This window comes from Tachypleus tridentatus, chromosome 5 (assembly GCF_004210375.1).
Source record: "Tachypleus tridentatus isolate NWPU-2018 chromosome 5, ASM421037v1, whole genome shotgun sequence".
Taxonomy (NCBI): domain Eukaryota; kingdom Metazoa; phylum Arthropoda; class Merostomata; order Xiphosura; family Limulidae; genus Tachypleus; species Tachypleus tridentatus.
This window is the reverse complement of record NC_134829.1, coordinates 30,387,465-30,531,643: the sequence shown is the minus strand read 5'-3', so window position 1 is coordinate 30,531,643 and position 144,179 is coordinate 30,387,465. Positions and strand designations below refer to the sequence as shown.

The 144,179-nt window shown below is 32.4% G+C and overlaps 2 protein-coding genes and 1 long non-coding RNA gene across 8 annotated transcripts; all 3 read left to right on the top strand.

Moving 5' to 3' along the window:
• The first annotated feature begins 6,783 nt into the window (after nt 1-6,783).
• Nucleotides 6,784-20,387, top strand: LOC143250835 (uncharacterized). Of its 2 annotated transcripts, none has more exons than XR_013028375.1 (3): nt 6,784-6,859; nt 9,735-9,883; nt 19,604-20,387. It is a non-coding gene; the product is annotated as an uncharacterized LOC143250835 (long non-coding RNA). The 2 variants fall into 2 exon arrangements; XR_013028376.1 differs by having other exon boundaries at nt 6,794-6,859; nt 9,738-9,883.
• Nucleotides 20,388-50,921: 30,534 nt separating this feature from the next.
• Nucleotides 50,922-67,166, top strand: LOC143250834 (uncharacterized). The gene is made up of 8 exons (XM_076501909.1): nt 50,922-50,988; nt 52,553-52,619; nt 54,025-54,319; nt 55,879-56,149; nt 56,758-56,846; nt 59,843-60,072; nt 63,330-64,526; nt 65,242-67,166. Exons 3-8 carry the CDS (start codon nt 54,072-54,074, stop codon nt 65,295-65,297), a joined length of 2,091 nt encoding a protein of 696 aa, XP_076358024.1. The 5' UTR covers nt 50,922-50,988; nt 52,553-52,619; nt 54,025-54,071; the 3' UTR covers nt 65,298-67,166.
• Nucleotides 67,167-75,558: 8,392 nt separating this feature from the next.
• On the top strand, nt 75,559-143,923 carry LOC143250833 (NEDD4-like E3 ubiquitin-protein ligase WWP2). Of its 5 annotated transcripts, XM_076501907.1 has the most exons (23): nt 75,594-75,748; nt 83,544-83,659; nt 86,075-86,162; nt 86,801-86,872; nt 99,594-99,735; nt 102,164-102,288; nt 104,636-104,779; nt 106,679-106,987; nt 109,992-110,475; nt 110,867-110,962; nt 111,944-112,109; nt 116,128-116,182; nt 119,114-119,198; nt 121,875-122,000; nt 122,547-122,622; nt 124,761-124,832; nt 127,231-127,319; nt 130,798-130,957; nt 131,271-131,404; nt 132,608-132,748; nt 135,503-135,623; nt 137,222-137,423; nt 139,213-143,923. In XM_076501907.1, the coding sequence occupies exons 4-23, from the start codon at nt 86,818-86,820 to the stop codon at nt 139,383-139,385; spliced, it is 2,955 nt and encodes a 984-aa protein (XP_076358022.1). In that variant the 5' UTR covers nt 75,594-75,748; nt 83,544-83,659; nt 86,075-86,162; nt 86,801-86,817; the 3' UTR covers nt 139,386-143,923. The 5 variants fall into 5 exon arrangements, with proteins under 5 accessions (XP_076358019.1, XP_076358020.1, XP_076358022.1 ...); XM_076501904.1 differs by lacking the exon at nt 86,075-86,162 and having other exon boundaries at nt 75,559-75,748; XM_076501905.1 differs by lacking the exon at nt 86,075-86,162 and having other exon boundaries at nt 75,580-75,601.
• Nucleotides 143,924-144,179: the final 256 nt, after the last annotated feature.

Here is a 144,179-nt window from a genome sequence, read left to right as displayed (position 1 = left end):
AAAAAAAAATGGCGTAAACTGAAAGATAAGGGTTAATAACCTGGAGTTTATTTACTTCTTTTTATCTATTCATTCTGCCTATGTTAAAAGTTGTGATTAATAAACGCTACAATTTCGTCAAATGACGGTATTTTTAGACATTGTGAAACAAGAAAAAACAAAATTGTAAACATTGCTTTGGAAAAATACGTGAAACAAGTACATACCATAGGAAATCTGTCTTTAGTTACATACATGTTTTTCAAATTTTGTTGTTAAAATTAATAGTTCCCTCGGCTCAGTGTATTCCCGAACTTGGTCTTTTAAAAGCTTATGGTGATTGTTTAATTTTTAATCATTGTTTTCGCACAAAGTTTTCACATTAATGCCATCTGGTGGCGAAGATTTTTTGTTTTGGTCGAATTCAGACAATCAGATCTATGATTATCATATAAAGAATTTATAGTTCTTTAACTATAAATAATTTAACGTTAGTTCATTTGCCAATAAGGCATTGTATTCCAAAAATTATGAACTTCGAAACAGATATTTGGTAAAATGAAATATGAGAGTTGAATACATATTGGATCTCTTATGCTAAAACCGTAGAGTTATTCACAGAGAAGTTGTATGCCAAATATTATGACTGTATGTCAAGCCGTTTGACAATAGAAGTACAATCATGATTCTTATAAACTTCAGGAGGCCATCAGGACATTTGAATTGTAATTATATGAATAAAAAATTACCTTATTTTAAAGCACTTAATCCTAAATTTAAATATGATTGATATATTACATATGGTACTTAATACCATTCCCCCAAAAAAAGCTTTAGTTCGAGTCCACTTGCGTAAAATGACGCTGAGCCGTAACTTAATAAGCGATCAAACGTCACGTTAATTTTAGGGTACTGTGCTTACCCTAACTCGTTTAACCATTTTGGAATAGCCAATAATGAATAAGTCTTCCTTGTAAGAGGACATTTTAACGCACAAACTGAGGCCTGAAATTATCTATTTAGTTATTCGGGAAATGTTTTGTTAAGGGTATAAAAATGCAATATTTAAAAGAAGCATTAGTCATTGAATCTCTTCAGTACACTTAAGTGTGTAAGCATAGCTTTTGATGTACATCCAAGAAACTGTGTTCTGTCTCAACACAGAATAGATTTTGCTTGGATTTGTTTTTTCTTTTAATCTTAACTTAAGTAAATGGATTGTCTCGAAGTTGGAAATATAATATCATGACAGTTTAACTACTGGTGTTGATGTTGAAAACTATCTAAGAGAAAACGCTCTTTTATGTAGAATGTTGTTTCAGTGTATGTTTATACGCTTTTACACTGTTGTGACAACTAAAAGATTTTTTTTCTTCAAAAATCTGAGTTTAACTAATTTCTGTTTGTGATTATTGCATTTCTATTTCAGAAAAAAAAAGACGTGTTAAGTTTAATGTATCATAGATAGCAGCACACTAAGGTATAGGTACTGAAGCTTTCGAGACCGCTGGTTAGAGTTCCCGAGAGAGTCACCATGGTAATCATATGTGAACTGGAAGCATTCTATCCAAAGCAACTAACTAACGTATGTGACGACGTGTAATTTTGAGATGTGGAATACTTGACAATATACAGTCGTGAATATATACTTCTGTGATAGGTTACGCAAGTGTATGGGCGTTGAACAAAGCCATTCCTCAGTGTTATATAACACAAAATATTAGTAGATAAAAACACAACGACTTATGAGCACAATATTTTTTTTATTCATGGTAGAACATACAACATACTTCGACAAAACATTGGTCTGTTTTCTTCACGTATGGACACCTATTTCATCCGTGTAAGAACCAGAGTGTAGTGAAAAAAACGTGATAGGCTAGAATTATGTTATTGGTTTTAATGATATATGTAAAGGTTTTACAGGGTCAAAAGTAAATTACACTGATATCTTGACTAATATATGAATATATTTAAAGGTATTTCAAACTTTAAAATGAAGGATGGCCAATGATGACCTAAAGGCAAAGGAGAAAAAAAAAAGGATATAGTTTGGAAGCATAGTAAGCGTATTCTATTCCCCATTTTGATTTATAAAGTCAACATTAACGGTATGAAGAGTATTCGCACATAACCATTTACAGTTTACTCTTAGGAATTTTAAACAAAAGATTATTTTTGTTTGTTTGTTGATGTGATATGGTTCTGAGACCAAACTGTACTGCCTGTCTTCTAAACAATAAAAAAATCTAAAACTGTGTAATTCGTATTTTCTTTCACCTTTTTGAATAATTACAGAAAGTACAGCATTCAATCATTCAGATACAGCTTTATTTCATTAAGTGGAAAATCCTTCAGTAAAGTTCAAAATATAATTTTACCTTCTCCCATATAGTTCCTCTTTTCCCACCGTGGTTAACACCTTCGAATACTAATCCGAGAGTCGCGGGTTCGAATCCCTGTCGCACCAAAACATGCTCATCCTTCTAGCCGTGGTGATGACTAGCTGCCTTCTCTCTAGTCTTACACGCCTAAATTAGGAACGGCTAGCGCAGATAGCCCTTGTGTAGCTTAATGCAAACTTTAAAAATAAACAAACAAATAAACACTTCTTCTATGATTTCTGAATTTTATTTAGTTTATGGGGTGTAGCAGTGTCTAGATTTAGACCTTGCTATCTTCAAACAATACTAGATTAAGTGTAAGCTTTTTGTAATATTTTTACCTATCCACCAGCCGTGTGAAATAAAAGTTTATTATTCATATTTTAACTTTTTACACTGTTTAAATTCAAAGTAGATCAACAGTTTTTCAACTGGAGCCTTTCGTTCCAACAAAATACCTGCCAACTTTTTGTTCTATTTTGGGTAGGTCGTGATGTAGCATTTAGCGTATTCCATTGTGAATTCAAGAGTCTATGTTTCGCCTCTCGTAGCTGCAAAATCGTCCACAAATTGAAACTGTAGGTATGTTAAAGGAGTAATGGTGAAATCCCACCATTCAATTACAGTAGCCCAAGAGATGGAGGTGGATGTCGTTGATTAACTCCTTTCCATAAATAATTCAGTGGCTAAGTACCCAAAATTATACAAATTATTCACATTACGAAGAAAACATAAACACTGGCATACATGCATTTTATTTATATGAAACTTCATATGAAAGCAAAATCCGTTGTGTACTTTGCCCTCACCGGCCACTATCTTGAATTTCAATAAAGCCACTATCAGCAACCAGAATTATTCAAACTATATGCTTTTAATGTATAGATAAATGTCATCTAAATATCTGCAATTGGCATAGGTGTATACTTTTCATATGGAGATTCATTTAAAGATATAATGTATAGTAGATCACGCCCTAAACAACACCTAGGATTTCCCCATGGCCACCATAAAGAAAGAGAATAACTGTTTGCTCTAAATGTTCATATAAATGTTATCTAAATGTTTAAACACTTGTTGTATTTTGCAATCGGTTTGTTTGTAACATGTAAATAAATATATAAGCCATTTTTATTGCTGTATTGAATTAATCACAAAGCTACACAATGGGCTATCTGTGCTCTACCCACCACGGGTATCGAAACCCGGTTTTTAGCGTTGGAAATTTAAAGACATGCCGCAGAGTTACTATGGGGTGTCATTATTATTATAAAACAGCTGCTATCCAATATTAGTTTGCTACTGCACCTGAAAATCAAGTGGAAGACAACAAACGTGTGGTTAAAATTGAAAACATGTTTTTTAATTATTTTTTAAGTTTCATTTATGTGATTGTTTCTTTATTCAAAATGATAATACTGTTTGAAAGCTCTAACTTATATATCTGAATTATATTTTAAATTTACGAGGTAGCAAACACCAGTGAATTACTTCATAAAGGCTATTTTGGTGTACTTTCTCTCACACGTATAAATTGAAATGGGCAGTAATGTTGTAATTTTGGTAATTGTTCTTGGGCACAAGTTACACATCCAGGAGTTATAGATGACTTTTGGAGTTACCAGATACATTGTTTTATTCCAAGTACACTCAAGGCTCTTATCTTCTTTACACCTTTATGTGCTTCATTACTATGTCAGTCTTCCCTGAATGACAAAAGAAAACTTAATTTAAGACGTGGAAGGCGTACTCTGATATGATCACAGCATTTGCAAGCCTTTCAAAAATATCACAAGAAATTATTTTACATTGGTAAAATGTCTAACTGTGTTAATGTAAAGCTGCACTTGCCCAGTGAATAATGGAACAGGACAAAAAAATCCCTCTAATGCAAACTGCTCTTGTGCAGCATCTTGAAATAGCTGCTTATCTAGCTGGTCACATATCAGGTGGTCGATAGTGTCTAAACAGGATGTACCTACTCCAGATGACCTAAGAAGGTCGAAACGTTGTTCTCTACTTTATTTAATAAATGTTTTAATACACATGCCAGCCGTTTTAAGATATTTTTTTTACTTTAAGTGGGTTTCTCATGATCACGAAAAAGAGCAAAGGTCCTAAAAATGAGCCCTGAGGTACTTCACATACAACATTAATCCAGTTTAACTGAACTATATTTGTAACAACTCTATTTTCTTCCATTCAGTCATTCTTTTATCCAATTTACTAACTCATTCCTCACAACTCTAGAGATTATTATTTTACAAGCTTTTTATGTGATACCTTGCCAAATGCATTCTGATAATTAAAATAGACCATATCTACACCCTTACTGTAATCTATATAAGCAGTAACCTTTTCAAAGAATGTCAAAAAATTTGTAAGGCAAGGCTTTCCCTTGGCGAAACCATGTTCACTGTCCAATAAAATTCTAAACTTTGTTAAATGACTTTACAATGCATCTTTTATCAGACTTTCTAAAACTTTTCCGACAGCTCATGTAAGACTAAATGAGCCTATGGTTACTGAAAAAAAATTTATCCCCTTCATTTAAAAGAAAAGTGGTATTAATTAACTTTCAATTATCTGGTTCCTACCCACTATTCAAGGACTTGCAAAAGATAATAGCAAGTGGTTCACATAACCAATCTTCGACCCCCTTAAAAACTCTTGGCAAAATATTATCTGGCCCAGAAGCCTTGTCGTTCTTTAAACTTACCAAATGTTTTTTAACCAGCTCAGAATTAATTCAGTCAACTTCTTAGACATTATTTCTAACTATCAACTGTCCAAATGCACTGCTTAATTCTTCATCAATAAAAACTGAAAACAAAACATAATTTAATAATCCAGCCATCTCGTAATCTGAAGATACGAGCCTTCGTTTATTATCCCTCAAGTGTTTTACCCTCATCTTAACATTTTTTCTACTCTTAAGTTTTACATTTTCAGCCCCCTTTTCTTATACATTATTTTTAGATGTACAAATTTCATATTTCATCAACTTTCTTAATCTTCTTAATTTTTCGTCATACCAGTAAATTTAAATATCTTAAATTTGTGATGATTTTCTTTATTTTTGTCTCTTATACTTATTCTAAACCACCCTGTCTTTTTTTTCACTTGTAGCCACCTTTTCCTTTTATGAGGAATATGTTTACCTTGAATATTTAAAACATATCTTTGAATTTTTTCTATATCTAATTAGTGTCTCCAAATAACTCAGTTGTCCAATTTACAACAGGCAATTTTTGTCACATCCCTTTGAAATTTCTCTTTTTGAAATTTGTAACCAAAATATCATTATTCCTTATTTCCATATGCGGCAATGCATTGGACCTAAAACAGTGTGACCACTGGCACCCAGATGTTCCCAAATTTCTACCCTCTCGATTATTTCTGTATTTAAAGTTAACAATGGATATAAAATAATGTGAATAACTAGCGCTGATAACTTTTATGCAGCTATGCTCAAATATCCGAAACAAACAAACTGTTTTGATCTTACACAACGATGAGTCAAGCTCATACTAGTAGTTAGCGTGCCAAAATAAGAGCCAAAATTCAATTATTTGAATCTCATTACCACCGAAAACAAAAACCACGCTCCGAACTTTAGGGTCGTGAGCGCATTAAAACAGTAACTAACGAAACGTTGTCTTGTTTAAGTTACAATACACAGTCAAACGTTATAGTTTTCCACCTTATAAAATCCTAATACGCGTATACAATAACAAAATATTAAAACATAAAACTAGAGATGCACGTTTCTCAAAAGATGTTTATAAATTTGGCCATTTTCTTGTAAACAATAAATCATTGAAAACCATTAGTTCTAATATTTGGAATAAAAATCTCATAAGCTATTGATTTTTTCCCCATTCTACTTTATTTGCCTATTTCGGATTCCAAATGAGGGTGCGTAAAAATGACCATGCAGATGTATCCCTTGTATATTATAAGTCACTATTCTATAATTCGAAATCTTTTTCTCAACATCAGAACTCATCAAGCTGAAATACTATTTATGTGTATAGTATAAAACTTAAGAAGTTACTATTTACACGCCAAAACCTACCGAGGTTTTGTAAAACTGTATCAGGCTTACCATTTATTTTAATATTTTTTTGTTGTTGTCAAACATTTGCACCAAGAAAACGTTTACCTTTGCATTTTTATTAACAAACACAGTAGCAATATATTTTGGTAATGAATGACTAATTTTAACAAAATACCTGTACAACATCTTGATGTTATAAGAATTCATATAAAGTTTAAGGTTATTCAGACATATTACAGCATAGATAAATCCCCTTAAAATAAAGACAAATTAACCTATTGTTTTGGTAGCAATGAAAACCTAAAATTATATTATATCAACTCCACAGCAATAGTTTTCTCAAAGAGCCATTAGATGTCAGGTGTGTCGTAAAGACTTGTACAATATAAAATATTCAGTATCGAGACAATTACACAAAGATTACTACACATAATTTGTAAGGTTGATTTAAACCTTTGAAATTTTGAAATTAATACTTTAGATAGAATTTTCTAACTCCAAATAAAAATTACTATTAGCTTAAAATGTGTTACCGAATTTTGAGTAAGGAGTGTGTGTTTCGTATAGGAAGGCCACATCGGGCTGTCTACTGTGTCCACCGAGGGTTGAGTTAGAAAAGGAGCATTGTACTAAATACTATCTCGGGCCTCCTTTTCTAACTCAACCCTCGGTGGACACAGTAGACAGCCCGATGTGGCCTTCCTATGTCCTTTTTTTCTATTTTACCATGTCATCAAAGGTACATTTCTTTACTTTTCTCAAAAAAATATAAAATTCTAATTGGTCTTTGTGTGTTGTTATAAATATATATATATATATATTTAAGCTATGTACTTGTGGCCATGTTTAGTATTTCTTTACATTTTGTTTATCTGTATCAATCTCAAATATTTGGACTTGTGACAGTGATGATAAAGTTGTTTGGTTGAGCTGCGTTTGGTATTGTGGTCGTAATTAATGAGTATTTAGCTGATTATTGGAAGCAGTCACTTGCTCATCCATTCCAGTTTTCAGTTAATGTTTTGTGATTAGGAGATTTTGAACTGAGTTCCTTAAACGCTTTGAAATAAACCAATTCTTATTAAAATATATATATATAAGAATGTGTATATATGTATGTGTGGGTCTTTGTAAGTAATATAAACAATGTCTTAAACAAAAATGCTGCATGATAAAAAAAAACAAACTTGCCAGAGCACAGGTTATAATGTGGGGTATGTGTCCAGATATTTGGAAGTGACTGCATAAGTAGTAAACTTGTAGCAATAAGGATAACCATCTATCTGTCTATGAGAATAAGATATGTCTGTCATGTAGGTGTGGTGTTTGTAATAATGATAGAAATGATAAGTGGTTTGAGGTTTGTGTTTTTTTTTGTTGTTGTTTTTTGTAGTATTAAATGTAGTCTAGTTTAGTGGATGAAACAGCCAAAGTGGACCAATAATTCTCTTGCTGTCCTTGAATGTTATATGTTGTGGCAGCCAACTATATATTCTCTCAGGTTCGAAACATTATATTGGTTACAAACTTGTTAAAAGGTATGCAACATACTTACAACATGATACCACTAAAGATCTATATGCACCTATAAGGACAAAATAATTTAAAGCCAGGGGGAAAATAACTGAATAACTGTCATCGAGACTAACAAAATTGAAATGTACTTTTTACCAGACACATCATTACACTTGATGCCATATTGCAGTCTACTATAGTGAATGAGGGTTTACATAGGACTAGAGTGACTCCTGGTTTATCTGTGATAGTCATTAACCCTATGTGGAAAAGTTAAGACTTGGTTTTGGACTTGTTTTATATAGCAATTGGAATGTAGAGAAATTTGAAATAAGAGAGAACTTGATCAAATTCATGTTTCTAGGCTCCTTCAGTGGCATAGCAGTGTATGTCTGTGGACTTGCACCCCTAAAAACTTGGTTTTTATACCCTTGGTGGGCAGAGCACATGTACTTTCTTATGTAGCTTTATGCTTAATTCTAAATAAACATGTTTCTAGTATTCGTAATTGTTACTGTTGATTGTGTTATGGTTAGAGCAATTTTTATTATTAGTAGTGCAGTTGCTGTGTGATATGTTTATCTTTGAATATTAATTGAGTAGTGGTATGAGTTACATAGGTGATATGAAAAGTTTTAAGGTTTATAATTACAAAATTGAATATTTATTTGGGGTAATAGATTTAACTTTGCATGTCTAGAACTGTAAGAGCAGTTTCTCTTAGACAAAATCTATTTGTTATTTTGCTGTCTACAAAAATTATAAACTTAGTTAATGATGTACTTAGCTCTTTTAATTTGAATTTTGTTTAAAAGGTTATCACAGGTATATATATATGAAATAGATTATGGTATATTTAATTTAACTCAAAAATGTAAATAGAAATAAAAATGTTTTACTTTTTTCACTTTTAAGAATAGTAATTAGACAATTCAAGAAGCTTCTTGTCAGAATTGTCTTAACATCAATACTCTGATACAGAATTAGTAACTATTTTTACAAGTCTTCACATTTTAGCTGCACAACATTATAATTACCAACTTTTTTGTAGGTTCTGACTAAGTAACAGAAAATCTGTCAAAGTCACTTTTATAAAAGAAAAGAAACATATTTATTAGTACATGGCATTTTTTTCATTATGATAGCATCATTGTTGAGGCCAAGCAGATATTGCTTGATTCCAAAACAGACGGTTGAGAGACAAAACGAGTTAGATTTTACTAATTAGATAATTGTCAGATTGTTATTTTTACTACTGTGTACTCTAAGCTAATTTTATGTCTACCTGTTTATATTTAAAATCCACAAGCATTCTACTTGCTAATTAATTTCTTGTGAGGTGTCTTATTAACTGCTTTCTGAAAGTCGGTATTAGCATGGTTGAAAATTTGATGAAAGAAAAGACTTTATCAAATTCAATTAGCAAGAAGTCCCTTTTCCAAAACCATGTTAAAAATACTTAATTTACTGACAACTTTCCCATCATTTGTCTAAATAATATTTTTTTTACAGACTTCAAAAGTTGGAAAAATTAAATCAATAGAGTTGCTTTTGAGTTCCATATTATATTAGCTTATTTTAATTTTTTCAAACCAGAATAAAAATAACATAACTCATTAGGTCCATCATATCTTTTAATGAGTATTCAAAATCTGATATGGAAATACAAAGATTGTGCTGTCGTACATGTTTCTATAGGTGTACTTATGTTCTTAAATTTGTTAATTTATTTCAGTCGTTCTGAAATTGTTGGTTCTTGATTATACTAGCACATCTACTTGTATTTTATCTTTCAGTAGCAAGCTGAACATACAAAGGATGTTTGGAGTCATTGTGGGTCGTGGATTGTACGGAAAATTGAAAAGAGTCTACAAGTTAATATACATTGTTTGAAAATGTCAGCAGTCTTTCCTGTTTGCACATAGCCAGTAAAAAGACTTTATTGGTAAGAGTATTTATTTTTACTTGCTAAAATAAATCTGTACTTATCATTATAGCAAGTAAGTGGTATTTTATGCACAAAGGAAATAGTAATAATGTTGTTTTTTTTCTGAAATGTCGAAAGACTGTTCAGGATGTGAATGTAGGAGAGACAATACTTTCATAAATGTAGTAATATTATTCATTCACCTGATACTTAGACCATCATCTTATGAATAATAAACATTATACATCAGTTCTTTTTACAGCATATGAAGTGCTTTATTTCAGGTGATAGCTAGTAAACAAAATGGTAGCATTAAGGCATACAGATTGTAAACACAGAAGCAATAACATTCCTTAACACTGTTGAAGTTAAAATTGTTAGAAACTTCATCATTCTTACTAATATCTTATATATTGAAGTGAATGAATTCACAAATATGTGTACTTATCTTGGATTATAAAGATAAAATCTTGTAAACAGCTAATTCAATTTTTTATCCATTCAATAAATGTATTTTTTATGGGAAATAGTTGAACTTGCTTTGTCTGAGAACATTCTATTTCTGTACAACTTAAACAGTTCAGATTATACATATACATATATATATATATATATATATTAATTCTCATAAATGTTTCGGCTTAGTTTTCTTGTAGTTTTTGTATAGTAAAAGGACTATAAGATATTCTAGAATTCTAGAAATAGGATTATGACAGTTTAAAAACTAACTTGACAAATCTGAAGTCAAAATTTGATTACATAATGACCTGTTCATCTTATATGTATAATGAATGTTATATCAAAAATACCAAATATGAAATGTTATAAAAAAAAAACAAGCGTATTGGATTGTTAACATAAAGTTGAAAAAGGTAAGAAAATACAGTTTCTATCAGTTTAAGATTCCAAAATTTGTTCTGTCACTTGGTTTGAGTTACTCAAGAGTTATGCTGGTGAAAATTAAACCATTAGAAGAAAAACTGCCATGCATGCAAAAAAACTGTTATGACATTTACATAATTATATTAAGAATCAAATAATTAAAAAATTATAAATTTATTTAACTTATTGGTGCCATGTAGTGTGTGCTCTACTCAGATGCAATGATCATCAACATTTTTACTTTTAATTGCAACTCGTGCCAGATACTGTAAATAATGCTTTCATATTAATAAAGTACAAAATACCATTACATAATATATTTAGGGCAAATATAATTGGAATGAAATTAGTTGCAACAATCAAAACTGGTACAATTATAACCTGAATTTTAAGGTACCCTTTAAGAACACACAACATATTAAGTTATCATTAATTTCCTAAACAATAAACATGGATAGATATAATTTATTTAGCAAGAAATTATGTTTCAATGAATGGTTATGATGACAGTATCTGTATAGAGCACATGCTATAGTGTTAAATATCTTTTTAAACATAATAAAAGTAAAATATTTTATTACTTATCTGAATGTTTAAAGTGTTAAAGTTTGGGAAATTCACATTGGAATTCACTTTTTTCTCAATGGAAAAAAATTCCAAAGTCACATGTTGTTAGTATCACACTTGTCCAGGCTAAAACTATAATTGCACAGCATTTCTTTAAATCACCCATGGCAGAGCTCACCCATCCTATTTAAAGCTTTTTTGTAAATGACAATTAGGGTAATATGACAAAATTTAAAATAATACAGTAAAATCTGTCTAAGTCAGAATTGCACAGGACTTAGTAAAATTTCCGGCTTAAGCAGGTTTTCCAGATTAGACAGTGAACATGCATTTTCTTAAGTATATATAAGTAAGACATTTGTGAAGGAAGTTATTATACTGTTTATGCTATATTTATTAGAATAAGAACAAAAATAGATACATAAGTACACAAAATCTTAAACAAATTTATTTGAAGAAAGTGTCTAGATTCATCTGTTTTGTTTGTTTAATGGGCTTTCTCATATGGTTAAAAGAGAACGTCAATTCTTCAACCTTTTCATGAAGTTCATTTCTCCCCTTCATTTTTGCATACAGTTTGATAGTGTTAATATAACTTAACACTTGCGATGAAGTAGGAATTTCTATTTCATCACTGTCTTTTCCAGTTTGTTTATCTTCTGAATCTCTCACACTGTTACCATCTTGCGATTATATTATAGATTTTAAGTCAATTTCATCAGTTTCTGTTAAAATATTTTTGTCAACGTTCACAAAATGTTTCCTGTTCACAGAATCATCTGCATCAATCTTCTCATAGTTTGAATTTCACTAGAATCGTCATAAACAATTTCTCCACAATCTCTGCCGTTATCAAGAACAAATCCACAGCTTCGAAAGCATTTTATTATGCATTCATCTTTTACGCATTTGATTAAATGACTTAAAAATGCAATTGCATCTAACACATTAATTTTCATGGTAATTTCAGATACTCTCTTATAGTCATTCATGTTTGTAATAATATGCTGAAGCATCAATTTTCTGTATTTCAATTTTATACACTGTATAATTCCATTATCTAGTGGCTGTAGAAATGATGTTGTATATGGATGTAGAAAGACTAAACAAACATTTGAAAGTTGAACTTTTGGGTGACAAGTTGCATCATCTAGGAAAAGTAGAATATTCCTATTTTCTTGTTCCATTCTTTTGTTTAATTTGTTTAAACATTCCTTGAATATAGCACTTGTCATGCACGTTTTATTATTTGGCTTCTCTAGTTTTCCATCAGCAAATCCGACCAAAAGTACAGTCAATTGTTCTTTCGAATAGCAACCTTTGGAATAATGACAGCAGAAAAAAGAACAGAATATATGTAACAAATCCTTACTATAACAAAATGTCCAAGAATGTATTAATATTTTAACAAATTACTAATTAAATAAGAATTTATTAATGTTTAATCAAAAACATTTTTTCTGGCTTACTCAAGTTTTAATCCTACTTGTTGATAGATAAGGTAGGTGAAAGATAATTTTCTGTCTGCATTATGCAAGTACCGTCATATAGAGGGCCTTTTATAAGAGAAATCTTAAGATAATACTGCAAAATTTTGATATTTCTGCCTTGTACAGGTTTCTGTCCAATGCAGTTTCTAGCTTAGACAAGTTTTACTTTATTAGATTTTAGGAAAAAGTAACCCTAAATCTCTTTGTCTTGATCATTTTCATACACTTAATGATAAATATCTATGAAAAAATCAAATAATATCATTGTGCTGTCAGTAACTTTATTTTCACCTTTTGTGGTCATGATAGTTTATATAGTGCCTTTCTGAATCCATGTACAACAATATTTTTGAGACAGCACTGTAATTTCTCTCTTCTACTTGCAGAATAGCTATATCCATCACATATCTGTCTTTGAAATAACATCCACCTAAAATTTACAAGTTTAACATGGCCTGTGATGATGCCTGATGACATCATTAAGTGATAAAAAGTCATCCACCAATAGGAAAACAAAACTTTTATGCGTAGTAACTCCTCTTAAGCACATACAGTCAATAATTTTATTATTTTCCTCTGCATTAAACTTAACAGATGTTTTAATCTTTTTACATTTATGTTCAATTCACTGAGATTTGTGTTTGTCAACAAAACGTAGGTTTTTTTTTTCTGCCTTTGTTTCAGAAGCTATGTTTAACATTATGTAGACTTGTAATCCAAAAGTTGTGGGTTCGAATCCCTGTTGCACCAAAAATGCTCACCCTTTCAACTGTGGGGACATTATAATGTGATGGTCAATCATGTTATTCATTGGTAAAAAAGTAGCCCAAGAGTTGGCAGTGGGTGGTGATGACTAGCTGCCTTCCCTCTAGTCTTACACTGCTAAATTAGGGATGGCTAGTGCAGATAGCTCTTAAGTAGCTTTGCGTGAAATTCAAAAACAAACAAACAAACATTATGTATTCTCAACTGATGTTGACTTGTGTGAAAGTACCCGAGTTTAAAACATAGAACCTATTTCTTCTATGGCTTCTGTTGAGGGTATTGCAGCATGTTGTGGGTTCCTTCATTATTACTCGGCTTTCTTTTCCTGTCTCTTTGACCATTGTATTTTCTCTGTAATTTTAATTTGTTAATAACTAGGAAAACAGCAAATTTAACTAAGTGTTTCTCTCGTCTGGATTTGGTTTAAATACCACCTTACTGGTCAGGCAAAATTTTCAATCTGTGAATCTCTTTCTGAATGTGATTTCCCAAGTATGTTTCTTTCATTATCCTTAGCCTGTGTCTTATGATTCTTCCTCATCTTTACTCAATATAACTAATTTTGTCTTTCTTCACCTAATATTAGGGTTTATGCTATTTTCTCTCTTGATAAACTCCACTAGCCTTGTCCCCCTCAAATTTTTTACTTTTGTGACTTCCAGCTATTCTTCCTTTTCTCCTCTAGATTCCCAGTCTTTGGTACCTCTTTTACCTGTTTGAGGAGCTGACTTCTTGTCTTCTATTTTGCTCTCCAGTTTACTGTTTTCCCATCTTTAATTTTTCTCACCATCCTCCTAAATTTCTTCTCCTTCCCTTGACCTGAGACACTTCTTTGTGCTCCAGAGGGGTTTTCTGGAGAGGTTCACTTTCTTCTTTTTACCATATTAGCCTGTACCACTTCTACTTTGACCATCCTTTCGTGATTTCTTTGCTGACGAGAAGTGTAAGGTTGGGATGCTCTTCTAATTTATGTACACTAGTTTTTCTTCATATTTCTGTAGTCTTAATCAGGCTTCCTTTCATTGTCCAGAAGTCTTTGGTGAAGTTCATGTTTCAATGGGGACCTGGACTGAAGTGGATACGCATCAGTCCTTGTTATCTTTTTTGGTTTCTCATCTTTTCCTTTCTCACTCCTTGACTTTTCTTTCTTGGCCAGATAAGCCTACAACTACACTTCCCGTTTCAGCTTCTAGGTTTTTCTGTTCTTCCTGTCCTCCAGCTATCAATTTTTTTGCTTGTCTAATCACTAACTATCCTGTCAAGTCAGACTATGTAGGTGCCCTTTTGTCTCACTTTTCCAGCCTTTGGTTTCAATTTTTTTACCAACAGATGGGATCTTAGTGTTTTTACCCAAGTCTCTCTTTCTGCTTCTTTTTTTTTCCTTATATATCTTTCTTTGTCCTTTATCTTCCCTCTGACCCTGTTTATCTTCAGCCAAAATTATTTTGGCCAAATATGCCATTGAGAGGATATACACCCTAGGCCTGACATTGACCTCACATTCTCAACTGGTTTCTTGTTGTTCCATGATTCTAGGTAGAGAATTTAATTCCTTTCCACTGGTCTTTTTCACTCGGTCTGTGGGTAACTAAATCATCATCTGCAAACTATTGAATGTCTTGTCTCCATGGTTTGGTCTTCTCATTTAATCCTATAGGTGATATTATTTCACTTTCAGGGTCTCTGGCTTCCTGGGAATAGCTTATTCCTTTGGGGCATGCACATATATACATCCTCTGGTGAACTTGGTGAGACCAGTGGAATCTTTCTTGAATTCCATTGTCCTTCATTATGAACCTCCCTTGTCCTCATCTTGGAGATTTGTTTTGATGACTCAACTGTGCCAATCTCATAATTGGCACTCCATTACAATCCTTCCCCATTTCTCTCTTTCTTCACACCTTCTTCTCTTTCATGTTAGGACACATTTCTGAGCAACACTTTGTTTTCTGGTTTTTTAGCATTTTTGCTGTACATCAAGGGTGTTCCCATTTCCTGCCTTTTTTCAGTGGATCAGTTAGTTCTGATTCACTCTGGCTGTTCAATGGTAGTTTTTATATCACCTTCTGAGGGATCACCCACTCTAGGACTTTCTCCCATTGAGTTTATCTTGACATTTACTGGCAGCTTTGTTTCTGATGGTGAATTATCTTACTCTACAAAACCATATTCTGCTCATAGTTTAGTCCTTCCAACCTTAGGTTTTTCATTGGTGTTGCTGCTGGTTGGGCACATCTTTCATGGATAACTTTGTCTCTCATCTTAACTCCTGGTTCCTCTCTTCTAGCTACCAGTTCCTCATCTTTGATTGTCAGTGCTTTCAACCAATACTTGTCTCACCCTGTGCTGTATGCTTATACTCCTTTTTGCCACCTCACCCTGGTACACAACACTTCTTTTTGGATCCTGTTGCTGACAACTTTTATGGCCAGCTCAAACCAGGTTTACTCAACTTCTTCAATTAATATTAATCCCCATTCCTCTATCCAGTGTCCCCTCTCTATTACTTTCATCTCACATTCCTTTTTCATTGAAAGATATTACCCTTTACTCTCAACTTGTCAACAGATGTGGCAGATTTTGTTTTCACTGGTTCATTAGTTTTACTGTGATGCACCTTTCTGCCATTTTCACTTGGTTGTTTGACCGTGATTTGTCACTCTTTAGCATTGCTGGGTTTCAGGCAGTCTTCCACTTCCTTTTTTTCCTTTTGCTTTACCATATAGTTTTCTTTTTCTGTCTTTTACACTGTTTTTGTCCAACTCCTGTACCTGGCTAAGATCTTAATGTGGTGTTGTATGCTCTCATATATGCTTAGTTTGAGTTGTTGGCTTCTTACTCTTTATAAAACCTTTCTATTATGGCTTAGCTCCTCCCTCTTTGTGCATGAAGGTGCTTCTTGCACTCTGTTCAATTTCACTTACATACTTCTCTACCCATAATGGTCCTTACTTCCTATGACTTTGAATGCTCAAAATGGAGGGACTGTTCCATCTCTTCTATCTCACCTCTTTGTTCATTCAAACTCAGATTGGGCTGTTCAGAGTTACTTGTTACAAACATCTCCCTTTTGGGGTTCTAACCATCATCTGTTTCTATCCTGGGACCCCTCCTCATCCAGGAACCTCTTACCTTCCATCCTTACTAGAAGTGGCCATCAGGCTGTACAGTTGATGTATTCTTTCCTATATGTTGTTGTTTACAGGATCCTTAATATTTTGTTGCATGTGATTTGTCACCTGTCTCATTCTCTTGCTTCTCATCTTCACCAGCCCTTGAATAAGATCTCTCAGGCAGGCATGTAGACAATTCCCCAGATATTCATTGCTCATTATATTCGTCATCATACAATTTTGCCTCCCTTCAATTAATTCACCGTCTTTTCCGTTCCATGTACCATGACCTCACCAGGTGGCTTTTGTTGCCTCCCAGGTTATATGTATTTCACAAAATATACATCTGGCCATGGGTAACCATCTGCTCTGACTTTACCAGTACACACTATTAAGATGGAGTATTTTACAAGAACACTAGAGATATCTTCATAGAATGCACAATCATTCAACTGCCCAGTCTGGACTGTACCATTCCATAGGCACTGGCTACTACTTTGACTTGTGCTTGCCAGCTTTTCAAAGTAATGATTTGTAGTGATTTATTGCTCTATCTCCAATAAAAGGCTTTCATGGCAGGCATCCAGTGGGGATCTGAGTACTTCTCCAGGTTTTCCCAATAAGTATTCTCTCCGCCTGTTTATGTGGAACATGGGAGACCTTGCCATGGTTCCTAACCACTAGTATGGTGGACCTTGGGGAGTTCCTCTTTGACTTATCCTAGCACAATAAGGCAAGAAGTAGGGTGTTGGTGAACTATCATTATATGCTGCAAATCACCCCTCAAACAGCTTTTCTGTCCTCCTGCAGCCAGAGTCTCTTCAGTTGAATCAAGGTGTGCAACCTCTTGGTCTGACTGCACCCTAACCACATCACACATATTGGCTTACTGACTGCTTGTGTGCAAGTGCATGAATGGCTGTGTTTTCATTCCACCCATCTTTGTGACACTTGGGGTTTATTTGCTTTTCCTATTTATGTTCTGGGCAAAGAGTATACCCTGGTTGAGACAAGATGCTGTCTCTCATGGATGTGCTTGTGTTGAACCCTTGCCATTGGATGTCACATTTCATGAGCTTTCAGAAATTATTTTGAGTGCAAGAGCTTAAGGGTAGCTACTACACACTTGTTGCTCTTTTATTGTTGGAGAGCTTTTGTCATATGATGTCATTAGGCACTAAAGCAGTTTACAATAAAATTGAATTTTGGGTGAGAGTTAGCTCAAGGCTAATAACATGCAAGTCTCGTAGGCAGTTGTATGTGGTATATAGTTATTTTGTGTGAAGAAATGAGTATCTATTGGAAATACATTTTCAGATTAGGAAATCTAAACTTGGTGTGCTTTCCATTATTATGTATCCTGTCATTACTAGTGGTCTTCTGTTATTCTTCTCCTTACAACAAATTTATGATTTCAGAGAAATTTATAAATTCACCACCAAACTACAAGTACAAAAAGAAAATACTCAAATATGAAGATATTTTTGTTCATCCACTAAACATGAAGATTTCATTTATCTGTGCTTTCCATGGAACTTTGTCATCCTCTCTGTGTGTGGCACCAACTTGAAGATATTTCTATAAAATGTCAACTTTTCTATCACTTCTGAGGAAACTAAAGAAGCCCTAGAAGATGATGTACCAACTCCCATCCATAGTGTCCACAGGGCTAGGTCCAATAAAATTGGAAAGTTTACATTTATCAACTGGTAGATTGCATACTTTAGCATGGCTCTTTCTTTAGATACTTCCATTTCAAGGGCAAGAAACCACATGCAAAAAACATCAAACCTCCATAAACCATACCTTTCACTACAGTTCATATCCTTGTTCCTTCATCAAAATTATACCCTAAACCCAGTATCAGATCAATCAAACCAAATTCTCACTGCAAATTAACAGACCCAAATTTCATCTAAAAAACGTGACATCAAATCCCAAAAGAATATTCAATATCTAACCATCAAGACCAAGCAACCACTGAAACTCTTTCCAACTTAGCCAGAGAGTATGATAAAAAAAAAAAAAGTATTAACACCTTGGATTGTCTTTTACTAGCTAGAAATACTATCCAAAGAATTAATAGTTACCAATTACTATACTACCAGTAAAAGAGTTTAAAAACATTTCCCAGTCTTCCAAACACTAACAAATTTCCTGACAAACTACCTTGGACATCACTCCCTCAACTTTCCCCAGCTCTATTTCAGCATTGAGACATGATCAGTATCTCCCAATGAAAAATCTGTTCAAAGTAATTTACTTTCAGTGTTCAGTTCCTTTCATTTCTAGTGTATGAGAGTGGGTGAAGAGAGATTCCCTAATCTCTGACCATCTGTTGGTCCTACCAAAATTCCTACTTTGATGTATTCATATCATATTTCTTTATGTAAACTGTTTTAGAAACAAATTGACCATGAAAGTCTGTTGTAATTTAATGTACAAATACATAATAAAGATGTGTAAGCAGTGGTCTTCCTCTTGTAATGAAAAGTATGTGAAATGCTTTAATGTTTGTAAAAAACATATGTTTTTTTTCTTTTGTAAGAGACACATTCCATGAATGTATGTGAATAATGGTATTTGTGTTATGTTTGCAAAATAAAAATCACGTAGAGATTTTTCAGTCAAATTGCAGGTCATAAATTGCAGTCATAAAATTTAAAATCATTATTGGAGTTTGTACAGGATCTTTATTTGATCAGATAGCTGAAAAGTTATATCTTGTTATCTGTTTGTGTAAAGCCTGAAAATTTAATTATTAGTATCATATCAAACAACTTTTAAAATTGTCAAAATTGTAAACCATTGTTATAGATATTAGCTGTTTAGACAGTATACTAGAATGTTTTATACAAAAAACATGTTTTATACTTGACTATATTAAACATGTTTTTTTCCTCTTTCTTTCTGTTTTGTAGGTCCAGTCCAGAAACCAGTGCCCAAACCCATGTTGCGTAACTGACTGGCCTGAGTCACAATCCTCGATGAAACGTTCATTTTTATGTAACATTTTTCGTTCATTCTTCACAAAAACATTTCATAAAGATCCTTTTCACACTGACAAAGTAGACAAATCTCAGTATGATCTTGTGTATATTTCACCATCAACTTCCTACATTTTCTGGGGTCAGCTGGTTGCTAGCAGTTTAATGACTTTTTTTGTGCTTATCAAAGGCTTTCATATAACAAATTTTGAAGCAGATTTTCTCTTTTTCTCATACTTAGAAAATACCACAGAACTAAATATTGCTTGTGGTGCATTTGTTTTCTTAAATCTTTCTATATTTGCTATTGCTCAGAAATACCCGATTAGAATGTACTTTAATGAAAATAAGGAAGAGTTTATTATAATAATATTTAACATTCTTCCATTTTTAACTCATAAGATAAAGTGTCAGTCAGGTGATGTTGTACATATAAGTAGTTCAAGCCACACACAATTTACAGGTGGTTATAAGTTAGGAAAAGGAAACTAATAATCACACCTGAACATTTCAGGTATCCTGTTTATTACAACATTCTCTTAGGTTATGTTCAAAAGAACAGTCATAAGGATGATACTTAGGCTGTTTCTCTTATGATGAGATGTAACTAGATACTGATACTAATTATTAAATAATTATTTTGTCCTTTGAGACATTTCAGGATAATGTAAAGTCATACAAAGTATATTGAAATATAATAAAAGTTTTTTTATTATTATTATTCTGTGTGTTGTTTATCTGAAGTCTAGTTTCAGCATTTAAAGTGTTAACAGTTTCAGAGGAATTTTTAATGTACCGTATGGTTGCAGTTTCTTGTAAACTACTAAAATGACAAAACATAATGAGCGAGGAAATTGTGATATATCTATTTCTGTCAAAAATCAATGAAGCTTGAGCAAGTTGTATTCATACAAGATAAAAAAAATTTGAAATTTAAAAACCTGCAGATAGAATTATAAAAAAAAATAAAATAACGACTGAAGATGCTGTGGACAGGCTATTACCTAGAAGTGGGGTCCAAATAGGAATCTGTAGTTTAGGTAGATAAAGTTTACAGTATCTACAGCCTTATTTATTTACTCTTTTTGTGCTCAACTATGGGCAAAAAATTGCTTGATATGGTAGCAAACTTTATATATTGTAATGATATAATAAATATCGCTAGTAGCCAGCTGTTTATATAGTGAGTATTTATAGTTCCTGTGTAATTAAATTATCTATAGAGAATGCATAGGAGAGGACAAATATCTGCCTACACTAAGACACAACTCTCACTAGTGCATATAAAATCATACTAGTGTTTTGAAAAGCAATCTTTGCAAATAAAACATATATATGCCTAAAGCATTGCTTTAAAACAGATGTTTGTGTCTTTTAAAATAATTATTCTTCAAAGGTGTGTAATAACATTTAATATTACATGTATGTATTTTTTATTTTGACTTCATTTCATACATAATATAAGGGTTAGCTACTTAAGGACACTGATTTGTTAGTGTACATGTCACAGTCATTTGTTGTTCATCTTTATTGACTGGTAACTCCTGTCTCACTTTGTACTTAAGTTTTTTAAAGGAACACCAGATATTTGTTAAGAAAGCTCACTTTAAAGGTTAATGATAATACTATTGACAGTAGAAATATGATGTTTTTCAGCTTGTGTTAAATTAGGAGAAACAAATTGACTTTTGAATACCTCCACGACTTTTGCAATACCTCATTCAGTATTATACCAAGAGTTTTATTGCAATATGCCAAGCTACTTTCATTGTAGGCTTGCAAGAGAATAATGACAATAATAAGAATAATTACAAGAGGGCCATTTGAAATGGTTTTTCTTTTCCTTGTAAGTTTAACATGTGCTTTTTTTGTGTGTTTACAGCCTTAACAGTTAATGGTAAAGGTTTCAAAGTGTTGTATGAACTGAATCTTTACTGTTTAAAGTGCTTTCTTCCTAGACCTTCTGTTAAAGGTTTCATGCAATTCCTTGTAATCCTTATCGTGAACCACTCTCATGGTTCATGATATTCTTGACCTCAAAATATTTTTCATGTAGTTTTTTTTTTTCATATTTAGATATTAACCATACTTTAACAATCAATTTACTGTTAAAAGAATAACAACAAAAAATAGGTGTGATTATAGTAATTTCAAAGATCTTTACTTGGAACTAATGATCACAGTTCTCAACAACACGTTGGGATTTCATATCAAATTGTTCAGATACCAGTTCATGTCCCTGTTTTCAGGCAATAAAATTTTTAGTTTCATGTTAGAGAGCTCTATTTCACTACTAATAATTTATCACCAGTTAATGTTTGTATGTTCCATAAATTATGTATAATCTTATAGTTTCTTCAATGTTAATTTTACATTAGATTTACATAATTCTTATTTTCCCTAGAGCAATAGAATAGGTTCACAGAATAACAGGAGATTCAGCAAGATATCCATTGTAAGGTAAGCCTACACAGTTTAAAACACGTAATATTTATTATTAAGTAACACAATGTTTGTACTTCATTTAGATGGGCTGTTGTGTATATTGGATTAAAAGTATCCTCTCAAACTGATAAAACTAAGATTGTTAACCAGACTGTTTTAAATTCAGCATTGAATTAATCCAGATTAACCAGTGTTAATCCTCATTCAAGCTTAAGAAATACCATAACCTTGAGATAAACCATCTGAAATACCACTGTACAACATGTATTACGCTATGTAACATAGGTTTTGTTCTTGAATAGTATGTGTTATTTCTTAATTGCTTATGTTGTAAAAGCACAGAAAATGGCCATTATTCCCTTCAAACTTTGCTTTTGTGACCTGGATAATGAAATTTAGAAATTAACCTATTTTCTATGTAAAAACAGGCAAATTTGCACATTTTCATTTACATAAGGTCTGAATAAAACAACATATGAATCAAGATTTACATGTATTTACACTAACGTTATACAAAAATGTTTAGAAGTGAGTAGTTTTTTGAGATTCTTTAATGGATGATATATTCCCACAAAAATATTTTAAATTTACCTTGGGCCGATGCACATGCTACCTTTTTTACCCTTTAAGAATAGAGATCTTAAAATGAACAAGTTTTAAATTAATTTTGTGGGAAAGAATAATGTTTTTGATCAAAATTTGTTATTTATGTTACATGTATGAAAAGTATCATAACCATTATATTTTATCAAAGTATTTTAATTTTAGGTAACGTTAATAATGATCTTCATACTAAGTTTGGTGGCCTTAATTCATAATATGATTGTTGCTCAAACCAGGGACAGTGCTAAACATATTAATGTATTAAGCTCACTGGCATCAAAATCAAAACTGTTTGTTTGTTGTTTCTAATTTCGCACAAAGCTACTCGAGGGCTATCTGTGCTAGCCATCCCTAATTTAGCAGTGTAAGACTAAAGGGAAGGCAGCTAGTCATCACCACCCACTGCCAACTCTTGGGCTACTCTTTGACCAACAAATAGTGGGATTGACCATCACATTATAACACCCCCACGGCTGGGAGGGCGAGCATGTTTGGTGCAAAGAGTATGCGAACCCGCAACCCTCAGATTACGAGTCGTACGCCTTAACACGCTTGGCCATGCTGGGCCATCAAAACTGATTTCAGGTAATTAACATGGTAACATAATCCCTTTGAATATATGTTAACCATTTTTTCTAGACATTTATAAATAGTATTAAATCTTTATTTATTAAAAACAAATATGTATTTTGTTGACAGATGACAAGAATATATGGTCATATAAATCAGAGAATGTCAGGTAATTGTTTTAATAATGAAATATTTTGTGTAAGCCAATGAACATCTTCAAAACTACTGGCATCTCTAGGGAAAAATTATAAATTTAAACCTTGTGTATGTGATATTTTTCAACATGGCCATAAATTATCAAACATAGACATAAATTATAAGAAAGATACCTTGTCACAGTTTTCTTAAAGCAGGATTGTATTTAACAACAATAATATTAAGTTGTAGAATGTAATGCTGTAGATCAAAATATATTTACCATCTGTTCTGTTTTAAAAACAAATCCATATCCCTATAATCACAGCTGATGAGTCTGAAGTCTCATGGTCCTTTATTGTTTTACATTGGTGAGACACAATTCAGAACAGTATTTGAATTGTATGTCAAACTTCTAATCAGAGGGCTTAACTAAGGTTTAAATTACAATGTCACTAACACTCCTTGTGCTTTAAACTATTGACGCTTTTTACACATGACTATTAATCCTGAGTAAGATTAAATAGTCAACAATTACTTGGACAGTGCTTGTTACTGCCCTTGAAAATAGGGGTAACATTAGCAGTATCCAGTCTTCTGACACCTGTTCCCCTGCTACTCAATTACTCATAAAAAATTTGAGTAAGTGGTTTAGTTATGCAATTCTTAACTTGTTAAAAATACCTGCCCCTGGAGCCTTTTCATGTTTTAAGTTTCTCAATTTTAATTTTGGTTTTATCACTAATATTGAGGTTTATGTACAACAGCACTGTTTGCTGTGCTTAACTTGGAATCTAGAACACTGCCTACATTTTCTCATGTGAAAACTACACATAAAAAATATAGCAATTCGTCCATCCATCAATCTTCCATAACAACTTCCTTCAACATCCCTCAAATACTAAATTCCCATGTTAAATTATACTTACCATTAATGTATTTAAATTAACTCTTTATTGTTAGTCTTAGCATGTTCAGCTAACCTTTTTCCATTTTTGATTTTCTAATTGTTTTAAACAAGTCATGATTTTTATAATCCTCCAGTTTTCCATTTTTGTATTTAACTTAAATATTTGTAATTTATTATGTTTATGATTAATTTCCTTTACAATGCTTTTAATTAAACCATCTTGTCTGCTAGTTACAACAACCTTTTTCTTCTTATATTTAACGTAATTATTTTGAATATTTGAGTTATTTTTTAAAAAACATCCACATCTATATTATGCGGTATTCCAATCTATCCGTTTCTGTGTCATACCCTCAAAATGTGGAGCTAAAATACTATTATTAATTATTTCCATTCATGATGCCACCTCAAACCAGATTCTACAATGGGCATGTTTACCTAATTCCTTCCTCTCTTCCAAAATATTAACATTTTTTACATTTGTTACGTATTATAATTTATCTTCGACGATTCTCCGATTTATAATGTTATATGTACTAGGTATTAAGATTACAAATAGCCGGAAATATTAATTTTAATTGATAAATTAATTAAATGTGAATATGTATCAACTTTAGGCTATGTACCAGCAAGATTTATTCACACAAATTTCTTTCTTAATACAAATATATTTTAATATACAAACAAACAAAAGATACAGTTCACAATAACGAAGATTATTAACAGTTATTACAAATGATAGTTTACATACAAGAGTTTTATAAACTTACAGATAATACCGATTCTTACATCCGGTCTAGAACTGAATATTTCATCGACGGTAGAGCTTTGCGACGAACAAATCAATTCTTAGTTGATATTAACTTTGCTCAAGCTAGTGCTGTCTTTCCTTATCTAGCCTCACTTCTTTCGGCGAAGAGATCTAATGTCGTTGTAGAAATAAACAACGTCCAAGGTAATTCACTGAATGTGAATTGTTTGTAATGTTCGAAATTTATAAATGTTCCTGGCCAAATTCTGAAGTTTTCTTATTAAGCATAAATTGCAATTTATTGCTTCCGAGGCCTATCGACTGTATCTGACTGATAATATTCTTCCATTACTGTTTCTCGACAAGATGATTTTTTTACGAATCTCGCAAGTTTATCGAAATTTAAACAATGTTCGAAAACGCTCTAGCATTTTCGTAAAACAAATATTGTCGATTCGAACTCTCAAGAATCGTCCACAAATGTAGAGAAACGGTGTGACTCACACAATTACGTGACATGCAAAAAAATAAAACTGTACTGAAACAAACGTAGTTATTAAAATAAACTTATAACGGCAAATCCGTTACACCTAGACCCGGCATGACCAAGCGTGTTACCGCGTGCGACTCGTAATCTGAGGGTTGCGGGTTCGCATCCCCGTCACACCAATTATGCCCTTTTAGCCGTAGAGGCGTTATAAGTGACGGTCAATTCCACTATTCGTTGGTAAAAGAATTGGCGGTGGGTGGTGATGACAATTTGCCTTCCCTCTAGTCTTACACTGCTAAATTAGGGACCGCTAGCAGAGATACTCTCGAGTAGCTTTGCGCGAAATTCAAAACAAAACAAACAAACAACACGTTGAATTAGATGGACTACAGTAGGAGAAGACCACGCTGGATTTCACTGCTGTCAGCTAAGAACAGGAAGATAAGACTACAGTCGGCACGGAATCACCAAAACTAGATGACTGAAGATTGTAAAAACATGGCCTGGTCTGACAAATCTCGATTTATGCTGTAAGATGCAGATTGTAGGGTCCAAATTTAGCGTAAACAGCATGTATCATGAATTCATCCTGCCTTGTATTAATGGTACAGACTGGTGGTGGTGGTGTAATGGTGTGGAACATGTCTTCTTGGTACACATTAGGCCCCTTAACACCAGTTGAGCATCATTTGAATGGCACAGTGTACATGAGTATTGTTGCTGATTATCTGCATCCTTTTATGGCCACAATCTACCCCTTTTCCAATGATTACTTCCAACAGGATAATGCACCATGTCACAAAGCACGCATCATCTCAAGCTGGTTCCATGAACATGACAGAAACTTCAGTGTACTCCAATGACCTGCACCTTCCCATATCTCAATTCAATAGAGCACCCTTGGAATGAAGTAGAACGGGAGATTCACAGCATACATATATGGCCAACAAATCTGCAGGAACTGCACGAAAATATCGAGTCAGCATGGACCAAAATCCTTAAGGAATGTTTCCAGCACCATGTTGAATTCATTCGTTTTAAATATAGACGGACGACAGTGTTTACAAACTTAAGTACAATTTGGATGAATAGAAGTATAAAATACAAATGTTAATTACATTCGTCTGATACTCATGAAAGAAAAATAGGATTAACAAAAATAATATAAAATATTAACTATCTAACGTAAAAATTAAAAGTTAATAGTTTGCTTTTGAATTTCGCGCAAAACTACTCGGGTGCTATCTGCGCTAGCCGTCCCTAATTTAGCAGTGTAAGACTAGAGGAAAGGCAGCTAGTCATCACCACCCACCGCCAACTCTTGGGCTACTCTTTTACCAACGAATAGTGGGATTGACCGTAACTTTATAACACCCCCACGGCTGGGAGGGTAAGCATATTTGGTGCGACTGGGAGTCGAACGCCTAAACACGCTTGGCCATGCCGGGCCTAAAAGTTAATAAGAACTTGTTTTGTAACCATTCCCGGCCGCTTAAAAAATCGTGCCAGCACATCCAACACATTTTAAAAAGTAAGGAAGAGGAGTGGCATTTCTTAGCATGGATTTTGGTAGGGTGATGGATGTAAATGCCATTTTAAAATACAGTTCTTTACAAACTATAAATAAATTTTGTAACCTATTGTGAAATATTAGACTTGTATATCATTTTACAAACACGGCTTAGCCTCACACCTTCAAGGACATTTCTACTGAAAGAACAACAAGTTTACTAATTATACGTATGTATACTGTAAAATACGTATTAGCATGACAGAACTTCAATAATGTGTCATATATAAGAATACAAACTGTGTTCTACTTCCTTGTATTAATACAGGGAATTTCAATTCGTACAGGTATGTGTGGTTTCCACGTGGGTCAAGAAGGTTGTTCATTTTGCTTTGGCAACATAGTTTTCTGTTTCGTTCATCTCCAGCAGCTATTTTTGTTTCTGAGTGGTAAAGGTATCCAGAAGATAACTTGTAGTAACTGAAGTTTCATACAGTAGTTTTGTTTTCCTATGGCAATCGAGTGATGTACTGAGATAGTGAAGTATCTCATGTTTCATTGACAATAACTTGTTAGATGGGTATTTCTAATCCTTCCATGTATATCTGATGTTATCAAGCTCACATGAGGTACATTCAGTCTGGAATAGATTCTCAAGGATCGATTTGTCTGAGTAAGCTTGGAATATATATAAAACTAACTCTCCAATAAAGACAAGTAAAGTATAGTTTCACTGTGTATGTTTTAATAAAAGTTATTTAATGAAGTTCTATATTTGTATTCGGACTCTCATTATTTCTCACGAACTAAATTACTTAGAAAATTCACAGAAATTTCGTGAGAAATTAATATCCTGTGGACTTATCTTGTTACTCTCATGGAAAACATTGTTATCTTAAAATACCACAGTAGATAGGAAGAAAAATACTTTGATTTCAAGCCAACAGGATATTTTCTTGTGGTGTTTTCTGTACTTTGTCTAATGCGTAGATCGTCTTTTACTTAAACTATTTGGTACTTAAGTCTTTAAAAAAACTTTGTTTGAGGAAATGGAATTTTCTTCAATTAAATGGATTTATATCCATATATATTAAGATGAAAAGTCGGTTACTGAAGAGATTATTGTCCAGAAGATTTATCAGGTCTAGAAGTCACATCGTGGATGCAGAACTTTTGCTAATGCTGTGAAGAACTTTTAGAGCTTTCTCATTGTGGCTGGTAACTCGAGAAGTTAGAATTCTAACTTTTGGTTTATCTAAACTGGTTGATCAAGCTTCCTCTGAAGACAAACCTTAGTGTGATATAGACATGAATGACAAAGTTGTTGTAGTAGTGAGTATGACAACGAACAAAGCCGTATGTATAGGATTCCAAGGTCCTTACCAATAACTTCACACCAATTCTGGCCAAAGCCATTAGTGAATAGTCGAAAAAGTATGCCTGTCAACAAATGACATCTCACCTGTGTAGTGAAGACAGTAACATGGGGCAGAAGAGAGCCTTTCTGAACAAAGACATATCTTATCATGACAATTGTGGATCAATGGGAAGCCAAAGGTTGAACATTATTGATGGAGAAGATGCTGAGAGCAACTTCTATTCTGCTATTCTGGACCAAGAACTTACTGTTCATCTAGGTGTGGGTGTCCTTGACAATGCTTAAAGCTCTGCAACTATGGTGTTGCGAACATTTCAGCGCGGTGGTGATTAAGAGTTTGTAACTGAAAGGCTGCGACCGTAACCACTGGCCCAGTGACTGAAGAAAAAGCAAATGCCTTGATATACAAGAATACAACAAAAGAATACCATGACCATGTCCTCAAGCTATTCTGCCCATATACCTATATCATTCTGAGTGTGAACCATAACAGATGGTTAATGAATCACACCAAAATCCAATTGATTGGATGGGTTATTGCTCCCTTCCAATAGGTTTCTTGCCAAAGCCTATGTTTATTATGCCTCTGCATTCACATATTTCTAAGAGTAAGGAGAAAAGTACCCATATAAAAGTTATTGTTTGTGACTGATGACTCAACCAGTGCAGAAAGGTCAGCAGCAAGTGGTAAGCACTGCTGTTACAGTTCTAGAAAACTAACGGATATCACGTCAGGCATGCCCTTTGACTTGAGGGAGTATGGCATTAAGTTTCCACTGAAAAGTTTGGGGTTCAATCTAGCTCATCCAGGGCTCATTTAAACATTGAGTATATTTGTAAAAATACAAGGACAATAAGCTGAGTTTATGGTAGACACATTAGCAGCCACAATCTGGTAATCAAGTATATCAAGTCCTCTGAGTAAAACTACCTTGGCCAGCGGATTACAACTTTATACAAATAACGTAAATTAGATGTGAAGGGAAAGATAAACCTCCAGCTAGGTTTAGATATCATCACTCACAAAATGTGTTATTCAACTTTGTTTTATCATTTCCATCTTGGTGTCAGTCTTACCTGTGAAACTGGTAGCTAGTGGCCTGTGGAAGATTTATTCCATGTCAGCCAAATTGCGCCAAGGAAAAGTGGATGGCATAAATGTATGTAGGTGAGGCCGCAGTACGTTCATATACACATGTGGTGTTCCATGGTTTGTAATGGACAACATTTAGTGTGTTGATACCATGTAAGATGGTCATAGAACTTGCACATGTATTGAACTACTTCCTGTTTGTTACAAGTATTCTGATTTAGATGGTTTAAATATAGTGTGAATGTTAAATTTAGTTATTTTTTAAAGCGATAGTTTATCATAAGTTTTCATATTTTGTGTAGTCCAACTGTTGTGATTTAACGTCATGTTACTCGAATCATATGTCTAGCAGTGTGTATAATGTTCAAGACTGCGTCACCTGTATGTGTCGATAAAGTTAGTTAGATCAGTAGATAGGTAGGTAAATCTAGACTGTGTGATTGTGATTTTAACCATAAAAAAGCGAATAGTGGCGATGTTTAAAGAGAACTATCACAGATTGTATTTGAACAAAAGAATACAGAAAAATATTTTTTGTCAGTTGTGTTCTGAAGTAACTGAAAAAATCCTGTGTGGACTTTGGACAAAAAGAGGAAACTATTTAAAACTCTGGCTACAATTAAGATAACTTTTATACAACAGTGTAACTAACATTTATACATGTATATATAAATATTAAAATAATTTAATACATATATATTAAAATGAGTTAAGTGTATACATATATACATTTGACTCATTTTAATGTATTATTATAAAACAAGTGATTATATACTGCTTATTTGTTGTGGAAATTTTTTGCCAACAAGTCACAGGCACTTACTGTAAAGAATCCGGTCCACATATGCGTAAACACCTTACACTATCAAAAAAAGCAAGCAATATTAGCTCAGGGAAATACAGTCCTTGGAGGGTTGAAATCCTTGTGCTGTTTTTTTATTATTGTGAGTAATATGTTATCTACCTTTCCACTAGAATTGTAATAAAAGAGGGACTAACTAAGACAGCGATAATGCTAGGGTTGCATCTGTTACACCATGCCTAAGAAGGGCTGCTAACACATCTGAGATCTTTGGATGAGAATTTGTGCAAACAGTATGGACTCAACGTGGTGGCAAGAATTTAGCACTTGTTGGATAAATATGGCAATGTATCTTTGGGTTCAGTTATCTGATTGGATCAGATAGCAGTTACTCAACATCACATAAATATGAGTGATGCAGTCTAATTAAAGAGCTATCACTTTGAAAGTGTTAAATTTGTACCTGTAAGAATTTCCAATGGTGATATGATGTAATAAAAATGTTTCTAGTTAATGTCTGCTAATCTGGATCACGAGTGTAGAAAAATGGTTCCTATACAGGAGCTTCTGTTCATGTAACAAGTAGAAAATGGTTCCTATACAGGAGCTTCTGTTCATGTAAGAAGTAGATACTAATGGAGAAAAAACTAAGTTAGTTGCTAGTATGGGAATGGCAGCACAGTAAATGTATTAATTAATTAAAGACCTAGTGAGTATGACGGACTGCAGTTTATATAGGGTATCAAAATATATGAAGCCTGTAAAAATATTCTTTTATCTTCCTTTGTCTGAAACATGTTTTTGAACAAGACTTACTTGTGCCCAGGATTTCATGTATAGTGCCATAAAATCCTGGCCTAACAATCAGTTGTAAGATAACCCTGGGCCATCCTAACACAATGGATGAAGATGTGTAGTTGGGCAATGCTTGTAGTCTTGCCAATCCACCAAAAGATTGTCTCTTACGTCTTCAAGGGCTAAGCACACATTTTAGCTATCACTCAACCTGCCAATGGCAAGGCTGTCCAAAGTGGATTTTTTGTCATCAGTGCCTATTACTCCAGTTGAGCTTAGCCTTCAAGTAGATCTGCCTCAAGTTGTCACTCTTCGGGTTACATTGCACCAGTGAAGGAGATGAATTAGCCACAAAGATTATATCAGTTATGACTTATAAGGTGTATTATCAGTGAATGTACCACTACTAAATAGTACAAATATCAAATATACACTAACTTCCACTACGACTGCTAAACTCCAAAATTAAAAAAGGCTTCTGAAGTTAGGATCTTTACAAATCAGGACCAAGGGTTTAACTGCCAATATTCACCTCAACACCAGCAAAAAAAATCTCAATAGCGAATGTGAGTGCTCAGATAACCACATCATTTAAAATAACACCACCAAAGCAGCTCATTATTTATCTCAGGTACAGCCAAGACTAGTGGTCCCCACTACCGTATCACCATCACAACCAAAACAATGCTAAACTATATTATAATGCTTAAAAGACATTGCCAGGAGCAATCCACTAAACGTACCTCTATAACTGAGCGGAAGCCAAATGCTTGTGTACCTGGAACATTTATCCTGGTTAGAAGAGAAAGTACGGTGACAATGAATAGGATGGTTCGGATGTATAAGATCTTAGTAAAAGTCAAAAAGTTCATACGCTACGCACACCAATGATGCTAGCAAAAATTTCTACAACGCTTCTAAAGAATCTATTTTAAGGTCTAAAATGAGGATTAGCGCTCCTGCCTTATATTGTCCTGATTGTAGATTATAGCAATGTTAATAGTGTGAATATTACTCCTAGTTGTGTGTATATTTGTTTTATGGATTGATCGTTCACTTCATTTCTTTATACTTTTATGATTAATTTAAATTTCTTTTTTAATTAGCTTCTTCATGTACATGAATGTTTATATCTTACTCATGAGGTATTTCCACCTATCTTTCTGTCATTCAATTTTTAGAATCTATTTGATTATTGTGCAAGTTTTGTAGTTAATGCGTATTATTATCTATCGTAATTACGTGTATTATAATTTATGGGTCTTTGTTGATATATATTTGCTAATTTTGTTTAATGCTTAACAATTTAAAATCAATTACACTTGTTAAAGTATTTTTCTTATTAACTTGCTTATGTAAATATAAAGGATATTTAATATTTTTACTATGTCCACGTGTGACTTATATGTGTTGATCTCAGATTTTACATATGGGCATGATTATTTAGAGGAGGTCTTTGTGACTTTTTGGTGACATATTTCAACAATGAACAAACAACAACAAAGTGAAACGTATATAAAAAATGTTCATTACGCTGTTGGTTATTACAGTTATATGCAGAGCTTTAAATAACACTATGTAACAAATGTTTTACTTTTTCTTGTTCCTGGGCAGAAAGCGTTATTTCCCAATTACTTGTGCTTAAAGTAAATGGAAAAGACCTGTTTTTCTCTTCAAACTTTGCTTTTGTGACCTAGGAGCGTATAATGAAAACATAGAGACTATATTTGGGGGCTGATACGTGAAAGCGATTTACATTACAGTCGCAAATCTCGAAAAACTGTTCACTTCTAAACATTTTTTGTATAACGTTAGTATAAATACATGTAAATCTTAATTCATACATTGTTTTATTCAGATCTTATGTAAATGAATATGTACAAATTTGCCCGTTTTTACATAGAAAATAGGTTAATTTCTAAATTTCATTATCCAGGTCACAAAAGCAAAGTTAGAAGGGAATAATGACCATTTTCTTCACTTTTACAACATAAACAATTAAGAAATAGCACATACTACCCAGGAACAAAATTTGTGTTACATAGTGTAATTGTCTCTTTTTTTGTTAAAGTCCACATAGATTGGCTCAGTTACTTTAGAACACAATCTTCCTACTCTGTTATAACTATACAATCTGTGATAATTTCACTATATAAATTGTCACTATGTGCACTTTATGACTAAACTTATAATCACTCAGTCTAGATCTAACTCCATCTGTCTATCTAAATTTACAATGCACATTTATACCCAAACAGAGGTCTGTTATATTGCACATACACACTACTAGATATTATGATGCAATAATCTTCAATTTAAACAACGAGAAAAACTAAGAATGTTCTTGTAACATGGCAGAATAACATAACAATCACCAATTTATAACTAGTGAGCTATACAACGTATGATTCGCAAACAGTTAGGGAAACGAACCTGTGATAAATTTTCGCTTCTAAACACAACTAAATTTAATATTTGTGCTTGCTTTATGCTCCCAGTGGTACAGTGTTATGTTTGTGAACTTACAACACTAGAAACCGCTGTGGGTAGAGCACAAATTTGTGCAGCTTTGTGCTTAACTTCAAAGAACAAAAATGAATTAACGGTCCAGCTTGGCCAGATGGTTAGGGTGATCGCCTCGTAATATGTGGATTGTAGGTTCGAATCCCCGTCACACCAAACTACTCTCTCTTTCAACCGTGAGAGCGTTATAATATGACGGTCATTTGCGCTATTCATTCATAAAAATATAGCTTACGAGTTGGAGGTAGCTGGTTTACCTACTTGCTAAAAATAAACAAAAAACAGCAACCCATGTGATTTCGTATATGGTAGATACGCATGGTCTACCAATTTTTAAGTGTTTATACACAATAGTTTGCTTAAACTTTTATCTTCAATGTTTTCTCATTTTCGCTGAAAATTTTTCGTATATTTCTGTCGTAATTTTTTTTTCTTACACCTATGCCGTTTTTGATTAGATATCACTCATTTCTTTTGTTCTTTATTTGGAAAAATAATCTCAAATAACATGTATTTCACGCATAAATATAGTTTGAAATAATTAGCATCTATCATTCATTAAATTTGGTGGTATTATAAATACATGTGGATTTCTTCAATAACTTTTAGTTCACATCTTTCAGTTATTTTATTTTTGTCCACAGCTTTTTAACCAAGTTGTTTTTCAAAAGATATCATGTTCTTTGCATATTGGCCCGGCATGGCCAAGCGTGTAAAGCGTGCGAATCGTAATCTGAGGGTCGCGGGTTCGCACACCCGTCGCGCCAAACATGCTCGCCCTTTCAGCCGTGAGGGCGTTATAATGGAACGTTCAATACCACTATTCGTTAGTAAAAGAGTAGCCCAAGAGTTGGCGGTGGGTGGTGATGACTAGCTGCCTTCCCTCTAGTCTTACACTGCTAAATTAGGGACGGCTAGCACAGATAGCCCTTATGTAGCTTTGCGCGAAATTCAAAACAAACCAAATCGCAGATCTACCGCAGTGCCACTGGGGGTCTATTAATTTAATAATTATAATGCAGTATATGGACTCCATCAGTAATGAACTGTATAAGAACAAGTTGATAATTTGAGGGTTAAAAGTTTAAAAAAATTACTGAATAACTTTTATAAAATCGAAACTTATGTTACTGAAACACATGCGGCAAGCATAAATATAAATGATATATATTTATACCTATAACGATGAGTATCCTATTCCCAAAAATGAAAAATTAAAATGTTTATGGGAACAAAGGCCCTCTTTTTATTTTATTAAACATAAATAAATAAATGTGTAGACAGACAGTTATTATTAAAATTAAACTCCTTTCTTCCTTTTTGAATTTCGCGCAAAGTTATTTGCGCTAGCCGTCCCTAATTTAACAAAGACTAGAGAGAAGGCAGCTAGTCATCGCTACCCACCGCCAACGCTTGGACTACTCTTTTACTAATAAATATTGGGATTGACCGTCACATTATAACGCCCCCACGGCTGAAAGGGCGAGCATGTTTGGTGCGACAGGGATTCGAATCCGCGACTCTCAGATTACGAATCGAACGCCACTTGGCCATGCCAGGCCTAAAACTCCTTTACAAAAAGGAAAATGCTCTTTGTTGAGGAGAATAGAAGTAAGAATCGTCTGTATGTCTACAATAAAATACGATACAAAATCAACAAAGAATGAAAGTTTATATAACTCCCAAGTTTTTTGGATCGAAAAGGTAGTCCAACCATAAACTTTTATCTCTAATGAAACTTCTAAACATTGACCTTTTCATTGATGTTCAGTGTTTAAACCTTATAAATATAGAAGACTCAGGTGCACATAACTTCTCCTTTCTGTTAGATAGTGTCTATTTAAGACGAATATGAATTTAAATACTTCGTGATGGTCAGAGTAGCTCGCACTTACTCCTTTTAGGACAATGTCCATGTGCATTTATATTCATGTGAATGAATATATTTTCTTTTTATTCGTTGTTGCAAAGTCTTGCACATATTAAGCAGTTTCATTTGTATTTTTTACAAAGCCCACCTTTCATTTATTTGCCCAACTCATTAAATTATTTAAGTCAGTTGGTAAGTAGGAATATCTTCTCACAACTAGTAGCATACAATACCTTAATATACACAATTTAAATAACTTATTGGTTAGTTATCACCCTTAGATTCCATCTAGGAACATAGGGCCGCAATCGGTTGCAGCTTATTCAACAAGTATTTAAGTGAGTAGGAGTGTAAGACTGGCAGCTAGTCATCACCACCCACCGCCAACTCTTGGGCTACTTCTTTACCAACGAATAGTGGGATTAACTGTAACATTATAACGCCCCACGGCTGGGAGGGCGAGTATGTTTGGTGCAAAGAGGATGCGAACCCGCGACCCTCGGATTACGAGTCGCACGCTTTACGCGCTTGGCCATGCCGGACCACAAATAACTTATTGACCATTTTTTTATTTATATCATTGATATAAGTCAAAAGGTGCAAAGATCCTAAGAATGATACCTGAGATACTCCATTTGTCTCATTAATGCAATTTAACTAAAGTCCATTCATGAAAACACTCTGTTTCTTCAATCCAGCTACTCTTCTATCCAATTTGCTAATTGATTCCCCACACACATATAAAGATCATTTTTACAAGCATTTTGCGTGGCACCTTTTTAAAGGCTTTCTGAAAATGAAAATATTCACCAAATTTACGTTCTTATCATTATCTACATAAAGAGTATCATTTTCAAAATGTGTCAAAATATTTGTGAGGCAATATTTTCCCATTTTAACTATACTATACAATTCTCTGTCTTGTTAAATGACTTTTCAAAGCTTCTTTTTTCAGTTTTATCTAAACTTTTCTCACAGATAATTTACAGTTTTCATCCCATTGCACTAAAAATGCACTTCGTCATTTGAGAATGTAAATGTGCCGTAAGTTTGATGATCAAATCCATTATTTATTCAAATAAGAATAACTCTAGAGTTGGTGTGGTGTTGGCTACTATTGACTATTTGTTTTCCCTTTTGTCTATCAATTCAATATTAAGGAAGGTTACAGCAGATAACCCTTGGGTAGCTTTGCACGAAAATTATAAATAACAATTGTAATTTTATCACAGTTTACTTTCAATTTGAAGCGATTATCTGTTATGGATTAATGTGTATATATATATATATTTCACTAATTCGTTTTCAATTCTCATTATTCGCACCTCCAAAGCTGAAGATAGCAACACATTTAAAACTTAATTTGGGTTGAAAAGAGTTATTAGGTTAACAAATCAAAAACGTAAATATGAGTGAGTACATTTACGTAAAATATCGTAACAATTCAGTTGTTGAAATTACACCCATGCAACAGGTGCTATGAAGATAAATGTAGCAGCATTTTAAGATATCGACGAAGTTGGTAAGAATGTCATCAAGTAATCACTCATTACTAGAAATTAAACAATAAGGAATCCTCAGTAGTCAAAGCAGTTAACTTTTTTTTTATGCAGAATTAGAGTAAATTAATGTGTGAAGACATTTTTCCTTTTTATTAGCTATATTTTTATGCGCCAGCAATATCAAGCATAGGACGCGCGTGTACCCGATTTCGTTTTATCATTTATCAAGACTGTTACCAGCTGACCCTCAAACTGATATTATTTTAAGAAGGATAAGATTAAACTAATTTATGAGACCTTGTGCGCGATTAAGCACATCAATCGGAAGGGTTTTGACCTCCTGTATCCAAAACTGTTATTAGGTCTCAAATCGGTGAAGAGGTCAACGGAACTACGAGCTAAAAGTTTGTAATTAAAAAAAAACTTCATTTTTACTCTAAATTTATTAGTATTACTTAAATACTGATATCTGAGTACACAGTGGATACCAAAAATTACTTTCTTTAATTATTTTATAATTTTCATCCCACGCATTCATACAACAAGCATATATAAATATATATATTATTTAATGATTAGAAGTGAAATGTGAGGGGTAACCTAAGTTGTATTTAACTTATTTCTTGGGAATTAAAAGCATGTATATCTTAAACTTTACCCAATTTCAGTTGTCAAAGTACTACACCCATCTCTTATATACGAAAACAAGAAAGTTTCAATCAGATTAACCTTATAAATATATTTCTTGGTGTAATGAAGATAAATATGCTCTTAAATATAATTCAGTAAATTAGTTGAATTTTTGAGGAAGTTTTCACTTCGAGTAGTATTAGTTCGTTTCATATAAAATGGTCGATTGTACAGTTAAAATGACATATTTTTAACAAACACCAATCTTATTACTCAAAATATGCTCCATTTGCTGCAATGGTTTTTCTCCCAACAAGATACTAATGAAAATATCCCGTCTCTATAAAACTCCGTTATTTTGGAGACAATAAACTCTTCAAAGGTTTTAACAATAGCCTCCTGATTTCTAAATATTTGACCCGGCATGGCCAAGCGCGTTAAGGCGTGCGACTCGCAATCTGAGGGTCGCGGGTTCGCATCCCCGTCGCGCCAAAAATGCTCGCCCTTTCAGCCGTGTGGGCGTAATAATGTGACGGTCAATCCCACTATTCGTTGGTAAAAGAGTAGCCCAAGAGTTGGCGGTGAGTGGTGATGACTGGCTGCCTTCCCTCTAGTCTTACACTGCTAAATTAGGGACGGCTAGCACAGATAGCCCTCGAGTAGCTTTGTGCGAAATTCAAAAAAACAAAACAAACATCATAAATGTTTTGTTCTGAAAAAGATGATAATTAGGTGGAAATAGGTTAGGTGATTATGGTGGATGTTCCAAAATTTCATATTTCAATTCTCTCAATTTTGAAATGGTGATTTGTGAGGTATGGGGTGTGGTATTATCTTGCAGCATAATAAGTCTCTGCCTGTTCACCAATGATGGCTGTTTCTTGGTTAATTTACGATGTATTTTATCAATTTGTTGGCAGTAAAGTCGTGCTGTAATTGTTTCACCTGGTTGCAGAAAGAAGTAATGGATAATTCTCTCTGCGGGCTACCATGCTGCCACAACAACCTTTTTTGGGTGCAAAGGCGGATTCGGCGCAAGTCTTGGAGATTCACCTGCATTTAACCATTGTCCTGATCTCTCCCGGTTCTCGTATAGGATTCACTTCTCGTCTCAAGAAACAATTCGTTTTAAGTTTCAAGAATGACTTCCCTCTTGTTCCTAATCAGTTTCTGCCCTTCCGTTAATATGTGGGATACCCATTTGTCTAATTTTTTAACCTTTCCGATTACAGCCAGGTGACGAGAAACAGTTGCACTGGAAACTTCTAAGTCTGTAGCAAGTACCCGAACTGTCGTTGTGGGTTAGCTTAAACAATAGCTCTTAATCTTTCTTTATTTACAACAGATTGTGACCTTCCTCGCGGTTCATTCTCGAGGTTCATATCACCAGAACAGAATTTCTGGAACTAACGCCGAATAGTCCATTGAGAAATGGTATCTTATTTAAACGCGAAATTGATGTTTTTAAGTGGCCTTCTTTCGAAGGCATCATCTTGTATAGGGTCCTAAAGAAACACAAAAGCAATTAATAATACAACGTGGCATGACAAATAAATAAAAACCACAGCACTCTCGTCAATAATGAATATTATGCAGTGAAATTACTTTATCCAACTTATCTTATTCACAGTCACTCTTCAACTAAGCAAAAGTCTGCCATTTCATATGAAATGACCCAATACATTAGATAAATGGTTCACAGGTAAAGAAAAAATCACAGCATTTTATATTTAAACGAAATTGGAATATCAAGATTATTAGGGTGTGCCCTTGCTTAAGAATGTTCGGTATCAAGAGTAGCACATGTCGCTTTTTCTAAACATGCGATTGGCCAAGGTCGTAGTATCCGAAACACCCGGATGTAGAGTTAGCTAGATGTCAGGCTTCTAATGGCGACTGTCTATCTGAGTTTCAGTGGTTGCTGAATTATTAGATTAGACTGTGACATTTTTGATATTTTTTGTCAGTAATGCGCCATGGTCTGCAAAGAAGAGGTTTGTTCTTGGTTTATAGAACTAAATGGATCAAAAAGAGTAGATTTGATGTGTGGATTACTTAACATGTGTTTACCGCTGGAGTTGAGATTTTTCGGAACGTGTCTCGAAGAACTGGGAAGGAAGGACTTCTACCACTTTAGGGATGTAGAGCAGAAAGCTAACAACGAGAAAGATATAAAAGATCTCAGTATCCATAATATTAGAGATAATGTTACAAGAAGCAAATTAATTGTATATTTAGCTATGCTTAATTCATCTAATCCTGCTTGTTCTAATACATTCTACAAAATACTGACTGGTTTTAAACGAGAAACAGTTATTGACTTGGTGTCAAACGAAGAGGTTGCTGGTGAGATTCTACTGTTACTTACTATGGCTGTGCATCACCCCGCCTTTACATTCGAGCAAAAATCTGTTCTTGCAGAACAACTTGCGTGGGTCGAAAAGGTTATTGAAAATGAAGTAAATGAGGTAAGTGCAAGTTTAAAGGTTATGAAAATAAAATGAGATTATAGCTACAAACTAATATAAAAAAATAAAATATTTGGTCATTATAGGGTTAAGCCTAATGACAAATATTTGTTAGATTCCTTACTCATTAAAATATATGGTATTATTGGTGTTTGTTAGCCCAGATGTTGAGCTATATTTTTCTACAATTTGACTCTTACCACTATACTATAGCCTGAACCTCCATATGAGGTCCAACGCTACATCTAGAATCAGGCATTTTCTCGCAACATTTCTTGGTCACATGAACATCATGTAACAACACTGGTAATTAAGAATCTTTGAATTAACTGTAATTTGCTTTATGAAAGTTTCTTTAATTATTATTATTTGCTTGAAAAAGTAAACTGATAAGTGTTGATATAAGCTGAACTGTGCTTGTAATATTAGAACTTCTTTGGAAATATTGCTTTAACATTTGAGCTGTACTAGATGGTAAGTGTAGTATATTAAATAGTACATACTCAAATAAACACTAATTAACTGATAAGTTGTGTCAGAGATTAATTAGAATCTTTTTTGTTGTTATTGATAAATCATGTTTGAGCCTTTATATTTTTTTCTGATTAAGCAATCAAATGAGGTAAATAGTTTTATAAGAACAAGGCAACAGAAGACTACCACAGAACAAAACAAAACATATTTAGAAGTAGCCCTTCATCTCTATATAAATAAATGTTAAGAAGTAAAACTACACATATCAAGCAAACCTTTCAAAAGTTCATAAATAATTATGAAGTAAATTTACCAAAGAGTAAATTGTATTTAGGATTTCAAAGCTTGAGAATATTGTTTCTTACACTAAAGTTTTATTATCAATTTTATCTTTTTTTCTACTCAATACCATTGTTGAGAAGACTCCCAATGTGAGAGTTTTGGTATGTGAATCAGTTGCTTTCCCAGTCTTTTAATGCCCATGTAAATAATATTCAACATTGTATTTTGAGTCTGGAATTTTTTAAATCATATATTATTCTAATAACTTTCTCTGCACATTTGTACATGTTGATATTCTAATCATTGTGCTGTGATAAATTTGCTTCCAGTAAATTGTTCTACAATTTTTACAGATTTTTTTTTTAAAGAATAAATGAGACACACACATCAAGTAGTTTGCAACATACATAATTCATAGAATACAAGAATAGTTGCTTTACAAAATTGTCAAACTAGCTGATAGTTTTGTAATAATAAAACCAAAATTACCTACAATACTCTAAAAAGAAGTCTTAAGAAAAACATATTTAAGTTATAAATTATAAAATAGAATCATTAACTTTAATTTCAAATACAGTGCTAGGTTTGATGAGAGGTTATCAAAAATTTGATTAAACCACTGGAGTGATTTGATTTGGTCCTTTAAGGATGTCCATCCACACACACACACACACTAAAAGTTAAAATTTAAACTATTGCTTTAATTTTTCATGAAATTGTTGCTTCTACCCTTCAAACATTTGTATAGTGCTAGCCTATGATACTTTTGGCAACTCATTCCAAAAGCTGTCATTGTTATAGAAACAAAGTTTTAACTAGATTCTGCCTTCTGTTTTCTAAATCTTAAATTGTTTTACTTTTGTTCATTTGTCCTCAAAATCCAACAAATTAAATAGGCCTTTTATGCTATTGATTTCCTGGAGAATTTTTAAAAATATTGAATCACTTATTGCTCACTTTTTCTAAGAGAAAATATGTAAAGAAATTTTAATCTTTCTGTGAAAGAAGATGGAATAGCTGTGGCACTTGTATCTTTTAATCAGAGTCAGGGTAAATTAATGAGATCTTTTTTCTTTTTCACCAGCTATATTTTTGTGCTGCAGCAGCACCAAGTGTGGGGTGTTTGTATACCCAATTCAATTTTATTATCATCAGATCTCTATCAGCCTACCTTCAAACTGAAATTCTTTAGGCAGGATTAGAGTATATTAAACTATGAGACCTTGAATGTGATCAAATACATTAGTTAAGGATTTGACCTCGAGAGTCAAGAACTGTAATTAAATCTCAAATTGGTCAAGGGATAATGAAGTTATGATCTAAAAGTTTGTACTCAAAAAAACTCAAAGCTGTTCTTTTAGCTGCTTTGCTACAGCTAATAACATTCCATAATATAAATATAAGGACAACAAGTCACCTGTTGGTTAAGGTAGGCCATCTCATTTACTAAACTAAATATCAAAATAAAAATACAACATTTGTAGTTAGCCCTTATCATTCCCCTATTTAACAAGCTTTCCTTTCACCACATTTAAATTTTCTGCATCATATATATTTGAAGCCAATCCATTTAAGAGACTAACCACCTTCGAACAAAACGTTGTCCAAGTTGAAGGTGACTCTTAGTCTACAAACGTTTATATTTGAGTTCTCTTGTTACCATTCTCACCATTAAATATGAGAAAGCACTATGTATTGATACTCTCAATTCCTATAATAACCTTTAAAACCTAAATTAGAAACTAACACTTCAGTTTTAGATAGCTTAACCTGTCTTCATATGACAGCCTTTTAATTTGAGGTATCTTCATACAGCCTTCCTCTGAACCCTTTCCAACAATTCAGTATCCTTCCTTAGTATTTCAAATGTGGTCTAATCAGTGACCAATATAATAAAATTATATCTCTAGACTTGTATTCTGTAACATTGTAGATACAACCTAACATCCTATTTTCTCCACCACTTGCAGCAGAACAATGCTTTAGATGGCTTAAGAAATACATCAACCATAATACCAAGATCCTTTTCTTCCATAACACACATAAGGTTACTCCAATAAAAATATACATTTAATTGAAATTATCCATTCAGTAAGTATTCTTTCTTAAGTAAGGAAACTAAAATTGTATACATTGTTGAAAGTGAGTACTAACCAGTAATTTTTTAACATAGAGGCAGTTGCCTTTTTCATCTTTAGGGTGGCAACATCTATGAAAATATCCTAAAATCCTTTGTTTTAAAATCTAGCAGTAGGGTATTGATTCAATGGATTTAGTGGCTTATCTGTCATTTTACCAAGATCCTTTACTTTGTTCATGCCATTGAGTGGGTTTTCATATTTATTAAACAGTATTCAAGCTATAATCCCAATGCATTGCCGTACACTTAATAAAGTAGAATGTCAGAAATATGCCAGATATTTGGCCAACTTACCCGTTAGTCCCAGTCCTTCTGTACTACCTGATGGAGCCAAAAATACTGAACCATCTAATGATATCAGCAAATTTTTCTAATCAGCTGTAAGTGCCCCTATCATTATCATTAATGTTAATTAGAAAAGGTAAAGATTAAGGTACCAACTAAATATTAACAAGAGGCCAGACTAATCAATGTAAACTAATCAACTTGTATTTCTCTAAGACCTGGTGATGTGGTTATCATACTTAATCATCTGTGTGGTAACTGGTCAAAAGCTTTGTGAAAAGTCTACACCTTTCCTATTGTTTTGATGAAAGTTAAAAATTCCCTGTACAGCTTTAGAAAAACAATTTTTTTCCCTCGATAAACTAATTTGTATGAAATTTTGTGATAGGCCTTTACTATAGAGTTTCAAGTAATCATGCATATAAAATTACTTATTTTCAGGAGCCTTTCCACCCTGTACAATACTTATTTTGGATTATATGATTATTAAATTTTGACCAACAGGGCAGAAAAATCTGTCAATATTGCTCAATTGAGAGAAATCTTGACCGCCTTGCTTCCCTAGCAAAATCAGAAGCATCATGCACGTTAGCCATTGTGAGTCAAGCAAGTACAGGCTGGGCCATTTAATTATAGCACTCTGTGACCTGTTGAGAGTCATTTCATAAGGTACCCTATAGGGTTTTGGTCCTTCAAAACTCAACATAGAAGCATTTCCATTGATTGTAAGAGAAATTAGCAGATTAGCTATCCATAACCAGCTAATTTACTTAGATGGCTGATAAACTTAAGATTACAGCAAGTTTATTCTCAGCAAAAATTCAATTTTAAAAAATATATACACATTTTTTACTACTTTGTCTTTTGTCAGCCAACCATTCAGAAGGTCACATGACATGAAGTACAGATAGGGAAAAAATGCTCCATTATTCTCCCTCTTTTATCATTCAGGATCCTACTATTATTTTTAACTTTATAGTATGTGTAAGAACAAGGGTTATTCATTGATGTGTATCTAGACTTTCAGAAGGTTTTTGTTTTTAACGTTTCCTGACAATATGTTAATTAGTAACTTAAATTCTTACAGAACTGGAGAAAAGATCAAAAGTCAGATTTAAAAAAGGCTTGAAATTAAAAAAATGTGGGGTATTAATAAATTCTCATTATGCTGATTGGGAAAATGTTAGTTGTGTAACCCTTAAAGAACCTTTCTTGGGACTTTTGTTTGTTCCAGAATGTCAATGTATAGAATACTATATGAGCAATAAGACTTTCATATTCTTGTGATATTAAATTATTGTTATACGACTTGTCTTTCTTGAAAGTAGTTAGATATGTATAGTATTGTGGGCATTTTGGAATCAGAAATAAATCCTAGTTTGTGTAGTAAACCATGATATATCTCCAGTTTTCTTAGCCATCTATTTCAAATTTTTTGCATATGTGATGAAATTGCTTTTTTGTTTGTTTTTTCAGTTTCAGTCAGCAAAGAAGTTACCTGTAAACCCTTTATCAAGTGCAATTTCTACAGTTTGTAGTGCAAATACATCTGTTCCAACTTCAGTATCTTTAGTGTCTGCTGTAACCCATGTAATGCCTGCTGAAACAGTTGTCATGTCAAAAAACATCACCACTGTTGTTACAAGTACTTCTCCTGCAGTATATCCAGAAAGATTTAAACGTGATTACTGTCCTAAAGGTAGGTTTAAACATGTATGATACTTATTGTTTTATATGTTGTTGTTTTAGAGATGTAAAAGTAGAAGACAGTTTCAACTTCGATATTATCATCCACAAAGTGAATATTATCACAGTATGGTACTTATAAGGTGACTGTTACTAGTAATGCTTCTTTTATTTTTAAACAAGGAGAGATGGTTGTCTGTTAATTTAAATAGGATTTTGTTAGTGTAAGAATTATAGTAGATTCATTGTCATTTAAACATTATCAGTTGGGTGTTTACTTAGATACATGATACTGTTAGCTAAGTTGTTAGAGAAATTTCACAATGTTTATATGCCCAATTACAATTAAATTTTGTGTCTAGTTACTTACATGCAGTGCTGAACAGTTAGTGAACATTAGTAAGTGATAATTATAGGTCTTGTTGAGTGATTATTTGCACATGAGATGACAAAAAATAGTCCACAAAAACACTCCACAAAATCACAGCTTATAATACTAAAAGTTGGGTTTTGATATGATTGATGAGTAGATCAGATCTCATTGTATAATTTTACACTTAACAAACAAACATGGTAGACATTTCAGATAGTCAGATAACCTGGATGATCTGAAGTAGCAGTATTCAGAAACCTTAATTTCAGTTTGTTGATTATTTTACAAATTGTTGGTGATCAATTAAACCTACAAATAAGATGAAAAATTGTAATTTCAAAATTTCAATTGCTGGATACTTGGAGTAATTGAAAGTAGGTATAATTGCAACCACCAGTTGATTAGTTTAGTGACATCAATGAATTTGTGACTTTTAATTATTTTGTGTGTCACTGATGTAATCAGTGCTTACAGTAATTGATTTAATTGTTCAGGTTTAGTTGTGTGATACATTAAATGTTTGTTACTCAACAAGATGAGCCAGGTAATTGCACACATTTTTCACTTAATACAATGTTTACTATTGGTCTGATGCCGTGAAAATTGAAACAGCAGTGATGCATGGCTTCATTGAAAGAGTTTGTTAAACATATTTAATGAAAATTTTACAGTTAGAGGGCAATTTCATTTTTGTCGTACATAACTTAGGCTTCCAATATCTGAAATATTTCTTTTGCTTTTATTTAATGGATTTGGATGATTTGTTTATTTGTTGTTGTCTTATATTTAATATTCATGATGTTTTTTTTTTTAAATGTAAAATTATAGTTTTACTATTACAGTAGTATTGATTTACTATTTAATAAGTTCATGTTGATTTTGCTGATATCAAAATGCATACTGTTATAACAGGCCTTGACAGAATACTGGGTGATAGGTTACCATGGCAACTAAACATTTTATAATAGTGCCTGGTATTTTCTACTATTTTATTTTTGGGTTGGGCTCTGCTAAATAAAACTAACCTAGAGCAATTCCAGACTCTTGGAAGTCAAAATAATTTCTCATCCTTTGAGTCTGAAATCAAACTTTGTTTATAGGATTTTAATGGTGGATTCAGCATCTCTTTGTGCTCTTTTACAGGAATGAAATGCTGTAGTTACACAACATATTACTGATTTCATGTTATTTTGTTTGTTTTCTTTCTCAATTCAACCAATTGTTGCTCAGGTTTAGACTTGAATGGGACCAAATGCAGTTAGTTCAAGTAATACTAACAAGTGGTTGTTGGTATTGTGATCATTAGCATGCAATTGTTGCTGTAAAAGTAAATAAATATATGTAGCCCTAATTTTCCAGTACATATAGTAGTGAGTTTAAGTTAGGCATACCTGGCCCATGATTTATTGGGTTGTCTCCTAGATCTGAAAGTATCTGAAGTGTGCATTAAAATTGAATGTAACAACCAGCTGCCAACACATCAGAATTTTTTTTTCCAGCTAGAATCTCAAACCTGGAAGTGAAAGGTGTTCATAACAGAAAGTCTTACAGAATACAGGTAACTTGGATTTTCTATACTATGTGTGTGTGTACACAATCACTAGAACTGTTTATTTAGCATTTTCTTTGTGTTATTTGTAAAAAAATCAGATAAGCCAAACCCATCAAGATATCACCACAACTAGTTATTTTTTAAAATATGTATTGGAGTTTTGATTTTAAAAAATCAAATCAAGGATGACAAATCCTTCAAAATAATTTAAGCAACAGCACATATGACAAAAACTTATGGTAACTCTTTCATGTTTTGTGAGAGCTCTGTGTGATTTAACATTTCAGATTGTAGTATTTTTTCAGGCACTAGAGCTTGGTTATTAATGATATTTGCTAACTTGCTACAATGTTCCTTAAACCATGGTGCATAATAACATAAAAGGAAAGATTGGTGGTTGGTTTTGCCTACATTGCTGTCTCTGGTCAACAGTTTAACAAACAACTAAAACAGTTGACAACAGATGCTATGAGAAATTTGACTTGCCTCTAGTCATCAGCTTAAAATTAGTAACAGTGGCAGATAGTCTCATTAGATTGGCCTTAGCATAGATAATATTTTTACTTGGATGGTTGAAATAATTGAAAATGCTAGTAATCGCAAACCTTAATTTCAACTAACCACATGTAAACAGACCAACCTCACACTGGATAAATAATGAATATGCATTTAAAAAACAGTACAATTCTCAAATCTGTCATACAAGGAAACAGGTGTGTTAATAATGTACATCTATTTAAGATATGTCTGTGAATTGGGAAAATCAGTCTGATTCAGACTAATAAATTGGAATGCAGGTTGGTGTCCATTTTAAAATATACTTTTTGGATATACTATTTGCATATTGTATTCGCATAGCATTTAGAATCTCCTAAATGCATATCTAAAGTGCTTTTTTTTTCACATATCCTTGGATATTGTTCATGATAAAAAATAAATAAATAAAAAGATATCAATGGCACCCTTTTAGTTCAGCAAGAGTTATCTTATTCTCTGTAATTGTTTATTTCCTCTGTTATATTTATATATTTTTTGTAATAATATCAGTTTATTAATATCTTGTAGAAACTGCTCTTAGTCTTCATGACTAAAGAAGTCCTGTTGTAGTTTACATTTTGTATGTTTATTGTATTGTATGAATTTTTATTTGTATATTTCCTGCAGGTGACATGGGCCAGAAGGACTACAGAAATACTGAAAACCAACCAAGAAATGTTTAATTTTCATCAAAAAGTATGTGTTCTTAGAAATGAAGATTTTATTAACATTTGAAGAAAAATTTGTTTTAGCTTTAAACACATGATGAAGTTTTCAGTGTATTACGTTCAACATTTTATTAAATTATTTTTTATGTTATACCAATTAATATGGTATAAATGCTCAGTTAATAATTCTGTAAGGGAATATTTTATAAAATTCTGAACTTCTAATGCTACATAATAATGCATTTTCTCTAGGCGTCTTCTTTTCTCCATTTTGCCTACTGCTCCTTTGAAATTTATGAAATGAAATGTAAATTACTCCATATAATATTGTCTTTACTCAGACAAACAATTTTTATACCCTTCAATTTTATTTTGTTACAGAGCAATAAATAGAAAATCATACTCTTCCTGCTGCATCTTTTCTTTCACATTTTGGAAATAGTTATATTTTGCATTTGATTACATTTTACCTATGACTAAGAGAAAGTCAAGGTTTTTTTCAGTTAAATGGCTTATTGTCTAATGTTTTGAACAGATAAGTGTCAATTTCACTCTGAGTACAAACTTCATTCCCGTGGGAAAGTTAACGACTGGCTTGGATGAATGTATAACAACTATTATGGCATAGTTAGAAAGCCAGAAAAATTTTAAAGTTAGAGGAAACTATCTGTTTTTTGCTTGTTATTGGTCTATGTTCTATGATTCATTATTTTATTAAATAAAAATTATTTAATGCACTACTACCATCAATATAAAATACATAGGCTTAGATACAGTCAATGGTTGGACAAGTAATTTATTTCTTGTTTTTTAAGTTTATTCTTTATTATTATAGAAGTAAATGTAATGTAACAATATGGATTTTTTTTTATGTAAGTTAAAGTAAAATAAGTGGTATTAATGTAATAAAGATGTTTCACAAGGAACCCACATAAGCAGTGTAATTCAGTAGAGTAATTTCATCTGCATGTGACCTGAGTGATTTACTTGTTATGCTGTAAATAGTAGTTACAGTTCAGAGGGCAATAAAACAAATTTTACTTAAAAGTGTATGTTGTTACAAGCTTAAAGCTACTTATGATAAACTAATGTAATTTCATGTCACAATGTTGAGGATTCTGGAAAGAAAACAGGGTAATTCAGTTTTTTTTGGTGGTTATGAGTCAGTCAGATTGACCAATTCTGTTTTGAGATAAGTTAGAGAAAATAACAGATAAAATATAAAGCTTTACTGAAAAAAATGTTTGAAATGCATTCAGGAGGTTTTAGGGATTACACAAAGGAAATTTGAGATGAAGAAAAGTATTTATAATTTAAACATGAAAATTAGTTTTTATGCAGACTATTCAAAACAAATACTCTGTATTCATTGACAGATTTGTATTTTATTAAAAGTATTTTTAATAGTTTTTGTATGAGTATCAAATTTTGTGAAGATATACACTATATTGAAAGTTAGAAGTATTAAATCTAAATAGATTTTAAGCAAGTACAAAGAGGTCACGTTGTCCATCAGATCAATGAATTCTATACTGAGAGTTAAAACTACAACATGATTTTAGGAAATTAATTGAACTAATTATTAATAACATATTAAGAGCATCTAAATACCTTGTGTGTTAAAGCTAGATGAAATAAATGTACTCTCAACCTTTTTAAGTTTGCAGCTTTCTTCCAGCACATCAGTAGTTTAATTTCAGTAACCACCATATGTGACAGCTAATCATCTTACAGTAGATGATTATGGTTTCACTGTCTTGTGCCATTCAGTATGAGGATTTATAATGCAGAAAATCAGGCATTCAGTGCCTATGATAGACATAGAACAGATGGCTCATTGTATAGGTTTATATATATGTAAAAACGGCTCGTTTGGGTTGAGAAAATATTTTACGTAGAGGAGCAAACAACATTTCAACCTGAACGTTTCAATGTGAACCTGACGACGACCGAAGAAGGTTGAAACGTTGTTCCCTCCTCTACGTAAAATATTTTCTCAACCCAAACAAGCCATTTTTATCTATATATTTTTCTCTACGAGTGGGTTTTCTCGATATCGCTGATTGTATATGTTTATGCTTAACAAACGGAAAATAACTGTTTTGCAACATATAATGCCATTGAAAGCTTAATGATATAAAATCATGGTTAAATTAATGTTGGCAATTAACTACTGTATTCTGTGAAGGAACAAGTAATGTAATAATGTTTTATATGTTATGCTTTAAGCCTGTGAATTATTTTTTTCTTAAGTGTGTCTCAATATCTTTTCTGTTATTACATAATTTTTTCATGATTTGACTAATTTTCACAGCAGTAGTATGAAAGAAGAATAGCTAGGTGGACTAAAACTCTTGTCCCCAAAGTGTTTTTTTTTCTCTGTAATAAATAACTACAGAAAGGTGAACCTGGTTCCACCCCCACCTATTTGTTGTTGTTTATGAGTCTATGCCCTTTTAATGCTGTCTTCACATTACTATGTTATAGTACTGTTATATTAAGTAACAAATTGTTCACAGAAAATGTGGGGTTATTGAAATTGTATTTTAACAAAATACAAAGTTTTCTTAGGTGAAAATTTTTAAGTGTTATATCAAAATCTGTTAAATGCCTAAGAGATGTTTATTTTGACTTTATAATATGACTTATTTGTGATTTTGCAAAATTTCAAATTTGAAGGTTCTCAGTTTGAAGCTTTGTAAGTGGTTGAAGTAATATTTCTGTAATTGGTGTTTGTATTTCCATTGCAAGCAAAAGTTACAACTTACACTTGTTTACAGTTGCTTCAACATCTGTATCAAGATTTCACTCTCAGTGAAGGGAGGAGAAACGCTCCACAACTACCAGGTAAGTTTCATATTTGAGATTGTCAAGTTGACATGGTTGGCCAAATTGGTTGTCTGTCAAAAATTTAGAAATTATTTTATTCATCCACTGCCAGTTCATGGTAAGGGTCTGGAAATGGAAAATACAAACTTTGTCTGGAAATTGCACATATTTAGGATTATTCAGTTATAAGCAAAAAATGTTACAATTAGAGAATTCTGAGGTGCACCCAGCAAAGTAAGAATTTTTTAATAAATCACAAATGTTAAAAAAAAGAAATACTTTATTAGATCAGAACTAGTTTGTTTGAAGCTTCATTATTCAGTTCTTGACCTCATAGCTAATATATGTTTTACAGGCTTTTTTTAACCTGTTACTACATCATATATTCCAGGGAAATACATGTTTGTCATGCTGTGTTCCACTTTTTTAATGACTTAAGCTTTGAGCAATTATTTCTTAAGAACTGTTATCAAATCTGTTAAGTTATAGCTGTATAGGGGGTGTCCACAGAACTTTAGTTTTATCTTTTTAAGGGGAGGGGATATCAGTGAAGAGTACATGATTTTTTTAGCTGTGGTATATTACTGATTCCAAACAGTCATAATACTGAACTTCACAGAAAGCATTTTAAATATTGGGTTGAGGAATAATTTGTGAGCGTTTTTTCAAGTTAAAAAAATATATTCATAAATGAAACGCTTTCACAAAATATTTCATGTCATTTGGTAGATAATTTTTTGCTCTAATAGATGGTGTGTTTGATTTTCATATGTCTTTAATTTTTGCTTTCATTTTCAGCTCATTAAATGGAATGTCAAGTGGACAAAATCGAGCATTTTCGACACCATCTGCTTTTTGCATTTAATTTCTTGCAATTTCGTTTAAAACAATGCATGCTATATACCTAGGTATTACATGAAATAAAGTATCATAATAAATGTTTTGGGTGTAATGTGTTCATGCATTGAAGTATTGTATAGTCTTGCATGTAATGCTTGAATGAAATTATTTAAAAACGCTCACGAATTATTTCTCAACCTAATATAATTCTATGTTAAGTAAATAACTGTATACAATTTTAGAATCTTGGAATAAATACTTATACATAATTTGATGTGATATTAAAGTGTTTGTAGATCTAAATTTTAAGCTATATTGATTGCAGATTCATGTAAACTTTATTTTTATTGTCTCATTGCACATTGATTGCTTGTCCAGTAACAATGAAATGAGATTAAACTGGTCTTGCAAGATGATAAAATGTTAAATAAATCTGTTGGTAAAAGAAAGTTATAGATACAAAATGTATACTACTATTAATTTAGTGGGAAAAAATGACATGCTGATTTGTTAATTAGTTTTCCTTAAACATGTTTTTTTTTTAAAAAGACTAAATAGAAAAGAATGTCCAAATAATACAGAATATTTTCATATTATATCTTGTACGAGATATTATTAGGGTAAAATAAAATGCAAGTAGAATTATTATTTTTCACAAAATGTTCCTCTAAAGCCCTGTTCAAAAATGTTGATTAAAACTGCACTAAATGCCTGTTTATCCACTTTGATTTTTGTTATGCAGGTTACTGTTCCAGTAACCACCATGAAATAACAGATGAAATGGCTACAGAAATGGCAGAGTACTTACGGTGAGACTTGTCTGATCTAGGAAATGTTCTTTATAGGAAGATTGTAGCCTGTACTCCATTTAAAAGTAATGGGTAACAAAATAATGAGGCACAGACTCAAGATTGAATTGAAGTGATATCTCTGATATAAAACTGTTAATATAAGAATTAAATACCAACTTGAGTAACTTTATTGTTTCTAAGATATTTCTCTTGGAATAATAGTTTAATCATGAACTTTATTTTATTTTGTTATCTTATCTACATGTTGTACAACATTCAAAGTATATATGTGGTAGTTGTAGGGCTGATTTTATATAACTGCAATATTTAGTTGATTAAGGTAGGTTATATGTGAGATTTTATATAACCCACAATGCTTAGTAATAAAATTTTTTTTTGGCCTTTGTATCATTCAGCATATTTAAGGCAACTTTGTAAAGCTGCTACATATTATGTGTCATTTTTTGGCATTATTAACCTTTAAATATTTGCTTATCTTTATGTGTGTATTGTTATTACTTGTCTAAGGTCCATGTGGACTCTGGAAGTACTTAATAATTAAGAAATATGTACTAAATGAACATACAGGTAGAGGACAGTTTAAAGTCTTCACAAAAGAATGAAATTGGATTTTAGAGGAAAGTCTGGTCATCAATAAATTTTAAAGTTAATATATCAAAATATAACTCATTTATGGTTAACATCTGACACTCCTATCTATGAAAAACAGAGTAATAGCTGAAACATTAATTATATTTTTTACATAGGAAATATATTAGCAGTCATCTAGTAATTATAATAATTTTTTATTTATTTTAATAAGTAAAACAGATGTCCATATTTGAAGCATCAAATATTCTTATAATTTTTGTCAGTCATTAGAACACCAAAGTTTTATATGTGCAAAAATATATAAACCACTGTAATATCATATTTTCGTATATTAAAGGAATACAGTTGGAAAAAAGAGACTTGAAAAGAGATAGACAAATAAATTATATTTTCTTGTTTGAGAGTACATAAATTCTTGTAACATTAAACTTCTTTATAGTTGAGTATATATTAGTAAGTAAAGATGTGAAGTAATAGGTTTAACTCACAAGCTGTTTGTAAATTTACAAACTTGTATCTTTTATACACAATATTGAGCCTGCAGATTCTGTGATATCTCTTCAGCAGATCCTGTGACTGTTTATGCCCTAAACAATAGTTTTAGACCATTAATCTGTTAACTATCCTTTTCATTAAACTCATAACGTGAAAGAAAAAAATGTATGCAGTAGTTGCTTATTAATTATGTATTCAAATTCATACCTTTATGTTAGTAAAGTTTGAAAAGAATAAACTCAGGAATGAAATAAAAATATTTGAAATGGAGAAACAAGTGTCACTATTATATTTACTTTTTCTTTTTTTATAACAGGCAAGTAGTTTTCAAAATGCCCATTGCACTCTTGGGAGAGTGAGTTCATGTTGAAATTCTTTCAAGTTGCATCAAACAACCCCCAGTCCAACACTCAGATATCAAACCAAGTTTCTGGCAACTTCAAAGGGCAGGTTAACACCCATGATAATTCACGGCTGCGATCTTTTACAGTGTACAATTCTCACATGTCGGACAGCCCTTCACACAGCAGCACAGATGGTCAACACTGCAGCTCTTCTTCAACTAGTTCAGTGTCTCAACAACAGAAACAATTAGGTTCGGACATTAATAGGTGCGTACATGGATTTCTTAATACATCAGAAAACTAAGCATCCTCTAAAGGTTCATTTTACCAAGATTCTTTGCTCCACCTAAAATTCACAAAATTCATATCCCCTTTCATCATTTTATTCTTTATCAAAATTTTTTTGTAGAAAATGTTTGTTTTTAACAAACTGGCATGAATATACAGTAGAAAATTTGTTTAATTTTTGTTAACAAAATCTAGGGGAATAAATATGGAGTTAATAATTTGATCCCTTTTGATGTTATATCATTGTTTATGAGTGTTCCCGGTTAAGCAGGCTCTGGATTGCCTGGAAAATATATTACTAAAGAGTAAGAAATTTTCTCTTCTTGAGGTGAACAAATTTTAAATAATATTAACGACTGTGTATCTAATGGATATTTAAAGTTGAAAATAAATTTTTAAAACAAAGATTTAGGGATGATGTCTCCCCTATTCCCTCTTTATGTGAATTATATATGTTCAATTTTGAAATAAAGATGTTTAACATGTTTACCTTGCATAATATCACTTGCTTCTAACTCAATTTTTCAAGCAAGCAATAGCAGAGGTTGGTTGCACTAACTTTGGGAGCTTGCAGGACCTGGGTGGGGGCAAATTATTCAAAAATGATTTGGTATTAATTTTTAACTTATTTCTTTGTCACATAAATATACATACAAAATTATTGTGCTTTTAATTGTCCTACATCTTTAATGTTTTCATACCATTTTTTGGCATGATTGATGTCATTGTTATTTAATACAGTAAAGAGGTCACAGCATCAGACTTAGCACTTGTATATTCACTGTTTGATTTAGAGAGAAAGACATTATCTTGAATAATTATCTTTTAATGACTCCTATATTACAAATATCTCAAATTTATCCTAACTTATCATAAGCTGTTTGCTCATAAGTTGATGTTTTGTCAATGAAAAAGATTTACATTGTCATATAACATGCTGGTTTTACTTTTACAACAATGAGGCTAGTAATTAAAATAAAAGTGAGTGTTAGTTTTGTGCTACTCTTAATCCACAGTTAAGTTGTAAAAGTTTGTTTAGAAAAGGTTTTTTTTTAATCGTGATATATGAGATGAAAATTTATTTTAAACTGTCATTACATATCAATATATGTATATGTTATACTTTTGCTGTAATTTTGAACAAAACGAATAATTTATAGTATTTTCATTTGAAGTTTTTCATGATAAAAATTGATTAATTGTAATTTGAATAATAAACTCTCTTTGCTCTTTTCAGTTGGATTCTTGTAAACAGTGGTGAGAGGGGTTTAAACATCACCTACTTTCTGCTCCATAAAGGATCCAGTAAACTAAATAAGACAAAAACTATTCAGTTTTGTAACTATTAGATACAAATCATTATAAACATGTAAGGTCACATGTGGAAATGTCTTCTGACTGTAACTCACTAATTAGATGTTTGATTGTTTATTAACTTTTTTTTATTAATGTTAAAAAAACAAATATTAGATACACCATTAAGAAAAAAGATCAATCCATGAAGTGCTCACAACAACCATTTTTCATGTGATTTTCAGAACTCTCAACCGGGTACAACCTCCAGCACAGTCCTCCCCCACTACTTCTCCTCTTTCATCTCCAAAATCATCACCATATGTGTCACCTCCTCATTCTGGTACTAGCTCTAGGTCTGCATCACCATGGACGTCACGAAACTCTTTGGCTAGTGATCGGGGATCTTCCTCGGCTGGTGTGGATTCAAATGACGTTCAATCTTTGGAACAACTTTTGAAGAAAGAAGGATTGCGCAAGTATATTCAAAATCTTCGTGGTTACACAATAGAAAAGGTGAATGCCAGCCTCATATAAGCTTTTTTGTATTTATATTATCCTGTTGTTGTTTTTATGTAAATGTGTTAAATGCCATTGCTAAATAGGTAAAAAATTTACATAGGGTATTGTTAGCAATGTGTAATATTTGCAAAATATTGTTCATTGTAGAAGGCAATTTTAGCTAAAAGACCATCTTCTTTGGAAAATTTTGTATTTATCTCCAGCAATGATATAGTTTAAGCATACAGGTAGAAAGCAAATTTTAACAACAGGGTTTTGTTTAACTAATAGGTTTTTAAAGAAACTGAAAAAAATACATAATTTGTAACTGATTGTTTTGCATTTGGTAAAAAAACAAGTAAATATGTGGGAAGTACAAAAAAATTCTGAAGGCTAGAGGAACAATTTATAATTATTTAATTTCGTAAGTTAGATTAAAGTTTAGTTTGAAAAGTACCATGAAATAATCAATATAGTAATGTGTTAAACTACAATATTTTTTAATTCAAAATTATAATGAAAAAAGGAATCTTGTATTCTACACAAGTACAAAGTAAAATCTAGCCACAGAGTAAAGTTTCTATAATATGGTGAAAAGACACAACTACTTTTATGTTTTACAGCTTCAGAATTTGAATGAACTTGACTTGAAGGGTATTGGTTTGACCATGGGTGCAGCTCGAAAACTTAAAAAAGCTCTTGATGGATTCAGGTAATAAAATGTTTGGTTTTGAAATTACTGTATTGCCCAATTATAGGATGATCTTGAATATAAAACAACTTCCATTTTCAGGAACCTTGGGAAATAAAATATTGTGTCCTGACTTCCTTTTTTTAAGGACTGTAAAATCAATACTGTAGCTGAACAACCTGTAGGTGGATTAGTTGTGAGAATTAGCAAAGACCTTGAAGGAACATATGACATGCTTGCATAGGTGGATGGTATCTGGGCATTCAGGAATGCAGTTTGCTAAAGTAATGGGGGACAGGGTCTGTGGTTGTCCTCAATCATAAGGAGACTATGGATTTTACAGTCTTATAAGCCAACTAGTACTGTATACTTAATGCTGTGATATCAGAAATTATTACTGATAGCTGAACATCCATTCATTCAAATTACCTCCAAAATAAACATATATTTAAAATGTTGAGATTTGAAATTTTATCAACATTTGTTTTGGATGAAGTAACTCAAAGATAAATCAGGACTGCTAGCCCTACTTATTGAATTCTTGCCTTCTCTATTGCAATTATTCTGAAAATGGTAAAACTGTAAAATTTTCTGCCTCATCAGATAAAATTAGTCAGTATATGAAACTAAGTTGTAATTCTGGTAACTCGGCATTAGTTTAAGACTTGTTTTTGGCTGAAATAATAGTTTTACAATAGTAAATGTTTGAGGTTGATGATTGCAAGAACTGTAAAATTCAATTAACTGCATATTTTGTTTTTCAGTTTTCAAATTTCTAAAACTGAGAATATTGTTAATACTTCATGTGAAACCTGGGCTTATTTACTTCCTCACATTCTAGTTACTGTAGATTTTTCTTACCTTATGCAGTTATACTAAATTGTGAAGTTACAAAATTTCTTGTTGCAGTGCAGGACATCTCGAGGATGATTGAGGTTTCATGTAATCATGTAGTATTGTTTTTCTATTTGTATGTCGTACAAAGGTAATAAATAACCTTAATTACTCTCTGCTCATGAGAACTGTCTGTTTACTTTCCTGAACTATTTGTCTTGGTAGTTAATTTTTTCTTTACAAGAACTCTTAAGTTTTATAGCTTGAAGCTATTGTGAATGCAAGTATATTTAGATGGACAAGGGTAAGTATCATGACGTCTGTTTTGAACAAGTACGTACATAAGGTAGTAAAAGGACATAGATAAGATTTTTTTTCATTTAAATTGTCTGAGGTTAAAAATGTACTTACATTCATTTTAATGCTTCAGATAAATATTTCTTGACATTTTTCAACTAAGTGATCTAATCTGAAAGGTCATTAGGCCAATTTTAGTATCTGTATGGACATTGACTTTCAAGTCCAAAGTTGTATGAATCATGGTTAACAGTGCTGTAAATAGTTATGTAATTATTCTTATATTATAAATAATAAATTAACCATAAAAAAATGTATTTTAAAAGATCCCATAGCTGTTCCATGCATTTAAAGTGTGTGCATTTCAGATGCAACTTTTTGGAGTTTAATTTTTATTAATGTAAGCTCAGGACTGGTATTATACTGGCTACCAGATTACAAACAGTTAAATTTTCCATCATGGATTTCAGATCAAACTTGTATAAAACTACCACTATAAATCAGGCTTTTTATGATGGAATGTTATAATTTAATGCCCAGAACCCATCCATTCAATGTTAAAAACTGCCAGCTAGTTTAGATACATGCCAGCCAAAAGTCTGTTTAACTGTTATTTATTTAGTATGAAAAGCACAAGGTAAATGTCAGAATGTTTTCATCTCTCCCTTGTTAAAATTTTAATGTTTCAATTGTAGGACTTCAAAATACTTTGGCCCAGTTTAATCTGATTTTTTGTTTTTTTAGCATATGTTTTTCATTTAGAGTACGTAAGAAATGTCTTAATTTCAATTATTACACAATAAGTTTTGTTACAGACTGTCAGTAGTTGTTTGAGAATAGTGATAATAGTGGTATAAGCATGTATGCATCCGAATATCTTTGAATACATTAAGTCTCAATAGCATTTAAAAAACATGAAATTTGCACCAGTGTAAAAAAAAACAACTTCTAAAATTATATTGAATGTAGCTAATTTAAAACTGATGTTTAAACATCTAAAGTGATATTTGTAAATATACAATAAATATTAAGTCTATCTCTAGAATTATTTTATAAATATCTGAATTAATTAATTTTCAATTGAAATATAATCTGGAAATAACTAATTGTACAAGTTTTCTTTGTACTTTCATTGGATTGGGGTGTTGTACTCCTGTAACAATGTAGAGTATATTACACTCCTGTAAAAATGTAGAGTATATTACACTCCTGTAAAAATGTAGAGCATATTACACTCCTGTAAAAATGTAGAGCATATTAGAGTGCTGATACACATATTTAGAGTATGGTAATTACTTTATATAATAAGAATAGGTGAGATATTATCTACTTTTTTCATGATTTCAAGAACTTTCTTTGCACTGGGTTATATCTTGTTAGAAGATATTTCAGACAGTTACTTTATCAACCATTGTTAAGTATATTTCAGCTCTAGTAGCTTCAAGAACTTTTAAAACAAACAAGAGTGTGTATCAATTTCTTTTTTGTCATTACTAACAACAAAACTTTATTATTATCAATTTAAAAATATTAATTTTTAGGCCATTTACATGCCTTAATGGAAATTTGTGCAACTTTATAATGAAGCTGTGTATTTAAAATTTGTTTTAGGTAATATGATCAAAGTATAATAAAAAAAAACTTCCTGTTTTATCTCTTAACTTTATGTAGTGTAATATATACATTAAGTGACATTGTTTTCCTTTTATAATTTCTTAAGATGCTTTATTATTTGCTTTAAACTAAATGGATCCATTTGATTATTTAATTTAATTAAACCAATGTGCAGCAGGTAGTACTGTGTGCGTTATTTTTCCAAGGATCATTGTATATGTATGAGCAATTATGTTATGAAATTCAAAATGTGTCTTGTATTTTTCATTCAGGCCAGTTTATCTACCAAACGGTATTGTTAGTCACTCCTACAATGCTTCTGTGAGTAGCAGTCATTGCTCACATGGTGCTCCAGCAGGACCAACATTTCCACAGACCAACAGTGAGAGTTCTCCCTCTTGCTCTGTAGATTCCAGTCCATCACCTAGTCCTCCCTCTTTGGAGGCTTGTGGGCTTCGAAGTCCCACTAGCTCAAGTTCTGAAGAAAGTCTTCCCACTAAAGGTACATTAATGTAATTCTTGAAGACTTAGAGTTATGTATTAAAGTATATTTTATTTTTCCTGTACAACCTCTCCCTGTAATTTGATGCACTTCCAACTTCTACATTTTATCATAAGACTAGTGGAAATAAAAAATCAAAGAAAATGGTAACTTTTTGAAACCAAAATAAAAAGGTATAAGGAGAGACAAAGGTGTTAGACAATTTTCTGTTAACGTAGTTTGTTTCGTATTCATAAAAAATTCTTGTCAGTAATTAAAAATGGCAAATGTTTTGCTTTATCTAAACATTACACATCAAAACAGTTGTACAATATTCCATTCACCAGTTTTGCTTATTTTGATTTTAGAGCCACTGTAGTTTTTCATAAAACGTCAAAATTTTCAGTGTCTTTTAATTCAAAAAAAAAAAAGTAAATGTTCTTTTTTCTTAGTGGTGTGAAGATAAGAGGAAGATTTATTGTACATGCTTTTGTGAAGTTTCATATTCCAAAATGTAAAATATGCTTTTAAACAGCTCTAAAGTCAAAATAGTTGTCATTATTTTGTTGCTTAGAAAACCAAATGCCAGAAGCAATAAACATTCCAAGTGCAGTAACAAATGCTAGACTATACTCTTGCAAAGTGAGTATTTAACAACCATAACTGTATCTCCCTAGTTCTAGCACTAACAGCATGAAACAACAAAGTAAATCAGTATCTACTCAGCCAAGGAAGTTATGTGCTTCTTTTTAGCTGTAAATAAATATTTATTATTGAAAGCATCCCAAGTTAACATTAAATGTGAAAGAACCTCAATTAAAACTACAATAAATATCCTTTTCATGTAATTACTCTCTTTCCTGTAGAGTTCAGCTCAAACAAGAGTTTCATACAATTTCAGCTGCTCATCACAAATACTCATCCTTAATTGTACTGCACTCTCCAGTGCCGTATAATGTACTTGGCAATATGTGTAATTTTAGTATTATACTGAGCTGCATGTTACTGTCCTGTATGAATTTTTTTTTTTCCTTTAAAGATCTAATTAAGCAGTGATAATTACAGTATAAGTATTTTGGGTTGATGTAACACCAACAAATATGTAAAATCCATCCAAAAGAGCTTGAGAAAAAAGAAAATCTGCTTTAGTTTAAACAGTAAAATAAAGCAGTATGGTTATGGTCATATTGTATCATTTATTCATTTACTGTAAAACTGAATTTATGTTTAGTGTGGCTCGTAAAGCACTTAAGAACCACATCTGAATTAAACAGAGCAAAATGTGATGTGATGTGATTAAGAGTCAAACTCATTGTTGATTCAGTTTTATAGCACATGAATGAAATAAAGCAATGTGTGTCTTGCAGTATTTTGAGATGCCACCTACTGTTTAAACCAAGAACCATTTTAGATTTTTTTCTCTTAATTCTTTCTTTTTTTTATGACTAAAGAATCTTGTCCTCATATACTGTTTGCTGACATCAGGAAATAAAATTCTGGCTCAACTAGTTATGAGTTGTTAGAACATGACAATGGAAGAAAGATTTAAAAGTGTGGAAAGGAACAAATTAATTAGCTATGCAAATTGAACTACTTTGAAAACACTTGATAAACATTTAGGGTCAAAGCTTCAGATTTGGCTTTTATATGTTCTACCCTGTTTCAATTTTCTTTGAGAGATTTGAATCTTAATTTGAAATTTTTCCTGCTGATCTCAGAATAATTAAACATCACAAATTTTGATACGAATAACAAACTTATTTTTTCTTCTTTGTGTTACAGTTACATTTAAAACTTCAAGAGTTCAAAGACACTTTAGTATTGTTACTTGTGCATAAAAATGTTGATTACGTCACTGATGAAAAGTACAAAATTTCTACTGAGAGTAATGTTTACTCCTAATATTTTACTTTGTGAAGTTTTCTGAACATAGAGATTGTATATATAATCTGTAGAACAGGGATGTCAAAGAATGAAAATAAGAGTAAAAAACATGCAAAGTATCTTGATGTTTTTAGGTATCACAGTTTTATAGTTTTCCTTTCATAAAGTAGTAGTAGTGACTGTTTAATGTACTAAGTTTAATGCTAAAAAATTTCTTTACTATTGTGTTGCATAAATTATGAAGCTTACAATAGGTATCAAAACCAGCAAGGATCTTCAGTTTCTAACAGTGTTATATCTCATCGGTACTAAAGTTTAACACACTTGTTTTTTGGCTCCTGATGTGAAGAAATATGTCATTGAGTCAAACATAACAATAGTTAATGTTTTACTTCAGATTGAAGGTTCTAGCCAGTTTATTGCTGGAAAAGTTTCATCCTTTGAGTTGTGGTTACATAATTAAAGTAATGATCAATCTTATTATTCAGTTAAAAAAGCCAGACAAAGCCCTTTTTTTTTGTACTGTAGCTATGTTTACAATTTAAAGGCTTCGAAGATCATGTTGCAAGCAGTTTTATTGTTGTTACTTGTATTGTTACACTCATATTGATGGACTGGTCATATTTGTTCTCTTCAGTAGCTCAGGCTTAGGGACTTTTATATTTGAATCCCAGTGAATGGAACTGAATCTTAATTTGACATTTAATCTTAGAATAGTGTTAGATCAAAGAATATTTATTCATACTAATGCAATTTTCAATATAAATTATCTTTTATCCTTTTATATATATATATATATAAAAACCATAGCTGCAATTAAGATTTAAAAGGTTCAAAAATTGTGTTAGAAGCAGTTTAGTATTCTTACTCATTGTTACTTCCATACATATGAGACGTATTCAGGATGAAAATCCCAATTTGTATCATCCTTAGATGGTATATATTTTGTTTGCTCTACAAACTGGTTTGTTTTCATTTCATAACTTGCCACAGTGAGGTTTAAAGACAAACCCTGTGCTAAACTTAGCTTAAAAAATTATAGTTTTTAAACTCCTGAAGTTACAGAGTAGCAAGGTTTGGGTACTTACAAAATTGCATTAAACTATCATGCACACCAAATAACACGAAGTTCTACTGGGGAACAATCTGTATTATCAACCAAGTTTTTAAATGTTAGTGATTTTGTTATTGTTACCTAATGTAGGCTTGTTTATCATCATATCATAATTCTTTATATTTGTGTATGCTGTGCCTTTCATTTAGTTCTCTCTTATTAATATTTTAGAAATATTTCAATGTTTTTTTTATTCCAATAGTTATTTCAAAGATGGATAAAAATAAATTAAAGTTTAAAGAGAAATATCTTACTGTGGCATTACTGTACTTTTGTATAGGACACCCAGTCCAAAAATCAGACAATGCAAGAAATATAGAAGGTGTTTCTAGAACATCTAACAGTCCATACAATAGAGCACAGCAAGGTGGATTTCATTCCAAGCATAACAAGAAGCTTGCAGAAAAGGATGACTGTTACTTAAATGGACGTGAAGGGGGGGATAGTCTCAAAAATGTTACAAACTATGGAATGACTGTTCCTTTTCTTTTTCCATCTCCTGATGTGCATCCTCCAAAGCCCAACTCTTTGCCACTGTTTACAAGAGCTGCAGCTACTCCTACACACATTGGAGCTGGAACAATCATCATAGAGAATAGTCAAATCAACAGAAATCATCTGACATTTCTCCCTTCAAATCCTCCTCATCGATCTCATAACAGCACTCCTGAACGAACTGTGAACCCTCCAGTCTCATTCTCTGGTGGCTTGACTTTTTATCAGTTTCCTTTGATAACTTCTGTAGGTGCATCTGTTACTACAACAGCACGCAGTTTTGTCACGTATCTTGGCCATTCCAGTGTTACTGTGACAACAGTAGGAAGTGGGAAGTTTGGATCCAAAACTGTGGACACAACTAACACCAAACAAGTGCCTGACCCTATGCCCAATGTCTATCATTTGTCCCCATGTGTGGTGCCACCTCCAAATCCAGGTGCTGCCGTCCAATCAAATGGAGCAGTAATCTCAACAACTAGTGTTAGTACATCTACTGTGGCAAGTAGTACAGTTACAACTAGTCTTAACAATACCCCTGCATCCATCCATACTCCACCACCACCTCCCACTAGTCTCCCATATACATATTTCCTTCCTCATTTTCTTCCCCAAGCATTCCCTTTTGTAGCAGCCCATAATAACTCTCCTGCCAATGGATTTGTTTCACCAAACTTGCATGTACCACCCCCTAACCATAATTTTCCTTTTCACCTTCCTAATGGTATAAATGCTGCAGTATCCCCTGAAATGGTATATCCTCCTCAGGGCTTCCCATTACCATCCCCTTCAGGACCACCACCTCCAACACCCTCTGTTACTCCTTATCTGGGATATCTTGGAAGTGGTTCTAGCTATCCCCACAATCACTCATTACCTCTTCCTGCTCTTAGTAAACCAGTGACTTGTTACAACTGTGGTGCTGTTGGCCACAGAGGAAACGAATGTAAAAGTGCCACTCTAGATGAGATGACCAAATCAGGTGTGTAAGTTCACCAGTTCAAATAACTTTTATACTCTAAAGAATTCAAATGTATATTTGATGGTGTTGGTGTGCAAATAATGTATACATTTTGGCATCATTAGATAAAAGAGGTTAGATTTGTTTATTGAGATGTTGAAATAACTTATAGTATTTCAATACAAACATGTCCAACTGTAGGTAGTGAATTTTAATAATTCATCCAAGAGTACATCTCAGAAAGGAAATAACATGCTCAAATTCTGTAATATTTACTTATAATGCTTATTTTGGTTTTATTAACAGAAGTTATGTAGAGGAAGACATAAACTAAGATGGAACTTTTGAATGTGCTTGGGTTACAGGGTTTCTATTTTATTTCTATCAAGACTTCTTAAACCTGCTATGTGTTTTTCTTATAACATCATGAAGATCTTAGAGATTTTTTTTATACTACCTAAATTGATGACTTATTATAATTCCAAAATTATCATCTAAGATATATTTGAAGATTTACTATCACTTAGTTGGTCTGCAGGACAAGGCTGAATATTTACAGTTTTTTGGTTTTTTTTTAAAGCACAAAATAATTTCACTCTGAGTATCTGGGCATAGCATCTCTTCTCTAAACACGAACATGATATACTCTCATTTCATGTGATTACATTTTTTGATGATTAAAAAATAAAGAATATGTTGTTAAAGCATTGCTGATTAATGTGATTTATTGTTACAGGTCAGTTCAGACTTCATTTTACACCATCTGCCAAAACAACAGAATCAAGTGCGTAGTGATGTATGAAGATTAGAATATCAATGAACTTGAACTTCAGGACTTATTCAGTGGTCAAAAACAGTAGTGCTTAAATGCATTTAATTGTGAAGTAGGTTTTTTAACAAAAAAAAAAGCTTTTGTTGACTTTTTTTGACAAGGAGTGTGAAGCAGCCATATGCTTGTCAAAATGCAACTTTTGTGATTATAAGTGTTTAAGTAGAAACCAGGCAATTTATGAAGTACTTGAAGAGCAATAGACAGATAAACATTCATCCTACAATTGTTCTTTTAGGTTGCTTTCTCAACTTTTAAGCTTCTTTTTGATAATATTTTCAAAAGTTTGCTTTTAGAGTAGTTCTGAGAACTTTACTAATAGTAATGCTGTTGATAAAAGTTAAAAGATGACTTCAGAACACAGTCAAGCATATCTTTCATTGTTTGTTGGTCACTGTTTCTTTATAAAGAACAGTTTTATCTTTCTTAAGAGATGTATAAATTAATGGTATTTATAAAAGTGTGAGCTGGTGCCCATTTGGGGTGTGCTGTAGCATCAAATGTATATAATTTGAGCAAAACTTACTTTTAAGGCAGCTGTTATTTTCTAAACAATCACATTTTGCTATAAACATATGAAAAGAGTAAGAATAGATGTACATATATTTTGAGCCAGCTATTAAGAGTATGTGAATCAGTTGCAACTATGCAATTGTTAAGTAAATTAGAATGTTTTTGTTTCATGTAAAATACAATGATAATGTTTCTTTTTTCCCAGACTTGCTGTATTGTTAGCAGAGGTTTTGAACATATGGTTGTTGAAAGAGCTGTAATGTTTGATTTGATACTTAAATGTGTTGCTGAATTTTAAAATGTACATTCATGTTTTATAGTTGGAATTGTGGATTAAGTAAATGAAAAATTGAAGGTTTTTTAATAGTCACATCTGTCCACTTCTAGTGCCTGGAGAAGTTGCTAATTTTTTTAAGTGGAAAGAGTTTTTGCTTGTCACTTCCATTTTATAAAACAAATAACAGCAGTTATGTTGTGAATTGCTTGTATCATAATCAAATCATATCATTCATAATGTTCTTGAGATTTCACTTCGATATCTGCTGTATATCATGGTGACAAGTTTGTAGTTGTAGGTAGAAAATTGTAGGAGCCTTTTTTTTTTTTAAATAGACATGGGAATTTTCACCCTTTTTTTAAATTTTGTAATTGAAATTTGACCCTATCATCAGGTTCATATTAGGAATAACCAGTCACATCATGACACACAATACAGGTTAGTAGCTGACTCAAAGGAATTTGGATATTTGTAGACTGAATAATTCTAGTCATTTCAGTTCTTAAACAATACCTGAGGAACCTGTTAGCAGATGACAACAGTGAACTGCAGTGGGCTAACGGGTGTTCCAAAGGTGTTTCAAACATTAATATTGTTATACATTGTATTAACAACAAGGGTTCATACTGAGCCAGTTTTTAGTAATAAACATGTGAAATTTTTGGACTGTCAGTTAGTGAGATGCAGTACAAATAGAGTGATCCTACAAGGGGTGCAGGTGTTTGATAACATAAAACAAACTTAGATGGTACTGGCTCAGAATTAAAATAATCCAAAACTAAATGAAAAGTTTATATAACAATAAATATCAAATCTTTAAGTATATGGCATTCATTAGGTACCCATTCAAAATATTGAAGGCATTTATTAATTTTATGGTCAAAAATAGTAAACAACTATTTCATGAATATTCATATTTGTAAGTTGTGTACATATGTTGTATATACATAAAAGTATACATACATACATACATATATATATATATATATATATATATATAGCTGTACATTTTATTATAAATAAAAAATAACAGCACTAACAATTCAAACAGTGTTTCTAAATTCAGTTATTCCTCTTTCAGTAGGGAATAGAAATACATTTGAAAGACAAACTTGCGTATATACTCCATATACATATTTACAAATTGTAATCAACTGTTATAAAACGAAAAGTTTTGACTAACTCAGTCATGTAAATACATGAAGATTTATAAATGTTTAAACATTTTAATTTATGTGTACATAAACTCACGAAGCTTTTTTCCACAATGCCTGTGAGGATATTGTCAATATTCCTTGTTTTTTGCCAAATTTTATGAATCCAGTATATTTCTAGAATCATCACAATGTGAGACTTTGTAATTATTTTATGCATTAAAATCAATGTACTGAGAAAATACAATAAAGGTTATTACTGTCTATGTTTCAGGTTTTTGTCATTATTAGAAGGCAGAGATAATACAATGGTTTTCTTTTATTGTATTTCTAGGTATCATAAATTGTAAATATTATTTACCCAACTCTGCCTTTGTATCATATTATAGAAGTCCTAACCAAATTGACAATCATTATAACCCAGTTCATATAGTTTACAACAGTCATTTGATATGAAGTTTACGTGTTTCATGAGCTTATATAGATTAAATGTGTAATAAGTTTTTGGACACATTTTTTTCATGTTTCAAGGCATCATCGATTTTGTTGTAATAAAATATAACATAATTGATTTGATACAAGTTTACACTGTAGTTGCTGTAAATAATCAGTCTGTACAGTGAAACAATAAAATATTTTTAGTACTATAAATTTTAAACTAAGATACTAAATTGTACATCTAAACCAATGTGTGGTGTGCAGGTATACCATGTGTTTACTACTTCTAGCGTTATACAGTGGAACCCCTCTAAAGCAGACACCATCGGGACTGAGATAAAGTGGCCTGATTAGAGGGGTTCCAATGTACATAATTAGAGATTGTATAAACAAAAAAAGGGACTGATTGAATGACTGCTTTCAAGAGGTGGCCGCTTAGAGGGGTTCCACTGTAATATGAATTTAAAACACGTTTCCTTTACTCGGGTATATGAAGTTTTAACATAAAAAATCGTAAAGTTCCTATTGCTCCAACTACCTATGATTCTTTGTTATTTTTCCAATGTGTTGTATCTCTCATCCCATGGAAAAGTTTTCTACACGTACTGTGTATGAAAGTATACAGTCATCTTTTGCACTGTCTCATGTTTCAGTTGGAATGATCGACAGTCACGTGGATATCACAAATAACTTGGGTGAATACTGCGTTGCTGTTTCGTATACAGAATACTTTGTTTTTCTAGTCTGGAATAGAAACTTGTCAAATTCTCTGCAGTAAAGGTGATGTCTTCTGTTTAACAAATACTCATTTGTTTGAGCTTTTGAGTAAGTAATTGTTTTATTTCAATTCTACATTTTGTCTAGATTCTTTGCAAAGCGACGTTCATGGAATTTGGAATTACTTTGCACTAAGTTTCCTGGCTGATTCTACTGTTATTCTGTGGAACCTAGCTTGTCACTCATGGAAAAAATAAGTTTTACCTGAGAAGAACATAACGGTAGCTCAGCGATAAGTGTCAAGGCTTATTATGCTAAAAATTCACTCAGTCCATTGCATAGCCTTGTGCGTAACAACAATATCAATTGAACTGATATGTGTTGAACGTTGGTTTCGGGCTAAAACGTTAAAAAAAAAACAGAACGACCTTTATTCTGGTAAAACTGACATTGGTTAGTGTGTTTTTAGGTTACATCTTTTTTGTATATTTTTCCAAAAAGTTATAACTTAAAAATTCATGTTTTTAGGTTACATCTTTTTTGTATATTTTTCCAAAAAGTTATAACTTAAAAATTCAAATTTTATATTGTTATCTACATCGCGAATCTGGCATGAATATTTTGTTCATAATTTTATTAGATTGGTAAAATATGACTTGGACAAATATGTTGTGTACTTTATCGACTTGATACCACGAAGTCTCAGGAAATAATAAAAGTCATGTGGGCCTGTGAAGGAAAAAAAAAAAATGTGGGAAAATTTCGACAGTTTTCTGTCTTGGAACGAATACGTAATACAAGTTTTATATTGTAATGTGCTTCGATTAGAACCGAATCAAACATTCTTAATTTATTCAGTTCCAAAGATCTATTGTCTTATCTTTTTGGCTCACGTTGTTGTTACATTATGATGTTTAGCAAGAATTGATCTCTGATAGGTATAATGAAAGACTTGATTCTTCAAATCAAGACGACCATCCAGTAAATAAGAGAAGGAATTCCTAAACAGGGACCACGGTAAATACACACTGGCTGGTGACTTCAGGAATGAAATGGAATGTTCTAAGGGTGGAGGCTTGTACTAAGAAGTTTCTCAGTAAAAAATGATTCGTGAAACCTGGAAATTATGTAAGGTAAAAAAGGATCTGATGTTAAACATGAATTCATTTTGTAATATTGGTTGGAAAGAATATTAAAACGAAGCTACCCAAATTACTTTTTTTTTTTTTTTTCAAAACTTCCAACATTGTACGACGTTCGATTCGCAATCTGAAGTTCGGGAACTCAAATCATCTTGCCCTTTCAATTGTGGTGCCGTCTTTATGTAACAGTCAATCCTACTTTTGGTTGGTAAGGAAAATCCCGTGAATTGGTGGTAGGGGTGTTAACTAGCTATCTTTCTCTAGTCTGACATTTCTAAATTAGGAACGACTGGTATAGATAGACCTCGAATAGTTTTGCGCGAAGTTTAACAAATAAATTTTAAAATGGTTTCAAGTTACCTTTTTAATTAAACTAAGAAATTTTATAGTGTCTTCAACTTTGTGGTTAATACATGGGGTTGTGGACTAAAATGTTCATTATTTGAGTAACAATATTACACTTATGTTGATTGGCATAACTATGAAAATCAACCCCACTGTTTGGTTAAGAGTATCTGTATATTTGTTGACTGGAGTTGCAAAATGAATGTCCTTCCCCTTATAAGCTTTTCTAAATTAGAGTTGTATATGTCTGAATATTAGGAGTCTCCCACGTAGTCATTTGATCTACATGTTCGGAAATATTAATATCAATTCTACTCCTATTTTACAATAAGTCAAAAGTGATACAAGGCGAGAAATAATCAGTGTTTTCGTTTCTTCAGAATTTCCTGCAAAGCTGCACGAGAGCTTACTGCTATAATATATAATAATAATACTAAATTCTTTAAGGAACATAGGGCCGCATATGCTGCGGTTCCTTGAACAGGCTGGTTTTGAAATGAGTAGGTTGTTAGCTTACCGCACAACCCCAACTTGGAGGACAAATTCTCAGCCCACCGAGGGGAATCGAACCCCTGATTTTAGCGTTGTAAATCCGGAGACATACCGCTGGACTAGCGGGGACGTTACTCCTCTAGCGATCCCTAATTTAGCAGTGACAGACTAGAGAGAAGACAACTAGTTAACAAGGATCCTTGGGTTGCTCTTTTACCAGCGAATAATGAGATTGCCCATCACATTATAATGTATTCACAGGTGTAATGGTGACTATGGTCGGAAACATGGTTTTCAGCTCACAGACTACGAGTAGGCGCCCTAAATTTACCAAATCTTGCCCGGCCTTCTTAATCAGTGAGTAACAATTAAGATCTTCGTGTGGATGTCTATCAAAGTCAGTTACTTTCTTAATATATTTCTTACAAACACTTGTTAGAAACTAACCAACGATTTTTATTCATGTGTAGAAAAGAATTTTTTACTGAAAGTTACCGCACTTATGAGAACGATATGTTCAGACCACCTGTAGCCATTTTCTGCATTGCTGATTGTGTGGTATAACCCTGTGAAGCTGAACTAACTCTGGAAAATTTGTTAGATAACAGAAAATAAGCTCAAAATAACAATTGTGGAGTATCATTAAATATCTTAGTAACTAACCAAATCTTCCCCAAAATGTAACTATAGACAGAATGTGCAGTTATAAAAATGTATATATTTATTATATGTTTTACAAAACTTTTATTAGCACAGATTTGGAACTGTCTGATTACGACAAAGGATCTGAAATACATATTAGACACAAGAAAATTTAAATTAAGTAAAAATCAAGTCCTTAAAATATATACATAAAGAAACATAACATTAATTTAAAACTACATAAAAAAAGTAAAATTTCCCATCATTCCTACCTCATGCGCCCACAAGTGCATGGAGTGAGTGATGGTGCATCAAACATATACTCATGATATATATGTCTACATACAAAATAATTAATATATATATGTATATATATATAAATACATTTAAAATGTATACACAATTTATTAAAACCCTTTAATTCCATGTATAAAAGATGGAGATATTATTACAAAATTAATTAAACAAACAGGTTACTCTTTAACAACCAACAATAAGATTGACAGTTACATTATGATAGTCCCACGATTGAAAGGTTTGTTTGTTTTGAATTTCATACAATGCAACTCGAGGGCTATTTGTGCCAGCCGTCCCTAATTTAGCAGTGTAAGACTAGAGGGAAGGAAGCTAGTCATCACCGCCAACTCTTGGGCTACTGTTTTACCAACGAATAGTTGGATTGACCGTCACTTATAACGCCCCCACGACTGAAAGGGCGAGCATGTTTGGTGTGACCGAGATTCGAACCCGCGACCCTCGGATGACGAGTCGAACGCCTTAACACACTTGGCCATGCCGGGCCCCGATGGAAAGGATGAATACATTCTGTGACAGGATTCAGCAGACTTTTGACAAGCCTCATACCTTCTGTGTTTGCTTGTGATAATGAATTTGCTCTAAATTAAGACTAAAAGAAAATCAATAGTGAAAAATGATGAATTGAAAATGGACAAACAACAACAATAAATTTAAAGCTTTTAAACCTCTGCCCTACACGAGTACAGAAGACATTTAATATTAAATACAAAATATATGAAGCATAATAATTTGCAATAGTACCGATGGTACCAGGTTGCCGGTTCTGATAGTCAAGCATCTCTAATCATGTGCCTTAATTAATTAAAATTCAGTTATTCCTTCCAGTGTGTTCTCATGTGAAAATTGTGTTCACATCAAACAATATTGTCAATTATCTCTAAGCCTATTTAGTCTGACGATTATGGCAGTGAATCATTTGACTCGAAAGCTTGTTAAAACACCAAAACATCATTAACGTAGACAGATATCTTTCTTTTTACATACTTCATGTTAACCAATTTTAGCAATGATTTTGTTATCCAACTGAACTTCTAGTATCTAGATGTCAGATCCAAGCTGTTAAATTAACCTTTTTCTATGGTTATAATTGTGTTTATCGTTCATTTATTATTTCCTTCTATAGTTTAGCTTATCTATGAATTTTTAGTTACATTAAAACGCTAAATCACCTTCTACACAATTATTTGTATTTTGTGTAAACGAGTGTGTGTTTGATGAAGACTCTGCCCGGCAGGGTCGCATGTTCGAATACCCGTCACACCAAACATGCTCGCCCCTTTCAGCCTTGAGGGCGTTATAATGTGACGGTCAATCCCACTATTCGTTGGTAAAAGAGTAGCCCAAGAATTGGCGGTGGGTGGTGATGACTAGCTGTCTTTCCTCTAGTCTTACACTGCTAAATTAGGGACGGCCAGCACAGATAGCCCTCGAGTAGCTTTGTGCGAAATTCAAAAACAACAACAACTCTTTCTTCTAATTATAAGACTGTCTTTGATTTATATAATGACGTAGTTAGAAAGAAAAACAATGTAACGAAATGCACTTATCATTTAAGAAATAAAACAAAGAATACTGGTAAATACGTAGTTCTGTTAAACGGTGAAGGTATAATCACATTTTAATGTATCTTGAGATATATTTCTAAATGTTATTGCTTTGCTAAGTCAAAATACTGGTCTTTTTTTTTTCAGAAATCTGTGAAATATCCACAAACAACATTTATGAATGTTTATGATCAGTGTAACATAAAACCAACAATATTATTAACGAAAAGGTCCTGGTAATAGAGTAGCCCAAGAGTTGGCAGTGGGTGGTGATGACTGGTTGCCTTCCCTTTAGTCTTACACTGTTAAATTAGGGACGGCTAGCACAGATAGCCCTTGAATAGCTTTGCGCGAAATTAAAAAAAAAAAAAAAAAAATTGATGAAGGCAACACCATCTTCCCTAGCGGTGACATACAGATACTATTAATGTAGCAGAAGAGTATGCAAATTTATGATCACATAAGGTTGTACTCTTGTAACCTACTCTGTAAATAAATACCTTTATTAAGAGAGAAAGAGAGTTACAAGATAGTTATTGGAAGGTATAGTTATTGCTGTTTGTCACAGTATTGTTATTGTCGTTGATAGGTATTGTTTGCAACCAAACATTGATGTGTTTGCATTAAGGGAGAAGTGCCAATGTGAATTAGTGTACTTACTCATCGAAAATACATACAAAATCTTGATATACTACCCTTCTTCCTGAAAAACCAAAACTACAAATGACCACGCAGTTTCCAAAGGCTTTATAGCTTCATCCTGCATCATCGATTCTATTTCAATGCCTGCAACTTCCTTCGTGCTCCAAGAAAGTCAGTGCTGTAGTTGCTTTATTGAACGTGTGCCACATGTATTTATATGGAATTGCATCACTGTTGTTCGAATAAATCTTCCATCTGATCTCAAAAATACATTGCTATATTGATCCAAAATGTCATCGAATTGTTTTTGCTGCATTTGATTTACATAATTAATTTCGGGTACATTGGTACTCTTGTATTTGCTTTCGACTGTGGTTTGATGAGCTCAGATCTAGTATTACTGCTAGCGTTGATTACCTTGACTTTACTTATTATTCCCACAAACATTCTACCATCCAGCTGGATAGCTTATCATCAAAGGTACAGACACTTAATTCCTTGTTGACTTATCACTGCCCAAACTAATGCTGCCTGCTCTTTGGGAAGAAACAGTTTATTTCTTAGGAGGCTTCTATGAGTGTGTTGTACGGTACTGATGTGTTAGACTTTGTCTAGGTTACACCATGGGATTGCCAAGTTCCTAAATGGAGCTGTTAGAATTCTCTTTACTACATACTCTTATGGAGTCCACGGTTCCTGGGCTCGACATTGGTGATATTAAGTGACATTTTCCATGAAGCATCAGTTCACCATTTAAACAGGCAAAACTGACAAACTCTACAATGTATCCATTCCAAGGATACCAATTACAGATCCTAGATAGGAAAGGATTACTTCCATTCAATGGGTGACATATCTTAGACTGAATTTGAGATCAACTTATCATCTAATGTTTAATCTATCACTATTAACTAGAACAAAGTTCATGGTCAATTACCATAGTTGTGGTCTTACTTGTAAACTTGTTATATTGTGAAGTATACTAGGGTCCTTACTGCTTCTGTGACCATTAAGAACACTGACTGTTCCCCGTGTATTCTGAGAAGCACATAACAAGCTATATCCTGTTTCTTACAGACCTGGGATGACCACTAAAGTTTTTAATGCAAGTTGTCTTCTCTGTTTCCCCAACTCATACTTGGGCTTTGTCAGTTTTTCTGAGTGTTTGCTACAGTGACCACCATTTTTTTGCGGGCCATCTTGGATCTGCTAATTTTATGGCCAATATTGACTCCCTTGCCTACATCTCTGCTGAGCAAAGAGCTGATATTATGGATTGACTGATATTTGTCGAATTATAAGCTGGAATAGATACATCTGCTGTCTTTATTGTATGACAAAGTTTGAATAATACATTTGCTAGAGCTCTTCTATTCCATAGTTGAAGTAGAATTCACTTCTCTTATCTGGATGATGTCCAAGTGAAGGTACTAACCTTAGCTATAGCATCTATCCAGTGGGTGGACATAGTAATGGCACGAATTTTGTGATAGCACAATCTCTATTGGTGGGTCTTGCTGTGGCATATATCCTGCAGACAGACATTGCTGCAGCATGTGCTCCATGTCCACTTATCGGAGATAAGTGTGGATGCATCAAATCTCCATTTAGTGTAAGCATTTGATTTTTAACCCTTCAGATGGTTTAAGCTTTCCATGATAGTTGTACCCTGTCTCACATCATCTACTGATTCAAACCATCACGGGAAATAGAATTCTGCATGTTAGTGTTGTAAGTCCATTACTTTATTGCTCACCTAATGATGAACCTATTACGCTTATAAATTTAAATAAATTTCACTTTTGGCTGAAAAAAGGTATATCTCATATAATTTCAAAGATGTGTGAGATTATTTGTTATAATTTTTGACTCATAAATATGTTGTTGTTGTTTTTTTAATTTGAGTTTGAGTAGATATTATTTGAAAATCTTTTCAAAATTATAGACGATTCGAAACATTGTGTTCCTGTTTTTATTAACAATAATTGCAGATGGCGCTTAACTCAAGGTGTAGGCGTTTATTTTTTTTCTCTTCTGATTAAGGTGATAAACGTAAGATAGTTGTACTACAGTTACGTAGTGTAATTATAATACATAAAAATTATGTAATTAGTTATAAAGCTTTAGTTAACAGTAGTTGGATCTCAGAGAGTGATAGCTGAAGAAGAAGGCAGGCAACAAACTGATAAGGTTTCGAAGTCCTAACACTTAGTTAAAAAGCTAGTGCTACCAGTAATACTATGATTAGTAACTTACTAATATTACTATCACCTTTACAGTGATATTACAGTACTAGTATTAATAGCATTTAGTAATACATGTAACACTAGATGTATTATTGGTAAAAAACTTTATAGATTAATCATTGCCTTAAAACTAGTTAAATTATAAGAATAAACATGAGTAATTATCTCCGTGATTGATATAGTAAGCGAAAAGTTAACTTTGAAATTGCATTTCCCTGTTTAATGCTATTAGTACATTGTTGCGCCTTGCAGAGTGCACTTAACAGTGCGCTATTGACTTTGTATTGAAAAATTAGGTTACGACGCACGGTGAAACTTTATACCACACAGACTTGAAGTTAATGAAGAGTGACTTTTTTTGTATGAAACTTTTAGATGAAATAACTGGATATGACTGTAGAATAGGTACTTTCATGTTTAAGATTAAAAATAAGTAGTTAACAGTCGTGCATTTTACATATTTTTTATAATAATAATCTAAGAGTCAGTAATGAAGTAATTAGTTGTGGTAATTGCTTACTTTATTATTTGAAGTAAATTATTAAGTTTTAGTATTAGTATAAAATATTTTCCTAAACTTATTTAAAATGCATTATTTAGAAAGTCCTACCAAGAAATTGAAGAACAACTTTTTCTTTTTGCAAATATACAGTATTTTTAATAAAGTTGTACTATTTTTTCTTCAACAAACTGACTGATCATCAAAAAATTGAATATGTGTAGTCTAGAACAATTTAAATAAATAAAAAAACTTGTAAGTTGTAGATAACTTATTTAATATTCTTCAATCAAGATAGGTTTATTTTTTACTGTCTTTGTTTTTTGATATATGCATAAAAGTCAGTTAAATTGAGAAATGTAATACACATGTATATAAACACTAGAAGAAAAATTAGATTAGAGTAGAATGAACCTTTACAAGGTTGGAAATAAATCTTTTGTCTCTTTCCTGAAGGACTAGTAAGTGCTATATTTGGTAGTCCTTATTGATGTTTAGTATTCTTTACTCTTCCAGAGTGCTGTCAATTGAATGCAGTGGTAGTTTTACTTGGATGGATGATAATAATAATATCAATTATTATAAGAAACAGTAATTTGAATTATAATCATAAGTAACTATATAAAACAATTACTGGTATGATTTAATTGTGAAAAAAGATTTAACTTGAAAATATCCCTGTACATTTTCTAGTCCAAATAGTAGTAAACTTTTAATGTTTAGTCAGTTATTCAAAAATTGTGTTTTTGATGTTCAAAATCTGGGTCATCTTCAGAGTCACTGTCTGTAAAAGGTGAAATGATGTACACCTGCAGCAGACTAGTTTTCTGTGGCAATCCAATTATATATTTCCATTTAGTGATTGGTACAAAATATAAAATTGTTGAAAATTAAATCTAGGCCTAGACTCTAAGTTTTAACATTAGATATGAAATTTAAAATCTGTCCAACCTATACCTAAACCATGTAGATTTGGCCAAAGTTTGAAATGAACATGTATCATGTGTGCAAGTTTACATAGTGAAGTGGTGATGTTGCCTATGTCCAGACATTGTTTGACTAGGGCAGAAGCTGTCAAATTGTGTACTGTGTATTATTAGAGGATGGGTATTTTTATAATTTATGTAACTGTTACTGTTTGAGTTCAGTCATAGATTCTAATATTAATGCATGATCTTAAATTCCATGCATATAATAAACAAATGCCAGATGCCCATACTAACTGATTTTGTTGCCAGATCAAATGTATATTGCAGGTATGTATATATCTTGGGTTTGATAGTAGTAGTTGTACATTGTATTATTGATTTTTAATTTGACGGTTTTGTTAGCAATACAGGTATGCTGGCCATCTCATAGTGAGGACAGATAGTCTAATAATTGTACTAATATAAAGGTTTGTCACACATGTAACTAGGGAATTTGTATTTTACTTTTCCTTATAATACTAAGATGCCAAATTGAATTATAAATTATGCACTTTCTGAAAAGTTTTTGTTCTACACTTTTCCATTGAAATATCTCTTGTGCAATAAACAGCATGCTATAATTCTCAAGTTTTCAGTAGATTTCTAGATTGTAAATAACAGGATGTAATGAGGTCTCTTAGCTCATCAAGGATGTCCTGACTTTCATCTTCCCATAACAAACAGAAAATTAACCAGTATATCCAGTTAAGGTGTCCTCTAACTGTTCCACAACCTTTTTAAAATTCTTCAGCTTGCCACCTGTTTGTTACATAGATTCACTATCCATTGGAGAAATGACAGTGCCACAGTGGGAAGTGTCTCATTTTTTCAAATCTTAAACTAATATATTTTCATCCTGTGGCCCTCTGAATTCAGTGCAAAATAATACTTTTTAGCATGTCAGCCCAAACTTTTCAATGGGAACAAGGTGAGAGATTTTAATCTATCCTCATTTGACATCCAATCCCTCATAGAAACATCTCATTAATTCTTTTGAATTTTCTCTGCAATTATTCAGTGTCTTTTCTAAGATAAGGAGGGATTAAACTGCACACAATACTCTAAATGAAGAATAACCAGTGACTTATAAAATGAAACTATGACCTCTTTTAGACTTAGAGGAGGTAGGAACATTTCAAAAAAGAGAAAACCTTAATCTAGTTGTTAAACTTGCTGTATATGAGAAAATTGTCAGAATAAATAATTAAAAAGTTTTAAATGTGTATTTTAGATCTTGGCTTAAAAAATAAACTAGCTTTGCTCTTCATTTACATAATTTTTTGTAGTTTCAAATAGTTTCTTAACATATTCTCTAGTTATGTTTGCTGATGTTATAATGTAGTATCAAATCATTAATCCTAGAATTATCCATATAATAACACATAAACATCCTGTTGGCATTTTAAATTTATTTTTCTGAATTATTGGTGCACCAGACTGAGTGTACATCAGTAACTGTTGGTCGAATAATTCTTCATGACATACGAGTCACTCGCACAAAAAGTAAACACCACCATCATTATTATCTCTCAATCCTGAGTATTGTGTTATTGGTGTCCAATGTGCTTTTCAGCTTTTCTTTTGTAAATTTGTTCTTTTTTCACTAAGTGTTGTAACAGGAAAAAACAAAATTACTCACTATGACATGCAGATCTTATTACCAGTGAATGATATAGAAAAGCCAGTAATTTGATGGCAAGTTTTATTTCTGCTATGAATAACATTATATTTGAGAGTCTGGAAGCCTTGAAAGACAGACATTTTGTAGTTATTGATTTTCCCAACCTTATTGAATGATTAATATAATTAAGTTGATTTTAAGAGAATGTTTTGTTGTTTTTTATGTAGAAGAACCCTGGTTAGAACGTTTTGAAATAGTTGTGAGGTATGGTCTTGCCACTTTAGTATTATATATTACAGTATTATATATTAGTGTCAGTGTGCATGTTTTTATTTTTTTATTACTGTGATTGATTTCTAATTGCTCTTGTGATTTTTTTAACATTAGGCCTTGCTTATAATGCTATAATGATAGTGTTAGAATTTATGTATTTAAATTAAAGGTCCAAGATTAATAGTGAATTTAAGAACATTTCAGACCTGATACTGACATGTAAGAAACATAGCATATAGATTTCATTAACATCAGATTTTGTTTTCACTAGTTTGAAGGTTATCTCCCCATTGGCTTCATCTTAAATTTCCTATTCAGTATTGTAGTCTGCCTTTTTTATATTTTTATGTAGATTTTTGTATTTTTCGTTACGAATTTGATGTGATGTGAAAAATTTAAGAATTTAAATTTTTTTAAGAGACTGATAAATGATTTAATTGCATGAAATACATGTTCACTGAAGGTGCTGTTGTTGACTGTATTCTGAATCAGTCACTTAGAGCTACGTTTATGAACTCTTCTGTAATTTCATATGTTCTCTTGACACCTAGAATGCTTGACAAATTTCCCAGATTCTCAAGAGAAATTACTATTAGAAAAACAGAATAAATTTTTGTTAAATTTTTGCCGTTTGCAAATAAAAACCACTTGAGAAACGTGCAGTTCACGTTACTTTGTTGAATTATGTAAAGTACAAGCTACTCATGAGCATACTTTATGAAGAATCATCATTATTTTGCATTATGCTACTAAATCTAACCTTTTGTAATGTAATAAGTTTTTATGTTTTTACATTTTAGTTAACTTTATATTAAAAGGTAAAGAATGCACATGAAAAACAAGAAATATAGCACTTCTGAGCAAAACTTTTGACTTTCACGATACTTAAGCGTACTTTTTTTATAATGTTTTATTTAATTCAATGTACCTTAGAACACAAGTAATATCACATGCAAAGCAAACAATACCCTATAATTATAATTGTTGTTTTCAATCTATGTAATAAGAACTTTTATGAAATCATTTAAGTTTGTTGATGTGAAAGCAGTTTTGGAACTGGAGGTGAAAGACAATTCTCTGTATACAAAACCATGTAATATAATGCATCATTTGACACACTAAAACTGTCTTTCTGTTGGTTTTAAATAATATGGTATAAAGTATCATAGAAAACCATTGTACCTCAGAATGGCTGGTATGGGTATTAACACTTTTATTGATAAGTAGAGAACAACTTTTAGAACTTCCTAGGTCATCTTTCTAAACATGAAGATGAACCTGGAAAGTCTAAACATTGTTCTCTCCTTATCAATAAAAGTGTTAATACCCATACCAGCCATTCTGAGGTACATTTTTGTTTCAAGTGGGTTTCTCGTCATCAAGAGAAAACCATTGTAAATTTGTGAAAGAAAGGATGAGATAGATAAGCATGGCATTTATCTTTCAGAATTGTACTTTAAAATGTTAAGCCTTGTTAGTGTGTGAATTTGAGTAGTTAAGTGAAATAGTAAGAATTTCTATTAATGTTATTCATTTGTAAAGTATATGTATATAGTTAATAGAATTTTAAGAAGTAAAATACTGTCATTGTTATTGAATGGATTGAATTTATTATTATTATTACTGAATAATCTAAAAGATCCTCTCTAGCGAGAATCCTTTACAGCATTAGTAGTTTCACAATTCCGAATGAACACACCAAACTGTGATGTACGACACTTTAGCTAATTGTTTTCACATACATCTATTAATATGACTGGTAATCTTGAATCTGGTCTGATAAGTCTTCCACTGTAGTATCCCAGTGACTTGTTTTCCACTGGTTAGTAATAAGGTGGAAATTGTTGGAATATGATGGAGCTAATAGATCCAGAGGTTATTATAATTATTCAGATTTTCGACTTTAATCACGTCTGTTCTAATAATGCAAAGTATTGATTGTCTACAGTCTTACCATTCTCTTCTGTATTAGAAAATGCACTTTGAATGGGTGATTTGACATCAAGCATTTTATCTTCCTTGGCTCATTTTACTATTACAATGAGTTATTGTGTTATCTAAACAGGTTCATATTAATATGCTCATAAATTTCATTTTGTATTATTAACATGTGTAACATAGTTCATGTAACTATCAGGATGAGTGACTTTTGTATATATTCATGGTAGTCTGTCTTTATGTTTTTAGGATTCATAGTGATTAATTAGAGTGCAGTTGTTAGTTCTAGGTCACAAATCAGATCTAATAGTAATTTGTATCTGTCTATAATTTAATTCCAACCAGGAAATTATCCATAAAATGCCAAATTAAAAATATCTGTGTACAAGGTAAATGTGATTAGAAAACTGTTTATTACAGTGGAGGTAATACTTGTGTGTGTGTGTGTGTGTTAACAATTATTTTTAGGAAGTTATTAAAATAAATTGAACAAGTAGACATACCCATAACCAGGAACATACAACACTATAATTTATGATAAAATCACAACCAAGAAATTGTTCATTGACACTTTAATGCGTATCTACTTGCCTGTGATACAGTAATGACTAGAAATTATGTATAATATTAATTAGCATCCATGTGTATGATATGATCGTAATTAGGCAGTTATCTATAACCCTGTAAATTGGATCTATAATATAATCATAACATTATTTTTATCTAGTACTCTATGTTCTAATTTCCATGGTGAGAATTATCTGCTTGAGTTTTGAAACCTTATTGTTAATTTGGTAGATTATTGTAGAATATTAGTATGATCTTAGGACCCTGTATTTGAACCCTGGTCAGGGCAGATTTTGTTTTTAGTGTAATGAGAAGATATATTGGTGTCCAATTAGTGGTACACTTACAACAATGCCCATCTGAATGGTGTAGATTGTTAATTAATCCATGTCTCCATGCTTAGTTCAACAGTTTGCAGTATATGTTCTGTGTACACATGGGTAAGCCCGAATATGTCAAGGCAAAACCCAACCTGGGCCACTTGTTTGATTCTATGAACTCAAACATAAACAAAGCATAAACAGAATTATGTGAATAACAAACTACAGAGACTAAATGTAATGGGAAGAATCAATATCTTATTCAGTAAACACATACAAACATTTTGAACATTGTGGCATTTTTCTGTATTTGAACTAAAATTATGAATATAAAATCCAATATTTTAATTAATATATTAAAAAACAAACTATTCTGTTTATATGTCACTAAGATATTTTGAATTTTAAGGCTGCCTCACTTTCTTTTTCTGCTTTAATGTTGTATATCCATGCTCTCACACTTGTTCTTGATGTTTTTGTAACCATTTGTTGGTTCACCTAATAACTGGTTTGAGTAGGTATTAAATATTTTCATGTTGAGCCAGAGTCAAGTGTTTGACTTGAGCTTGCATTGGCTTGCCCAACCTCTGTGTGTGTGTGTATGGGAACTAGAGTTGGGTAATCTTCTAATTCTTTATTAATTGGGTTGTTATTTGCACATGAAATTCGGATAGTTAGAATAATTAAAAGTAATACTCATCAGAGACACTAATTTGTGTTAGTTTATTTTTGTGACTTGTGGAATTGAATATGCTGAACAAGCTTAAAAATAATTGAAAGTAATAAAGAGAAAACGTAATGGAAATATTTTGAATACTTGGACAATTGGCTTAATTGAAAACAATAAATAACAAAAAACTAATATTCATTAGTTGATTATTTTTGTGACATTAATTAATTATAATTTAGATAAAAAAATTATATCAGTTATCCAAGTTAATTTCCCATTTCTAACTTGTAGTGTTATGTGCCTGGAGATACTGCATTATATTTTGGCAGTTGAAATTTGTTAGATTGTATTATGTCATGTTGGAACAGAGGACAGGTCTTGTGTAAGTAAGGGAATTGGGTAATGGTCAGGATGAAGAGTTTTCTACATGGGACACAAGTCTTGATAGCTCAGTAGGTTGAGCATTGACCTCTGGACATTAGTCCAAGCTGAGATCCCAAGTTAGTCTAAATCAGAATCCAGTTATTTCTGAATGTCCTCACACATTGTAAATACACACACACACACACACACACACACACACACACACACACACACACACACACACACACACACACACACACACACTAGGGATATGATAACCTGAAAGTTATTATTAACACTATACACATAAATATTATCTGTATTATAGCATAAAGTTCTCTAGTGTTTTGTATTTTATCTGTATGTATTGTTATATAAACGTGACTACAAAACCAGTTAATAGTGGATTTCTATTATCTGTATTTATGAAATGTAAGTAAATAAGTGCATTTTTAATTTTGCTTGGAGAACATGAATTGACAGAGTGATCCCACAAATTCTTTATTTTAATAACTTTTAGCTTATGAATTTAACCGAGACTGAGAAAATATCCATTAAGTAGAAGACATGGCTGGTGAATAACATTGCAAGTGAGAGTTAACACCTGGGTATTAGTTCTGTGTTCCAAAATGACAGGTAAATTTCTGTGTATATTAAAAAATATTGTGCTGTTAAAAATCATGTATATGAACAGTCATTTGTTTTTCAGGAAGACAAATGCAAAATTGGGATTTTGAGAGGGAGAGGAAGTGGCCAGCTCAACATACTACATTTTTGAATTTCAAGGATGTTATTACATTCAAGCTATTGTTAATTTTTTGTTTATAAAAAAAAATCCTTTGGATGGGGTAAAAGTAGTCAAAGCTCAAATGTGATGGTATCTAGCTTACAAAAAAAGTTGGTTTGAGTGTATAGTTGGTGACAAAACTGGTAGTGTCTAGCTTGAAAAACTTAGTTGGTTTTAATATATAGCCAGTGACCAAGCTGGTGATATCCAGCTGACAAAAATTTGATGGTTTTTAGTGTATAGCCAGTGATCAGCTAGTGGTATCTAGTTAACAAAAACTAGGTGGGTTTTAGTGTGTAGCCAGTGACCAGCTGATGGAATTTTGCTGAAAAAACTCGTGAGTTTTAATGTATAGACAGTGACCAAACTGGTGGTATCTAGCTGAGAAAATGATGTTGGGTTTTAGTGTAGCCAGTGTCCATTAAAGGGAACTGGCATTTGTTTGCTAGTTGATAATTCCAGAATAATTGTGAATGTTAAGACAAGTTGTAAACAAGAGTCAAAACAATTAATTAAAAAAAACTGACTTCTTGCTCAACATTTAAGGAACTATATTATGTTGATAATTCTTTCAGTGGGATTTCTTAATTGTAAAGTTGTTAGTAAACAGAAATTTAGTGATATTTCATATTTTTGTATCGTAACTTTTTAAATTTTGTATTAGCAACTGTAATAATTACACAGGCCTGCAGTGGTTCTTATTGTCTTGAAATTTCTATATGCTCTGTGGTAATTCCTGTATGCTGAATCCAAGAATGATATCCATTGTTTTCCTGTACATATCAAAATTTCACAAATTGTCGTGTACAGGTACAAAAGTGAATCATTTTCGCTGAAGTTGGGCCACATATTATGCTTAAAAGGTTGACAACCATTGGCTTTAGGTTTCTCTGGACCACTCTGGATGCGAGTCTTTAGTGATCATTCTAGAAACCAAATATAGCAAACATAATAATAAAAATGTGCCTTGTGATAAATGAAATAATAATTTGATTGAAGTAAGTTGTTTTCTTGATTTGTAAAAGATTTCTTGCATGATAGAAAATATTATTTCTGAAATCTGTAGTTGAAATTAAGACCAAAACAACTTGTGAAGTTTAAATTCACAAGCCTGTGTTATCACAAAAGTAGGTAAGATCTTCATAGAACATTAAATAAATATGAAATCAAAAGTGAAATGCTTTTTGGAAGCTTATATATATATATATATATGTGTGTGTGTGTGTTATACCCCTTGAGGGCATACAACTCGCGTACAGTTATTGTAGCCTTTACTTCTCTGAGCAACTTTTAAAATATCAGTACTTGCGAGTTGCTGAAATATAATTTCAATTCAAAAAGTCATCAATGTAACTTGAAATTTGTACAAAACTATTTAAGTTACATTCAATATAAAATTTTAACATTCAGTTTAACTGATAAGAAATAATTATACAGATTGTGATAGTCCATTTTGGTTTACACAACTTATGATATTTTCTTGAAATTGGGGTATGAAAGACCACTTGATTCTTCCATTTTAAAAATTGTTAGCCTATAGCAATTTCTCTCAACTGCAACTGCACTATCTATACTGACTTGCTTAGTTCTCTACTGGCCCTGGAATTGCTTCACGTTGGCTCACACCCTGTTCTCACTGATATTCAAAACTGACTGGCCCATTTCTCATTAACATCAACTTCTATCCAGTTTTTCTGGATACCAGGCCATGTTGGTATTCGTGAGAATGATCTTGCAGACACAGCAGCTAAATCTATCTGCTCTGTCACTATCACCACTGTGCTTATTCCCTATATGGACTATGGTCCTGTATTTCAAGTCTCGGCTCCATGCCAGCTGGCAGTCCACTTGGAGTGACAACAAGCTTTTTAAAATAAAACCCTATATTGGGCTTTGGCTGTTTGGCTTCCTTAAGGTTTGGAAGGAGGAAGTTGTTCTAACTGGACTATGCATTGGTCACAGTTTTTAGCTCATTGTTTTCTTTTATCTGGAACTGTTGCACCAGTGTGTAGTTTGTGTAACACTCAAATCATTGTAAGCCACATTTTACTTTCTTTTCGTCGTTACGACTCTCAATGATGGCACTATTTTAAGCATATTCTGTCCCAGGGTTTGTCCGTAACATTGTGCAGTGTTATTGGTGATGGTGACACAGTCCACCTTGATAACGTTTTTAGTTTTTTAATGGCTATTAATCTTTTTAATCTCATTTAAGTGTTGGATATTTATTCATTACACATTTTTAATTGTGGTTCCCTTTTCAGAGTCTCAATCTCTCTAGTTGAATTTGAAATTGGAAAATAGCCAGAACATTAAATCACTCGACACCAGGATTGGAAAGGCCAACTTCAGGTGACTAACGCTGCTGTTTGAACTATCCGTTAGTCGTCCTGGAGAGTTATTATTACGATTTTGCAATATGTCTTTTAAAACTTTTCTTATTTTACCTTTTGATAATGGCTATTATGACACATAACCCAGAACCAGGACTGAAAAGACCACCTTCAGGTGACTGACAGTGGTTCTTGTACTTACCTGTTAGTCTTCCTGGCGGGTTATGATCATTACCATTTTGCTTGAGAAAGTCCTTTATAACTTTTCTTCCTCTGCTTTCTCTTTTAATATTGTAAACTAGGTGTCAACATTGGCTTTGCTTTTTCTGTTTTTCAATGATGTTTTGTTTTACCTTCATTTCTTTTTCTGTATTTTACTGCATTTAATTTATTTCTACCTTTTCACTGGACATTTGGTGCAGATAGCCTAGCTGCTTTGTGCCATAAAACACTAAATCAATCAACCAAGTAAAGATAAGACCTTTTTAACATTTTGTTAGTTATGAAATTTTAATTTGAACCAAGAAGAAGGCACTGAATATTTCTTCAGCATATTATAGTACATATTAATTGAAATATTGTTTAGAAATTTTATAATGGTTTTGCACACACTGTGCATAGTTTTTTAATGTTATATAATTTATTATTCTTTTCTAGACTGTGTCAGCAGAAGAATGAGCAGTGGGGCATCACCCCCGTCAGGTCTTCTGTTTGAACTCAAAGTAAAAAGTAAGTTTATTGGTGTGCAGATGTTTTCAGAATTATTTCTAAAAATATTTCTGTTCAACAAAAGAAAAAAAAATAGTTATTACTCATATTTAAATTTTTCTTTTTTGTGTTTTATAAATTCGACAAGATATTGTACTTAATGCTGATTCACATGATATTGAAATTTTTTTTTAATTTTTGATTTTATTATAAAAATATTATAACCTATGTAATTAAAATTCAGTAATCTTGAGTTATACATTTTGGAATAGAAAAAAAAAGAAAAAAATGAAAGGTGGAAATATTTTCTCTGGGAATATAAGAAAGCATGAGGAAGTTCTATTTACTGTTAAAAGCTGATGCTTGCAGAACATTTGTTAAATGTATTTAAGTTGTGATGTGATTAGTAATTCTAATATGTATCTCGGAACATCTGGTATGGGTATTAACACTTTTATTAATAAAGCAGAGAACAGTGTTTTGACCTAGGAAGGTTGAAAAGTTCTCTGCTGTACTAATAATTGCTAATACACATACAAGCTGTTCTGAGACACGTTTTTATTTCAAGTGGGTTTCTCATCTTTAAGAATTATAACATTTCTTATTAAAGTATATACTGATATATTACCGTGCTTCCTTTCTCAGTATTGTAAGAGATCACTGGAAACAAATACAATTATCTAAATACCTTCATTGTCAAGTTTGATTTTGTCTTTGCTGTAAAACAAAAAATATTCAAATTTGTCAGTGCAGCTGTAATAAGAAATTAGTTACTTTAATAACTCTTGAGATAAAAGTATGAAAAAATGTTTTACCACACAATTTTAACACCTCTACTATGTTTGGAAAAGTATAAATGCAGTGGCTTTGGCAGATACAAACCATATCATTAATTGTGTCCTTGAAATATTTGAAGTGCAAGCCTGTGTAATGAAAATGTTTCATGTTTGAATGAGTGTGATTACTTTTTTGAGGTTAAGTAAGATATAAGCCACAACTATTGTTTTAAAAAATACATCTTTGGATGAAAAACAAAAAAGATAAGCTGTATGAAATTATCTGAACAGCAAAAATAGACTAGAAGGGTATATGTCTGAGTTCAATAATATGAAAAATAACACTGAGTTAAAATAATAATTTATATTAAAATAATTAACTTTTTATTCATAACATTGAGCATCGTGTATTCCAGTACAAAACTTGTTCTGTTTATACATGAACATTATATATATATTACTGAGCAATCAGCACAGCTTATTGTAAATATTTTTAAACCTTGTTTTTCATTTCAAATATTGATACACATTTAAAGAAATGTATTTATAACATTGGTATGGAACATTATAATTTGGTGAATGTAAAATATGTCATTCCAATGTGTGCCTTCCTTTCCACAGTTTGTCGATGCAAAGTTATATTCCCTTGAGGTAGATTCCTGTAAATGGTAAGGAGACCTCCAAGAGAAGGTTCTGTGCTTTCAGTTTATTTCCTTTGGAATCTGAACATCCACCCTTGTGTTTATTGTGCATGGTGATCTGTTAAGGGGAGGAGAGGATCCTGGTGGTTGAGAAGCTTATTCCTAACACACCACTTTGGCCTTGAATTCCTGTAGATGGGAGGTGGCTTTGGGGTTCCTCCCCCTGTCAATTGGCTGGTCCACTTGGGCTAGGGTCAACCAAGTACTAGTATTGGACATTTGCAGCAGGTGTTGTAGACATTATCAGATGCTGGTGTTTGGATATAGTGCCCATGAAACCCTGGTGTTGCTGCAGTGTCCTTGTTTGGCATTGTGGTGCATCTCCTCATAGGGCTCCATGGTGGGTGGGCACTGAAATGATCTTACTTTATTATGAATACCTCTATCCATGAAGTTAAAATAAATAAATGAAATTGAGTATAAAAATTGGTAAATGGCTATGAATGGATGACTGGTCAATAATCGCCATCACAGTTGGTTTTTGTACCTAGCTTTCTCATTTTGCATTCATTATCTGAGAAATCTTGAGGAAAGATGTCTCCCTGTTTTATTCAAAAGGGATTAGAGGGGATTCTTGGCTTCCCTAAGTCAGTAAAGAAGTTATGCTCTGGAGACATTTTAGTGGAAACATCTTCACTTCAACACACTAAACTCCTCCTGAATTCAAAGAAAATTGAGAATATACCCATTGAGGTTACTCCCTATACTACCCTGAAGAGGAGTTATTGTTGAGAGGCAATTTAAGAACATTCTTAAGTCAGATCTTTGCTGGTTTTCCTGCAAAGGCATTTCTGCAGTGCCCTGAATCTCCTCTCACAAAGACAGAATTATGCTGCCTACAAATGTTCTGATTTTGACATTTGCATCATCATGTCCACCTGCTCAGTCAAAGCAGGTTACCTGAACTTTAAGATACAGCCCGACATTCCTAACCCCCTCAAATGTTTCCAGTGTCAGTGGTTCGGTGGCTTTTTAACACATGCTTGTTGTGGTGGTAAAGATCACAATGACTACAAAATCGAACTGGAACTCCACTATTAACTGTAGTGGTTCACATTTACTCTTGTTTTTGCCCTATGTGGATGGAGGAGAAAGAGATGCAATGTTTGAAGACTGTGAACAATACCTCCTACCTAGAGGCTCAGAAGTTACTGTCTCCCCTCCATCTTGGACATGTGCTGATGCAGTCCATTCCACTGCCACAGTGGTTCCAACAGAGTTGCTGATGCACTCGGTGAAAGCTTTTCTCATGCATCTAGCATTTCTGCTTCATCCCCCATCTCATTAGCCATGAAGACTTGGGTAGAGGGATAGTCTCTTTCCTTTTGGGCTGATCATCTCTATGACTATAATCATCTCTTTACATTGGTGGAACTCAAGCTTGCTCTTCATTGGTCTGGCAGCACATTAATTGAACCTGATGATACTCACTACAAGATGCTGTGGTATCTCTCTACTGCCTCTCTTGCTATTCTTCTGGTTGTTTTTAACCAAATCTGGTAGTAGAATGCTTTTCCTGATGCTTGGTGCCAGGTTATTACCCTCTCCTTTTTCTAAGCTGAGGAAGGATCCCAATACTTCTTCAAACTACTGTCCAATTGCTTTGACAAGCTGTTTCTGGAGAGGATGGTTAATGCTTGTCTTGTTTGGTTCCTCAAATCAAATAACCTCCTCTCGTCCACTCAGTGTAAGTTTCATTGACAATGCTTCACCATGGACCACCTAATTTGACTTGAAATGTCAACCAGGGAAGCATTTCTTAAGTGACAACATTTTGTTTCTGCATTTTTTACCTTGATAAAGCTGATGATACTATGTGGAGGTATGGAATTCTACAAGACATCCACTTGTGGGTTGCATAGACATTTGCCCATTTTTTTAATGGTCTGGCAGTTCCAAGTTCATGTGGATTTCACTCTTTCTTGTTCTTTTCCACAGGAACTGTGAGTTCCTCAGGGTTGTGTTTTGAGTGCCACACTTTTCATTATAAAGATTAAAGCCATAACTGGATATCATACAGTTGCAAACGGACTATGTTGACAACTTCCACATTTTGTTCCAGTCATTGATCATGAGGTTTATTGAGTGACAGCTACAGACTGTCTTCAGTTGTCAATTGAAGTGTACCACAGTACCGAGGGAAAATTCTTGGGGCTGATATTTGACCATAATCTGACTTTCATTCCATACACATCAAGCAGCTATGCATCAAGTATACAAGAGCACTGAACATCCTCCTTGCCCACTCTTCCTCCTCTTGGGGAGCAGATCAGGATTCTATACTAAAGATCTATCATGCCCTCATTCAATCAAAACTGGACTATGGTTCTCTGGTGTATGGCTCTGCCAGAATCTTGGCCTTGAAGGTATTGGATCCTGTTCACCGTTTGGGGCTTTTGATCTGCACAGAAGCTTTCCCCACTTCTCCAGTCCAGACTTTGTATACAGTCTCACAAACCTCCTCTACACTTTTACCATTTGTAACTGTCTTCACTGTATATTTCAACACTTTGATCCCTACCACAGCATCCTACCTGGGGTTGTTTTCATTCCCCAGTGAGCCAAAATTGTTCATTTTGGCCTTCATATCCAGGCATAGCTGACTGAATTGGGTCTGCCCTTGGATGACATTGCTCTCTCCACTGGTCAGCCCATCTCACCATGACTTGTAATATTTGGGAATGGTAATCTTTCATTGAATCATCTGAAAAAGGCAAATGCTCACAATTTGGAAGTACCATCTTCTATGTGCTAAACATTTTTTGAACCATCCTTCCATCCCCATTTATACAGATGGTTCAAAATCAGGTGATTGTGGGCTCTGCCATGATTTGTTGTGGTTTGGTGGTTGCACACAGGATCCACTCTATAGTTTTTGTGTTCACTACTGAATTGTATGCCATTTCTCTTGCCCTGGATCATATAGATGTTATGCAGTGCATGAAGTGTACAAAACATACCAACTTGCTTAGCTCTCTTCTGGGCCTGGAATCACTTCACATTAGTTCTCACCTGTTTTTTTTTTGGTCTTTGGCCATCTTGTTTCCATTATCAGAAGGAGGAAGTTTTCTTTACTAGGCTGTGTGTTGGTTACAGTTTTTGGCTCATTATTTTCTTTTATCTGAGTCTGATGCACTAATGTGTGATCTGTGTGACACATGAGTCACACTAACCCACATTTTGCTGTTGTGCCATTATTACAACCATGAGTGATGGCACCAATTTGAATGTGTTTTTACCATGGATTTACCTCTGACATTGGACAGTGTCATTGGCAGTGGTGTCACTGTTCACCTTACAAATGTTAATTTTTTAAAGGCTATTGGTCTCAGTTATTCTGTTTAAGTTTCTATCTGACATTGGGCCACTGTTTTTGCTTTAATTTAATTTCCTTTTACACTTTATAATAATTTTACTGTTGTTTTTTGTTTTTTTTATCAGTTGTTTAGCACAGATAGCCTAGTTGCTTTCTGCCATAAAATGCTAAACAACATCAAAATTATAATGGTTGTGTAGGGAGGGGCTCTAATTACTTAGTTGTCAAAAAACCTTCAAAGTCAGATCTCCAAAACAAATGTATTGAAGACCTTCCTTTTGTGCTTGTAGTTGATGGCCAGTGCAAATATCAGTTCCAGTTGCTTGTAAAAACATTGTTGCTTGCCACGACTTCATTTTAGATTTACATTCAAAATTTAATTCAGTTATTTTATTCTCATTGTATATCATTAAACTTAGCATGAAAACAGTTAATATACTAAATTTCAATATTATGCAAGTTTTATTTTCTCAATTCTATAAGAAAATATTTTAAAAATCCTCAATCTCCTTTTAGCGTGAGAATCATTACATTCGTTCCACAGGTTTTCTCTCCTCTTTAAATTATTTACCATCCTACTGAGAAATTAGGAATTTAATGTATGCTACTCATTATAATACAGATATTACTCAAAGTATAATATTTATAGTATCCAGTCTTTTGTTTACAGAGCCATAGACCAGAAAATCAACACTTGCAACACCCATGCATCTCACAAATTTTACAATTTACCAAGAGCATTCTCCATTTTACACTATATTTCTTATAACCAATAGAAAGCCAAAGTTTTAATCTCTGAAGTAATGCATAATATTGTTTTCTGCACAGAGAATTGTCTGTTTTGCTCCAATTTGACATTGTTTCCTATGATACATTGAAAAGCTCAGTTGAATTCATAAGTTCTTATTGTGTAGTCAGAAAGCTAGAAAAATTATATTTATAGGAGGCTGTTTGCTTTGTGCATGTTACTGTTCTATGATGGTAGTTGAATTATTTAAGTAAGAATTATATTGTATCCAGTCTTTTATCATTAGTATGGAAAAGGTATGCTTAAGTTTATTGACAGTTGACATCATAGAACAAGGACAAAGGTAATGACTGTATATATATTTTTATAACTATTCCTTATTTGCTGCAATAAAAGTGACTAAAATATACAAATTAAAAACTCGTTACATTAGATTAGGTAAGGTACTGAAGAAAAAATTACAAATTAAGTTCTTAAGTACCTTGTTAATAGGTTTTCCAGAAATAAATGTCGGAATTCTTGCAATGACATTTAGAAGGTGAATATTGTGTTGGTTTAATCCAACATTTGTTGCTTACAAGGTGTCTTGATTGTCTGCTGTTCCAACTCTACTCAGAGAAAGTTTTGCAACTCCCAAGGCAGCATGGACAAGGACTTTTGTCTGATTTTCCTCTATGACTTCAAACATGGACAAAAAGCTATCAAAACTACAAAAAATATCCAACCAGGCATTCAGCCGTGGATCTGTTACTGAACGTACATTCAGCAGTGGTTACAAAGGTTTTCAACATGGAGATGAAAGTCTTGAAGACCACGAAGGTCATGGAAGGAAGCCATCCTTAGGTGAAAACACATTAAGGGAAGCAGTTGAGACAGACCCCAGCACAACAGTATGTGAGCACAAGCAAATCAAGCATTGTGAACTACCTGAGTGCAATTGGAAAGACAAAAAAGTTGGACAAGTGGGTTCTGCATGAGTTGACTGAAGATCAACAAAATTGCCATTATGAGACATAACACTCCAAAAATTGTTCCCTTGGTGCAGATTCCTGTACATGGTGAGGAGAACTCTCAGGGAAGGTTCTGCCCTTTCAGTTTACCTCCTCTGGGATCTAAACATCCACCCACGTGTTTGCCATGCAGGGTGACCAGTGAAGGGGAGGAGAGGATCCTGGTGGTTGAGGGGTCCAACCCTAACACACCACTTTGGCTTTGAATTCCTGTAGATGGGTAGCCTTGGGATGGCCCCCCTTGGGTCAGTTGGCTAGTTCACTTGGACAAGGGCCAACCAAGTACCAGTGCTAGATGTTCTCAACAGGTGTTGTGAACATTGTATCTGATGCTGGTGTTTGGGTATAGTGCTTGCAAAACCATGATGTAGCTGCAGTGTCTTTGTTTGGCATTGTAGTGCATCCCCTCGTAGGGCTCAATGATGGGTGGGGTTGGTGGGCACTGAAATATTCCTTTTTTTATTATGGATCTTCCAGAAAAACTTAAATAAAATAGTGAAAAAACAGTCCATAGGTAGATGACCATGTCTTGAAGATTTTGAGCAGCAATCTTTAACATTTGTAACACCTGTCATGCCTCATTTTTTTATACTACATTTTCTTTCAGACAAACCTTAAGGGTAAATGTCTCCCTTTTTCATTCAGAAGGGACTACAGGAACTTGCTGGCTTTCCAAAGTCAGTAAAGAAGCTTCGATCTGTTGACATATTGGTGGAAACATCCACATCTCAACACAGTGAACTCCTCTTGAATTCAAAGATGATTGGGGATATGCCTATTGAGGTTACATCTCATGCTACTTTGAATTCATCACGAGGAGTTATTGTTTAGAGGGATTTAAAGAACATCCCTGAGTCAGAGACTCTCACTGGTTTCTCCACCCAAGGAGTTTCTGCAGTGAGGCATATCTCAACTCACAAACATGTAATTATGATACCAACCAATGTTCTCTTTCTGACATTTACATCACCATGCCCACCTGCTACCATCAAGGCAGGTTGTCATAGTTGCTTGGTATGGCCATATATTGCAAATCCTCTTGGATGTTTCCAGTGTCAGCGGTTCAGTCACTCGGAGACATCATGTCATGGTTCCTTGATGTGAGCTCGTTGAGGTGTCAAGGACCACGAGGCCTGTGAGTGTGAAATGGACCCTCATTGCGTCAATTACAATGGCTCTCACCCATCCTATTTTTATTCTTGCATTAAATGGTTGGAAGAAAAAGAGGTGCAGCATTTGAAAACAGTTCCAAACATTACTTACCCTCTGTGCCTCCAAAATGAATCATTCTCAAACCAAATGAAAACTCTTTTGACCTCCATGGTAAAAAAGTTGATTAATCAACTTCAACACCCACCTCTGTCCCTAACATGCATTCCAGCAAATCTCGCGATCCACTTACTTTGGTTCCTGGTACCAGCATTTTCTTAAGTACATCTTTTCCCACCCCAAGATGTAAAACAATCATTCATCATGTCATTAGTCACTGGAATCCTCTTCCAACAGAAAAGACCTGTCCAGTTGACCCAGGGCAGGATCCTTGGAGGCTGATAGACCTCCCTTGAATAAAGACAGTAAAGAAAAAAGTCGTGGTCATAAACAGTAAGGTTCTCCACCCAATTTGCCTACACATAAATAAAAATGGCCACCTTGATACAATAGAACTGTTGAGGTTTACATTCTAATCTGGATGACATCAAAACACTGATTACTTCCTACCATCTCATGTGTCTTTCCTTACAGGAAATATTTTTGAAACCTCCTGATACATTCACCTTTCAGTAGTTTTCTTTGTACAGAAATGATAGGCTGCATGATGGACGAGTGCATGGAGGGTTGGCACTGTTGGTTGGTCAGCATGTGCCCACCCTGTCTTTGCCACTCAACACCCTTGAAGGCTGTATCCATCCATGTTTCCTTGGGTCATTACCATCACTGTTTGTTCTCTCTACCTTTTGCCTGGATAGACCTATGATCCATGAGACCTTGATGCTCTCATTTAAGTTGCCATTTCCATTTTTAATCCTGGGGGACTTTAATGGACATCATCCCCTCTGGGGAAGTGATGATATTGAAAGGGAGGGGTCATTCCATAGAGCATATGCTCTCTGATCACAACCTTTCTCTTTTCAGTACTGGTTTTTCTGCTTATTTTCATGCACCTAGTCAGTCCTTTTGTGCTATTGATCTCTCAGTTTGCTCCCCTTTGCTATTCTCCTATTTTTCATGGAGAGTTGACAATAATCCATCAGGCAGTGACCATTTTCCTATAATTTTGAGAGAGACTGATCGTGATTGATGCTACCTGACCGGCATGACCCAGTGGAAGCTGTATCAAGCAAACTGGCCCTCTTTCACTATTCTTAAAGAAATGGAATCCTGCCATTGTCTGTAAGCCATAAATAGACGACTGTGTGGCAACAGTAACTGACTGTATTATACAAGCAGCTGGTCGGTGTAGTCGTAAAATCTTGACACGTTTTCCATGATATCCTCATCTGTGGTGGAATCCTGCCTGCCACATGGCACGGAAGACTCAAAAACAGGCCTGGAATACTTTTCGTAGGTATCCCACACTCTTACACCTTATCGCTTTCCAGCAAGCCCATGCACCTGCTTTGTGGGTAAGACGGCAAAACCAGAATGAATCTTGGATGAAATTCACAACCAGCATATCATCTACCACCAGTTCCAAAGTTGTATGGGACAAGATTCAAAAGGTCAGTGGGCAGTATAATTCTGTTCTCTCGATCTTGCTCTTTGATAGCCAGGAAGTAACTGATACATGGAGCATCACCAGTACTCTAGGTGAAAGCTTTTGCTGGGTATCTAGCACTTCTACTTCTTCCTCCACCTTGGGCAGAGCAATTATCTCTTTCTTTTCAAGCTGACTGTCTCTATGACTATAATTGTCCCTTTACATTGGTGGAACTCAAACTGGCCCATCATTGGTCTGACAGTACATCAGTCAGACTCGATGTACTCTTTGAAATGCTACACCATCTATCTCTTGCTTCTCTTGCTATTCTATTTATTGTTTTTAACTGGATCTGGCAGGAGAATGTTTTTCCTGATGCTTGGTGCCAGGCTATTATCCTATTTTTCTCTAAGCCTGGGAAGGATCCTAAAATTTCTTCAAACTATTGTCCAATTGCTTTGATGAGCTGTCTCTGTAAGACCTTAGAGAGGATGGTTAATGCTCATATTGTTTGGTTCCTCAAATCAAACAACCTCCCCTCACCCAATGTATGTTCTGACAACAGCACTCCACCATGGACCACCTGATTCGACTTGAAACATCGATCAGAGAAGCCTTTTTTCAAACAACATTTTGTATCAATATTCCTTGACAACGAGAAGGCTCATGATACAAAGTGGAGGTATGGCATTTTGCGAGGCCTCCATATATTTCAGTTATGTAGCTATTTGCCCATTTTTATTAATTTTTAAATGGACAGGAGATTCCAAGTTCATGTAGGTTCAACACTTTCCCATTCTTTTCTACAGGAACATGGAGTCTCTCAGGGTTGTGTTTTGAGTGTCACACTTTTCGATGTAAAGATTAATGCCATCACTGAACAACTTCCTCTCACTGTTGCAGCTGGGCTCTGTGTCAACAACTTTCACATCTGAGGTCAGTTGTTGATTAGGGGGATATATTGGAGTGGCAGCTACAGACTGCTCTCAAATGTTTACTGAAGTGGACCACAGTAAACGGCTTTAACTTCTCTCTGTCGAAAACCGTTTGCATGCACGTTTACTGCTAACGGTATTTACCCTGATCCTGAATTCTGTATTGGTGAGGTTGTGCTGTTTGTGGTCCCTGAGACAAAGTTCTTGGGGCTTATCTTTGACTAGAAGCTGACCTATATACCACACATCAAGCAACTATGGGTCAAATGTACAAGATCACTGAACATCCTCCTCATCCTCTCCGCTACTTTGGGAGCAGATCGATGTTGTCTGCTAAAGATGTATCGTGCTCTTACTTGATTGACTGTGGATCACTGGTCTATGGCTCTGCAATGGAGCATTCTGCACTTCCACAGTTCAGAGGTTGTACATAGTCTCATGAACCTTCTTTGCACCTCTGCATTTGCAACTGTCTTTACTATATGCTTCGAAACTTCATTTATTACCAAAGCTTCCCAATTGGGGTTGTGTTTTACTTCCTCCATGCACCATACTTTTTCAGAACAGATGATCTGCCATTGCTCCTTTGGCCTTCATATTCAGAAGCAGTTGGATGAATTGGGTCTGTACTTAGATAACATTGCTGTATCTACTGGTCAGCCATGCTTCTTACAGTTCCTAAATGTGACATATCTTTAAGTCATCTGAGAAAAACAGACACTCCCAATTGGAAATACTGTCTTTTATTTGCTGAACATCTTTCAAACCATGTGTATAAATAGGAATGGAAGGTGAATGTGTGGGCTCTGCCATGGTTTGTTGTGGTTTGGTGGTTGTGTGCAGAATCCCCTCTTTAGCTTCTGTGGTCACTGCTGAACTGTATGCCATTTCTCTTTTCCTGGATCACATAGAAGCTAAGCAGTACTCAAACTGCACTACTTATACTGACTCGCATTGTTCTCTACTGGCCCTGGAATCGCTTCAATTAGTTCACACCCTGTTCTTGCCAATATTCAAAACTGACTGGCCTATTTCTCTTTAATATCTACTTCTATTTAGTTTTTCTGGATACTGGGCCACATTGGTATTTGTGGGAATGAGCTCGCCAACACTGTAGCTAAATCTATCTGCTCTGGCACTAGCACTGCTATGCTTGTTCCATATGTGGACTATGGGCCTGTATTCAGGGCTTGGCTCCATGTCAGCTGGCAGTTGACTTGGAGTAAGCAACATAAGAACAAGATTTTGCAAATAGAACCCTATGTTGGACTTTGGTCGTCTTGCTTCTGTAAAGATTGGAAAGAGAAAGTTGTACTAACTAGACTACGCATTGGTCACAATTTTTTAACTCATCCTTTTCTTTATTTGGAACTGATGCACCAATGTGTAGTCTGTGTGACACTCAGGTCAAAATAAGTTTTACTTTCTTGCCGTTGTTATGACTCAAAGACGGCACCATTTTAAACATGTTCTGTCCCAAGGTTAGACAGTGTTATTGGTGATGGTGACACTAGTAAGTGTAGTTTCATGTTACAATATGCAGTCTATGAAGAAAAAAGAATAATTTATATTATTTTTTATATTTAATTGTGGTGGTACAAGGTTGGTCAAATTGACTGAATGGGTATAAAGTTAGGGTAGAGAAGATAAAATATAAAGATTTGCTGAAAAAGTTTAATACATTTAGGATGCTTGGGGTTATATAAATGAAATTTCACAATTTTTAGGTAGAGGTGTTTTTAATCTTAACATGTAAGATCAGTTTGCACATGGAGCAGTCAACATTCTGTCTCCATTTACTCATGGACACATTGTTAGTAAAAAATACTCAAGAAAAATCTAAAGTTTTGTGCACAAAAGACTTGTTTTTTGAAAGCTTGCTAAATATACATAAAGTTATACAAAACATTAAGTTTTAGTATGTAAGTGATGAATACTTTGGGATTATGAACTTGGTCTAATCAACCAAATCAGTAGAAAGAGGGTTAATAGTAGCAGTGGTTTAATTATGTCTATAGATTCTTTTACTTTTGCTGTTGGCAGTTTTAATAATTACACTGTTTTTAATTTTATAATAAAATACAAGTTGTTACTATTGAGCTAAGGGTGTCACTATGTGTCAGACTGTAGATCAGAGATTCATTGGTATATGCCCCATTAACACCAGAAAAAAATAACAAAAACTTTTACAAGTAAAGTATAGCAAGTTTTTATTATTTTAGAGTGAATGTGATTTATGGATCAAGATGGAAGGAAAATAGTTCGTGGGAAAATTCTTAAAGGAAATTTATGACTGTATCATCTCAATAGTATGATTTCTTAACACACAAATTGATCATGTAGAGTCCAGTTGTTACAGTATTTAGCAAATTTAAAGAGCAAGTTGATAATAAGACAACTGATTATAATATGAAAATTCCATAATGAACTTTTACCATTTTCATTGTTAAAATTAACATTTTTTTAAAGATTATTTATGCTTGTGAGTAACTTCTTTCAACTGTTTTTTTTTTAGATACTGTACTTGTTCAACAACTTTTTTTTGTTTATTTTATCAGTTGTATCAGCCAAACTTCACTCATCTGGAATTTTATTTAAACCTGATCCTTATGTGGAACTTGTTGTGGATGGTGGTATTCCTGTTAAGACAGAGTATCAGAAAAGTACCACTACACCAAAGTGGGAAGAACAGTTTGCAATGTATGTTTGTATTTTAGATTGTTTGTACTAATTTGAAATACATTCATCACAATTTACAGTTAGTGGGACCTTATGTGAAATTGCTAAGGTTATTGTAACTATGCAATACACACTGTTTCTGTAATTCAGAAAAACTCATCCCACTCTTGCTATGTTGACTGCTTATTAAATTCTAAGCTGTGTTAAATCAGAGTTTCAGAGTTTCAAAATTTCTCCCACAACTGATGTCACAATAATAGACCTGTAATAACTGGGACAACTTCTATTGCCTCCCTTGAAGATAGGACACTAGCTGATTTTCAATCTTTTGGTACTTGGCCACTATTCAAGGACTTGCAAAAAGTTGTAACAAATGACTTGTGTATCAAATCCTTGACCTCCTTTAAAACCATTAATGATCATTAGATTACTGACAAACCTCTGAAATCTTTGGAGATAATTAGCAATATAACAGAAGATGCACTCAAATGCTCTTATGTGTGAGAAAAAAATTTGATTTTTTTATACATTATCTAGACTAGTATGTATTGATTGATTTAGTGATAAGATTAGTTTTAAGTTATCAGGCTGTTGGATATGAAATATCTGATTTTCATGCGCAGATTTGAAACTTGATTTGTAGTGGCTGAAAGAAAAGCATTATTGTAAAGTTGTCAGAATAATATAATATATTGTCTGGTTCATTTCAAGCTTGCTTTATTTTTCTTATTTCAGAAACTAAATATTTATATTGATTTGTCACCTTAGATAAAATTGTGTAATTTTACTGTATGAGTTCAAGCTTGGTCATACTGTGGTGACGGCAGCTTGTAATATAAATCATGTATTTAATGATGAACACAGCTTTAGTTTAGGAGATTTCACTCTTGTGTCACAAGCCTTGAAAATGAGCCTCGTGGCTGTCCAAGGACAGCCATAAATGAGGAAGAATTGATGATCTTAGTTAAATTAGATACCTACCAAACTGTGAGAGAACTTACCATCAAACTTAATGTTTGTTATTCAACAGTTTTCTGAAATCTTGAAGTAATTTGCAAGATGAAAAAAAGCTTGGTAAATGGATACCTGACAAATTACCTGAAAAGCATCAAACAAGATGAGTTGTAATTTGTTTCTTACTCCTTACTTGCAACAGAAACAACCAATTTCTCCATCAAATTGTCACCTTTGTTTAAAAATAGATTCTTTATGACAATCTGTTTATGAAGAAGCACTAAAACATATACCAAAACCAGCTCTTCACCCTAAAACATTTATGGTCAGTGTTTGGTCGTTGTCAGTTGGTGTGATTCATTATTCATTTTTAAACCCAGGAGAAACAATCACAGTAGAGAAATTTTGTTGTGAACTTGAAATTAGGCATCAAAAGTTGTGATGAAAACATCCAGCAATAGTCAATCACAGCAGACCAATACTGCTTCATGACAATGCTCAACCTCATGCCTCACACATTAATGTCCAAAACTAAACAAACTTCATTATGAAACTTTACATCATCCACCACATCTGTCCCCAACAGATTATCACTGTTTTAAACATTTGTGCATGTTTTTAAAGGAAAAAAACTTTTGCAAACCGAAGGTCAGTTGAAAGTGCCATTTGAAGACTTCGTTGCATCAAAGGACATCCAATTTTCTAAAGGCTGCATTTGTAAACTTACAACTTGTTGGCAGAAATGTATTGTGCGTAAATGAGTTTTAATTAAATAAATGGAACAACAAAAGATGTACTTTATTCACATTTTCTTTAAAGATCTAACATTTCATATGCCACAGCCTGATACATTTATGTTTATTCTGTACAAGTGACAATTCCTCTAAGTACTGAACATGACAGGACTTATTCAACTATAAAAACATGATAGTGTTGAAGACAATTACAATGAAAGTAATTGATATAGACTTTACTATTTATTTTTAGTATAATTTTTTTGTTGTGGAGTAGACTTTGATCATAGATCACTTGTTTACTGGGAATAGACCGTATTTTGTTTTTAGATTTATCAAGGCTGTAATATTTTCATCCTGTTTCTTGAAATTTCTTTCCTAAGTAAAATATTGATGTAATGGCATAAGACCTAATTTGTAAGTGATTTAACTGATAATCCTAAGAATACAATATATTACATACTCATAGCAAAATATTAATGGAGAAATATTTTCAGTTATGATAAACAATAAAATTTATTTCATACTTAGATGATATCAATTAGAAGGGGAAACTATCAAATCATAAGAGTACTGTTTTTGTCTTTCTCCTACAAATAAATTTTTCTTATGTATGTGATACTCAGCTTTATTTAGTCCTTGAGCTCATTATTATCTTGTATTTTATAATTAAAACTAATTTCCAACTTCTAGGAAGTTCTGTATATTGTACTTTACACTAATATGTATAGTAATTATTATTACTGTTTCTTGATTTTTAGACTGGTTAGTCCATATTCCAAGCTTCACTTCAGAATATACAATCACGGATCTTTGATCAGGAATGGAGTGCTTGGAGAGTGCGTTCTCGATCTCCACAATGTACTAGCTACATATGGAGGAAGACGTGAGTGTTGATAAACAATTTTTGTGTCATTCATTATTATTTAAATTAATTAACTCATCTCTAAAGTGCTTTGATTTTGATGAAAAAGGTTTGACTTTTGATTTAAAGAAACTTGTTTCTATGTATGTATATTAGTTTTATATAGCCAAAAACAAGTCAAGACAGAAATAAATTGAAAACTAAAAATGGTGCTCTAATTGAAAGGATCCCAGGGTACAAGCTATAATGTGGGATGTAAAATGTACCCTCTGGTTTGGATGTGACTGCAGAAGTAGGACCAACATTGCAGTGGGGGATACACTGTCTATCAGTCTTAACCTTCATTTGCCAGTATCGCATAAAGAAGTAAAGGAAAGAAATAGTAGATATAGAAATTAGGAAAGTGAGATGTGAGTGCTTAAGCCTACAACGTCCCACATCTATATCACCCTTCACTGCCTGCAGACAGTTGTGAGATGGTAACTGCTCTCCAAAGTAAAGGAGAAAAAATTTAATTGAAAAATAAGAATAAGAAAAATAATTCTTATAAGATCATTTAATAACTTGGCACTATTGTGTTAAATAGTCTACACAGGCCTTTACTAGTTATTTAAGCTATGTGGGACCTACATATACTGAAACAGCGTATATGCTTTGCATATTGGTGTGTGTGTGTGTGTGTTAGTATGTCATGCATGTTGCTTTCAAACCTAGTTAAGTCGACATTGACACACACACACACACATTATTATTATTATTATTAGTAGTAGTAGTAGTATTAACCGCCGTATACTTTGTATAGGCCTAGACATATCCTAACACTAATAACAACAAAATCATGCAGAAATCTTAATGTCAATCAGAAAATTTAGGTATAGGTTGTAGCAGTATTGACAGAAACTTCAAAATGGAAGAGCTAAGTTACATAAAACTGTATATTTAGCCACTTTCAATTGTGCAATTCAGTGGATTTATGCAATCCAAGTGCTATCTAGGCTTATGAGTAAAATAAATCATGATGTGCCAATACAACTTTGATTTTATATTATTGCTGACAGTTGCTTAAATCCAAATATAGATCTACATGCATCTGTTTATTTTTGCACTGTAATAAAATGCTAAAACTGACTGATTTAAATTTTTAACTGAAGATTGACTTTTGTTAAATTTGAGTGTTAAAAAACAAGATTTTTAAAATATTACAAAGAGACTTGTGCACAAGATGTTCAAGCAAATTATATGCGAATAGGTGTAAATTGTTTTTTTTTCTTAATTGATAGTACATACATGATGAGTGGTACTTAGTTCCTTAAACTGTCTAAACATTCATGATATATGAAAATTATATGGGTTGAAAGTAGTTAACAGATCACAGTAACCTGGGAATATTCAGGATGTTTCCCCAAAAGCTCTGTTTTTAACTAACTTTACAACAGATACTGAAATAAACCTGTGACTAATTATCAAGCTTGAAGATTTGGGAATAAGGAGAAGAAACAAAAGAAAACTATCTTTTCAAGGTGACATTGTTCACTGCTGTGCAGTGTCTTTAGGTTTCATTTAATAGATACCTGAGTAATATTTAGTAGCAAGATAGCATAATTGCTGCTTACAATTTGTAAATTTATGGGTATGATATAGCTATCCTTTTACCACAAACATTTCTAGTCTTTCTGATATGTAGTTTTAAAAACAATATTTTCAGTAAACTCTTCAATATTACTTTATTTCTCAGGAGCTCTTAATTATGAACTTTTGTAACTAAACCCTTGCTTTGATGCAGGGTTCAAAGGCCTCCTCATTATTCACAGAAGCCTCTATGTTCTGATCAAGCTTCTATAGCTACCCCAAATAAAGGGGTTTCATACTTTAAAAATCTCTTGTTGGGATACCTATCCATACTATCTGAGCACTTGTGCCAGGTTTGGTGTCTCTAGCTTGAATGGGAGTATGAACATAGTTACAAAAATGGCACCCCTGTAATTATTATGGTGACAAAGAGCACAAAACATGAAGCTAGATTTAATCTTGTTGATTATTATACTTTGTTACCTTCCAATAACACTTCAGCCTTGGTGCCACAAGTAAGAAAGATAGGAGGACTGTACCATATAAACAAGATCAACTGCTGGTCTACTCTGAGTCCAAATATCAAGTTTTGTGCTGTTAGCTCTGAAATTTTAGGAGTTTATAGAAAAACAAATTCACAAAGACACAATATGAATTAAAATAAGATTTTTAAGATGGCTATAATAATAATAGTAATTTTCTCTGAATTCAAGTTTTCCTATTGAACTTTGTTTTTGAGCCTATTGTAAAATGTGACATCGTATCTAAAAAACTGAAGTTGCATTTCTGGTTGATACAGTGGACCATGTGACCCTGACGTTAGATCTCAAGGTCAGTGGAAAAACCAGTCGAAGTTCTAGTACTTTATTTATAATGTTAGATGGAGTACAGATTGATATGAACTGTTATCCTGCTCGTGATTCTCCGATTCCAGCAAACAGTAGTAAGTTTTCACTTTATGTGCGTATTTTTACTCATGTTTCATTATACATTTGTTCTAGCAATTGTATAAAACATCTAAGTATACATCCTAAAAAACAACAGAAACATATCACTTAGAGAATTGAAGTAAGAAACCAATATGAATACCACATGTAAGTGAAATTATTTTCTCAGTATTGTGCAAATTTAAATATTACTTGTAGCAGACAAAAAGTAGACCTCAGATGCTATTTTCATATGCTTCTAATTAGGAATCCATAATACTGTTGAAGATTATGAGAAGTTTGCACTCCAGTGTGATTTTTTATTTGTTTAATTTTAGTTTTGCTTCAGTTTTGTCAGTCTTTGATGTTGTTCAGCTTTCTTTTTCAATCTTTTTAATGTTAAATATTAAAACTGTATCTTTTTGTGAAATAGCAGATTAAAGAACATGTAAAACATTATTAACTCTGCCTTTTACAAATTCTACACAGTTTTATGATTTTTGAATAATTGAGAAACAGTGTCATAAGCTTTACACATGTTATCTGTTTATGTGTGTTTATATTTCTTTTGCTGGCTCATTCGATTTGATAAGAAACAAAATTACTCCTGGTAGCCTTGTGTATTGTGCATAATATGTAAATGTAGGCTGTTTTTTTTTGTTAGTTAGCAACAGTTTATTCATATCAATGTCTCTAATTTAAAAAAAAAATCATGGATTAGTTCTATCTTATCTTCATAAATTATAGATAATTGGAACACTCACTGTTTGGATTTGTAATTGTATTTTTATTTCTCTACATTTGGTGTTTCATTTGGAAATATTACTGGTTTCATATTGCAAGATAACAAGTAAATTATATATTTGCATTTTAAAATAGGCCAGCAGGATTACCCAAAAGCCTTGTCTTTGGAAAAATATTAAGTGTAATTTTAATGGTGTTTAGAATGTTTTATATCACTTGTAAGCAAACAGTCTGAATATGCTTTATGCAGATATATGTATTTTGACACAATTTTTAACTTTTGTGTCACATCATAACAAATAAGTCGTTTATTTTAATTAGGGAAAAGTCTATATATTTATCCTGAAGTCCTGCATTTATGGTTTGAGATTATATGTTTTTGCAGAATGCCTTGAAATGGAACATGCTTTCATTTTCAGTGTTTATTATTCTTTAGGGCAAGTGTGAGAGAAATGCAGTTTTTGTTTTAGAAAATAGCAATATTTCAAATTGATGTAATTATTTTAATTTCAAACATTTTTATTTAAAAATTATATTATGCTCAGTACAGAAAAACAATAGGTTTATTAGTAAAATAAGTCATTCCAAAAGTGTGTTTCTTGTTTGTTTCTGTTTTACCCACCAGTGGATCAGTGGTAAACTTTAAGACTAATAATACTAACATTTTAGTTTGCTTCCTGTGATGCACATAGCCCAGGTAACCCATTGTGTATCTTTGTTCTTAAAACTAATCTAGTCCTTTTATTCTTTTAGTGAGTACTGTGATTGGTCTAGAGATGTAGTTTTGTGATATTAGGAGCTAAAACTTTTTACTTAGATATCAAAACTTCTATTCATTTATAGTTTTGTTGTTTTAAAAAAATGATTTTATGAAGCATTGTCAATTAAAACCAAGGCAAATGTAACTAAGTTAGTTGTTCAGTAGCATAAGAAAAGCATTTGTGACTGAAAAGCTATATTTGTTATACAGTCTTCAGTATAAAACAAAAAAAAAATACTATGACTATTAAAAAAGTTTATTTTAGGTTTTATGATTGTATTTGTGTAAATATATAAACATGCATGCATGTACAAACACATACATTTACAGGAGTTAAATTTTGGAAATTCAAAATTTTAACTATCTCTTACATTCTCTTTATATCTTCATTTTGACTTGTACATTATAACAGGTTCCCACACTCCATCAAGTACTCAGTCAAATGGAAGCATTACCCATAATGGCACTCGTTCATCTAGTCCTGCATATGGCAACAACCAGAGTGATTATCAACAACATCAAGAACCTCGTGTCGTTTCTCAAAGGTCTGGAAACCCCAGTCCAGTACCATTCCGAGTTACCAATGGTTCTCCAAGCAGCAGTTCAGGGAGCACATCTCCTAGCATTGTTAACCTGTCTAAACAGCTGCAAGATATGAGAATTCAGTCCTTACCAGAAAGTAGCAACTCTGGTACTGTACCTCGAGCCTTTAGCAGTACTGGTATGTAGTTTTTTTCTGAAGTACTTAATGGTTAATTGACAGTAAATTTTACCATGTGAAATGTTTGTAACTTTTTAATGTTTCAAAGGTAAAAGTACATCATTAATGACATTGTTTATTATACAGTCAATATTAACACACAAAATATTTAAATTTAGCTCAATATAAATACAGTAATGTTAATTTATTTTAGTAACAGGTAATTATACATCTCTTTGTATCCTATCCACATCATTCAAGAACTGTATACTGCATAAAAAGTCTTTACTTTTATATGTTTTAAGTAAAAGCTTAAAAGCAAGTTTCATCATTTAAAGTGTCACAGAAGTTGATTTAATTTGGTTCTTTTTTATTAATGTACAAACTGAAAGAAAACTTTTTTAACTGAGGTTTCAAACTCTCTTTGGGAAAGATACTTAATGTGTATGTTAGTTTTAAGAGGCCAAATGAGAGAAAGTTATGTTGAAAATCAGATTAACAAAAATGTGATAATTTTATATAACTTGCAAAGATTTTATTCTTAAGTCCTGGAATTTTGACAGACATTTTGGAGCACTAACTCTTTTGCTGCCAAATTATTTTTAACTACTGCTGATTGCCACATTATTTTTGCCTGTTAGTACAGAATAGGGGTGCATTACATAAGTTTATAAGTTCACTGCAAATGAACATATAAACATGACATTTTCAAAGTTTGTTTGGAATGTACATAGTTGAATAGCTTGCCCTGTTCAAACATCTGTTTCTTCCAGAGTTTTCCAATGCCACTGGGCATCCTGTTCTTAACTGGTCAATGATTTGGGTTCAGGTGGAGATGGGGACTGTGCTGGGGTGGGGGGTGGAATTCCTGAACTGCTTCCTCGGGCCCTTCCTTGAACTGCAGTCACTCTTCCCTGCAATTTTACTAACCTTCCCCTGGTAATGGAATTATGCCCCCTCAGGGTTTTAACTATGCCTATTCCCTTGGTTGTTTCCAGTTTGCTTTGTTTGCTTGGTCTAATTTTTTTACCACTGCCACCCTGAGTCCAAATCTTGCTGAATTATTTATTTATAAAACTTGAGCTACTGTAAATAATGAATGCCTGTGCAAAGCCATCTTGGAAACTTTGTTGACAAAATTCTTCCCTTTTTTGTGTCCTGGAAACAATATTAATCACATGATTAGGTTCATGAATATTTAAATAGTCCAAAATAAACACAAGGTTTGTGAATATTAAGTGAAAGCTTTGCATTTGCTCTTAGTCCTGCTATCTATTGAATGAAGAAGACATTATAGAAATTTGACTATAGTCACAAATGACACAAAGCCGTAGGATCGACTGCAGTCATATTTGGCAGCAAAATAGTTAATACTGTGGGACAATTTTTATGTTTGGTAATTTGTGTTGACTGCAGGAATTACTTAAATATGATCATTCAAAGATCTAGAGTCATTTTTGATCTTTATATACAATAATAAATCACATGTTAAAAAATTTGTGATATGGTGGTTATCTTCATTTTATATTGCAAGTTCTAGCAGATTATACAAGATCATCATTTTTGTTCTGCTACCAGGGATCATTTTTATCTATTTGTGCATTTACAGCCAGTTGTCTAATGACTGCCCCTTCAATAAAAGTTAAAATTGACCAAGTCTTGTAAATAAACTTGTGCCTTGTGTGGGATTTATTTCATTGGCTTCCTGAGGATGAGTTATATGTTGTGTCTGCGCACCATTGATAAATGCAAATGATTAGTAAAGGTATCCATTCTTCATACAGCATTAAAATCGTTTTCATTTGGCATTGACTTTACATGGTGAATATTGTAAATGCCAAACTCGAACTGTTCATCTGATTGTTTATCTATTTAAATTTGATGTCTGGTTCTACTTAAACTCTTCTACTAAATTTTATCTGAACTGGTTTAGCCAGTTCCTAACATGAACTTTTGACATTAGGGGGACACCTGGAAAATAACTTTGCATTTTAAAATAGAGGTGTGTAATTTAAAAATAGATTGTATACATGGTATAAAAGAAATATTGAACACATCACAAGTTTTGATAGTTTTTTTGTTAGACTGTGAGAATGATATCAGAAGCCATATTAAAACTAGGTAACATTCTTTTCTCCTTTTTTTATTCCTTTTGTTTGTGATAATCTGTTATTAAATTTCAATAAAAGACCACAGTGATAGTTTTACAATATCTCTGGTAATTATTCATCAAATCAATGACCTTATGACTAATAAGAGAAAAATAAGTGTAATAGAGAACTGTAAGAACCCATAATCAATTATGCTTGTAGATTTAAAGGGGAAAAAGTGACTTTACATTACTGATTCTAATTTCCTTGAGTTTTATAAGTAGAAATAATTTAAAATTGAAAGAATGAATGAATAAAAATGAATTATTTTAAAATTAGGGTTTTTGTGTAAATATTATAAAATTCCAATTTGACAGTTTAGTCTTTTGTCTTTGGAAATTGAACAGATTATATCACCTGTTTACAGGTCTACAGTTTGGAAGTAATTACATGCATATCTGTTCAGAAGTCTGTGAGATAGGAATGTTGATAAACTTGGGAATTGTACACATTTTTATTATATCTCATTCAGAATTGTGTCATCTGTGGGAGTTACGGGGTAGTTAAATTTGTTTATAATTTTATTTGTTATATTCAAACTTGTGTATTTTTATTTAACATATGATTACTCTTATATTTTATGCAATGAAATGTAAAGGTATGTTTTGCTGATCTTTTTAACTTGTGTGCAAATGTAATGAAAAACAAATAACTGACTCATGCACGAGGAACATCAAAGAAACTTCCATGGAGACATGCTGTTAATTAATAATGAACTGAACTTTGTTATTTTCAAGAAACTGATAATGTGACCAATTATATATTGTGTAATTTTACATTTCACAGCAACGCGATGTGCATGTTTGTTAACTATGTACATTTTCAACCAAGGAAATTATTGTGTTTCCATAACATTATCCACCTATATCTTCTAGATATAAGTTTTGCAGAAGTTTCACGACCTCAGCATGCTTCTGCTACAAGGTCAGGTGACACTAGTAGTAGTACACCAGCCACCAGATCTGCTACACCTAACAACGTTTTGGGTGCTAACAGTTCTTCACCATTTTCGAGTCCTGTACAGTTTCACGCTAATCCAGATATCACTGCCATTAGTACCACTCTGTCTTATGGTACAAGCAGTATTTCCCAGAGTGGACACTCATCTGGGCGATTGGTGAGGCCTTACAGTGCTGTAGTCAGTCAAGGTGTGTGTCATGGTGCTGATTCACCAAATCAAGGAGGATTGTTGGGAACCAGGCAGCCAAGACACTGTAGTGCTTTTCTAGGTCAAGGTCTTGCCTCTGGTCCATCACATACCACAGATAATACTAACCAGGGTGGATCTTCAGCTAATAAGTTACCAAGATCTTTTGGGCCAGGTGTTAGTTCTAATGAAGAAGACCCTCTTCCACCAGGGTAAGACGTGGTTTGTTAATTTAAGATTATATTTGTATTTCTGAAGAAGTTTGTGAACTGACCATTTTTTGGTTCACAGTATATTGGATTTTTATATTGATATTACAAATGTTATGAGCAGAATATATGAAATAATTCAATGATTTTTATAAGATATGTACAGAAATGTACAGATTCTGACAAATACCTATCAATATTAATCCTTTTACATTTTTACTTACCTCTGAGTATGGTTTCTTTATTTTTTTTTAAATACTTGTGATTAAAACAATTACATTATCAAAGTAATAAATTCTAATTTCTCTGGAAATGTTCAGTTATTTTATCTTAATTTATAAAAAAGTTTTATAATTTCATGAGAATTTTATTAGCAGTATTTTTTAACTTAAAGATGGGAAGTACGTCATACACCAGAGGGCCTCAAATATTATGTGGATCACAACACAAGAAGTACCACATGGGAACGACCCCAACCATTACCTTCTGGGTAAGTGATATATATTTTCATCAAGTGACAAATTATGCTATGTACTGATTGTTTTAAATTTACTGAATTCTGTATAATTTTGGTTTTTTCCAAAAAGTAATAATGATTATTTCAGTTGATATTTTTATCTTATGTAGAATTTTCAAATGTTTACTCTGATTTTTACATTCATTAAAAAAGTTATCTTCTGTGACTATCTGGAGGAAGTAATTATGAAAGTTAGACCAAAATATTATAGTCATTGTCAACTAACTGGAATGGAAATAATTGACACAGATACTTGTTGGAACCTGATTTAAAATATACAGAATAATATTGATTAATGATCCTTTTGTATGATTACCTCACTGGATTCTTTTTTATAGGATAAAGTATATTTGATGGATGAATATAAATATTATAATAATTAATCCCACTTTATTGTTCATTATACCAAACATGACATGTTATACATGGTCGTGACGAAAACAGTAATATACAATTTGCACTTTATGTAGATTGCTGATTCATTTTCTTGGTATAACACCAGACATGATGAAAATTTTCTCTTGTGCATGCACTATTAAGAAACAATACCAGATGTAGTGTACTTCAAAACCAAAGTTACAGGTTTTTGTTGTTTTTTTGAGTATCCTGTCTTGGTATTTTAATTCTTACAGTGTAAGGTGGCTGTTTTAATGTATTCATTTATCTCTGGCTGTTCCAGTGTTGTTTTTATCATTATACAATTAGATGGTTGATACATGAGAATACAGTCTGTTTCTGAAGTGTTTTAGTAATTCATACAAAATGTTGCAAATAAAAGTGAAAAACTGTCTTTGTTCGTTGCATAAATTCAGATCAAAATTAGTGTTTTTTAAATGAAATATTTTTATTTACTTGGTTCAACTAGTTATATTCATACAAAAAACTCCACTAATAAATGAAATGTCAGTGTTATGCTGTTACGTAGTTAGTATGTTTCAATAATTACTTCTGTAGCTGGGAAATAAGAAGAGACAACAGAGGAAGGGTGTACTATGTAGATCACAACACTCGGACTACCACCTGGCAACGGCCTACAGCAGAGACAGTTAGGAACTACCAGCAGTGGCAGTCTAGTCAGGCACAAGTCATGCAGCAGTGTCAACAGCGTTACCTTTTCCCTGTAAGTCTCAGTTTCTAGTTGGGCTTGTCCTGATGTTATCTAGACTAGGTACTTTATAAATTACTCGAAGGCAGTTTATAAAATACACATTAAAACATTCTGACATGTACATGTGTCTACAGACAATGAGATACATACTTAACACATGCTAGTATGACCTTTTACATGTGTAATGTTTACCAATCAAGTATTTATAGACATAGGCCTATAATTTTGTAGTGTTTCCATTAAAATTCATTGGCATATACAATTTGAGTCAAAGAAATTCAGTTTGTAAGTCTTGTGTGCATTAACCCATTTGTGATGGGTCATGGTCAAAGGCCATGTCATTGCATTTGCTGACTTGTATTCAAAATTTTATTGAACTGCTATTTTATAAATTTGTTCAATAAGTTTGCAATCAAATTGTAGATTATAATCCAAATTTCAATATTATATATGACTTAATTTTTTAATTTAAAAGTAAATATTAAAATATTAATTATATCTAAATATAATTTCAGTGAGTCACATGGTATTTTGAATGCAGCACCATTTAAAATTAGATGTTTGTGAGGGCAAAATACTAAGTCTATAGTTTTGTATAAATTAGGAACTCATCACTAATATTAACAAGCTAGAGTATAAAATAAGAACCTCATCTGAGATATATGGCATATAAACTGAATCAAAAACAATGGCTTCATTCACCTTTTCCATTTTTGGAAACGGTTTTGTATATACACTTAATTCAATGTGATGTGTGAAAAACCACTTGTCAGTTTAGAATGTCAAGAAGATCAGTTGTCTTTGGTCTCTTCTAGGTTTCATATTTTTTAAAAAACAAAATACATCTTAGTTAGTAAGCTTAATAACCTATAGTGGAATTCTATGTTATCACTATAGTTATTTGATATTTGTGTTAAACAATTACAAAACTTAATTTTTTTTGTATCCTCCACGTACAAAATTTTAAAAGGCTTAGCAACCTATGCCCAGCAGCAATCGAGTTCAAAGGTTGTAGTGAGAAGAGATAATTATTTGCTTCTTGATTTATTGTTCTTTAGTTTAAGAAAAATAAGTTTCATAATTTATTTCTAAATAGTAAGAATCTGTATACGTATCTAATGTATAATAACTGAAATGTGACTATAAATTACAAAATACTAGTTGACTAAAACAGGCAAGACAGGTCAGTTTCATATTACTGGATGAGTGACACAAGTGCATATGCACTGGGTTAGTGCAAGCTACATAATGTTAGCTAGGCATAACTAAAAGGTCATTATAAAAATAACAAATATATATATGTAGCATTATGAGACCTAAGCTACATAGATGAAACAATAGTATTTTTTGTTATAATATGTAGTCATTCTAGCATGAAGAAAGTTTAATTTATATTCATAATTTTTTGAGTTTGATAAAGTGACTGATACCATATAATTAGAATATAGAAATATAACAAAATATAAAGTCTTACTGAAAACAAATGTTTGAAATGCATTTTAAGAGGTTTTAGAGATTATGCAAATAATATTTAAGATTTTTGGGACAAAGAATAAAGAATAGTTTTTTTTAATCCTAAGATGAAATCACTTTGCACTCAGACTTGTGAAAATAGAGTTTCACTACTAACAAATCTTTATTAAAAATCTGATTTTTTGTGAACAAAATACTTGTAATCTTTACTAAAAGTCTGCTAAATTTTGTGAAGATACACATGCAGTATCAAAAGCTATAGTATGAATATTTGAAACGTGCAGAAGTGTAGATGAACTATATTATACCGAACCTGTTATGAAAGGGTTAAACACCTTTATTACTAAAAATGTTGCAGGTGACACAAAATAAGGTGTTAATAAATTTATCTTGCCATACTGATGAGAAATCTAACTTATACACATTAAAGTTAGTTGAATCTAATGAGTTATTTAGCCTAGAATTTGGTTATTGATGGGAAAGCTGTTAATAGGTGGTGAATGTGTTCTTGACCTCTTTTCTAAATAAAATTTAAAAAAGATCTGAATTTGTAAATAGCTGATAATGTAAATATATTATTATTCTATCACTTTTTCTATATGAAGTTTAAGACATGAAATTAACCCTTTCAGCGCTGAATAAACAATTTTAATGCTTGGCTTGGCACTGAATATATATTTTTGATACTTCAACTAATTATGGTATCAGTACTAAAAGCATGATATCTCGGCAATAACTCAACAAAAGTCCCTGAAATATTCAGTGATTGTACCCAATACTATATATGTTAAATTCAATACATAAGAATAACAAGAGTAAAGGAAGACACCCTGATACACAACAAAGTGCCATGTAAAGCACTAATTTATTATAAATTGTATACAATTTTGCAGCAGCCTGTCGATAGTCTTTGTGGTTGTGATATGTCTTATGGCATGGTAAAAAGCACATGGAGAGATTGCACTGTTTGCAGAAATAATTAGTCTGCTTTCTTTTCCATACAGTTATATATCTATCACTGCAAGCAGTACAATTAGGTTTGTGTTTTTTGTCCTCATATTGTCCAGTACTATGTCTTTCCACCAAGCGCTGACCTTTATCAGTACATGGTCTTCCTTTTCGTTTGGCTTTGCTGACATATCCCTCCAGCAAATATTGAATAATCTGTTCTCTGAGTAGTCTTGGAGATACCGAGTTTTCACTGTTGCTCTTGCAGTCTGCACAATATATTATATATCCGTTAACAAGAACTAGCCTTGCTCAGTCAGTTTATACAATAAGTTATATGACCCTAACTACACCATGTGCTTACCTAAAGCAGGGACAGATTCCAGGCCACGAATGTCTTCATTATCACTCTTGTCCATTACAAGTAAGCTTTCGTTATCATCTGGCTCAAACTTTGTCACTCTCTTCATCGTTACAAATAATATCAATTACTTCTTTAGTGGTATAAGCTTTTCCTTTCGGCATTGTAACAACCTCGCAAGTATCAACAGAATATGCAAGGAATGCATCTTCCAAAACAATGAACAGTATGATTTACACAGGCTAGAAAAGAAAGAAATCACGTGACCTCCAGTTTAGATACGAGCTGGGAATCCCAAGTAAACAATGAGTACACATGGTTCTAGCCTTAAGTGGGTCTTACAGGCCTATGTGATTATGATAATTAGCCACAAGGGTATGTTGTTTACATCTTGTCGATGAAGATCGCCTGCGCTGCTGAGCCTTCAAGTCGACTGTGGCCACCAACCGCGCCGAAAGGGTTAAGGTGGTTGTCTAATATGAGTACAGATAGCTTAGGACTTCTAACCTGTCTCGGTAGCTCAACAGTAAACAGGAATTTAACTTCTTTTATTTTTGTATTGAAATATTTATTGAATATTGGTGTTCTTTTTTTTAATGTGTATGTATCACTTGTTTTGTTTTACTTTTAATAAAATTTCATCGGTTTGAGCAAAAAATATATAAATGCTATTAAAAAGATCCTTTTTTCATTTTCCATAAATTAGAACTCTTAGAAATCATTATTTTCTATTAATATTTTTTATTTTTATCTATAAATGAATAACATAAATGTATTTTTGTGGTAATGTTTTTTTAAAGTGTTTCATTTGTGGCATCTCAACTTAATCTGTTACTGATGGGTTCTACATAACACTGTCAACTTGTTAAACAAATTTTTCTGAAACATTTTGGCATTAAATTGTTTGTGGCTCCATGATTTTGTTGGCTAATGCATTGTATATCTGTGTCTGTTAAACTACAAGTTTCATAAAGGAACAGTGAACAGGAATATCATAAACAATGAATTTACTTTTACTAAATACTGTTGATGTTTTTGTATCTTATTTAGTAAATTATTAATAATTTTACAATTAATTTTAATAAATTTTGATGTTTTATATGTATTTTTTATTTAGTAAATTAGACATTTCACTTAAGAAACAAGGTTAACATTAAACTGTTGAGTGGAAGTGAAAGTATAAAAACAAGTCCATAAATTTGGAGATTAAATGGTTAAGATACAAACAAATATTATGATGCTTTTTAGACTCCTACACAGACTGAAGACCATGATCCACTGGGACCACTCCCAGAAGGATGGGGTATGTTTTTAGTACACTTGTATTTTGTTGGACTTTTAAACCAAGTAGTGAAAAATAGAAACTTCTGTGTATTTACATGTATTCTGTGCTGTTTGATACATTTTGAAATTTATCTTTACAATGACAAATTTAGAAAACATTTTAATAATGTCTGGACATGAACTAATATATAAAAGCACACTGTTGTCACCCATCACTTTGAAGTATTTCTGTTTAAGCTTTGCTTTTCAGATAGATGTCTGAAAAAACTTTAATATTGATTAGTAAGAGGTCAAGGAGCAGTTTGAGAAGATGGCATCTACATTGGAAGTTTCCAAACTGTACTAACCCATCTCATTAGTCAAGTACTTTTTGTTTAGAAACATTTTAAAACCATTATATATAAATATATAAAGATAAAATTATCTTTCTGTTTTTGTTGACACACCACAATACTTCTTTTAACCCAACCAATGAGTCATAACGCACACTTTGAGAGGTGCTGATGATCATTTTAATGTGCACTAATCTTGTTTTAAATGTGTATTTTAACCTTTAGTGGTTAAGTTTAATTGACACCTTTAACTTTTTTTAGATTATAAAGAAAAATATGATTTATTATGTATTTTAAACTATTTAATTTTATTTGGTACAATAATACTTTCAGAAAACTCATTACTGATCACTTATTTGTCCAGCAGTAAAATTCATACAAATACTTTCTAAAATATTGCTTGCTTCTTGTACTTCTTTTTCCTGCATCTGACGATGATGTTAGATGTCGGATTGAGAAAAAGCTGGTCTACTAGTACTTGTTTATCAGTTCAGGTGCTGTTATTGTATGTTACTTCTAAAACATTGTTTTAATTTTAGTGTTGTATGAAATAAGTGAAGTTAAAAATTTATTATTTTTTTTTTATCAGTCATTTAAATGACTAAGAATAGTAAAAGATTGTCAGTGCTAAGGTATAAATAATCAGTGTATTATAGAAACTTGTCAAGTGAAGCCTATTAAGAGAGATGGGAAAGAAAGATATGAAGCTGTTTACCTTACATGGGTTTAGTTACACATGTTAATCATTAGCTTATTGTAGAAAAGAATAAACCACAGGTTTTTAACGTGTACTTTCAAGGGGTAATGGTAACTATCATAAAGTTTAGGCATAATTAAAACTTGTATGAGTATTGGTGAAGAATCTTTATGAAAAGGGCTGTGAATATAAAATCTGTGGAGGAATTTTTTTCTAATGTGTAAATAAAGAATTTAAATGAAAAAAAATGCAACTATTAAAAAAGTCACAGTAAATCCAGACTTTAGTTCACCATTTGCATTTTTATCTGTTGATTATGAAGATATGTTTACCTCTTTTTTGGGTGAGAGGAAATTCAGTAGCCTTCCCTGCTAGTACAGTAGTAAGTCTACAGATTTACAATGCTACAATCAGGGGTTCAGTTCCCTTTGGTGTGCTTAGCAGATAGCCCGATGTGGCTTTGCTATAAGAAAACACACACATATTTAATAAAATACAGAAATTCTTTTGCATAGTTTGAGGCTGTTGAAAGTTTTGCTATAGGTCAACTAGATATTTTTAAATAAGGGAGTAGTGTGTTGCTGTGATATAAGAATCAACTTGACATTTTTAAACAGGGCTACAATATGTTGCCATAATGTAATATTGATATTTTTAAGACCCCTGGTCATGAAAAACTGACCCAAGTTTAGGAAAAATTCAGTAAAAAAAAAAAAAGTTGGAAGTGCAAGACTATGTAAAGATAATCCAATAATACAGTCTAAAAAAGCTTCTTCTGATTCAAAAAATATACTCATAAGTGAAATCTGTAAAATACCTTTCCAGGACTATAAACAAAAATAAAGTTGACTGGTTCTCCTGTGGTGTTTGTAGGTGCTACTTACCTTTGGATTCACGCTTGAATAAAGTGAATCATATTAATTGGAAGCAAAGAAATTATGCTGAAAGTGGAGGAAAAAGAGTGAAAAGGACAAGTGCCCTGATAGGTCAAAAGTGAATTAGATTACAAGAAAGCAAGTTGAGTGATATTGATTCAGAAGAAGATGGAAATGCTGAAGACTAAGTCAATTACTGCTACATACAACTATATCAATTTTCATACTACATGGATTTCAAATATTAAAAACAATGGTAGAGTTAAGTAGTTTATTTCTGTGAATCAGCACCTTCTGGGATATATTTGAAAATTTGGCACAACACCTAGAGTGATTGGTTTTTCATGGCCAGGTTCTTAAACTGGGCTACAGCAAGTTATGTAATAATTTACTTGATATTTTTAAAATGGGCTGCAGCATGTTACTATAATGTGATAATTAGCTTTCATGGTACATCAACAATTGTTTTTTTCTTTTAATAAATTACCAATATTTTCTCTTTGTTTTTGTCTATAATATCCGAGTACACAAAAATGTGGTTATAGTTTGTTTTTATCCTATTTAAGTTTTTGTAGAAAATTTTATAATAACCATATGTATGAACATACAATAAAAAAAGTAGTGCAGTTGTCATAAGTGAGAAGCCTTGTCAAGACAGATTTGTGACTAGCACTATAATCAGATAAGCAAAACTATACTTGAGGAATGACTTATTCCTGAACAAACCCAAGCCTGTAACTTGGCTTTATGTTCATCATTTGAAGTGGATCAGTGTGGAAACAAATTGGGAACAACTGGAGCAGTGTTTGGAACAAATTTTATTGGTTAGGTTATGAGAGAGTGCTTAGCTTTTCTGACTTCTAAACCATGAGATAGCAAAATGTATTATTTTTATGCATTTGTATTAATTATAACATATACAATTTAGAGTTTTATTACAGAATTTCTTTCATTGTTTTGTTTTTACTAACTACAGTTGTTGATATGAGGCCAGCTAATAGTTGCAGATAGCAATGTCTGTTACATTCTGATTTTGTGATTTACAGAAAAACAAATGGATCGTAATGGAAGGGTGTACTTTGTAAACCACAAAAATAAAACAACCCAGTGGGAAGACCCCAGAACTCTAGGGTTAGTAAAAATTTATTTTTTTCATGCTTTGAAAATAAGGAAAAATTTGTAATTTGTTTTTTTCAGTGTGTTCCTAGACTCGTAACCTTTAAGATTTTGTGAATTTGAAGTCTGTTACAAATAGAGTAGGGTTATTAGTTGAAGTTACTTGTCAATTAATCATTGGACTTGATTACATTCAACTAATTGATCATTCTTACACTAGACTTGGGTAGTTTGAATGACCAGAAAGAATGATATTTGGAAACATTAATTTTAACTGTTTCACATGTCAGTGACTTTACGATTAATCTGAGTTACTTTTAATTAATAAGAGATCAGTAATAGCAATATTTTGATTACCTGGTTAATTAATTACAATTAGTTGATTATATTTGTGACATTTATATATTTAATTGTAATTTTGATTTGTTGTTTTATGTGAGATTGATATAATTGATACTTTTATGTAATCAATCTCATTAATATCCCATTTATAATAAAGTTTTGTATACTTTAACTTATTCAGAAACTGGAAGCTCTCACTTTTATTATGCATTTCCACTCATCTTTACTGCTTTAGTGTTAGCTTATTCTTAACACTAAAAAGCTCATCAGAACTGCTTAACTCTTTAGGCTCATATTCTTTATTATTATATTCAGCTTTATACACTTGTCTAATTAAATCAAGTATACCTCTAAAGTCATTTGAAATAGCCCAAGACACACATGGAAACAATTGCTTAGCACAACATGAATATTCAAATTATGCAAATAATTCAACCTAATTTGCATATCTGATGCCATACTTCCAATACAGACATCATATTTGAATGTTTGTAGTTTTTGTTTTGTTTTTTCTGGTTTGACATAATTACGTAATTTTATAAAAAAAAAAAAAAAACGTTAAGAGCTTCAATGTCCTTTTGTTTGGTTGTATTTGTTGTTTAGAACCCCACTACATAGGCAAGTTATGTTATCTTAGGCCAGTGTTTGTAGTTTTAAACAACTACACAAGTTTTATTTTCCTCATGAAATCAGGATCATCACCTTTCGTGAGAAGTAAGACAGCAGGATTCAAAGCAGTTCACTTTCACAGCACCACCCAGTTCTTTAGCTAAGGACTCACTTATGTAATAACTATCTACATACAGTTCATGCCCTTTGCTAATGTATGAAGTCATCATATTCCAAGCAAGCTTATGGATGACTGATACATCATCAACATCCTTATTTGCAAAACTTTAAGTTTTACCTGAACCAAATGGCCATTCAAGAACATATCTACTTTTTGAATTGGATGATACAAAAACTTTGAAAACCTATTTATCTGTCTCTTTAGGGTTTTACTGTTTTATTGCATTTGTCATTTCATCCAATGGCAATTCCTTTTTTTGAACCAAATAGTGACATGAATTTGGTAATTATGTTAATCACTGGATGCACATTTGAGCACCTGTGGTAACTTGATCATTATTGTTTGTAAAATGCAGGAAGCTCAGTATTAATTCAAACCTATTCCTGGTAAGAATATAGCAGAAACCAGGAGTGCCAGTCAAATCGTGTCCCTTTAGTCCTCTGTCTTGGGTTTACTGACCAAACCCATTGCAAGGTGCAAAGCACAGATAGTTTTCATCTCTTGATGGTTCATGGTTACCTATTTAAACAATAATAAATGTGTTTTCAGATCTTCCTTTGTAGAAACTGATCAGCATAACAGTTTATTTCTGTGAAAATGTGAGAAAATACATCATTATCCAGCAAGAATTACAAAACATTAAGGTCTGCATAACTTAAATTCTGGTTGCCCCTGTACTCTGTATTTCTACCATCAAAGCTGAAAATCCAAAATTGAAAATTTACATGACCCATCACCAACCTCCACCTGTTATTATTTGCTGCACCAGTTCCATGCCTATCTTGGTTCCTACAAATAAGTCAGTCATGCCTTATGAGGTTGTGCATGTATAGTTGTACACCCACCTGTACTAACAATGGCAATGTGTACATTGTTATAACATCATGCACCATGTCAAGACGTCTTTTGAAATTTGGTCCTTTTAGAACTGTAAACCTCATAATTAATTGCTCCAATGAGCCCTGTTTGGCATTTCTACTATAACTATCTACATCAGTACCAGTTTTATTGTGCTTGAAATTATCAGATAATTCAGGTTCAGAGCCAGAATTATCATCAGTATTCACAGGTTCAGTTGTCTCCAAGTTTGAAAGCACTGAAGTGACTTGATGTAGTTTTGGCTCTGCTTTCTTACAAAAACCACACAATTTTCAACTGCAAATATTGCCAGTTTTTCTTTAATAGTAACATATACCATGTTGGATACTAATTGGCAGCTGAGATCACCATCTGTTCAGGTTAGGTTTTCTCTGTTGATTTTTGTGCTTGGTTTACAGTTCATTTTACATATATCTGTTTGTTCATTTATGATGTTTCAACCTGGAATATGAAATATTTTTACAAGTATGCACCTTGCCCTGCTCTTACTTATTGTACCACACATTTTTATGATATAGTATTTATATAATATATTACAGATAAGTTTTAATTTATTTAGCAGTGTGACTGTTTCTTCCTTTGTTCCAGCATCAGCAAAATATATGCACTTGTCCACTTATCATGTAGCATGCTTTTGATACGCCTGGTTATTTAAATGTTGATAAAGGTTTTATCTTCAGGCGGGAAGATCCACTCCCTCCAGGATGGGAAGTTAAGTATACAAATGATGGAAAGAAATACTTTATTGACCACAACACCCGTACCACTACTTTCCAAGATCCTAGGATGTCATTTAACTCGAGAGAGTAAGTAAAATGTGTTGTAGAAAGTTATTCAGATTATCTCTTGGAACTCCATAGTGGTAATAGTGTTTATTGTAAAACGTTTAGACCAAAGAATAAGATAAACTGTTGATAGTCCTTAATACATTTGTGTTAATAAATCTATTTTATATATTAATATTGATTGTTGGTAAGCTGTACAAGTACATGCAAAGTTTCCCAAATTGTATATACTTTTGTAGTCTTCTAAGACTTTTACAGTTTTTTTCTCCTGTTCTGAAGAAATATTTCTCATTTATTTTTTGTTTAATCTTTGGTTTTTTCTTTTAAAATTTAATTTGTTTGTCAAGATCATAAAATCATATGATGAGGAAGTTCTGTGGGTGTTAGGATATATAATTGTCACTTTTTCAAAGTGTGTGTATGTTTGTTATCTTAGAAACTGATAATTACAGAAAGTAATTTAAATTTAACTTTTGTTGGTAAGAACTAATTTTGTTCTAAATATTCTGAGTTTCTCCCTTTCTGTGGTTTCATGTGGATGTATCTTTTTTTATTATTTCTTTTCAGAGGAATTTCGGGTGGACCGGTAGCCTATGAGAGGAACTTTAAGTGGAAACTTACACAGTTTCGTTACTTGTGTCATGTTAGTAGTTGTAATATAATGTTCTCATTTTGCAGTAATAATAGCATGCAAACATTATGCAGGATTTATAAGATAAAATATCTAATTGAAAATGTGATGATGTAATTCTTGTACTTATCAGTGCGGATCAGTTGTGGGATGCACATTATAGTTGGTTCCTGAACTTGAATATTTCAGTTCTGTCTAAAATTCTAACCTGTGAAACTTTATTGTCAGTTGTTATGTAATCTTAAATAAAGGTACTTTACAGTTGGTAGTAAAACCCATGATCTACTGAAAACTGCTAATTCACAAAGTGTGTCTCATTGAGCATGGTGTTGGAGGGTAAGGAAGTATTTAAAATGCAAACTGGAGAATTGGCAAAGTGCAAGTTATTTTTGCATTCCCCACTAATAACCTTTTAATCTTCAAGTGCTGCAAATTTTAATAATTAACACACTGTGGTTGCTTTGCTTAACTGCATAATTTCAGCCTCAAACATATGGTATAAGAGGTTGTGAAGGTGGATAGGAACATTTACATCTATCACTTTTTTAATTTGTACAAAAGTTTTATTCTGGTTCTTTGGTTAGGTTAAAAAATTGACATTTTTTCTCTTTATTTCTTAAGTGTTACTCATACATATATATTCCATTTTGTGTGTGTGTAATTTTCTGAGGACCTTGATAGCTAACATTTGATTTCTTGAGCATTTTTCTGTTCGTGTTGTTTGCATCTTGTATCTGTGGAAACTAAGTGCTTTAACCCTAATCTGGGCCAGTGAGCACATTTTAGGTGCTAAATATCTGTATGTAACATTTCAAAATTTGAGTAAATAACCATAACAATCATTTTTAACTCAGAAATACCTTAGATTTGATATTTTACCTTTTTTATTGTAATTCATAAGAGTAACAAATACTTTTCTGCATGACTTGAAAGGTTCTCAGTTTAAAAACATTTACACTTGTTTTTGACTTTTTATGCCCATTTCAAAACATAGATTTTTACTTGCTAAGAGATTATCATTCTTTCAGTTGATATAATTGCTCTTGCATCCTGTTTCTTCTCTATCAATGGCTGTGTTACTGCAGCCTTACTATCATCTTTTTATGATCTTGCAACATGTGATCTGAAAAACTACTAATGTAGTTCAGGTGTGAAGATAGGCATGGAGAAAGTTTAAATACCATTGGGTAGAGTAGGTTGTAAATTATTTATATCAATGTAACTAATTCTGCTTATTTAATGTTACCAGAATCTAATAGTCAGTGTTTGTTACTTGCTCTGATGATTATGTAAAGCTTAACAATAAATGAATCATTCAAAAGCTTTTATTACTTTTTGATGAAAATCTTGAAGGTAGGTAAGAATTTTTATAAATTGTTAAAGAGAAAAAAAAATTGTATTAAATTCATAAGTATAATATATCTTAATGCTGAATGTTTACAAACATTCATTTTGTAACATGAGAAATATTTTCAGGGAAGAAAATAATTTATGGAGAAGTGCCTGATAAACAAATGCTTTAACCAGCTATATTTCCATTTTTTAAATGCCCTAAGTTTGAGATTCCACCTGTCTGTCTGTGTAAAATGGAAATTTGCAGGATACTTAAATTTTACCATTCAGAGTCAAAGCTTAGTATCTGTTTGTTATCACTTTGTTGATGTTTGCAGTATTCTTAAACCAGTTATTTTCAAGTGACACACTATTTTTGAAAAAATTAAAATAGACTTAAGTGGGATTTGAACAAATGACTACAGCATTTCAAGTTAGCAGCAGTTTTAGCATATAGTTTGAAAATACTAAAACACTGGTTATCTCTCTCAGCTGGTTTGCCAAATTTTAGGTAAATAGCTTGCTTTCAGTGATTTATTTACTGTATGAAAAAAATAGACTAACTATGTATCACACTTTTATCTTGCCTATATAAAAGTATATTTCATTAGTTTCATAATCTTTACATCTTTCAATCAATATTTTTTCTTGCTACTTTTATATCTGTTTGATTAACAGCCCTTTATTTCAACTTTTGTATTAAATTGGCTATATAAATGTGATTTAGCATGATGACAACATAGTGTTCATTTATTCATGAGTTAGGCTTAAGATACAAATGTTAAGCTTTCAAAACCTACTTTTCTCTCTACTTTCAGTGCAATGCTGTACCTAGTCATATTAAAATTGTTGTGTCACGAAGTAACATTTTTGAGGAGTCTTATGCCCAGGTAAGTGCAAGTAACAAAAAACATTATATAAATGAATAAAATAAGCATTATTGACTGAGTTAAATTTTATTAAAACCTTAGACCTGATGATAATTATGAACTTTGTTGTTTTATTTATTTTTGCTTAATTGAGTAAATATGCCCACATAGTTTTCCATCACTATCCTAGTATTTGTATACACCATCTAATAATCTTCATGACATTAAAATGTATAAGGTATAACTGTAGCTAAAGAGAATTTGATACTTGGCAATGCATGGACCAGTTAATCCTTGTGCTTTGCAATGCTCCTTTCACCATTTGGAAAATGTAGAAGTGTATTAATTTAAGATTGTAGGTGTAGACACTATAGTCTTTTGCATTTTCAAGATGTTGTACTGGGAACTTTTAACTGTGTGTAAAGAGTAAAACCGTTAATCTAAACACACAGACACACATGATTTATCTTTACCTTCCCTCTTAACAACTGATGCAGCTTACTGGACCTTGTGGCAATGCATCTTAATGGGTACATTACATTATATTCTTTTAGCCATATTTCTTTTAGATACTGCATATATGGTCATATCTTCCTTTTATGAAGTCTTAAAAATGTTTTATAGCAAGGGAATGTTTAATTGGCATGAATGTTTTTGGCTGTAACTAAGTGTAATTGATGTAAGTGTTAAGTTATACTTGTCTATTGATGGTATTTTTATCCAGCTTCATTATGCCATTCAGTTTGTTACTTTTTAGTCATATTTTATACATTGTTCTTACCACAGATATACTTCAATGTTGCTAAAGCTGCATAAGATAGTTAAATGGGAACGATTTATTTTCGTTATTTTTGATAATCTCTCTATGGCCCTCCATTTGGTTGTGATTAAATAACTATTCAATAGTTGTTGTCAAGTGATAACAGAAAAACAAATACTAAGGTAAAGACAGAAAAATTCTGTTTATAACTGTTATTTATGGTTAAATCAACACTGTTTCATCAACTTTGTTGATTTAACCATAAATAAATAAACAGAGCTCATGAAACAGTGTTTTCTATGTTAAAAATTTGTCTCTCAACTTTATGTAAGTAAACACTGTTTTACTTTAGGTTGTACAGTGTGTGTGTAAAGTTACAACTATGATAAATAGAAAAAATATTCAAGAGAAATTGTTCAAAGGTACAGTGTTTATTGAATCAGTTATGCGAATGTTGTTTTTGAGATATTTCTGAAAGGTACAGTGTTTATTGAATCAGTTGTGCAAATGTTGTTTTTGAGATATTTCTGAAAGGTACAGTGTTTATTGAATCAGTTGTGCGAATGTTGTTTTTGAGATATTTCTGAAAGGTACAGTGTTTATTGAATCAGTTGTGCGAATGTTGTTTTTGAGATATTTCTGAAAGGTACAGTGTTTATTGAATCAGTTGTGCGAATGTTGTTTTTGAGATATTTCTGAAAGGTACAGTGTTTATTGAATCAGTTGTGCGAATGTTGTTTTTGAGATATTTCTGAAAGGTACAGTGTTTATTGAATCAGTTGTGCGAATGTTGTTTTTGAGATATTTCTAAAAGGTACAGTGTTTATTGAATCAGTTGTGCAAATGTTGTTTCTGAGATATTTCTGAAAGGTACAGTGTTTATTGAATCAGTTGTGCGAATGTTGTTTTTGAGATATTTCTGAAAGGTACAGTGTTTATTGAATCAGTTGTGCGAATGTTGTTTGTGAGATATTTCTGAAAGGTACAGTGTTTATTGAATCAGTTGTGCAAATGTTGTTTTTGAGATATTTCTGAAAGGTACAGTGTTTATTGAATCAGTTGTGCAAATGTTGTTTTTGAGATATTTCTGAAAGGTACAGTGTTTATTGAATCAGTTGTGCAAATGTTGTTTTTGAGATATTTCTGAAAGGTACAGTGTTTATTGAATCAGTTGTGCAAATGTTGTTTTTGAGATATTTCTGAAAGGTACAGTGTTTATTGAATCAGTTGTGCGAATGTTGTTTTTGAGATATTTCTGAAAGGTACAGTGTTTATTGAATCAGTTGTGCGAATGTTGTTTTTGAGATATTTCTGAAAGGTACAGTGTTTATTGAATCAGTTGTGCGAATGTTGTTTTTGAGATATTTCTGAAAGGTACAGTGTTTATTGAATCAGTTGTGCGAATGTTGTTTTGAGATATCTCTGAAAGGTACAGTGTTTATTGAATCAGTTGTGCGAATGTTGTTTTTGAGATATTTCTGAAAGGTACAGTGTTTATTGAATCAGTTGTGCGAATGTTGTTTCTGAGATATTTCTGAAAGGTTCAGTGTTTATTGAATCAGTTGTGCGAATGTTGTTTCTGAGATATTTCTGAAAGGTACAGTGTTTATTGAATCAGTTGTGCGAATGTTGTTTTTGAGATATTTCTGTTGTAATCAGGTAATGAAAGTTCCTCCACATGAGCTTCGGCGACGTCTTTTTATCACCTTCAGGGGAGAAGAAGGATTAGACTACGGAGGTGTAGCAAGGTAGGAATAGAAACTCTAAGTGTGATATATAGATCTTATAACATCATTTCATCATATTGTATTTTAACGTCTTCTCTGAAGTAGCTTCATTCTCTTTCAGACGTAACTAAGTATTGTGCTAGGAATGGTATTTATTGGAGTATATGTTATTAGTTGCTACACTAGTTGTTCCTAAGAATGTTTGTCCTCAGATATTATGCAAATATGTTTTGTAGAAATATCTATATTTAAAGTGTGTTGATTATGATACTTTCTTGTAAGTAACAGAACTTAATTAGTTCTTCTTACTAGCCAGTTTTTGTAATTTCTTTTAGCATTGATTCTTATTCATTACCTGTACTGTCTGTAATTTTAAAATTGTTGTCATGTTGATGTACTGTTGAATTGTTCCTATCTTCAATTAGATTTCAGACTCATTTTAACTCATTTAAAACTGTACCATTTCTGTTAAGTCAAGTATAAAATTTCCTTTCTTAAACACTTCATTTTAGTATATCATTACTCCTAGAGAGTTGGTGAGATTATGCTGCATTTACTACAAAAATATTCACTCCCATTAAGGACTATAATAACATCATAGCTCAGATGTGGTAGAGTGTAAAACATCAGTGGATATTGTAAACGTCATTGGCATTGCATGTAATAGATGCATGTTTGTGATAAAATTTTAACATGTTAAAGAATGGAAAGTGGTTGTTGTTTTTTTTACTCTGTTTGGGCTCCAGTGCAGTCTTTGGTGTCAAGTTCACACTTGCATATCAACTTCCACAGTTTAAGTGAAAATAGTAATTCTAACTATTTCAACAATATTTTTCCTTAACTGTATGAAAATTTATATTTTTTTAACTTTGCAAAATGTTTTTGGTATAATTTACAGAGAAAAATGCAAAAAATTTGAATTTGAATTCCCTGTAAACAGTGATGTTAAAATATTTTTGTCAGTTCCAAAAGTATTAAAGTGGCCATGGCCTGTCATCTTTTACCACTAGACTTATTAATATTTCATGTTTTGCATCACTCACTTTTTCTTGGTGTTGTTAATTTCATCAGCTCTTATGTTGAGAGACTTTTATGATGTCACAGTAAGGTTGTTGGACAGTAACTGATAAATCTCATCCTTCAAATCAGATAGAACTGACAGCAAAGAATTAGTTGGTATAAAATATTCTTATTTACAAACATTAGTATTAAAGAAAGGGGGGTAAGCAGTTGTTTAAAGTTCCTGTGAAAATGTCCACTAGATGTTCTGTTATTGGAGAACAAAGAATTCTAATACAAAGTTAAGAACAAGCCACAAATCTGGGAGTTTTGTCTATAGTTTATTTTGACAATTTGTTTCATTATTATAATTTATTCATGTTATATATCTACTTTAAAGAAGATAAATGTAGTTTTTAGAAGATGTTAGGTAAAGATATTTAGGGTTAGTAAGGTTGGTAAACTAACAGTTGTGCCATGACAGACTATTCAGAAGGTTGGTAAACTAACAGTTGTGCCATGACAGACTATTCAGAAGGTTGGTAAACTAACAGTTGTGCCATGACAGACTATTCAGAAGGTTGGTAAACTAACAGTTGTGGCATGACAGACTATTCAGAAGGTTGGTAAACTAACAGTTGTGGCATGACAGACTATTCAGAAGGTTGGTAAACTAACAGTTGTGCCATGACAGACTATTCAGAAGGTTGGCAAACTAACAGTTGTGCCATGACAGACTATTCAGAAGGTTGGCAAACTAACAGTTGTGCCATGACAGACTATTCAGAAGGTTGGCAAACTAACAGTTGTGCCATGACAGACTATTCAGAAGGTTGGCAAACTAACAGTTGTGCCATGACAGACTATTCAGAAGGTTGGCAAACTAACAGTTGTGCCATGACAGACTATTCAGAAGGTTGGCAAACTAACAGTTGTGCCATGACAGACTATTCAGAAGGTTGGCAAACTAACAGTTGTGCCATGACAGACCATTCAGTAGGTTGGCAAACTAACAGTTGTGCCATGACAGACTATTCAGAAGGTTGGTAAATTAACACTTGTGCCATAACAGACTATTCAGAAGGTTGGTAAACTAACAGTTGTGCCATGACAGACTATTCAGAAGGTTGGTAAATTAACACTTGTGCCATGACAGACTATTCAGATGTCAGAAAAGCTATTTTATTTGTGTATTCTTAAAATGAGTGTTACCTTAGTTAGTGAAAACAAAATTATGACAGAGAAATTGAGCTTGACCAAAATTATTGCCTGTATTATTGTAGACCTAGGATACAAGTGCAACCTGTGTTTTTTCTGATCACATGTTCACTGTTCACCATTACTGTTTCCAGTTTTGCACTTTCCTAACTGCTGGCCTGGAATGGCCAGGTGGTTGGGGCACTCAACATGTGATCTGAGGTCCATGGGTTTGATTTCCGATCTCATCAAACATGCTTACCCTTTCAACGGTGGGGGTGTATGTACAACAAATCCCACAGTTCATTGGTAAATGAATAGCCTAAGAATTGGCAGTGGGTAGTGATGACCAGCTGCTTTCCTGCTCATCTTCCACTAATAAATTAGGGACAGCTAGTATAGAGAGCTCTCTTGTAGCTTTGATCAAAATTCAGGACAAACCAGTCCTAGCTGCTTCTCTGGATAGATGAATAAAAAAAATATAATTAACTGATAAATAAAATAAGTCAGAACTTGTTAAAAGATAGAGTGGAACTTTCTGATCAGTAGTATTATTAACTGTCCCATTTTTATTTATTTCATATTTTGTTAATAGTAACTGTCACTGTGTGTAAGCTTGCATGTACAAATGAAAAAATTATTATGCTCCCACCAGGATAAAAGTCACAACAGTTAGTTTTATTGAAAAATAGCTGTTAGATTACATTTCGTGACTTAAGGAACACAATAAGAGAACTAGGAGCTCTGGGAGTTTAAAAAAAAAAAAGGCATTAGCAATAAAATTTCCAAATATTCAGAAACTAAAATGCTATATAAATATGAAATGAAGTTATATTTATTTTTTCAAGCAAAACTGTATTATGTGAAGAGTGTACCAAATGTCATGCAATGTTTGGTTGTTTTTGTTTTTTGAATTTTTGTACAAAGGTACACCAGAGCAATCTTTGCTAACCTTCCCTAATTTAGCAGTGCAAAACTAGATGGAAAGCAACTAGGCATCACCACCAACTGACAACTCTAGGGCTACTCCTTTACCAATGAATAGTGAGATTGACTGTCACATTACAATGCTCATATGGCTGGAAGAGTAAGCATGTTTGGTAGGATGGGGATTTGAACACTTGGCCATGCTGGGTCATCATGCAATAATATTAAGCAATTTAAGTGTGAGCACAAAACAAATGGGTGATGCTGTGTTACCCTGCTAGCCAATAAAATGTTAATGATAACCATTTTTTTTTCTTTGTTAATATTTTAACTCCAGCTTTATTCTGCTAATTTTTATGTTTATCTTGTCTTGCAGAGAATGGTTTTTCACATTATCCCATGAGGTACTTAATCCAATGTACTGTTTATTTGAGTATGCTGGAAAAAATAACTACAGCCTACAAATCAACCCTGCATCCTCTGTCAATCCTGACCACGTATCTTACTTCAGGTTCATTGGACGCTTTGTTGCTATGGTGAGGAATATACAGTCATTATATAGATTGAAAATATTCTGACTTTTTAAATACCATAGATGTAATCTGTTTAAAATAGCCACATATTTCATTTTTAAGGGTTGAACTTTAAATCTTTTATTTTTACAGAATTTTTAGCTAAAGTCAATGACTGATGAATTTTCAATTGGTTAATTATTAGAAAGAAAATAATTTGAACTTATTTTGTATATCTTGAATTCTTCAAATCTATAAATTCAATTTGGTACATGAACTATTAATACTTTTAAAGAAACTATTAATACATGATGTTTTTATGCTGTTTCTCTACCAGGCTCTTTTCCATGGGAAGTTCATCTATAGTGGTTTTACTCTTCCATTCTACAAACAGATGTTAGGAAAACAACTGACAATGAAGGACATTGAATCCATTGATGTTGAGTACTATAGCTCTCTTGTATGGATCAAGTAAGTTATAGTCCCCATTATAGAGAAAGGTTTGTAAACTAAACCAATGAATAGCTGTATGATATATTCTAAATCATAATTTTTAATTGCACAGACTTTAGAATGTTGTGAAGTGGGTATAAAGAGGGAAGAATGTTCAGTTCAGTTCTTTTGAAATGTTTAAATACACAGGTAGCAAGAATACAACTTTACAGTTGATGAAATAAGAGATTATAGTAATTATTTATATCAGAATAGTGGAAGCATGGAGTTTCTTTTTTTTTCATAGTAACTCGTATTTTTTCTCACTATGATAGTGGATAACAACAAATTGGTTATACAGAAGTATGACTTCTTCACTTAATGATTGTGTATAAAATACTTGCCATATTGTTCTAACAGACCTTTTTTGAGTGCTAGTTTTATTAGTTTTGTATGTTTATTTATTGATTACAATGCATTTAAAGTGAAGCAACGTGCAACCACAAATTTACAATTTCAGATAGTTCTTGATTTGTGCGATAGTAATTGATCATGTGAATTAAAATTGTGTAAATCAAACATGAGTTTCCATAGAGTATACAAGATGTGTGCAGTCCCAGTGTGAATGCCATAAATAAAGTCTTAATTTACTGCAGGAGTGCCATCTATGCTTATGTAGTCAACATAATATATCTACTGTAAACATAAACTTCACTTTGAAGCATGATCAATTTATTTTAATGACTTTGTTGCATGACCAAACAGACCCTATGACCATCTGGCTACTGCACAGGTAATTGTAATGTTACTGTCATTGTAACATCACTTCAACTATTGTGCATCAAGAAATATTTGTATTTGATTTACAAGGTTGTATATAGAATGTGTTACGAAACCTAAGGTTCAGTAACCAATTATCCATGAACCAAGAAGAATCTGTGTACTTATTAAAATAATTTGTCATTAATGCTATAATTATCATTACAAAATTGTGCATTATTACTGCAATTAGACAATGTTGCTTTATAACTCTTATTACACATCTTTGCATTATTATTATTTTATGTTGTGTTATTACTTTCACAGTTTTACATTATTAACTGTCATTACACAATACTGCATTATTATTATTACTCAGTGTTGTGTTATTAGTAATTACACAATTTTGCATTATTGCTGTAGTTATACAAACTTGTATTATTGCTGTCGTCACACAATGTTTCTTTATTGCTGTCACTGCAGGGAGAATAATATTGATGAACTTGAGATGGAAATGTACTTCTCAGTGAACTTTGAAGTTCTTGGGGAGGTGATGTCACATGACCTGAAACCTAATGGTGGAGAAATTAAAGTTACAGAGGAAAACAAAGATGAATACCTGAGGTATATCCTTATTTGCTATGTTATTATAGGCATGATGTTCATTAATTAACCCTTTCGAGACAGGCATTCAAAATATTTTTGAACCACTGTTTTATGAAATTATCTTAAGTTTGGTGTCATACTGTAGATTATAATTCAGGTTTTCATATTCTACATTATTTAATTTCTTAATTTAAAAGTAAATATTAAACACACTTAAACATCTGTTTTTGTGTGTCAGATGGTATGATGAAAGTAGCACTGATTCAGATTAGACGTTTGTGATGTCAAAATACAAAGTTTATAGTTTTGTATGAATAAAGAAGTAAAATTACCAATACTGACAAGCTAGAATATAACATAAATACCTTTTATCTTTTCTATTTGCTGAGCTGTTACTATATTTAGTGAATCGGATAAAGTGGCTCTGCTCACCTTTTTCCACTTTTGGGAATGGTCCCTTATATACACTTACTTCTATATATCACATGTGAATAATCAACCAGAAGCTTAGAGTGTTCCCTTAGTGATTTTCTTAGCCATCCACCGAAAAATCACCCATACTGGACTACACATTCTTTGGGACTCAGCACATGAAACAAAAGAAAAACTCAACATACTAAGAAACCAAATAAACACAGCCATAAAACTGTGTTCACCAGATAAAATTAACAATGAATTAGACAAAATAAAACAATACTTCATCAACATCAATAAGTTTCCTCCACAAACCGTAGAAAACATTATACGCACACACCTAGACAGAAAGCAAAATCAACCAACTAAAGTAAATACAGCTCACGAATCAAAAAACCACAAAACCATATACTGCTGTATACCATATATTCCTGACATCAGCAAACAACCAACATTTGGCAAAATTAGTAACAAAATGACATTCCAGTTAATACCAAATTTATTCAAAAACCAGGCACAAAACTGAGGTCTATACTATGTAAAAACTACACTGACAAACACCACACCAACATTATTTATAAAATACAATGTGATAACTGCCACGACTTCTATATTGAAAACACAAGTAGAAAAATGGAAACCAGATTTAAAGAACATAAGTCACCTTCACACGTTTTCGAACACTGCAAGTCAAATAAACACAACAGTTGGAAAAAGTAAGAAAATTTGATTAAATCATTTACATATAATCATGTAAAACTTCCATGATGCATTGCTAAAAGAGAACAGTTAAGTTTTATAACAAGGTTCTTGTATTTTGGAGGGCCGTGAGTTTTTGAATCTTGTTCCTGAACACGCACTGTCAGTCACAAGGTAAAATACATATAATTTTTGAATAGTTTTATGCAGGATTGAAGTCAGATTTGTTTTGGAAATAATTTACAACTATTGCCTTATTTATAGACCTACAGCAATGTTAATTATTATAAAGCCAGGAAGTTGGAAATAGCAGTGGAGTTGAGATTTTTCCCTTTGTAATCCATTGGAGTACATGCATTTTCTAAGGGTGAAGCTGCCCCCTTGAATTGAAACAAGCATAGAAGATAAACTTTAAGCATTTTCTTGTGAATTTTGTAAAAATAATTCAGAGGTAAAATTTATTAATTGAAAGTTTTGTTTATTTAATTTTGTACATAGATATTTAAAATTTGTATTTTGGGTTGGCTTTAGTGCACTCCAAGCAAAAAAAAATTATTGCTTGTGAATTTCCTGAACTTTTCTGGGCATATATTTTCTGGGCACCATATTGGTGCTCCTAACCCCCTAGGAGAAACATGCAATTCAAACCTTGCATCTGTGATACAAGTATAGTGGTATCAGTTCTAGTCAGTCACTGTTTCTTAGCACTGTCGTAACTGAGGTTATGTAAATTTTCCACATCTCGACTTCAAGAAGCCATAACTTGTGTCTAAACACACAGTGAAAACTCTTTCTGTTCATTTCAACTGTACAAGCTTCTAGAGCATTACATAATTACGTAGAGATTGGAAGATAGTGATAGAATAGTTTGGTAATGCTGAAGAAAAAATGTTTGTGAGAAACTCTTACAGTTGGTCTTGATTATTTTTTTAAAGTTTGTATAAAGCTTAGTTTGTCATTTTGTTTTTCAGCTCAATTGGATTGAAATTGTTAGATTGTTTTACACACAGTCAAGGCTGTTTATTGGGATATTTTTTTACATTAGGCTTTAAAGAGCAAAGAATCATATAGAAAAGAAATAAAGTACATATATATGAGTATAAAATAGTTTAAAACTTGTTAAATATATTAAATACCTGATTAAGAACTAAGAAAGGTAGCTTGCTTATAAAGAAAGTTTTTATTGTACCCTGCTAATTATGAACTCAGGAAAACTACTTTTGGGTTTTTTGAATCAAAACGGTGTCAAAATTTACCAGTCTATAAAATAAAACTTTGGATGTATGTCCTTGCAATAATGTAGGAAATCAAAGCAAATCAGTAATTGAAATCTACAATAAACATAAGCATTTTATGATGCAACATAAGGACCTCACTAGTAGCAAATTGTATAAAAAGAAATTTATAGTTTGAGGCACATAAATGTGCTTTGCACTTGCAGGATTTGGGTGTAAAAGTGACAATCTATTTGATCATTGTAGCTCAGTTGTTAACAGTTGGTACTGTTGATTAGCTGCCTTCTCTCAAGTTCAGGATTAGGAATTGCTAGTGTAGATAACCCTTACATAGCTTTATATAGTTTTGGAAAGAAACATTTACAGTATTATAAAGTAAGAGTATTTCATTTTAAAATGCCCTGTTTTACATTCACTATCATAGGCTTGTCACACAGTGGAGATTTTCACGAGGACAAGAGGAACAGACTAAAGCATTTCTTGATGGCTTTAATGAAGTTTTACCTCTGGAGTGGTTGCACTACTTTGATGAAAGAGAGTTAGAGGTATTTATAGTTCTTTATAGTCTAAGGTCATGATGTAGTGTTAGATGTAACATTGTAAGAATATTAGTCAATGAAAGACACACAAGATGTTTACTGACATGAACTTATCAATGCTCATGCTGTGTACCACACATGACATAGCCTTCTTGTAGACTCCAAGGTTGCAAAAAAAAAAGTGTTTTGTACATTGTGGTTCTTGGTATTATTATACAAGAGATGGTTAAATACCATTATATATTCAGATAAGAACAGCTGAAGATTGGCAGTGTGTCCACTGGTCTTCCACTTTGCATTTAAGAATAGCTATGTGCATATGGTCATAGTGTATCTTTGTTCAGAATTCTGCAACAGACAAAATAACTGATAGATATTTAAGTGTCTTTGATGTGCTACAATATGGAAAAATTAGTATACCTAAGTTATTAACTAATTGGAAGGTAATTTAAGAGATGATAGGTATGAAAATTAAGGATATTGGTGGTAATCATCAGAGTTGAAGAGGATTTTGAAAAATAAAGTCTGAGAAAATAAAAAATAATAATTTGAAAAGCATAAAAAGCCAGAACACTTGTTGTAAAAAACAAATTCAATCAATCATGGGATGAAGAAACTGTATAATATATTAAATTGAGTCTTACTTGCATAATTGATCCAATTTGAAGCTCAGGAATATGATAGTCAGATAACATTACAAGGGTGTGTTTATTGATTATGATACATAGCCAGATAATATTAAAAGGGTATGTTTATTGAATATGATAGTCAGGTAACATTACAAGGGTGTGTTTATTGAATATGATAGTCAGATAACATTACAAGGGTGTGTTTATTTGATATGATAGTCAGATAATATTACAAGGGTGTGTTTGCTGAAAATCTTATTTTGCTTCTTTTTTTACTGTTGAGTAATATCAGGGGAAAATGTGAAGAAGAAAGATAATACTAACATAATGAGATTGTTCATAGTCAGTTATTTAATGTGTGTCAGAATGGAATAAAATCTTGTGTTTTTTCTCATGATAAATAGAATATAATGGATAGCATTAGGGGCTCTTTTTTTAATTGACAGAAGAAATGAGTAGCCTACAAGTTGATTATTAAAGTACTTTGAACAAGTTATTAGATTTTAAAATGATTCACTTACCTTTATTTATATCCTGGTAATGCCTGTACACATTATAAAACATATCTGATGTCAAGTGTGCTTGGTGTATTCTAATACTTTTAATGTTAGTCTGTTAATGTCAATTTTAGAACATCTGAAATAGGTATTTAATTGTATTAGGTATGTTTTAATATCTCTGTTAGTATGTGTAGTTGCTTAATCAAACTTAATTGTAAGAGTATTTGAAACGATTTTATAACTTGAGTGAGTTTTACCAGGATTTCCTTCTAACCCTAGAACAAGACTTAGTATTTTAAGAGGGGAAAAAAGTGGCACTCCTGGAAGGACTTATTTTTTTATTTTAGATCTGAAAATACCAATGTTAAAAACAATGTTAGTTATCCTGTGAAAATAATATTGCAGTTAGTATTTGCACATGCAACATAATGTTTTTAAATTTGCACAACTTTATTTTGTGTTTGTTTCTTACTAGTTAATGCTTTGTGGAATGCAAGAAATCGACGTAGATGATTGGCAACAAAATACTATCTATCGACACTACACTCGCACTAGCAGACAGATCGTGTGGTTTTGGCAGTTTGTGAGGAAGATGGACAATGAAAAGCGTTCACGACTACTTCAGTTTGTAACAGGCACATGCAGAGTACCAGTTGGTGGATTTGCAGAGTTAATTGGTTTGTTGTTTTTACATTAAATACTGTTAACTTATGGCAAATTTTCTTAGTTACTGTTCAAAGATAATTTTTTGATTTAACAAGGCAATATTAAAAATTCAGATTATCTATTTATTAACTTTTACAATTTATTTTGGAATGGCCATTTAAATGATATCATTCTTATGTTATTGTTATGTCTTATGGTACTTGCATAATACTATTAAATAGTGCCGTCTCTGTGTAGTGCTTTTGACTTGAATATACAAGAGGATCAGGAACTGCTTCATTCGAGGCTCAATTAGAATGTTTATCCAATGACAAATAAGGTATACTTACAGGCCAGTTGTTGATGTAATGCACCTGTCCGATGGGGCTAGCAGCTTAATTTATTGCATATCTACGTTATTTTAACTTTGACATGTGTATTTGATTTGTTGCCTTTGCATTGTGAAACTATGATTAGTTTCTTAACCTCAACATGCTCAAATTGTTATTTCTGCAAGCAGAAAATAAAATAATTTAACAATCTATCAGGAAATTATTTTCATCCTCTGCAGGTCCATATTAGTTTGTGGCTCAGTTTATTGTTTTGAAGACTGTACAGTAGAGGTAACATATCAGTTGAAAGCTTCTTTGAATACATGTACGTTATACTCACAATACTTTATTTACTGGCATGAGTTCACCCTGTAGGAGGGCTCTGAACATTTGAAGTCTTGTAATATCAAAAGATATGCACTTTAAAACTGGGTGTATTATAAGAGTAATAGTCAATCCCTTACCAGTGATGATGAGCAGTAAAGTGTTGTTGATGTGTTGCTGTCACTCTGGTCAGTAGCTTAAAATTAGGGATGGCAGCAGAGAGCCTTAATAGCTTTACCATAAATAAAAAAAAATCACTTATTAAATAGATAAATATTCATAGTAATTATTTGCTATTTATATCCTGAAAATATTAATGGTTTTATAGATATGTTTGTGACTGGAAAATTATGAAAAACAAGTGTATGCACATTGTTTTATTAGCAAAATAATTCAATGGACTATCCATGGGCTAGTGATCTATTATGGTCAGTAACCTGAATGGGCAAGTGGCTTAAAGTTAATATGGATTAATAATTAACTGTTTTGTCAATGTTCACTTAAAGGTTCATAGTGAAATTTTTACCTGGTAAGTTTGGATCATGTCATAATATGATTGTATAACCAACTTGTTTCATTGCTTAAGAGGTTATGTATAATATATGCCACAAGACACAACCAAATATTTTATTGTCATGCCAAATTGGGATGGGTAACTTGAATGCATTAACTATTTTAAATGCAAACAGATGTTGAAGGTGAGTTGGATATTAATCTATGTTGTTGAAGATATTTTAGGTATGATATACAAATGTTTTTTAGTTCACATAGTTAGTACATCAAATTTATGATTTAAATGCCAAAAGCTGGATAAGCATTGGAAATTAATAGGCCTAACATTGTTATAAGAATCATATAAACTGTATATTTGTTTTGTTTCTCGTGATTTGTTTATTTCTCCTGATCAGTGTTTGCTCCATACTGTGCAACTCTGCTGATGGGTTCTGGTATTGAATGCAAGGTCCCTTGGGCAATGTCTTGTGGGAGATAGAATTTTTTTTTTTTTTTTTTCAATACACTCATCTGACTTTCACTGTGAAATGGACATATTTTGAGATGTGTGAAAAAAAAACAATTATAGTTAACATAATTATTGATCTCTTATTTCAGAATGTACTATTATGTGGTAATTTACATCACTCTGTTACATATTTTTTCTCAACAGGAAGCAATGGGCCTCAGCGATTCTGTATTGAAAAAGTTGGAAAGGACACCTGGCTCCCACGCAGCCATACGTGTTTCAATAGGCTGGACCTGCCACCATACAAGAGTTATGATCAGTTAGTTGAAAAATTAACCTATGCTGTAGAAGAAACTGAGGGGTTTGCTCAGGAGTAGAATACATTAAAATTCACATATGGCTGGTGTAGCTGACCTGCTGGACATCAGTTATGATATTTTAATAGCTTTGCAAGGTGTCTTATGTCATCAGTTGTGATCAAGCTGCCTTGAAACCTGAAGGACATTTAAATGTGCTATGCTGATCTGAAGAGCACTGAGCAGAGACTGATTGTAAGTTAGTCTAGGTAACATTCCCCCATGACTACAAATTGAAGACACGTGTGAGAGTGTTTGATAAACACTTCTTTTACTTGGGCATCCCAAGTAAATTATTTAATTTTTTTTCAGATACTTGTAAAGATATTGAACTTGAGGTATAAGATTTGATGGCACAGTTTATGTCATAATGGAGAGTAATAGCCATAACATTATAGTTTATTAATATATATATATATATATATGAAGGCTTTTCTCTCACTGGATGATTGGAATATAATTGAAATTCTACTCATTAAAGTTTTTCATGATTGGGTTTTAAGAAAAGAAATCAAAGATTTAAGCATGGTAGTTTTATTAATGATGTCTATTACAATATCAGTTTGCATAAAACTATTCAACAAAGTAATTTGCTTTTAGTTTTTTGGAGACCACCATTCACTTAGATACAATGATTCTACTTTTAGTATGTTTAGAGTATTTTGAACCTTCTAAGAATATTTAAAATATTTCTATTTTCAACATATCCATCTTTTTAAATTTTAAATTACCTAAAACAGTAGAAAATTAGTCTCAGCATATGTTGACTTCAGTAGAAAATGTTAACTGTTAAAACAGTTAAATTAGAGACAAGAAAAAGTTCTTTGAGTTTTTAAAATTGAAATGATCTTTGTGTTAACTCATTGAAGAGACATAGGTAGATCTTAGCTTACCAATAGCCGTATATATATCAAAAAACATAAAGTAAAAAGGTATTTTTTAAAATTATATGGAAAGGAAAAGTATTACTACATATTTCTCAGGCTGAAAACAATGTGGAAGGTCGTTGCTTCAGTACACACACACACACACACACACACACACACACACACACACACACATTACTTTTCAGTTGTTATAAAGTACAAGGTTAAATTTAGCAATTCTCCAACTACTTGTCTGCAAATATTTCAAAATGGAAATTACATACTCTTATACATATGTGGTTATTAATATATCTGCTGTAATGCTAATAAGAATTTTTATTGTATTCATATGAAAGGAAATTTCCCAAAAATCCAGTGGAAGAAATGGTTTGCTTGCTTCTAGTTAGTTACACACACACACACACACACACACACACACACACACACACACACACACACACACATCTATGAAACATTAGCTTCCATTACTACTGTTGATTGAATATTTCTGTATGAACTATTCTTAAATTGTAAATTGTATTAAAAGTACAAGTCCTTCTGTGTTGAAGTTACTTTGTTTAAAAAGTGAGGCCAAATTCTGTATGATACTGCATATAATTTACCACCAGTGTGTGTGTGTGTGTGTGCTGTAGTTCGAAAGTGTAGTAAACCTCTTATGAGTGCAACAGTCCATATGTTTTTATTTTGGGTATTATCAGAGAAAATGAATGAAGAGAGGACAGTGTGAATTAGTGTTAAATAATTATTTGGGAACTGCAAGTATGCTTGTAATTAATGTTGGGTACTGTGTTAATACAGGTAAATGTATCAAGATGCAGCAATTAAGAATATATTTTTAATATAAAATGTATCCTTGAAATTAAGCAATATTTATGGATGTAGAAGCACCAAGAGGTGAACTATTCTTGTTCCAAATAACTGTTTGTAAACTTAGGTCTGTTATGCTGTTGTGAAAAAGAGAGTGACATATGTGCTAATGACAAAAAAAAAATATTTGGCCTGTATATAATTATCTTTCGTATATTTTGTGTAATTTTTGTGTTGCTTATTCTTGTGCAATGTCAGGTGCTTTACTTAGCTGGTTGCACAATCCTTGAAAATCAAGGATCGTCCAACATTTTCTTTATATTAAGTGTAATTAAAAAATATATACAAATGCTAGATGTTAAATAACCATTGGAAAGGTTGCATTAGGTACAAAACCCAGTGGTAAGATATATGAAATTGATGCTTATGATGACAGCATTAATTTTGAAACTTCCTTAAAATGGAAACTTTGTTGAAGAGCTTGATACTATTTTTTTTCCCCTTTCATTACAATCAGATGTGGAAAAGAGGAAAGCAAAATGTTTTTAGATACGTTAATACAATTTGCTAAAAAAAAGTCTTGTGTGGTAATAAAACTGTTGTATCTAAAACAAGAGGTGAGACACTTTTTTAAGTTTGATATGAACTCTGAAAATGCAGACGTGGTTTAGTGTTAACTTTGTTGGTCTAGACTCTAAAGACATTTGCTCAAATTTAACCTGTTTGTTAAGAATGGCATATTTTTTGTGATGATATAAGTATATTGGACTTTCCTGGGAATGAATGTGTTACAGATATTTAAGGAGAAAGAGAGAGCAAGTTCTGTGTTAGTGTAGAAACCAGAATAAAATAATAGAATTTATTAGGTTTCCAGTATCAAAATTAATTTTTTATTTTTCTTGGAATTGTGTAATAACCTTTGTAAGATATGGATTGTGTTTTGATGAATGGGTTAACTCTTGTCAATGTTTACTGTTTGTAAATAACAAGGACTAAACAGCTGAGAAGATTATATTGTTACAACAAAAACAATAGGAGTGAAGTGTGAACTGTATTGAGTTAATATTATTTTTTTAATGTTAACTGCAGAAGGAGGTAATTTAGAGTTAGCTTGCTGAAAAAAAATACATGGAATTTTTCAGCATGTAAAATTTAGGTGGTCAGACTTACAGAACTTGTACATGATATTTGTTATTAATTAGAACTAAATTGTTATTTTAAAACTTTATTGTGTTTTTATTACATCACTTTGTTTTCTTAAGTCATACTTACCAGTTATTTGTAGAAACATTCTTTGCAAATGTATTTTTTTTATAACTTACTGTTTAGTGTCAGTGGAATATTTAGTAAAACAAGAATGCTGTTGATTTCTAATTGAATATAAACACATTTATTCAAATGATTGATGCTCTATCTAAAGCCAAAATATTGGGAAACATTGATAACAGATGGCATAAGAAGTCAATGTTTAACAAACCATCATGCAATTATGTTGCTAGCATATCTTTGCCTAGTAGAACTTGACTATTTTGTTTTGAGCTGTTTATTGAAAATGGACATTACCAGGTTGTTCAAGACTCGCTCAGAATGCATCTTTGTGGACAGGGAAGAAGGATACCACAATCGGTACTGAAACACTGAATTTTGTTTGGCCATTTAATTGGTTCTGATATAGCACCTTTTGTTTTCACTCGGTGAAGTTCTTTAAAGCAGTCTCTGGACATTTGTAGCACTATAACACAGTTCCTAGACTTCTTGTAACCTGAGCCTAATGTAATAATATAGCAGCATTGAAACCCAGCTGGTTTCTTAGCCTTGCCACCCTGATGTGATAACATAGATGACATTAAGTTCATTGCAAAGGTTTGATCATAGAAAACAATGTTATTAATACAGTTTTATTTCAAAGCACTCAGTATTTTTGTTTGTATCTTGTACTTTATTCAATGTCATTTCAACTTAGTGTGGTGTAATAAATTACTAGCATTTTATTGTTTATTTGTTGTTTCACAAAGTCTGAGGTCTTTATCACAGGGAGAAAAATAGATGTAATCCAAGCCTCGTGTTTCTGATAAACAAAAAATTGCATGAATTTGGTACTTCACAAATGGTCTAAATATATCTTTGTTCCTTTTTCCAAGCCAAGATTCCACATGTTTAGAATCATAGGATCTTTGAAGGAAAATATTTTGAGTCTTTGAAAAAGAAAATCATTGACAATGTCAATTGTTTTTTCTTCCCCAAACAACCTGAGGTGTACACTGCTTCTGAAATGACAGAAGTGAGAACCTTGCATGTATGAAAACTTTTAAATTAATACTTTGAGAAAGGTGCCCTAAAATTTGGATTCTAAGACTACTTACAAAATTTGCTTAATCTGTTTGTTGTACAAAAATAGTCTAAATCCAAAAATAAATTACAATGTTTCCAGAATTTTTTGTCTTATTTATTTGTTGTTTATTTTAAATTAAATACTGTTTCATTAGAAAAGGAATACATAAATTGTACTTATATTTAATTCACATTTCTAAATTTATGAAACTCTTAACAATAATATAAAGTATTTTCTAAAACAATACATAATCCAATGTTTGAAGTGAAGCTTGCTTGGAGCATTTGTGTGAATTTTAAAAATGTATTAGTTAATTCAATAATTGTGATTTCATGTTGTAATCACAGGTTTTACTATTAATTATTGAGTCTCCAGTGTCAGGTAGTGTGAATGTATTGTTTTTCATTGTCTGTGTCCATGATTTTGAAGATTTTAAGCTGTGGCCTTTAGTATTTTAGAGGATGAACTGAGAAACTTTATTATGATATAAGCAAAAAGTTAATTTGGATATTAAAATCACTTGCACACTCACAGTATTCAATATTATTTTTTGATAATATTTATCCACCAAAATACATTTCACCTGTTGTATATACATCCAAATATTTTAAAACGTGAGTTTGGAATGATAGTGACATGTCAGCACAGTAATATTAAGAAAACCAAAGTTGATGTCATGACATCATAATGAAAAGTAAGCAGCATGAGGAATATCGCCATCTTATAAAAGAACAGGACTATGATTCACAAACATTTCTATGCTGTACATATTCGTGAACATGTTTTCTC

Excerpts from the sequence above, each read along its gene's own strand:
- LOC143250834 (XM_076501909.1), top strand. The coding sequence starts at position 54,072 with ATGTTGAAATTCTTTCAAGTTGCATCAAACAACCCCCAGTCCAACACT. Across the intron at positions 56,150-56,757 it reads GTGGTTACACAATAGAAAAG|CTTCAGAATTTGAATGAACT; the intron begins GTGAATGCCAGC and ends TATGTTTTACAG. Across the intron at positions 60,073-63,329 it reads AGAAAGTCTTCCCACTAAAG|GACACCCAGTCCAAAAATCA; the intron begins GTACATTAATGT and ends ACTTTTGTATAG.
- LOC143250833 (XM_076501904.1), top strand. Across the intron at positions 106,988-109,991 it reads TCGAGCCTTTAGCAGTACTG|ATATAAGTTTTGCAGAAGTT; the intron begins GTATGTAGTTTT and ends TATATCTTCTAG. Across the intron at positions 127,320-130,797 it reads GACTACGGAGGTGTAGCAAG|AGAATGGTTTTTCACATTAT; the intron begins GTAGGAATAGAA and ends CTTGTCTTGCAG.